The 126,046-nt window shown below is 40.6% G+C and overlaps 1 protein-coding gene across 4 annotated transcripts; it reads right to left on the reverse strand.

Annotated features, from left to right (window-relative positions):
* Window positions 1-362: 362 nt before the first annotated feature.
* Window positions 363-99,836, reverse strand: ATXN10 (ataxin 10). 4 transcript variants are annotated; one of them, XM_010410212.4, is made up of 11 exons: window positions 99,721-99,836; window positions 93,360-93,551; window positions 91,809-91,891; window positions 73,484-73,580; window positions 72,430-72,594; window positions 59,204-59,284; window positions 52,339-52,504; window positions 48,526-48,634; window positions 46,604-46,773; window positions 17,985-18,048; window positions 363-1,163 (listed from the first exon to the last, which is right to left on the reverse strand). In XM_010410212.4, the coding sequence occupies exons 1-11, from the start codon at window positions 99,807-99,809 to the stop codon at window positions 976-978; spliced, it is 1,404 nt and encodes a 467-aa protein (XP_010408514.1). In that variant the 5' UTR covers window positions 99,810-99,836; the 3' UTR covers window positions 363-975. The 4 variants fall into 4 exon arrangements, with proteins under 4 accessions (XP_010408514.1, XP_019148200.1, XP_010408516.1 ...); XM_019292655.3 differs by lacking the exon at window positions 99,721-99,836 and adding an exon at window positions 96,745-96,884; XM_010410215.2 differs by lacking the exon at window positions 363-1,163 and adding an exon at window positions 32,849-32,897 and having other exon boundaries at window positions 17,992-18,048.
* Window positions 99,837-126,046: the final 26,210 nt, after the last annotated feature.

The following is a 126,046-nucleotide window of genomic DNA, read 5'->3' on the forward strand; positions in this document are numbered from 1 at the left end:
CATCTCATTCATGCCACATTCCACAGTGGCAGGGTCCAACAACAATATAGGAGGGTACCCAAAATGAAGAGGCAGGGCCTTCCATTATTCTGCCTCTCTTGAATTAATTAACTGGAAATGAGTTTTGTCAATGTTTTGGAAAGGCAGAGGGGTGAAAAGAAACTGCTAGAATTAATCACAGTGAGAAACTACCTCTTCAGCAGTCTGCCAAAGTTCAGAAAACCCCTGAGAAGTGCAAAATAAAAGGAAAGTGGGCTGACTTACCCTCCAAAGGAACAAATAAAATTCAAACAAACACCCAAGTCTCCAAAACAGAGACATGCCCCAGTGCAAAGGAATGCAGCATCTGTTGCCACAACAGCTTCAGCTTTGGTTTTAATATACTTGTCATGAAGACTGAAAGGTATCAAGGTAGAAAAGACAGTTTACTAATAATTTAAATAGACAAAAGACACGTTGTGTTTAATTCACTAAATATTTAAGTACATCCAACATTCCCTTGATCCTTATATAAATAGAGGTATTTAGGTCCCATGATTGAAAATGAGTAACTTTGCTTGTTTAGCCCTGACTCTGCACAGATCTTTTATATGGAGAAGGCAGCCTGCAAAGGAGCTCTTTCTTTGTAGAGTTTTTTAACGATAGTTATCTCCAGGTTCAGCAAAGGAAATTATAACAAGTCGATACTGCATGTATGACATTCTTCTACTGATGAAAAAAGAAGTAATGAAATTCCAACCAACTGACAAGAAGGACCTTTTTTCACAAGCTGATTTACCCAGGTATACAGAAAACACACAGGTGTCCTTTTGTTTACAGCAAAGGAAGGCAGAAGCATCATCCGGAAGTTTTTCTGAAACGAACACATTTCCAACAGACTGGCACTAAAACTGAAAGAATTGATTGCTGAGCAAGGGAAAATATTTTATAAGAGAAATACCCTTTTATTGATTTGACTATTGTTAATATTTTTGCTCAGGAGGGCTTTTTCCTGACTGACCGCAGGATTAACTTGTCATCTCGTTGCTGTATCTCCAAGCCCATCCTCTCGAGGGCAGAGCTGTCTGCCAGCCCCTTCTGCTCCATATGCGCAATCAGCGCCTGGTTCTGTTCGTTCTGTTCAGTGAGATTCCGGATTGCATAAACTGCCCACTGGCTCACAACTGTTGGGCAGAGTTAAGGATCATTTATTTATTTAAAGATGAAGCATTGTTTGTTTTGATTTATTACTGCATTCACCTCCCCCAGCCCTCCCCCAATCCCTTAAACCCAGAAAACTAGCAGAAATCAAGGGTTTGAAAAATTTACAAGTGCTGACACTGAACCTACAAATACTTGCATATGAAGCAATTTAATTTTAAAAGAGGTATGTCCTTAAACTTCAGGCTAATTTACTAGGGTTTATATTGAGTTAAAAAAACCCCAAGCAAACAAAAAACTCCAACCAAATGAACTGCAGGAATTAAAAAGACATACTGTTTTAAACCAAAATTACAGTCAATTGAAATGTTCCAGTGATCTTCCCGGTAAGTTTAAATAAAAAACAAGTCAGTTGTTTATGATCTGAACACTTCAACACTACACTTCCAAGCACTGGCAAACAAAATAAGTTGTACATCATGTACAGGAAAGATGACTATTATTTTCACTGCAAAAGTTGAAGAGATGTAGAAAAAGACAACTTATCCAGGTTAACATCTGAAAATAGCACAAATAATGTCAGAGACACTTAAAATTCTTTGACTTCTAATATAACCTAAACTCAGTCCTTCATGCCTGGGTGCTTCTACACACTTGCCAGGAGACCAGACACTACCATCACTGGCAGGGAGCTCCCGCTGATGTTTAAACAGGCACAAGCTGCAACTCATTCACCTTCCAAGGTGGTCCCTCGAGGCCAGGATTGAGGCACATGTCAGGGCTGTAGACAAAGGATTTAAATTCCCAGGATTATCAGCCAGGCATCTTCCAAGCGAACTACAGTGTTCATTTTATGAAGTGTCAGAGATGCTGGTCCCAATTCTGCAGCTGAAAAGTTGTTATGATATAATCTTTCCCAAGTTACCCATATGGGAGCCAAGCCTTTCTGAATCACGAGTGGTTTGCCTGCAGGGCACCAATTATTTACTACATGTAGCTTCACATCCAGTAGAAGAAGATGCATAATTTACTCATCTCCTTGACGTCTTTTGGGTTGGGGAGCATCTAAGCACAGAGATAAATGTTCTTATGGGCATTTGCCAGGGGGTGACAGGAGGGGAAAACTCAGCTGGGGAAAATGGGAACTTCAGACAAAACAACAGAAGAGAGGTACTGGACTTGAACAATCTTACACACCCTTAACAGACAGGGAAGGGTTTAGATGAAGAGTAGCTTGGACACAAATGGAAGGGAACAGCCCCGCATTGGCATGTGTCAGTGAAACAGCCTTTTAGTAGCAGTTTATAATTATTTTCACATTTGAGAAGTCCAGAATTGAAAATAAAAAATAATAAAGCATTAACTACTATGGAGCTATTTTTTTCCTGATAGACCTCTTTAGACTTTGTCAGGAAGCATGCTGCACATCTTCTTCATTCAAAAAACCTCCAGTGTGAGGTAATGATAAAGGAGAGATGTTAAGACCAAATTGAATTATGCATCACATCAAAGCCTTAACAGGTGAACACAACAGAGAATATCAATATATTCTCTTCTATCAGTGCATCACTACTAGAATTAAGTGAAAAGACAAGTACCAAGCTATATTTAAATTACATAAACTTGGTATTTGCACTGAAGATTACATTTGAGTATATAAAACAACAGTAAGATGCCAAAGAAATAAAATCATGTATGTGCAGACTCTCAGTCATTAGCACCAATGGTGAGAATAGATTTCAGAGCAGCAAGCATGCAAGTTGATGAATGCAGATAAACCAAGGCTAACACGCAGCAGGTCTTTTCCAGGTCTGATTTAGGGCATGTAACGAGTGCCAAAAAGTAACATGAAGTTCTCCCAGTGGAGAGAAACATGCTACCACCCTCCCTGGCTTGGCTCCCAGGATGAGGAGCAGATTTTTCTTGTGTTCCTAAAATACGGCTTCTGCATAAAATACAGCACTTACGTCAACACATATTTACTATAATGGTAACAGCAATTTTCAGAGAGTGAGACTTCTCAATCTCACAAAGTGCCACACAGACAAAAAAAGTACTCGCAAAACTTTTGTGTGTATTAGCCTTGGGAATGATCCTGCTACTATCGTCTTTATGTCCTTCAACACAAACCCACCGCTAAGCTCTATGGAAAATGCTCTTTTCCTATTGCCAGATCCATTCATGCTTACATAATATCTAAGACATCTCCATTATCTTATGAACACTATCACCATTATGGCATTTATCATTACTGACTACTGTAGCTGAAGCTGCAAAATGGTTTCAATAACATTTTCACTCCTTCAGAAACCCCTTTCTGTGTGTAGGTTTTCCATTGTGACCACAACCATGAATATTCATGATCCCCTTGTTCGCATGCTGGGGGAGGATGAGGCCTTTGGACAGCTTGGAGCAGACCCTGGCAGACTTGAGTGTCTATGGAGATTAAAGCCAGTCCCCAGCTAATACTCACATTACCCTCTTGCACCTCTCCAAAGACAGAGACACAGAGAGAAAATTAAACATATTCGAGAATCTCTAATCCTACCTACACTTTAAGCACTTTATTGTATGCACAGCTTTAGAAAGAGAGCTTCTGAGGTTGCCATAGTTACTACAAATACGAGCGTGAGCCTGTTTGTTGTGAAGCTGCACCAAAGAGAAGCAACACAGCAACCACAGTAGATTTGACTGCACAGACTTGTCAAGATTTTCCCAAATGGGTGTATTACACTCTCAGGTAAGTTAATATTATAGCCAAGTGAAGATTATGATATTCTGTCACAGGGAAGAGGGCATACAAAAGGAAGAAAACAATTCATTTTATTTTGCAGAAGCCTCATCACTAGACTATCTGTGTTTAGGGACTGAAAACAAACATTTCTGTGCATTTATAGCAACGCTTTTCCAAAATCCTTCAGTACTGTGTATTAGCATTTCTATGCTATTTTGACATATACAAATAACAAAACTGAATCAACTTGCCCTGTCTTCCATGCTTAAGTAACATATTCATTCCAGAATTTAAAATTTAAAATCATCCTTTGGGTCATAACTTCAATGCTCAGTGAGAGGGGAACACAAAGAGAAAGGAAGAAAGGTGGAGAAAACTGTCCCTTCAGGATGAAAAATGTTACAATCTGGAAGCCATGAAAATCAGTGCCACTAAATCCTGCATAAGTTTTGCCACTGACTGCAAAGGGAACTTTTCACAATTCTCCCGGTTCTTTTCACTTGGATTCTGCTACAAGAGGTTGCTGGAGTCAATGCAAGAGGACAGTGACTGGTTTGTAAGTTTAATGGGGTGTGAAAATACAACAGTGTCCTGCCAGGAACCGCTAACCAATACTGCTGGAGAGGACCAATACAGACCATTTCTCAGGGAGAGCATTCCACCTTCTCATTCTTAGTTCAGTTGGATCTAAACATTATTGACAAGCCCACTGCGGCCACGAGGACCCCTATGAACTGTTCTATAAAGCAATTTGGATTCTATGGATGATGAAAACAGAAAAAATTATTAACGAGGTTGGTACCTGATGAGGTAGATAAAAGGCAATGCACAAGTAATCTTGGAAGTCTGTTGTATGTTGCTTGAGAAAGGCAAGTTTTAGAAGTTAATTATTATTATTAACTAATACACAATACTGAAGGGATGACAAGGAGAATGAAATACGTACATCTGTTTTCCTAAGTCCCCTTCATAGTTATTAATACTGAAGGATCTCTAAATATAACATTCTTGGTGGAGAGTTTGATTTATTACATAGTGTAGGGACTTTTTTTTTTTAAATTAATATGTTTCCTGCACTACAGTCAGTTTTCCATAGCTAAATTATTACTTAGGGACTTTCTTCCTTATGAGTAATTAGGTCTCACGCGAAAAAGAGGGTCTTCTTTGCCCAATCCAATGACCTCATTTAAATCAAATTTTTTATTATTTAAATAGCAACTACATTTTAATCAAATACAAGAAGAGATACAAAACCTTACTAAGAAAGCCAGCACTCACAGGTTGGAACCCTCGTCAAATGGGCTGTCTATGTAATCTATTGCTTAAAGCCACCCAACTTTTCTAAGAGCTATTCTGGAACAGGTCTGTAGGACTAAAAAACAGAGGTAATGAAAATACAATTTTTGTATTGTACAATAATTATATTTCTTTCTGGCCTTCAAGAAGTAATCCAATTATCATTAAAACTTCTGCAGACTGGAATGAAATACTGAAGCATCACTTAGAGTCACTTCCACTTGCAGACCTGACAGGACCACACAGAAAAGATATAAACTAGTCTTTCAGTCCTTTCAAGCAGTTTTGTTTCACAGCACCTTGAAGATAATTCCTCTCACCACTAAAAGAGGTCTCTAGACCACTACCACAGCTGTTCATCACAGCTCAGAGCTGTGATGGAGCACACGTAGCAAGACAGTAAGGATTTTGGCCCCTCACCATCAGCCAAATTGCTTACAAAGCTCTACAAGTTTCTTTCTGTCTGGGGTTTTAGTAGTTTAATTAAGTTCTAGAAGCTGTATAAGATCAAAGCAATTCCTTACAACTCCTCTACATCTTTATGTGACTTCTACTTGTGATTAAGACATTACCAAAAAAGTAATTAACAGAAAATGTAAGGCATTAAAGGTTTTATGTTAATTTATTTACTTATTTTCAAGAAGCTAATTTATATTTTTAGAATTAATGCTTTGGACTATATTTATACTTGACATTGAATTACCAGCATCAGAAAACATCAGGAATTCATCCTACACAAATTAAAATATTTTGCCTAGAAGGTAGGAAAAAAAGTCTAGAATACTCCAGTTGCGTGTATTTTCATTTATTGCACAGCTGTTCTTGTCACCTGTGATTGCAGTCACCACATTCTGGGTTTAAAAGCTAGAAATGGGAAGTACTCTATAAACTGGGAATGTCCCTTCTTCCCTCCCTGCTTGACTTTGCTCTTGCAGAGCTGACATAGCACAACCCATCTAGTCTAGAAGCCTCCAAAATACAGAGACACCACTGGATGGTGGCAGAGGCATTTATCCCTGATGACACTTTTTAGGGATAAGATTTGTAACACTGGGGAAGTGAAAGCAGATGTTCCTGCTACAGGCAACTCTCACCTGGTCAAAGGGATCGGTCAGAGGGATGGACCAGCCAGTACAAAACAAGGTTCTGTCTCCACCACAGCGTGGCAGCAAAGCTTCACTGGACAGCACGCCTGGCATGAGGAGCTTGCAGCCAGCCCTTCCCACTCCTCACCTGCAGCCCTCCCCAAAGGAAGCTGCTTCAACAAAATATTCCAGTGAAGACAGAAAGCCTATCCCCAAAAACCTGAACTGAGGTTTGCAGCTGAAATCCCACCCTGCAGAACGTAGCTTTGACAGAGATTTTAAATTACACCATCTCAGAACAGACAAATGGACAAAACCATTTGGTTTAAAGTCACCAAAACAGTTTCAATACCAGGGCAACATTCTCTGTTAATTCACAGCCTACAGAAAACAGGAAACATCCATAGCACAAAATAACTCTACATTAAATACCTTTTCCAGTTCCGAAGCCCTCACTAACCTCCCACGCCAGTAGTGTTCCTCTTGCAGACAAACACCACCTTTCTGGCTACTTTCACTTATCTCACTCTCTGAGCCGTCTACCCATGATCTGCAATGATGAATCCATTTCTTAAAGTGTGCCTTGTGTGACACAAGCTTCCTTAAAATGGGACTTAAACCTTCTGTATAACCAGCACACAGGCATGGTAAACCTCATATATGACTTTCAGTGACAATTCATCCATTTAAGTATCTATGGCCAACAAATACACTTTGAAGACCAGAATGGGACTATTAAACCTCTTTTGCCCAACACTTCTGCACAAACACAGATGACCAAAGGTCAGCTCCTCCTGAAATTAAGCCTGTCAATTCTGTTTCATGCACAAGATGCTTTAATGCCTTTTCTCTGAAAGACTTTCAGTGCTGAACTGGAAGATTTCACTGTGTCCCCAGATAAACTGTCCTAGTGGTAAATATCTCGCTCATTACAGCCTGTGATTTATTTCTGGCTTAGATTTGTTTAGAATTGTTTCCAAACTCAGCTTTTCAGCATAGATTAAAAAAAGAAAATAATTCCCAGATCATAACCAGCATATGGTAAAGCATTTTTTGCATGAACTAAAGAAAGAAACCAAGGGAGATATTCCAAGGTTTGCATAATTTTTGTGTCTCTTCCCCCAATTTCTGTTTTTCAGCATCCTTTTTGAAGGACAGGCACCAGAACTAGGTAACAAAATCAGCCAAAATTTGCTATCTGGCCGATTACAGGTACAGCACAGTTTCCTGGCCCTTTGGTTGTGAGTAGTTCAGAAAGAGTGAAAAACAACAGCTCACAATATCCAGTTGCTGTATATCTAATACATAATTATGAATATGTATGTATATGTAATATCTACTATGCTCCCACAAGCAGCATAGTAGGCTTTCCAGCCTTTCACATTTTCACACCTTTTCAGTACAGTCCAATGCTGACAGCCAGGGCAGATCATGAGGCTCATTCGAGTTCCAAGGCTTGACCGTTTTTAACTACATCCTCACATCAGTGATGTGCAGCTAAATGGCACCCTATGTTCATTAAATGGGGTTTACTACTTCAGAAATTAGTCATTTACTGGGACATTTCTTACCTAGAGTCATATGGGAATTTTTCTCCCTAGATCACTGGTATTTCTGGGTTAACAGTTCTGAGCAGTATTATGCACCCAGATTGCTATTAGCCTTTAATGCCTGCCAACTAAACATTTAATCTATATTCTGTGTGCTGCCTTTCATGTTCTGCGGGACTTAAAGCCCAGTGCCAGAACATCTTAGCATACTATGAACTTAAACACAAAATTTGGGTCTAGCACTCCAGAGCTACAAAAGCCATAGGACATGTTTAGCTCTGTCAGGCTATCTTTATTATAATGTCTCCTATGCCAAAGCTTACAGAACTTTCAAAAAAAGTTAAGCCATAACCTCCAGCTTGTTTTCCTTTTCCCTATGCTCAGACTTGTAATACCAGCTTACAACCAAGTATATGACACATTCGTTTTTTGCTGTTAGGCTGCCAATTTTTTGTAAATTATGACTTACATTTTTAATAGAAACCCATAATTTATGAGCAACTACAATCATCTGATTTTAAAACATAAAGAATCACACTCTTGATCGATCTTAAGCTAGTACTTCAGTTAGAATATTCAGTTCTTTCAGTCCCTTCTTTTACAATAATTCCATATTAAAAGTTCATAACAACTAAATCTGTTAGCTATCTGTAAGAGGTACCAGAGTCAGCAGGCTGGTATGTTAAAACTAAAAAGCTTCAACTGCTGTTACCTTACTGTTAAAAAATTCTCTTCCCAAGTACAAAAAAAAATTGCAAAATTCCATTAAGTTGAAACTCATGTATCAAATTACTATTCAAACCTACCACAAACATTGAGATGTGAAGCAATGAAGCACAGGAGGATGGTAACTGTGTTTACAAACTGATTATACATCAGGGAGGCTGTAGTCCTTTTAAATTTCCTGGGACACAGAAATAAAAAGGCTCCACCTTTGCACAGACATTTACTCATGTGCATTTATATGCATACATATAGAAATAAACAGCTTTTCTAAAAAGCTTTAAAATGGCGATTACAGGAGTCAAAACTTTCAGAAATTTGGCACTACACTTCAAAACCCAATCTAATTCATGCCTGAGATGTGGTCAAGCTAGTTATAATTCACCACTCTAAGGCAGATGATGAGTTGAGCTGACACAATTTGGACTGAAGCTCTTTCTCTGTTTAGAAATGTGAGCGATTCATCCATTTATACAGATCCAACAAGGATTTGCATGTCACCTTATCTTTCAGCACAGTACATGTGTATTTTATTGATTCAGGGTCTCTGAGTAACTTATATGGCATAACTTCCCCCCTGCTGCTTATGGTAATTTCTAATGTCACTTTATGACAAATAATCAAAACAATGAAGGTAAATGAAACTCCAGTTCCATGGTCACAGACACCAAATGATGCCCAGTGTGCATCCAAAAATAACAGCCATTAAATAAAAGGGTGTTTTGAAAGATGCAACTTTTTATAACCAACTATTTGTTTAGCAAAATAGCCATTAGCCACAATTCTGTCTACAATTTTATGGAATGGCTGCATCTCCTTGAGGAAATCTCCACACTCCAGAAGAAAGGAACAAATCCACAAGGCCAGTGGAAAGGACTGCAAATATATTCCGATTGAGGAAGGAAAGGTTAGATTTTGAAAAACATTTTCAAATTGAAAGAAAAAAGATCTGAAGAAGTGAGGGCAAACAATTTAAGGCTCAGGAAGGAGCTACACAGGAGAACACGTTTGCCAGCTGAAGATAAAACTGTTTTAATTACAGTGATCAAAAATGGGACAACAGAAAAATGTCAGAATAAAGATATTATTCAAAGCATTGGTCAGATGACATCCAAATATTCTTTGGAGGCATGCACGAATAAAAATGTCAAGAAGACAGACTGAAATATGATAAGGTGGTTATAGTAGGCATTCCATTCTCAACAATATTTCTGAACCACTCCTAGCTTTACTTAAAAAAACCAAAAATCTTTGGCTCTCACATTTCTAGTGCTCTGTCTCAGCCCAGAGGGGAATTTTTCAAAAGTAAGTCTACAGAGAAATCAAGGAAGCTGTTTGAGCTTGTCTTGGGGTGACTTTATGATGTGCATCCCATATCACTGCCCCATGCCCAGAAATTAATTCTGTGTCTTTCTGTGCCTTTAAACTGAGCCTGAGAGGGGGGAGAGAAAAAAACTGAGCAAACTCTTCAAAGCAGTTTACAGTTTGTTTTCAAGGACACAGATAAAACTCTCTCTGCATTCTGCTGCGGCGAGCAGAGCAAGAGCAGAGGGAAGCACCCTGCTTGCTTGCTTTCCAGCCAGCTTTCAGCTTTCTTTTTCTCTGGAGGGAGATGGAGAGTTGAACTTTTGTTTTCCTGGGACTTAGTTTTTTTTCCCTTCTTCTTTTTTGGACTGTTTCAACATCAGAACACATCGGGACTTTTTCCACCGAGGTGGAGGCCCTGGAGGAGGGGGCCCCACCCCGTCCCAGCTCCGAGGAGGAGGAGAGAGGTTTCCTATGGAAGGACTCTGAAATTTTCCCAGGTTTCTCTCAGCAGAGCGAGACGTTTTATCATTTAACATCATTATCCTTTTCCTGTGTGTTTGTTAAATAAATAGTTTTTATGTCTTTCACCTTCCTTCGAGAAAAATTTTTTTTTTCCCGAACCTGGTGGGGGAGGGGTGGTTGTAACCTGCCTTCTCTCAGAGGATATATTTCCAAATTTGCCCAAACCAGCACAGAGCTATAAAAGCAGTGAAATATTATATATATATATATATTTTTTTTTTTTTTTTTTTTTTAAGAGGGTGCTCCTGATAACTAAAGATCAGCCTTCTTTCAAGAATTCAAGCCTGTCATGGATTTAAATCCACCAAGAGGATTAGAGAAGAGGACAAATACGACAATATTTGGTTTAGGAATAGAGTTATTAACTTTAATTCCTCATTTTTACATGCATGAGTTGGTGCCTACAGAGATTACTTCTCAAAAAGGATTAGAAATATTAGAATGTAACATTTGAAAGAACCTTCTCGCATTCTGTATAGCTCTGTTACATTTCCTCCAGCTTTAAGAGGGACCCTGTACATCACATATTTCTTAATGGTGATAGATGGGTAGAAATGAGATACTGAAGAATAGATTCATATTCACATCTCTGCAAATCTGCGTTAGTATTTTATAAACTCTCAAGGAAATTACTAACACCACCACCACTCCCTCCCAAACTCTAAATTTCAATATTTTTAAACTATTTTAAGTATTTTAATCATCCTGCAGGTGCTCTAAACAAAAGAATTCTAGGAATGATACAATCTACAACCTGAAATATATCATTAGAAATTTTAACTTTGTTAAATGATAAAACACAAAGTGTGATCTGTGGTCATTTCTGGAAGACAAAAAAAGGTTAAGCGCTTTAATTTTTCAGAGTATCTATTTCTGTACTGCACACTGCATTCTTTCTGTGGTCTCAAGTATTTTTCATATAAGGAGAACGTTGCATTTGACAGGAGAAAAGTTTTCCTGGGGAACAGTGTGGAAGACAGAATTAGTAGATGTAGAACATCTCACAAGAAAACTTCGTATTTTTTTTTCATTCTGTTTTTCATTCAAACATTTTCTGGCAATAAATACTTAAGAAGTGCAGTCTTTGTGTCAGAATTTAGACCTACCAAATATGCTTAATGTGGAACGTTTTTTCCTTGGTTCTCCACCTTTAACTGAGTTTTGCCCTGAAGAGTTTGCAGCATCCAGAAAAGATAAACAATGAGTTAACACATGGAAGTTGTGTTATCCGAACTCTTCGGATATGCAATGTTAAGTGAGATTTAAAGCAAGATTAGGTTACATGAGCACCTCCTGTGACCTTCCCAACAGGGAGAAGCATTTGGCTCCTCCCCCTTTGGAGCTTTATAATAATCCCATTCAGAACACTTTAGGCAAAACACTGAAAAATCTACTTGGAGTGGAATCGAGATCTCTTTGGTCCATTAACACTGATGTAAGAAATGACTGGATAACTTGGCAATGCTTCTTTAAAGAGTGTAAAAAACACCCTTGATAGATAGTGACAGCAGTAGGCACTGGTAGGCAGGTGACCTTCCCAACTACAACCAAAAGTGGTGTTTGGAAATAGCTGTTTGGCTGAAGCCTCTAGTGAATCACTTCAGAAACTAGCCTACTAAAGCCCCACCCTGATACAACATTGAGGGATTCCCCTCTAAAGCCATACAGGCCCCTGGTATCCCTTAGTCGCTAACAAAGTACAGGTAAAAACAATTCACAGCAACTTGCAGAACAGGGCAGGATTTTGTCTGCTGAATCAGGTGAAAGAAATAAGCCCCTCTCAGACTGTTCTTGCTCAATGAATAACCGCAACTGTACCTGTTCCAGCTTCTCGTCTGACCAGTTCTTCTCTGTACCTTACAATTACACTCAGACAGAGTTCAGGTTTGTGCATATGTCACAAAGCAGGAATCCTCCACTCTCTCCACTCTCTTTAAAGGCAATTCTCAGCATGTAGGAATTTAACTGGAGCATGGCAATACAGCGACTTCTCGCTTTCCTAGTTCCATCTATGGTGGAATCATAGAATAGAATCACAGACTGGTTTGGGTTGGAAGGGACCTTAAAGCTCATCTAATTCCAAACTAGTTCCAACTCTAGTTCCAAACTCATCTAGTTCCATGGGCAGGGATACTGTCCACTAGACCAGGCTGCTCCAAGCCTCGTACAACCTGGCCTTGAACACTTCCAGGGATGGGGCAGCCACGGTTTCTCTGGGCAACCTGTGCCAGTGAGAACAGGTAGAGCTGGCTTCCACTTAGCTGTGATTTTATTTTCCTTTTGGCTCTATGAATGAGGGGTTCAGACCAAGTGATTTATGTTCTTAACCTGTGCTGACAAGTCCCATTCTTCCACTGCTGACCTCAACCACTGCTCGTTAAAGTCACAGTGACACATTCAGTACTGGTTGATAGAAAGTAACATGACATCCAGGAATGACACAGAGCGACCAGCAATAATACAAAATTGAGACCCTCTACCAAAGAATACACTCCCCCTTAGCCCAGGGGAGTGCATTCACCCAGCCTTCAAACTTACTTGTGCAGCAAAGCAAGTGTCAGTGTGAGGAGGAAAAGGGTAATTCCACAGAATCACAGCATGGCCTGGGTTGGGAGGGCCAAGTTCTGTCCAAGTGGGTAGAACTTGACTGGGCATGAGGAGATCATTACAGTTCTCATCAGTAGTGTAGGTCTTTCCCAGTGACCATATAATAATGTGATTTTATGTATGCTTATGAAAACACAGAATCAAATAGGTCACATCGAACTACTTAATGCACTGTCAGTGCCTGAAATGAGTTTTCCAAAAAAAAAGGCAACCATTGCTGAACTGACATTGTGCTGTATTTTCTTGGCAACACACATGGGATAGCCACGTGTATATGAAAATGCTCAGCTCTGTGATGGCTCACTCTAAAAAGTCAACTCACTCTGGTTTTGCTTTCTACTGGCTCCCATTCAGTGGTGAAGCTATTTTACAGCATGTGGCCTGTTTTAGGTTGCACTCTGTAACTTAGATAAAAATGTCTGTCAGCTCCCCCAAAAGTCCTTACTGGCATCTTGCAAAAACAAACTGCCATTGTTGTAGACCATAGCAACTTGATTTCCTCCAGCTTTAGCCAGTTTCATGAACCACAATTATACTTGCTGCTGCCATGAAGTCAAAAGTATTTTCAGTCTACCTCTCAGATGACTGAACATAACAGAAGCAGCTTTGGATAGAGTATCTGAAAATTAACTTACTCTTTCTACATTTTCATCCATTATTCAAACTAAAGGATCTGTGTATGGATATTCATATCAACCACAGTTTTCCTTTCACAAATGCTGAAAATTCTTACTCCTAAAACATAGCTTGCTAGGTGTTTACTCACATATGCATGTATATATGCACATGTATATATAAACATATATCCTCACAGCAGGGTATCTTTTCTTCATGTTCGACTGGTTTCTTGGCTAACACAAAAGTGTGTTAATTAACAGTTTAATATAAAATAGATAATTAGATAAGGTCATTCTGACTAAATCCAGACATTGACAAAATCAATTTATTGAGACACCTTCTGTAAGAATCTCAAAAGGGTAAGATTGGCAAGCAGCCTGAAAAAACAGGAATATTCCATCTTCGAAACTGCAGTTCACTTCTGACTTTCAAGTTTTACCACTAACAGCTATTACATTGCAGTACTCTAGATAATATCTTTTTTTCCCCAAAATAGTAATAAATATTTCTATGGACAGCCACTGGAAAGCAAAAAAAGACACATCTGTGTGCACTACTCATGAGCACAAATATCAGGAAGCAGTGAAAAACCAAAGAGTTTAGTTAACGTAAACTGAAAAGTCTTCAATAATAAACAGGTCCGTTTATTTAAAGCCTCTCGTAAGCACCTTTTTTGAGTGATTGGGGTCAAAAGTATTTTGATCGGAATGGGCTGACCTCCCTCCTCATGTTTACCTTAAGGAAATGGAATCTGTGAAAGGGCAGAAATGAAGCTGGAAGGAGCAGGAAGAGCTTAGGATGAGGTAAAAGGCAAGAACAAAAGGAAGGGCTCTTGTCTGATGACAGAGCCAGTCAGAGATGACGAAGATGATGACTCAAGAGAGCAAAATAGAAGATATTTGAATTTAGAACACCTTTTCAACACGAGTAAGCTGAAAAGCAGGATTTGGAGTAAATTTTTTACTGGTATTACCCAGATAGGCATCTCCAACCCACTCTGCTATCCTTTAGTGGATTGAATACATTTGTTTTTAAGCACAGGTTACAAAGGTAAAGCACAATGTTCCCACTTTTCAGAAGCAGAACAAGAAACTGAATTTTCAAAACGAAAAGATTAGCTCATACAGGAATCTCTCCTTAATCTAAAGGCAAGTAACTCTGCTTGCATTTTGAAACATCCTGTTTTCCTTTGAAAGAAGAAGGACGGTTATGGACAGCCAATCCATGGAAGATTTAACGGGTATAGAAAAAGTGGTATTAAACCTTCTTTGAAGTTTAACTCTTAATGAATCTGCATCTCCCCAGACTCACTCTGTTTACCTTTTGTCCTGTGCTGAAAGCCTAATAGCCACAAGTGGAAAATCTGGCATCCTACAGCATCTCTCTGTTGAATTTACATGCAAAGTTGTAGTAACTGGAAAATTAAAATACCGATTCAAATAATGAGAGATGTACAGTAAATTGGTTTTTAACTGACCATAATCATTTTCATGCCTGTAACTAACGAGAGTGGTGGCTTGTTTGCTTTTACTCATGAAATATCCTGAGGGAAAAAAACCTCTTTGCTAGTATAAATTAGAAGTTACAAGTCTGAGATGCAATTTGACAAGATAACAGTTCTCCCAAACTGGGGACTGAAAGATGAATTTAAACAATTAATTAAATAATGCAAACATGTCAGTTGAATTTCGTAAGCCACAAACTCGCAGGTAGTTCTATGCACATTACAGAACTGTTCAGGATCTCAAAGGATGCAATTTTAAGGTAATGACAGGTTTATAAAGGAATTTATTTTAGGATAAGAGAAGACCCATTTCCTCTTTCAGTATGCTTCCATATGCTACAAATAAAAAGATTTATCAAAGAATTTTTTCCTCTCAAAGGTAATAAAGAGCTCCTTTAACATCTAACATGGCAGTCCAGCTTCTCCTGATAAATTGCACACTTCAGGGAAATTATTTTTTTTCCATCCAGAAAAAAATCCTATCGCTTTTACCACAAAAGTTACACTTTTTGGTGAGAAATTTTGTATGTGTAATTTGGAGGCAGAACTTTTCTAGTAAAATGGAGAAAACACAGTGACATCTTAACTGTAGAGCTCAGGTGACTCCAAAACAAAATGTGCATCTACCAAGACTTACTAAGAAATCTAAGAAGGATTTGAAAGGATTCTGGGTGAAACTTTTTCTGGTCAGTTTTGTCCAAGGAGAAATCCAAGTAACACAGCCTGAAACCACAAAAACAGGCACTAGGAATAAAAATGTAAAGTGAACTTTCTGGACATGACTTCTGAAGGAGCCGTGTCTGAAGAGCTATGCTGAGATTTTTCTTGCAGCTTTCCACCCCACCTTGGCAAACTGCAGATGAGCCACTGTGGTCCCTTCCAGCCTTACCCATTCAGTGATTCTGGGATTTGTGCCAGGAAGGACTCAGGTGCACAGAGAGAGCAAAGAAACAGTCAAATCTCTTCAAATAAATATTATGCAATGGATTCAGGCTCCTACATACTACTAAGGACCTGCTTTGTGGTGTCCAGAAGTAGCAAAACATGCTGCAAAGCAGATGAAAGTAGAGGCGGATCTAAACTGCAAATGTCTCTTCTGCTTCCCTGTGTACAACCTGCTGGGAAGGCAGCAGATGAGGAATGTTAGAGGCAGGAAAGAAGCAGGGGAGTATTAACTTCATGTAGCACAAGAGCACGTGGAATAGCAAGGGGTCAAAACAATAAACAGCAATAGCCAGGAGCTGCACTCCAGAAGCTGATGCAGCAAACTTTGCCACAGCAGGCAAATCCTCCTTGTGCCCATGTGCTACTCACTTTTCCATATCCCCCAATAGTGTATGCTATGGATCACTGGTGAAAATTTCCATTAAAAGGTGTTATTATGGCTTTAAAAACCAAGTAAACAAAGTTTTATCCTCTAGTAAGAAGGTTATGGTACAGTCATAAAATGTCAGCCTGTATCAAAAGGTGCAAGAGGTTCTACTTTGCTCAAAGCACAGTAAAGAGTCTCATGGTATTTTATTTTCCTTTCATTCAGGATCATAAACTACAATTCTACCCTTTGAGCATCTCAAACGTTATCCTCTTTTACTACAGCTAAAATGAAGGATTAATCCTAGAAGTGGTTGCACAGCTGTGCTTTTCAGCAAAGGTGAGTCACTTGGGACCAAAACTCCTTACTAGGTTTTCTCAGGGCTGCTTTTCCATTTAGGGAAAGGTAACTTTCCCTGGCCATCCCACCACATCCAGCAGTGCCCTTTACCAGATGTGGACCATGGAAATACAATTCTGCCACTCAGTGCACTGTCAAGAGGCACTGCCAGGTCTCAAACTACAGGAATACTGAGGATGTAAAACTCACAGATATAAACCATCAAACTGAATAACTCAGAGGATACTTACCACCTCTTGCTCCTCCACCCAGCTTGTTAACATTGTGCTATCATCTACATTATTTCATCATTTTAAGATATATTTATATGTAGATGATGTTCTGCAGGACACAACTGAGAGAATATGAAACATTTTCACTACTCTTTTGTTTGTTTGTTGATACTTGTTTAAAAAAGTATGCTTTTTCTTACATAATAATTTGAAAACCTGTTTCATGTGTTCAGTATAAAAAACCTGACATGACTCTCTATAGGAAAGATATTTGATTTCCAGATGCACTTACCAGAAACTTACAAAGAGCTAATGATTACATTACAGAAAATCACAGCTCACTGAACACACTTGTATTACTTGTAGAGTTGGATAACTGCTTAAGAACTGCTTATCTTCAATATCAGATTATTTCCCTCTAATAGCAATTTATTTTTGGAAGTTTCTGCTCTTAAATTCCAGAAAAAGAAATTAATATGAAGCACAATGCTTCATTTAACATATATTTAATAATATTAAAATCTCCCCAATATTTCAGTAATTTCCATCACTGATTCTCTCAATTATACATATTTTCATAACAGCTTGCTAGCCTTGTCTCTGCTTAGAACAAGTTCCCCAATCTGATTTAATAAGCGTAGAGAATCTATGGGGTACCTATTTCAGTTTCCTGAACAGATTTCAGTGGAAGCAAAAGCTCTACAATCTGATACAATGACCAGAGTCTGAATTCAGATTTCAGTCACAGCTCTTTGAATAGGCACTTGCAAACCAGAAATAGTTATTATTTTAGGAAACAGAATATAACCACAGTTAACTTACTTAGAATCCAGTTCATGGAAGCCTATTTCTGCCCTCACTCACTTCTGAACTATTTAAATATAACCAGGAAGCTCATGAGGCCAGTTACATTTAGATACCCAGTGAATGCAATGCTGGCATAAATCTGTGAAACCCCCACACCTTTTCTCATGAGTCATATTCAATAAACAGAATTCTTTTGTAAAGGATACAAGGATTGTTGTCATCAATGCTGCAACTGTCCAGAATCAAGGAGATGCCATCCAAGTCATACACCTAAATAAAAACAAAAGTTTAATTTAACAGATGTCTCAACAATACTAACGTTTCATGCAAGAAATACGTAAAAATGTAACAAGGATGTTTGTTTCATCAAAAATATTAAACATGCTAACATGAACTGCAGAGTAAACCTGGTACTCATGTTTTCAGCATGAGTATCAGAAAACAGTAACACAAGCAGGCACTAATTTCACATCCTCCCTTCGTTTAGCAAGTGTTTGACTGAGGTATTTTCTGCTTCTGACACCGAGCCAGATAAGCTATGCTCACTGACAACTCATGCTTGCTTCCAGAAGGAAGAACCATGAAAAACTGGAGCAAAAAATAGGGAAAAGAAAGTTGAAAAATACACCTACACACACACACAAGTTTGCATGAGGCCACATCTCCTGTACCTTCAGTAGCAATGTGTTACTTTGTATGTGCCCAGCACAAATTCTTTATATCAAGTAAGAGCCATTGATGTTTTTCCTTTGAGAAAATGTTCCTTGTGTTACTAGCAAATGAGCAGAGGTGAGATCTGGCGACTTTAGTTCCTTGTGCATACATATATATGGGAGTTCACAAATTGCACTACTACATTTGTGTGTGTGTATGAGATAACAACACATAATCCTAACAGACTCATACACATACACTTTACCAAGTACTTGGGACAAACTGATCTTAACAATAAACATGGAGCATGATTATCTTATGGAAAGTATGTTCCATAAGAAATTTATGTAGACTCCTAAGGTACACTGTAACTTCACACATGCATATTTATAGCTTTACATGTCTCTTCCAACCTCAACCATTCAGTGATAGCCAAGCTATACTTTTCCACATCTTAAGTTCTTTAATTTCTTAGAATTTAATTTCAAACCAAGAACTGCCAGTCAAAGGAATTTAACCTAGTGCCAATTTAGGCTGTGGCTTGATGATGGCGTTCTCTCTTCCATCTTTTTTGCCCCAAACAAGATGCATTTTTAATTTATCGAGGAAAACAATAAATCCCAAAGTTTACACTGCAGGATCATCAGCTTTCTGAAACACAAGTTTTGTTATAAGAGAGGCATGTCGAGTAGGAGATTTAGATGTGAAATCCCAAACAAACTATGGATCAATAAAACTGAATTCAAGAGACAAAGATGAGCACATGCCTCTTACAAGCTCCTTTTCAGATAATCTTATTGCAGAGTCTCAAGATAGAACATGAGAAAGCAGCGGTGACAGACACACAGACAGGCAATGCTTACATGTAGGAGAAGCAAAGAGCACTGCTAGGTCTTAAAACCCACTTTCTGCATCTGTGCTAACACACCTAACTTTACCTACATGAAGTACCAGTTAGTAATACAAGTTTAAAAATACCCATTCTTTCCACGAAATGTTCGTATTTTCTCCAAGGCCATGCACCATGTATAGTATCATACTTCAAAGCTTGAACAAGCAGTGACCTTCAGGTAACATAGCCCTTGCACATGCTTGGGAAATGCTGGTCCTTTGATGTTCAGGCTGTAGCCAAACTCTGATGTGCCTACAGTGCTACCTCTTATTTCCCACCAGTGAAATGCTGAACAGTAGAAATTAATCGGGATTAATTTCTGCTGTCAACAGAAACAAACCATGCAATAATCTGCTCCAGTTTGATTCAAGCAAGATGTCTGGTTAACAAAATAAGCATTTTGGGAAAGTTCAAGTTTAATTAAGATCCACTGACGCTTCAAAGAGTTACTGTGAGAATATGATGAGATTCTTTCAAAGTTATGTGGGAACAGCAGCAGCAAACACAGCCTTAGCGATACCTTCATGAAAAATCAAGTTGCTAACTACCATTGCCTTGCACCTCCCCCCTTGGAGGTTCTCGAACATTGTACAATTGAACTGCACATACAATTTGCATGAGTTGGGCACAGCTTTTGTCACCACAATGCCAGCTTTAGAATGTCACCTGTGACCTACTACACAAGGAAATGGAGCAAGAAGAAGAACCTTACAATGTACCTACCCAAGACAAATCTATATACTCCAAGTGACTTGTGAGATGAAGAGGTCGAATCCTGAGCAACCACTATTAGAAAAGCTCCAGTCCATGCCAGCTGTTCCTGAACCACCACTGGTCCACTGAAAAAGCATTTTATGGCAACCTACTATTTGTGCTCTGTAATGTGAGCAAGTTCAGCAACTGCTCTGCACATAGCAGAGCCACCTCTGCAACAAGAGTGCCACAGGCAGTCAGAGGGAAGAATCACTGTCCCACCCAGTGTCCTGCTTGCATTGCTGAGAGTCTCTCAAATCCTGTTGCTCTCGTCTCCGTCTCCCTGTAACCTCCCAAACCAGCACATTTTGCAAACATTGAGAAATCATCCTACATCTCAACCTCTTACACACAGATCCATTGGAACTACACTGCCCAACAGAAAGTGCTTTGGGAACTTTTCCAACTAATTATTGGTCTCAAGAGTTTTTGCTTTGAAGAAAACAGTCTGTGAAATGCCCAGTGTAGAGCAAGGGAATAGAGCTTTTGCAGCAATCTTCTGCAGGGCTTGGGGAAGGAGTCAGTATTGCACAAAACCCAAATCTTACTTTAAATATGGTGTGAAAGTACCTTGTGAAGAGAACATTTGTGGCTGGTATCAAACTGGCTCTAATCCGTCTAGATTTTGGAAGAAATTATAGACAGAAACTAAAGAATAGGACAGTTGTGGTGTCTGTCTGGTGAACAGAACTGCTCACATTGGCCTGTTACAAAAGATCACTAAATCTATTCTCCATTTACATTACTGACAACATAGTTGGCCAAAACCAGGGAACTGCACCGGACTGTAACAAAGCCACAAGGTTATTTCATTATCAAGAACAGTGCTGTTCAGAATAATACTGTATTCTGAACTACACTGGAACAGAAAATGAAGCTGCCAGGTTACTTAAGACAATTTTAGAATGTAACAGTCCATCTCTGTGCTAATGATCTCTAGTGCTTCAGGCCTATCAGTAATGAGTATCTTGCCCTAATGTTATGATGTCAGTTTCTGAAATAGCTTTCTAAAAAAGCAGAAACATAGAATATCCAGCATTCCAAGGCAGGTATCCATCCCTGCCAGTTAAAAAGCTTACTTTCACAACACAGCTTTATATTGCTGTCCCATTTGTTTACTGCACTTGCTTTTGAAACATAATGAAGATGTGAATCATGCCAGTGAGAGAAATTTAAATGTATTACACTGAAGAGAAAATACCTTTCCCAGTGACAGTGACTGCTAGTATTTTCTCTTTCTCTGTACCTGAAATTTAAAAATCTATCTTAATTATTTAAATCAGGCTCTAAAAAGAAGCTCATGTGCTTCTTTTGGTGCTATACAAATATAAAACAAAGTTTATGGGAAGAACTAGAACTGTATATGCCTAGTGCTTCCATGGCCAAGTCTTTAATTCAGATGATTTGGGACATGTCAGCCCTGAGGAAAAAGCTGTATTTTTTCTCTTCATAACCAATGAAAAAATATGAACAGAAGTTGACATCTTTCTGTTATCTTACAGAAATCACATTTATTGACCAGGATATAAACAAGGTCAGTAGCATAGTGAAGGATACGTGCCTGAACAGAACTGCTCCCGACAATCTCCCAGTACTTTCTTATGAAGTACACAGAAGTAATTACCATTAACATAATCACTCACAGCAGAGCCCAGGAAAAGTATAAATTAATTGAGACTACTTATTGAATCTTTCCTTCTAGCAGCAATGGAGCCAAGCTCAGGGGTAAGAAAGCAAATTCTCTGAGCATGACAGTGCTTGTTGTTGAATCTGCTTGCATCTAGAAAAATGCAACTACAATCTCCAGGTCCAGCAACTGTACAGACAAAAATAGAAAAAATAAAAAATACTCCAGCAAAAATAATCTCTTCAAAGAATCATAAACATTTTGGGCATTAGAAACATCACCTAATCAAGTAAGAGTACCATTATGCAGAAAAGAACATTCATACCTTTAGATAACAACAAGTGAACATAAACTACTCTTCCACCAGAATGTGACCAATTTTCAGCCTTCAATCAATGCAAAATGAGAAAGGTGTTTCTTTCTGTCACAGAAAAACTTATATTTCTTAGAAGTTGTGTTTGGCCAAACTACAGGTGAGCAAAAAGAATATTTTCTCTCAAACAGAAGTGGACTAGTAACAGTACGAGTAATCCATGCTGACACTTACTCTTCTTTTTACATGTTATTGATAAGCACACTGAAAAACAGAAAGACGAATTTCTAGGTTAAAAAGTGGTTGGGAGTGGGAAACATATTCTAGAAATGAGTCAAAAACCAGGAACAAGCAGGAACCACTTATAGGGAAAACCTCTAGAGACAACATTCATTACAGATCACCAGTTTCCTACCAGACAAAAAGTCTGTCTCCATGTTTAGCTCCAGAGTATTAAATTTTAACTCCCCTTATGGAACTTAAAAGGTTTCTGGGAGCAATCAAACTGGCAAACTTCACATTTTTATGAACTTGGCTCCTTCCCTTGACTCTTTGTAATGCTTCCAGTTCTGTCACACAGCTCTAAGCACCCAAACCCACTCAAGTAGCAGTGCCTGGTGCCTAGGTAAGGCTGTGCTGGTTGGCTGCCAAACACCAGCCCTGGTCTGCACCACCATCAGGGCTTCAGCTGCCACTACCCAACTTCCCCTCTCTAGAGCACTTCTTTGGGTTTCTCATCCACCCTATCTGCTGATTCCCACATGGTTAAAAGTAGGAGCATAACAGTAAATGTGATCCCCATATTTCTCTGACAAATTAGACTGGCTAATGGAATTAAAACCTGGAGGAGGTGAAGTCAGAGAGAAAAGGAAGATTAACACAGCTGAGCTGGCATCACCACAGGAAACCTAACGAATGTATTAAGGTAGCAGAACACACTTGTTGACTGTATTTTATGACTTCTCTTAGTGCCCTAGATTGCTGAAATGACTAAATTGCAACATTCTTCTCAAGTGCTGAATCATCAAGATATTAACATCCATCTCACATGCATCAACAGCATCCTAAGACACATCTGTGGGACTGAAGCCAATAGATCCAGAGAAGCAATTCCACTCCTGACACTCGTGAGACAGCCTACTTGAGAGGCTGAAGCTATGCCTTGCAGAGAGGCTGAGGGAACTGGGGGTTTGAGCCTGGAGAGGAGGAGGCTTCAGGAGAACCTGCTGGCAGCCTTCCCTTACCCCTATAAACCTGTCTGCAAGACAGAGCTGCTCTCCTGACTCAGGTTCAAAACAGTTTAAATAGAGAAAATATGGACATAAAAGTGCAACTGAGAAGGTTCTGGCTGGATACAAGGAAAAATTTTTTTCTATGAGGATATGGAGCAGCCACTGTGGACTCTCCATCTTGGAGGACTTCAAGACTTGTCTAGAAAATCCCTGAGTAACCTACTTTGAATTCAACTTTAAGCAGGAGATCCCTTTCTGAATGGCTGTGTGAGTGTAAGACATTTTCATCTCACTCCAGCAAAACCATGGAAAGAAGCACAAGTCAATTATTTTCCTCACATTTAGTTGAAGATCAGATTCCTTCTACTCTAATATGACCTTTTCTTGGTTATAAAGCTGGAAATAGTTGACAGAAATTTACCTATGTAAAATTCAGAAGCAGTTCTAGAAAAAACATGATACTTAACCATTAGTGGAATAATCCTGCATATTCACTGACTTCACATGACAGAGAAATCTTAAAATAATTTGTATTTTGGATGCAAGACCATTCATATGAATTTATTCTTATAAACTCATATAACTTTGAATAAATGCCTTAGAGCAAATAAAAAGGATTCCCCAACTGTACAAATGGAAACAACTTCATGTTTTCTAGAGTAGAAAGTAAGAATTTTGTACAATTCAATATACTAAAGAAATATCTGAACTGGCTGTGAACAAAATAAAAAAGGAATACAAGTAAGACCTAAACCCCACAACTGATGAAAATTTCAAAAAAGAGCATAAGCAACATGGTTAAGCTACAGCAGAAGCTTGTTGGTGAACACAGCAACCTTTCATTAGGAAAACAGTACATTCTATTATCCACATCTAGGAGGACAAGAAGGAGTGAGCCTAAAACACAGATCATTCACATTACACATCCATTAAATATTTTTAATAGTAATGGTTAATGAAGCACTGCAATACACTGACACACAAGCTTCAGACTCCTGGAGCAGACTCCAGTATTGCAAGTCTCTGCAAATGACCTAAACAACCTTAGCCATGAACACCCTACCCAGTCCTGTTCTGGACAGGTGAATGGTTCCAACCCTCTCAATCCCTTCTAAGTCTGCATGACTTCCTTTGATAGAAAATCACACTAGAATACTAAATTATGGCAAAGAAAATGAATCCAACGATACATACATTGGGGATTTGTTGCCAGTCTTTGGTCACCATCAAAGATATTTTTAAGCTTTAGTCCTTCTGAATGTACCACATGAGGACTACATAATGACTGAGAAATGACTACATAATGTAGTGAGAAATATGTCCTTCAGACCCTGATACCAATCAGGCTGACTAACAGAGTCAATTTTCCTCCAAGACGTCCTCAACAAGTAGCTTATTAGTGATCAGGCATCTGGGCAGAATCCAGCATACAATGTGGGTAACAGAAGAGCTTAAAAAGAGTAGGAACATAGCAAGTGTTAGGTTCCCAAACAGGCTCCTCTGCACCTACGATGATACTGAAAAATGTTACTTAATTTTTTTTCATTTCTGGTTTTGGGCTTTTCCATTTGTTTTTCCAAGCAGCAGAAGTGACAGGAGGTGAACAGGAGATTCTACTTCAAAAGACAAAAGAATACTTTAGGCTTTCAGTGCTACTGGATTCCAAGGCCTACTGCAGACTACAGGCACTTTGGCTTAGCATACAGGCAGCTGTGGCTTGTGGCCATCAAGTCTACTACAGGAGTTCACCACATTCTGCAGATCTACTGAAATACTTGTGGACAGAGGCTCCCTTCTCCAGGACATCACAGCAGCCTTCCTTAGCTGGTCTGAGAGCCCCGAGCACCAGCATGAATGACTTGCTTATGTCCACTTCAACCAAGGCAATGTCCCCAGAACACTCTTCCACCTCTACACCACCTTACTAAGTAAGCATGTATTTAACATTTCAATGTCTGAAATTCATAAATCTTGGCAACAAAATCTGTTGCTCCTGCTATGTTAATTTCAAAGATATTCTCCCTCTTTCAGCATTATTTCCCAGCGAGACATGAGGTTTATTTCAATTCTCCCAAAAGTGGAGATCTTTTCCTCTTTCTTGGAGGTTAAAAAGATTATAATAAAAAAATATCTTAGAATCTAAATCTGAGGTAACTTTGTGATGTCCTAAACCTCTCCTCAAAGAACTAGTTTAGAAAATGAGGGTTTTGGCCTTATGGAAGAGGAAGGGAAGATGAAGGTACCAAACACACCATCAGGCCTGAGCCAAAATAAGCAGATGCAGAGTGTCCAGCTATGAGGAGAGGGTAACAGGCTAACTCAGCTGCTCAATCTTTTTTTCAACTAGTCTTTCCAAGAGCAAAACACAGGAGTTTCTAGCCACTGAGATAATAACACAAACATTTGATAATTCAGAACAGGTTCCCACAAGAACACAACTGGAACATTTGCTTTTTAAACAATGCAGCTTTCCTCATTCTCTTACATAGAGTTCCTGGACCACAAATCACAACAAACAGATGCTGCCATGAGAAGCAGACTGTTTGCTCTGATTAGGTTTAGGTCTGTGACTTGACATGGATAAAGTGAGGTCCAACACGAGACTCATTTTGCTTGAAACACGCAATACTTGCTAGTGTAGCCTTCGCCTATCCTGGCAGCAGCAGTAAGAGAGAACAGTGGTGCTAAACATCATCCAGTATTCAACACTGCCCTTCAAATCAGTTGAATTTGTACAAATTTGCATCAACACCACAGTATACATTTATGTACTTCTAGTCACACACTCCTATTCTCAGTCCATGAAACCCAGTAATCAGATGATCCTAGTTTGCTGATTTCCAATCACTGCTATAAAAGAGGTTCTCTTAATTGTCTTCTTTCATCAGAACAAAAGGAAACTTAAAGGAAATTAAGTGTAAGAATGTGTGACTAGAGACAACTCGTACAAGTTGTCAACAAGATGGTCAAAACTTCAAAATTTTATTTAGTTCTAAAGCAAAGTGAAAACTGAAGACTTCACACTTTGAAGTTCTGAAAAAATACAGGGATAGAGGTTGAACAAGCTACATGATTCCTTTCAGCCTTTTTGATCACCATTGTAATAGGAAGTTTCAAGTCATTCTGGCAAGCTGCCACTGTTTTGGTGGCTACAGTATGTTTTGTCTTCCATGTCAAGCTTTAGAAAGCATTTTATGAATATCTCAATTAAAATGAGGGATGTTGCTTCGTGGGTTGTGTGTACTGACTTGTTATTTTTGGGGAGTATTTTTGTTGGGTTTTTGTTTGTTTGTTTGTTTGTTTGAGGTTTTGTTCTCTCCAGTCTCACATTTTATATTACATCAGAATAACTTTTCTTCTGGAACAGAATTCCAGGCCATCCATAAAATATCCTGATTTTGAAAATCATTGAAATTGACAGAAAAATAGATTACCACTGAACGCTCCTCATTGAAGATTTCCTCACTGGTGTTCTACACTAGTGATGACACTCTTCCAGACAAAAATGGGCACCACAGCCTTGTGACTCTGTTACTTTGCTCTACTACTCAGGGCAGCATTGGTACTTACTTAATTTCTCCCCAACAGCTGGCACACCTGCCTTGCTGCTTGTTTCCTTCTCTCAACATTTCAGCTGCTCCCTGACACACAGTCCAGCTGAAATCCTTGAAAACTGCTGGCTGCTTTCAACTTAGAAGTAAGTGGGAATGGGAAAGGAGGAAAAACAATCCAAAATCATAACCTGTTTTGATGAATGCAACACCCTCACAGAGACCACATATGTCATTGCTCTCACACATCACAACTATATTCTGAAATTGCTTCCATTCCCAACATCCAGAATTACAACTCTTACTTGGAAATTTCTGAATTCAGCAAGCAAAAATAAATGCCAATCAGATGTTCCATGCTCTAATGATGACTTTTGCTTTGTCCAGCATTACTTTACATTCTCAGTTCATTTCACTTTGAAAAAAGGATTTTTTAAAAAATTTAAAAATAAATGTCAGGCATGTAATTCCATCTGCAGCAAATGCTCAAATGATGAAAATAATGTGTGTGAAAAATGCAGGATGATTTAAAAACACTCAGTGATTGAAGCCAGTGATTTCTATGTTTCATGGTTAAATTTGCAGCTAAATTCAGCACACTGTATCACAGCACTTCAGAGTGCACTGATAGACTCAAGACTAAAAGCAAAGTGGTGGCAGTTTCCCATCATTCCTCAGAGTTTCCTATTGCAATTGTGATTTCAGTACTGTTAAATTTTTTTAAGGAGCTGTAAAGAATAAGTTATTGAGTATATCACCCCAAACTTCACAGCCAGCATGGGGGGCGGGGGGGGGCGGTGAGGAAAGAAGAAAAGAAGTTGGTAGGTTAGAAGACTGGAAATCACACAGAGACATTTATTAAAGGCATTGATGATTCTCTGCTTCCACATTCCCTGGTATGCAGAGCTTCCAAGATTTTACTGACAGGTCAAAGAAGAAACCATTAATTTTCTAGTACATGTGTTAAGGACGTGCACTCTGTTACATATTAAGTACAAAACTATCCTTGATGATAATTAAATGTTTCACGAGGCTAAAGCATAGTAAAACAAAGTGTTTCTGGAAAGGACTGTAAAATGCCTTTCTAGAACTCTACAGAAATAGTAAATGGGAGACTGCAGGACCCAGCTGGCTACTACAGCGAGCAGACAGTTTAATGGTGTTTGCTGCTTGTGTTTTAAATCAGACCAGTCAAGGAAGCCCTCAGAAGCCTGAGCCAGCCATAGAACCCCATTGCTGAATACTGCAGTAAATAATATGTCACACTGAGCAACAGCAACCTCACGCTCTATTTTATATGAAATGTGATGTTTTCCAAGAAACATGTAAATAATGGAAGTATGGTCCTTTGGAAAGGAAAAAAAAACCCAACAAAAAACTTATGCCCCCAAATCTCACAATTTCAATAATTGTTTTCTTCCAGGACGAAAAGATGTTGTCTCACTTTACTGGAGACACTACTGGGGATGGTTTCAAAGGAGGCCAATGCAAGTGCAAATCGATTCTCGAGCTGGAAGAAGCTTTACATGTACACTATTCTGCTGAGACCAATTCATGTCTTTTTCCCAGTATTTTATGATACCTTCAAGTCACAAAGTATTCTTCATCCAAAACAGAACTGATGGCATGGCCTCTCAAATACAAAAGCAAAGCAACTACACTTCCTTTCATTTTTCAAAAGTAACTCATTGGCTATCTTTTTTATATTATAAACCCATACAAAACATCAATCCTGGTGTAAATACTTCCTGTAAAGCCCTTTCACTTCTTCCTCCACATCATTGTATAAGCAAATTAAATGCAATTTTTATTTGTTCAATGCATTAATAAATCCCAACAACTTCACTGGGACACTTAGGAATGGTAAGAGAAGGTTGAAGTATTCAGCTTAACTCCCTAATGAGGAACAGGTCCTCTTTTAAATATGATTCAACAGCAAGCTCCTTTCATTCCTCCCTCCCAAGCTCTGCACACTCAGCTACCAGTTCCTGCCCATATTACCTGAAGAGTGACTCCAACCTACCACGTTAACTTCAGAGGCAGCAATAACAGACCTACTGAGGGTGCTGGGATTTCTTACACTTCCTTTTGGTATTGTGCTTTTGTGGAAAGCATCTACTGCAAAGTAAAACAAATTGTAAACACTGTCAAAAATAAGAAATTACTGTGAATTAAGTGACTATAAAATGAACAGAGTAAATTTTTGGTTCAGTTTTGCGTTGTTTACAAGTCAGATCCAGAAGCTGAACTTGATGATCCTTGTGGCTCCCTTCTAACTCAGTATTCTTCTACAATTCAGATGGAATTATTTCTGCATAATTGAAATAATGTCACAAACTATTTCAGCAACAATTTTACTGGGACAACAGTTACACATTTTACGAATAAAATGCCCTCATGATTAAGAACTTTGACTGACAAAGATACACTCTTGAAATCAGAGTATCCCAGACAGACTAAATTATTTCTCATATGCTGAAAGCAAACAAAGAAAACAGAAGACTTTCAGTGATGTATTTAAAAGTCTGGTAATATTAAACAAGGGAAGCTGTGGCATAACAGAAATACTTTTCAATAGAAAAAGTGTTTTAAATACACTGAGAAGCCTTATTCAAGTTAAAATTCATTAATATGATGAATCTGTTCTCACTTGATGGCGGCCTGGGAAAAAATGGTGACTATTTCCACAAGTGATTTTCCACATTTGATTTCTTTAAAATTTTTACTTGATTTCTCATCAGCTGTGTGTTCTATAAACTCTTTCTTTAATGGGAAGTAGAGATACACTAACAAAGGTGCTCTGGATTGTCAGCCTGTTACGGAGTGGCTAGCAGCACTGTATGCAAATATAAAACCTGAAAAATATCACTGTATATGGGGATTACAAAGAAGTTTTCTCTGTTTTTTAAAGAGAAAAATATTAACCTAAGGTTTGTAAACTGGTAAGCTGAATTCAAGTGTTACCCTTTAACAAGGCCAGGTTGGACAGCGCTTGGAGAAACCTGGTCTAGTGGAAGGTGTCCCTGCCCATGACAGAGGGGATGAGAGAAGCTTTAAGGTCCCTTCCAACCCAAACCATTTTGGGATTCTATGACTCTGATCAGCTTAACTAAAGAAGTGGGGGAAATCCCTGTACACACGTATTATTCAAACATTTCATGTTTCTCACACTGCAGAGCAGAAAGGGGTTTACTTTGGTTTGGGGTCTTTTTCACACCTTTTATACATTCAGGATTAATTCCTCAATGATTCCAGGATTTTTGTCAGTAACAGCATTTCATTTTTAACTGCAAAAGAAATCTGAATGATGATCTTTTTATGATGGCTCATCATTTTTGATATTTGCAACCCCTTTTGCTGATGTAACTGCAGTTAAAAGTAACTGATAGAGAGTTTTCCCACTGACAATTTTTATGAAGTGTGATTCTGGCAGCATAAAGTTTTCCTAACTTTTCCATTATAGTTTTGTAAAGTCCCAAGCTGCCAAACCACAAAAGAATTCAGAAAACAAATGATACTCTAGATTACAGTGGTGTAACAGTTTAGTATTTGCCCCCTTCCAGCAGTTATCTACAACCATAGCAATATGTAAGAGCAGAATAAATCCTTGTACCTTACACTGCACCCCCATGACCACTGAAGACATCAGTTATCAAATGACATGGTCCACTTGCATCATAACCCGGCTCAAATCCACAGAATCACTAACATTGAAAAAGACCTCCAAGATCACCAAGTCCAATCTGTGACTGATCTCCACTTTGTCACCCAGACCAGAGCACTGCCATGTCACTGAACACCTCCAGCGGTGATGACTCCACCATCTCCCTGGGCAGCCCCTTCCAATGCCTGCCCAGCCTTTCCACAAAGAAATTACTCCTGATGTCCGACCTGAACCTCCCCTTGAGGCCATTTTCTCTCATCCTGTCCCTTGTTCCCTGGGAGCAGAGCCCAACCCCTACCTGGATGCACCCTCCTGTCAGGGAGTTGTGCATAGCCAGAAGGTCCCCCCTGAGCCTTCTTTACTCCAGGCTGAGCCCCCCCCATATCCCTCAGCTACTCCTAATAGGACTTACAGAATGTCCAACTGCATTCTAAAACACCACTGCTGATTCGGAATGCCGGGCACCCCAGACAAGCAGATAAATGCAGTACTTAACAAACCTCTTGTGTGGGTTGGGAGCTGTTTGTATTTCAAAAACTATTTTCAAGGAAAACAAACTACTGAAAATGTTAGGAACCAGAGAATGTTATGATGTTAATACAGTAGCAGGGCACATTGCAGCTTCAAAACCATGTGTGGTGATCCAAGAGGTGAGCAAATGAACTAACAATGAGCTGCCAAAGGTTTACCCACATAGAACGTTTTGAGGTGCAGGCCTCCGTGGCCCAAGCCAACGGGACCCAAGGTCTAATCCCTCTCAGTGTGATCAAAATAAATACAAGAACCATTACAGAAGATGTAGAACGTAGGGTGGAAGGAAGGACAAGATTAATCAATCTCATCTGAAGTGAACAATACACTAGTGAATTCTGAAGGCTGCAATAAACTTGGGTTGATACAGCTCATTTCAGCAGAGGCTGAGGGCATGAGCAGACACAGAGCTGGGATGCTGGGATTTGGCACTGCCTTGTGGGCGCTGCTCCTTGCTGCATTTTTCAGATGGTCCCTGGGGCTGCTGGCTCCTAACAACCTCCACTCCTCTGGGCAACATTCAGGGACTGCTGAGTACACAGTGCAGGCCATAGGCTCTTCCCAAGGAAAGGTAAGGCAGCTCTGTGATTTGACTTTGGTGGGGGAAGATTAGGGAAGGAAGAGAAGGAGAATGCTGGGATGTGTATGTGAGCCATGCCAAACTCTGCAACTTGCCCTCAAGGCTAGAAATGGTCCCTCACACATTTACTTGCTGTACCCACCAGGGACTGGCCCAGCCCTTATGTGACATTGACAGTGTTTCTTTGCTGACAGTCCAGACTTACAGAAAATTGAGCAATTATTCTCTGCATTTACTTGAATTTCTAAGAATACCCATTTCCTTTTAATGATTCACCAAGTCTAACCTTTGCACAGGATCAGATTCTCTTATTAAGATAAATTTAGCCACCTTGTTGAGATTAAGATCAGCTTTACATTTAGAAAACAAGACTCCTGATGCTGTGATTTATATGCCTATAAAAGCCATATATATGGTATGCATGATATACAATAACTCAGGAATGCATACTCTAGCACTAAATTTCATGCTGAAAGCTTGCTAATGCCTCAGGCTACTGAGCGAGATGATACATGAAGCTGTACACAAGGAGATTGCATAGTAGTTTCTTAATTTACCTCTAAATTACAACTACCAGAGGATTTTCTGAGTATTTGTGTGTCTAAATGTCTTGTAGTCTGGTAAAAACCACTGCAGGTACTATGAAAGTAAGATTCCCAATTTCTAGCTCAACTCTTATACCCATGACAAACAAAATTCTAAGTTTTTAAATTTGCAAAGGTGTTGTGCAAATTGTTTAAAAACTCCATAATAAATGTATCCTTTCATAGGGTTAATTTACATGAAAATATTATTGTGCAAAACAAGGCATTTGTATATATATACTCAAGCACTAAGCCAACTGTTTATACAATTTTGAATGTTCTGTTTTGCTTTATTTATATTATTATTTCTTTTCTTGCAACAGATCATTAATTTGACTACAGCCTGTAAAGTCAAGAGTGCAGGTTCTAACTGAAAAATAGAAAGAGTTCTTGTTTCAAGACCGTTTCATTACTCTACACTAAGTATATATATACAGCATGTTATTAAAAATTATTTAAAGGAAACCTACCCAAGCACAGCCAACTCTTCCTAGCAAGTCCATTAACAAGAAACAAAATTTGATATGAACAGAGCTTGAGGGTAATTTCCATAGATGAAATTTGTACCATAATTAATGCAACCATAAAAATTAGAAACATTTAAGAAAAATTTTGAATTCTGTAAGTCACTATTTTTTACTATTTTTTAAAAAGAAAATTTCTATAGGAGTTTAATAATAAACACTTACATTTGAAGTTGATTTTCAAAGGAGCAGGTCAACACTTTTATAGAAATGCCTGCAGGAACAGGATGACAGTAATGGTGGGTCAGAAAGTGAGAGGAGAAAAAGCCTTGAATCAGAACCTCAATCAGCTGCCACCAGGTTGATCTACTGTAGGGGAACTACAAGCATTTTTTTTCCTCACCAGCTACAAATTCTAAAAGCACTTTAAAAAAGTGCATTGGATGGTGAGGTGCTCATGAATCTGTACAATTCAAGTGCTGGAACTAAGAGGTGACAGTCCCAACCACCAAATACTCCATTTGGAGTGTAGGCTCCAGAGGAACTGGCAGTCGTAAGTGTCCTCTCAAATTGCCTCTGTTTCTTATGCCTGGAGCTGTGGGGAACAGGCAGAGCAGAGACAACTGAACAGACCTGGCTGGAAAATACTGAGAGAGTGACATTCAAGTAGCAGGGAACAAAACTTAGACGCAAATTAAAGGGAACTTACCAATTTATGACTAATTACACTGAATTGTCTGCATTTTTGTTTGCAGGCAAAACACTGCTTTATTATTTTTTTATTATTTTTAGCTACAATACTGAAAAATTGCCTGAAAGAAAGGCCTTCAATATTTCTAAATAAAGCCCTTCAATATTTCCAAAGCCAAATGCACAATCACACATTTGCTGGACTCAAGGACGAAGAGATTTTTAGGGAAGTTGGAAACTCTCCTATGAGAAATTTCAAGCCCTGAATAGCTCCATGAGTAGCACCCCTCATTTTCTAAAAAGACAGGAAAAAATTGATTTGAAGGTAAATGTTATCATTTGCCCTTATTAAAATTCAGCATTTGTTGCCAGCTTCAATATGAATTCTCTGAGCTCCGTAATTGTGCTTTAGAACAGTAATTGCTAGACCAAAACCTAAATCCTTCTTATTTTGTCGTAGGTAAGATTAATGTCAAACCAAAGCTGACTGTAATGCTAAAACATGCAGAAAAACAGAGAGAAGAAACACTTACATTCAATACTTACTCTCATTTATGAAGAACACAAAAAATTTTATCTTTACAAAATGAAGCTAATCCTCATCACTGAATCATGGAATGGTTTGGGTTGGAAGGGACTTGAACGCTCATCTCATGCCACTCCCTGCCATGAACGTTGCTCCAAGTCCTGTCCAACCTGGCCAGTTTCAATATTTCACTTCAAATATCAGTCAGATTGTAATAATGTAAAAATATTAAAGCAACCTGAAATATTGCACATATAACCTCAAAAATTACTTGACTGAAATGAAGCACACTGGCTATTTTTACTTTAGAGGCAGTAAACAATCTAAATTTTTTGTTATACTTAAAAGCAACAAAATTATATTTTTTAAGTTAGACAAGCAGAATGCATAATGAAACTGAAACCAGAATACTGCACCAGCCTTGGTTATACCCATTCATACTGCACACAGATCGCCTGGGCTGCAGGTGCTGTTCCACAGGAAACCGTCATCAGGGGATTGTCATTCCCAGGATTTGTATTGTTACCTAAATCACATCCTGGGGTACACACACCATTTGAGACTTGTACATTCTTCTACTTGTACTCTTCAAAGTACTGCTGGCTTGAAAAGGAAGAGTTTTCAACCTCTAAATTCATACAATGTATGTTCATACAATTTTGTCCTACTTTGGAGTATCAGTGTTTTTTCCTTTCCTCCTGTTCACATCAGTAAGACTGTGCCAGAACTCATTTTTAAACAAAGTTCATTAAGAGATGCCAAAAGACATCATCTAGCCAGTAATGAAAAAATGACCCAACAAGGTACATAGAAAATATTTATGGTATTTTTTTTTTAATTCAGTAGTGCAACTTTTCTCCCAGGAATGGAACAAGAGTTATGATTCTTAATCAAAAGAGTAATTAGGCTCATATTTGAGAATCTCTTTCACAGTATATTTGCGTAATACAATTTGAACACTGCTTCTGGGAAGATCATAAATCAAAGATGTATAATACAATTAGTTCTCAATTTTATCCAGAGAAACCCTCCTGGAGGGTACATTGAGGCACCCGATAAGTTCGTGTGTGTGTATGCACTTACATACGTATGTATGTACATTGAATCACAGATTGGTATGGTGTGGAAGGGACCTTTAAAGATCATCTTGTCCACATCCCCTGACACCTTCCACTACACCAGGTTGCTCCAAGCCCCATCCAACCTGGCCTGGAACACTTCCACGGAAGGGGCAGCCACAGCTTCTCTGGGCAGCCTGTGCCAGGGCCTCACCACCCTCACAGTGAAAAGCTTCTTCCCAATATCCCATCTAATCCTGCCCTCTGTCAGTGTGAAGCCATTCCCCCTTGTCCTGTCACTCCAGGCCCTGGTAAATAGTCTCCCTCCATTCTTCTTGTCAGCTCCCTTCAGGTACTGGAAGGCCATGCTATAGCTGGGGGTCTCACCAGAGCAGAGTAGAGGGGAAGAACCAACTCTCTTAACCTGCTGGCTACACTTCTCTTTCAAGTATATATTATATATTTGTATTCATGTATATATTTTTATATTACATATCTACACAGATGCACGTATCTACACATATAAATTATACACACATGCCTATATATACATATATATGAAATCATACAGCAAGTAGATCCCAAAATATCTAACTTCTATTAATTATCAATTTACCTATTCTTCAGTTACGGGAAATACTCCATTTCATAAATGAGAACAGTAAGACAAGAACACAATTTTGACAGAAAAGCAAGTGCAAATAAAATCAGACAGAGCTTTCTTCTCTCCCTCCTCAGATCACTATTTTCCTCCTCAGAGGACATTTGTGATAACCAACCAGAATGACTCTGCATTAATTATTATATTGAAATTTAATCCTGCTTTACCTTGTGAAGAATGACTTTGGTCAAAACCATTCCTTATCAATATATCACAACTGCCAAGAGTTCTACACCCATTTGGAACTAGCACACTGTAGTGGGTTGACCTTGGCTCGGTGCCAGGTGCCCACTAAGTCGCTCTATCAGTCCCTTTCCCAATGGCCCAGGGGAGAGAATAAGATGGAGAACAACCAGCAGGGTGAGATAAGACAGTGTTATTACAGTGAAAGAAAGAAAGAAGCACAATTCTGTGCACACATAAGCTAAAGAAAAAAAAAAGTCAGTCTCTACTTCCCATTAGCAGCGATGTTCGGACACTTCCCAGCAAGCTGGGCTTCAGCACACGGAATGGTCTCTCCAGGAGGGAAACGTTGAGGAATCACGAAAGCTCCCCCTGCCCTTCCTCCTCTCTCCCTTTGCTTTATATATCTGAGCTGGAGTCATATGGTATTGGATATCCCTTTGGCTAATTTGGGTCAGCTGGCCTGGTTGTGTCCCCTCCCAGGATCTTGCCCACTCCCATCCCTTTGATGGGGGAAGGAGTGTCAGAGGGACAGCGCTGCTCGGCAGTAGCCAAAACACTGCTCTGTTATCAACACCCATCCAGCTACTAATGCAAAGCACAGCACTGTGAGGGCTGTGAAATTTTCCTCAGTCAGACCCAATACACACACAGACATTTGTTTTCACTCAATCCTCAATCAATAATGACAAAGGGCATTTTGGAATTCCAGACTGTGAGGATGTATGTGAACATTTAGGGAATCAGTCTTGTAGACAGGGATTGTTTGGGCATACAATGTATTATCACTTTCTTTTTCCAAGCGAAGTCCATGGGAGCCTCTATCAGTCCTGAAAGGTGGATAAACACATGTGCCAAGCCGTTGTCTGCTCCCTTAGTCTCCCTCAGGCTAAGCCTGTGGGAACCTGAATATACAGTGGTTATCACTAAGTGCGTCCCCCTGCCCCACTGAGTGACACCCTTATGAGCAAGAAGGAAAATCACACTGGTGGCACAGGTTTCTCTTTCCTTAGAGAAGAGTTTAGTGTCAGCATATGTGATGGAAGCAATCAGTCTTGTGGTGTTATCCACTGGAAATGCTTCAGGGCAAGATGGAAGGAATCTTGCTAGCAGGCTTTAATTAACTAAATCTTAATACATACAATCAAGCCATCATCTTGGCTTTTGCTGATCTAGCTCATTCTGCATTTCACAAACAGCAGAGGATTAATTCAGTATCTTCTTGGTGCTCTGATTTTCAGCATAGAGATGACTTGACATACTTCGATCTTCCTCCCACTGCTACAATATCTAAATATAGGCCATACTCCATTCAAGGAACTAAAACCCAATTGTTTTTCCAATGTCTTTATGAGATCTTTGGTCAACGTCCCTTTGAAATCCTTCCAGCGAACCACTTCTGCCATAACAATCTGAACAAGTCTGATTGACTGCAATTATGAGGCGAACTTGGAGACTCACAGCTTTAAACATTTAAATGCTCATGAATGAGGCAATTCTTTGTCACTTCTTGATGGAAATACTGAGCTTTTTTGGTTAAAGAATAGAAGGTTTTCAAAGAGCACAGTTAATGTGAGTTAGCACACTAAAGATATCAATAGACTGTAAAAGGAATAGTAAGTCTGTCTCTCTCACAACACAGGCAGAAGATCTTGAATATTTATGAAGTCCTTAAACAATGCAAGAACTGAAGATATTTTTCTAAAATCTCCTTAAAGACTACAAGTTCTTCTCTTGTCATCTGTTCTACCACTGCTTACATAAAAAGCTAAGTAGGTTTCTTCCAATCACTGGCTGTGGATAGCAGGCAGATTAAATAAGTTTATAAAAACATGCAAAAGTGATCACCACTTATTTTTATATTATTGCAATCCTCTTATAACATCGGGGCTCTTTGCAGAGCCCACATTTCAAGCAGAAAAGATAACTGAATGGAGTTCTGCAAATAAGAGCTGAATGGGCAGGTGCAACTTCATCCCCTGCCTCTTTAAAAATGAGACCAGTCCTTTGGGCACAGGCATGACCAAGCTTGGCTCAAGCATTGCCATGCTGAAGAGCAAGAAGCAGAATCCTGCAGGGCTACAATTTAGAACAAACAGCATCACCCAATGGCAGATATTCAAATCTGCAGATGACTGTCACTATACTTTCTGGCTCCTCCCAAAGACATGAAAGAAAACAGGAGAAATGGAAAAAATTCCTAATAAAATCAAATGCTTGGTCTTTCTCCAAAGACTAGGTGCTCTGATATGGCCTCACCTCCTTCAACAGGAGTTTTAGAAAACAATTAATTGCTGGAGCTGTGTCAGAGGAGGTTTAGGTTGGATATTAGTAAAATATTTTTCCCCCAGAGGGTGCTGGGGCACTGAACAGGCTCCCCAGGGCAGCATTCACACCCCCAAGGCTGCCAGAGCTCCAGGAGTTTTTGGACAATGCTCTCAGGCACAGGGTGGGGTTGCTGGGGTGTCTGCGCAGGGCCAGGAGTTGGTCTGGATGATACTTGTGGGTCCCTTCTACCTCAGGAGATTCTATTCTATGATTCTAATTTTCAGGGGTGGTAAGAGAATTCAGACTGGTTCAGGGGCACACAGGCAGAGAGAACTGAAGGTTGACAGCTGGTTTTTGATAAGGCAAAGCTGGGCTGAAGCCTGCACAACATCACACCTCTACTGAACCTGATAATGGCTGTCATAGGGGAGGGAGTCAATAACTGAACCCCACTGTGGTGAAACTGAAACTGGTAGCATATAGTGAGGTTCTGTCTTGCTCAGTGCTTCTCTGATTTTGGTGGGAAAGTTAGTATCAGGATTCAGTGGCATGTGCTCAGCATCCAGCTTGCTGATCACTGGGAAGGGCTCTTCCACCACCCCCTTGCGCAAGCCTTCACTCAAAGTCTCCTTGATGTCCTCCTCGACCTGAATGCAGCACAGTGTGCCACTAAAACCAAGTTACTGCAGTAAATTCACCACAAAATGTAGTCTTTCACACGTCCTGCTTCATTATTTCCTCCATGAAACTATTTTATTCCAAAATGTGAACTGAGCAACATTAGAAGCAGTGATGGCCAAATCTCAACACTTCAAAGAAAATCATCTTTCTTTTTGTTTGTTTCTGCTGGTTCCTATACACTCCAGGATTGTCATAAAAATACAAGCTGAGAAACTTTAATATCTCACAGTAACCAAAACTGAGTCACTTCTCAGGAAACAGAAGAAAAGATGAATGATTCCTGTGCCTCTCAAGGTAATTAACAGCAAACACAACCTCTTTTAAGTGGAAAGAGGAGAAAGTTGTAAATCAAAAGAGTTGCATTCAACACTCACAGCATTATAACATCAGCCCATTGTGAAGTCTGGTGCAGCTTTAAAAAACCCCCAAAACCCAATAAACAAAACACCCTGAAGAGATTGTATGCAGGATGGCAATTCAGAGAAGATGGGGAAACTCAGTTCATGTTGAGGTTAGAACAATGAAAAACAACATAGAAAACTGATGACACTTCTTGTTGTAGTACTGGAAAATATGTCACTTGTATCTGACACCAGCAAAAGTGGGAAGAATTTGGATTAACAGCTCAGATCTGAGCCAGAGAAAGAATATTCGGAAAGGTAGATATTCTTCCACACATGGGGATCCTGCTTCCAGCAATCTATACCACTGGCAAACCCCAGGAACCTCAGATAACTCCCTTCCTGCAATACAGGGTACATTAGATCTTCTGAACCTCTTTCAAAAAAATATTACCTTAACCACATCAGAAGGTGTTATTTTAGTAAGTTTTTCTAACATTGTGTACTCCAAACAAATTCAGTTCTTCACCACCTAGTGAACTAGCAAGAAATGTTTTTAGTTGATACGGAGCTGTTCACTTAACTGAGTATGATACAGGGAACCACAAAAAATCTGCGAATATCTCAGAATATTTCTCAAGCTACTAGAATTTTAATAACCCACGCCCTACAGACTCATTTGAAACCAAGCTGAAGAAAGGAAAGAGCAACAGTATAAAACCCTTTCATAAATACCAAGCTTAATTCATGTTTGAAGTAGTTACCACAAGTAAGGTAACTACTACTCAGCCCACTGGACCAGGAAAGGAGTTGCAGAAACCTCTTGAGAACTCTTCCATATAAAGGTCAATTACCTTATTTTTAGATTTTTGTCTAGGAAAATGAATATTTTACATCTTCAATAGTCACATTAAATAGCAATGCTACAGATGCAGTTTCAACACTTAGGTAAGTGCTGAAAAGGGTCTGGAAATGGCTTTTTGACACTGGTGTGCCAAATTTTCCTTTAAAAAGAGCCGGAGTCCTGTACTGTACCACTATGACGATAAGATTCAACACCAAAGAGGGTTCAAAAAAACCCACCAACACTCAGAGTCAAAAGGAAGCCAAGAAGCCTACAAGTTGGTACTGACTGTTTGGAAATGCATACAGAGCCAGCTTGTTTTAATTTGGAACGTGCTAGTCATCTTACTCTTTTCTATCTTCCCCTCCACTATAAATCAAAGCAATTAATTTCATTTCTAGAGCAATCCAATATCTTAATGTAAAATACTATCAACTTCACAACAATAACCTTTCCCCCAGAATCTCTAACACCAAAATACCCAAGTTCTGTTCTTCCTATTGGCAAATGTATGTTGCAATGAAATCATTCTTTACAGACATATTCACATTGTCAGAAGCCAACAGAGTTTACATTTATGTTTATTCAAGGTTTGGTCAAAGTTTCAGCCTGTGATTCATGAGAACACATTAACATACAGATTGATCCTTATGCCCCTTTACCTGTTTGATGGTAATTTTGGCAACCCTCTGCATGAAGCAGGCCAATAATAGACTAAAGAGAAGTATGTCAGCCTTCTCCTAATCACTGAGGATATCCAGACAGCTGATACATGAAGGTGTGTCTATGTAGTGTGACATATAAATAGCAAATGGAAGCTGTTTAGACAAAACAAAAAAATAGTTTACGCACTACTAAAATTACGAGGAAACTTTGTCCATACCTAAGTGTATCTCAGTTCCTTGCAAGAGAAAACTTTCCATACTTTGTACGATCAAGGTTTCAAGTGAAATTGGCCAAACCAAGCAAGTTACAATGGATCAGCTGTATCAGCTGTCAACAGCTGGAGGAGCAGAAGAGGGAATAGGAGCAGGGCAAGAGGGAACATTAACTTGTTGCTGCTAAAGGGGCAGCAAAACAGAATAAAGTTTTGTATTATTTCCTAAGGACAAATGAGTCACATTGTTACAAAAATAATCCATTGCTTTACAAACAATACTGCACTATGCATTCATCTCTGACCTCAAGGCAAAAACTTCACACCAACCCTTTATTACTCATATTGTCCTGCCCCTTAGAGAGTGCCTGATTCTCTTTTGTTTACCAGTCTCTATGCTTTGATGGAAATCTTAGCACTTCATTAAGGATTCATGATTTCAACAGAGCTGAAGGCTAACATAAAAACAACATGGGACCAGGACTTGAGACAGTTCCCTTTTATGTCCCAACAGATACTCTGAAACACTCCTGAGCCACAGACACTCTGCTACTTGGTGTATTTCTGTATTAGTTAGGTAGAGCCCCCATCTCCACAGCAAAACCCCAGCTTTTAAAAGGACTTCTGTCAGAAGGTCCACTTTCAGCTTTCCTGCTGACTTTCACAAGTGCTATACCCAGACAAAACTTACCAGTTACAGAGCTCAGTCCTGCAACACCCTGAATGTTTTGTCCTTATCTAGCAAAGCATTAAAACATACAGAGACCTACATGAGAACTGCCCCACCCACCCAGCAGAACCATGCAGAATGTTGCATAGGTGTGCAGGAGCTCCACTTCAGAGCATCCAGGTCCAAAAGGCTCCCTCTTTTGTTCAACTGTAAACCAAGAATCCTTCTTCAATTCCAGGCTTCTTTTTAACATTAGGAAAATATAATAATCACAATGACGTAGGTTTCTAATTAAGAAATCCAAGAGCTTTACTTCTGCCCCCACCCCCTCTCAACAGCATATGCAGTTAAATGTGGGATGATCTTCATTGCAAGTAATTTCAAATCCTCCTATGCCAGGAAGAATGTAATTATTTTCAAAAAGTTACACTAATCCCGAAGAAGAATAACAGATAAGCTCCTGGAGTTTTTCTAAAAACCTTAGGAGAGGAAGAGCCATTTGCTAAATATTAGTGTAGGGAAAGGTTAAGGGGAATGGCTTCAAACCAAAAGAGGGTAAGTTTAGATTAGGTATTGTGAAGGCATTCTTCCCTGTGAGGGTGGTGAGGCCCTGGCACACGTTGCCCAGAGAAGCTGTGGCTGCCCATCCCTGGAAGTGTTCCAGGCCAGGTTGGACAGGGCTTGGAGCAACCTGGGACAGTGGAAGGTGTCCCTGCCCATGGCAGGGGTGAAACAAGATGGTCTTTGAGGTGCCTTCCACCCCAAACCAATCTGTGATTCTGCAAAAACAAAGCATGTGTCTTTAATTTGAGTTTTTCTATTTTAAAATCACCACAGCAAGATGATTAAGTTGAGGAGCTGGGTGGTCACAGTTTGATCTATGGATGTTAGCACCTTTTGCTAAGTGGATTCATTGCACATCTTGCCCCGTGAAAAAAAGGAATGGAAAACTGAATTCCAAACAATCTTGTTCGTATTTTCAGGCAGAACAGTCTTCAAATTAGGAAGCCAGTCTCATATAAAATAATTTGGCTTAGATATAAATATATATAGATATATATAAAATCTAAGTTAAACACAATAAACAGTATCCAGATGTTTTACTTGCTGCTTTTATTAAGATCAATTTTAACAGTAGAAGCTTTTTTCTTTACCCTTTTCTCCCAGAAGACTTCCTTTTCTCATCTCTGCATTCATAAAACCCAGTATTACAGCATTAGAGAAAGCACTACTGCCACCTCAAATAAATACAGGCACATGAAAAAAATTATCCCTCATAAATTGTTCATCTCTTTAGAGTGACTCTACCTAGGTAAGAAGGTGCCAGTACCAAAGGCAACTACGTATTTAATTTTTTCCCCCTATATGAACAACAGAACAGCTTTACCAAAGAAACATAGATTCCAAGATTAGGACGTTGGGTTCATTGGCATCTATAGTACCTAAAATATCCTTGGCAGCTTTAGGGACAGGAAATAGGGTTGTGCAGAGCAGCGCTAGGTGTCACAATAAGGCAGAGATCAGTCATCTCCCCTTCCATGTATATGATTCTTGTAAAGGAATACAGAAATAAGAGTGCAAATTAACTGCTGTGACCTATTTTGTATTCATTTCATTTCTACAATAAAGAATTTTATCCTCTATAATTCATTCATTAGGTTTCTTTTGTAAGTTTTACTCTTTATTAAACAGTTCTACTATACTAAAACAGCAGAATGAGCTAAATGAATCCATCATTTCATAGCTCTGAAAGTGAGACTGGAAAAGAAGTATCTAAAGCCTCCTCCCAAGAAACCAGTATCAATACTATCTGGATGATAAAAGTGAGGTGTTTAGAAGGCAAGTCTAACAAGATGACATGAATATGGAGGAATTTTCACTTTTTCGTTCTGCTGGCTTCATTCATCACCTACCAGCCAAAACCTCCACTCCTTGCTCAGCCTGAGAACCCGCCTCATTCCTTCCAGTGTATTTAATAAAAACATACAATACATCTTTGTGAAGGAGACATAACACAACACAAGACAGAGGACTGCCCCACATGTATGACAGTAACTCTTGATAGCTCTTCCTCCTACACAGAAGGAAAAAAGAAAGGAACTGCACATCTGTCACCTTGGCAGGTCCAACACAGAGCGAGCTCACCCCTTGGCATCCCAAGTACAGCACTTTTACTTGTTGTTCTCTCCTCTTCAAGAGCGAATGCAACTCAGGATATGAAGGGACCCAGTGCTGGTCAGTCCAAAGGGAATGTTTTATCTTAAAAATACCAACCCATCCAGCCCTGCAAAACACGCAAAGGGGGAGCAAGCCCGGCAAGACCCATGCTAGTAACTGCTTACAGGTCTGCCCACTCCCTTGAATCTTAAGAACCTATCACAACAGCGGAAGGAAAGATGAAAAGAATGCATTCCTAATGCTAACAGAGTACAAGCTAAAGAATGCATTCTAAAAGCAAAGACTGATTTTAAAGTGAAGAAGCAATAAAGTGCTAGTAGGATATCTCTCTGTTCCAAAGCATTACAAGATTTTTCCCCACTGCCAACAAACCAGTGCACTAATCCCCTGCAATTATTGTTCCTCTAGCAGGTGGAGACCATGAACAGAGATGGAAAAGCAGCCTTTGCAGAGCAATTATCATCCTTCTCCAGATAGTCTGTGGCTTTAGCTCTGTTACCAAGACCCCGTGCAGTTGACCTGCCCCACTGAACTTGGAGACACACACTGCAGGAGACACAGGCTGGCTCAGGACCCACACCCAAGAGGACAAGTAGCCTGGGTGTCGCTTGACTCAGGAAAGAGCTCCTGGAGGCTGTCATCCAACTCTGTTCCATGCTGAGCTTGGCCCAAGTCACCATTCAAGCCCCAGGTCTTTGGGGACTGCTTTTGTTTCCAGAACAAGTCAGGCAAACCAACATCAAGCACTAAGGTTATATTACAGATTCGTAGAATAAAATCACAGAATTACCTGGGTTGGAATAGACCTTAGAGACGATGATGACGTTCCAAGGCCCCTGCCATGGGCAGGGACATCTTCCACTATACCAGGTTGCTCCAAGCCCTGTCCAGTCTGGCCTTGGCCACTTCCAGGGATGGAGCATTCACAACTTCTCTGGGAAACATGTGCCAGGGCCTCACTATCCTCACAGCCAAGAATTTCTTCCTAATTTCTCACCTAAACCTACTCGCTGTCAGTTTGAAGCCATTCCCCCTTGACCTGTCCCTGTCACCATGGTTCCTGATAAAGAGTTCCTCCCTGACTTCCCTGTAGGCCTCCTTGAGATGATGGAAGGCTGCTATGAAGTCTCCACACAACCTTCTCATCCAATTATATATTCTTCCCTATATATATAGTCCCTATTACAAAAATAGGGGCTATATTTTTCTATTATTTATTATCAGCAGTGTGCTATTACTCCATTTACCAATGCATTAGCATTGTTACTGGGGAAAGAGCTCTACTGGGACTGGAAATTACAGAAAAATATTAGAGAAAAGAAGTATGAAAACCTCTGTTCATTCAAGAGCCTGAATTCTAGGAGTGCTGTTGGAGAGCCCTTGGTAAGGCTGTTTCCAGGCTTTTCCTGCTGAGCAGCCTTCTCCTGCAAGGCATCCAGGAGCTGTCCATCCAGGACATCAGCCCATTCTGGCTGTCCCAATAGAAAGCCGCTCCCCCAGCCCATGCCTACAGTTCCCACTGTAAGCCACACGAGAGCAGCAGCCACTGGCAAAGCCCAAGGTCTCTCACACACACTGGTCACTTGGCTTGTTATATAAACCCCACAGTCTACCCTTTTTACATTGCTTTTGATTGAATACAGACAGCAAACTCTGTGCAAACCCAATAACAGATATAAAATCAGACCTATACTGTGAGATACAAGTCTGAAGAGAGGTGGGAACCCAGTCCTAAATCTGAGCCATGCACCACTTTGAACAACTAACTCTTATCTCAAAACTCTTCTATCTGTGCAATCATAGCAACTGCTAGTCCCATCCTCACAAGAATGTTTTTATGTATGAAAACTGCCTTACAAATGGCAAGTGCATGTATTTGAACCAATTTAAATACATGAAATAAACTAGAGATGCAAACAGGATATGACACAATTGGCATTTCTGAAGTTTCAATGGCACTTAAATAATGTTCCATGACATCACACACAAGAATCTAAATAATTTTCAAGACCGCATAAGGCAATAATATTTTTGGGCAGTTTATAGCAAATTAATACCCAACTTCCATTTAAAACATTAAGCCTGCATGCTTAATTGCTCCAGGGGTCTTTGAAAATCCCAGCAAGAAAGACAATAAGCTCTAAATCAACCCTTTCAAAATGATAGCAACCCCCTCCCCTCCACTATCATTAGGTATTCCACAAAAATGTATTTCACTTCCACAAACATATATTACATCATAATGGGTCAGAGACACAGCTAAGCAAGAGTGATTAATAGTATTCATAATACTTTTCAGACATACTAAAAACTTTGATTACAAACTCTTAATATGAATGGGGAAGTGGAAGATCATTCCCATACTACTAAAATTTGTCAAAGACACTTTTGGAAGTGTTTTTCTTGCTGAAACTAAGTTAGTCTAACAAATCCTGCAGGAAAGCCACATCTTTTATCACGCAAAGAAAAAAATTTTAATATTTAAAGCTTGCTGTTATTTCCTCTTTTTTCCCACTGCGGAACCAAAACTTATTTTCTATATAAGAATTATAAGACAAGAGGTTTCAAGTGATTTGATAAAGGCAGACCTGCATTTTTAAAGTTATATGAAAAAGGGAGAAAAAGCATTAGAGACTAATTCAAAGATTTAAAATTAAGTTCATGCAACAATTCACATCCATTTCCCTTTAAAGTGAAATTGAAATTTAGTTTGAGAATTTTCTTTTACAAAGAAAGTGCAAAAGTGAAAACCACAAAGGAATTAGGCACTGGCTTGCATTCTACAGGGCTGAAACAAAAGGTAGGCAAACATTACATTGTTATTAGAAAGTCAGCATAATTCTGATAGTAATTCAAATACACCAAAAAAAATTGCTTCCTTTACACAATCAATTTTACAATTTACAAATCAATTTCTAGACCAACAATATATTCCATCAGTTACCTTACAGTCAAGCATCTGTTTACACATCAGAGTTCTGACAGAAAAATGTATAAGCTCACCTTGTCTTGGTTTTCCTTATTCTTGTAACACAGATTTCCAATCAAACGAATGAGATGAGATTTGAAACCCACGGCTGGATGTGAAATTTCTTCCTGCCCTGCCACAGCATGTGTGGCAGTGAAAATATTTACAGCCTGTTTCCCAGCAAGGTGAGTTAATCTCAGGGTATCTAAAGAAAACATTTCAATGTATTACTGTGAGAAAATTAGTCTCACTTGGCACAGAACTTTACTATTAATTTTTGAGTTCAAAGCTAAGCAGTATGATTTCAGATATTCAGCATCATGTCAAAGAACTTTGAAAGTTTACTCCATTGTGTGATTTGTGCTAATATAACCAACCACAAAAGACCAGCCCAATGTCAGAAGGCATTTTTGTGTACTTTTTACACCCTTACATAGTTCAGACATGAAAGCTGAAGGCTGCTGCTATCGATCTCCACCTAAAGAGTCAAAATTTGTAGGCTGTTGAGAATTCTGGCACCATAAATATATTACTAAAACCAAGATTTTTAGAAAACTTCCTGTAGTTTGAATTTGTCACAGCAATGCATACTAACCACAGAATCACTTTTTCCTGTCTTCTTCGGCCTGTTCCTGGCACTGTAGCATGACAAGAAATTTCAAGTACATAGAATTACAGAATAGTTTGGGTTAGAAAGGACTTTAAAGATCATCTCGTCTTGACCCCTCTGCCACAGGCAGGGACACCTTCCACTATCTCAGGTTGCTCCAAGCCCTGTCCAACCTGATCTTGAACACTTCCAGGGATGGGGCAGCCACAGCTTTTCTAGGCAACCTGTGCCAGGGCCTCACCACCCTCACAATCTAACCCTACTCTTTAGCATTTTGAAGCCATTCCTCTTGTCCTGTCACAGCAGGCCCTTGTCAATAGCCTCCCTCCATCTTTCCCATAGGCTCCCTTCAGGTACTGGAAGGCCACAATTTGTTCTCCCTGAAGCTTCTCTTCTCCTGGCTCAACAATCCCAATTGTCTCAGCCTTTCCTCACAGCAGAGCTGCTCCATCCCTCTGATCAACTTTAAGTTTCCTTAACACACACACATGCACAAAATAAATCCTGTTGTTAGTCATCTTACTGTAAGTCATAAATCTAAGAACCCGTCACCAAAAATAGAGGTTTTGTTGCCTTTTAAGTTATTCTTTTGTTGTTGCTGGAGGTATTTTCTTTATTTGGTTATTTGCTTGTTTGGGCTTTTTTACAGGAAAGACCCTCCAAACATCTCAAAAGAGTCACCACGAACAGCTGTTTCAGCCTTTTTATTTTTTAATTTTTACCTATTTTTCTTAAAAATACACAAACTTTTATAGTTTTTTTACAATATGGTGGCGTACCTCAGTTTCAAATTTCTAAGATTTAAAAAAGCACAGGTCATGGTATGTACCCCCCTCCTTCCTCCCTGAGCATCTCTGGAACATCTTGGCATAATTTTCTTTGTGTACAGTCCTTCCCTTGCTGTTTCTTAGCTTCTTTAAAGCTGACCTTTAAAAGTCACTGAAGTTGGTCAATAACATTCAAACTGCATTTACATTTCAGAAATTTGGGAAACAGAAGGGAATAGGCATGGAGGAAAAGTCCTTTTTCTACTTCTTGAAGAAATTCTTCCACGCATTCAGCCAATGGAAGAACATAGGAAGCAGCTGTCCCTTGCACCACTCTTTCCGTAAGAAAAGAGCATTGCTGGTACTTGAACCGAGGCTCTGTTGGGCAACACAGGCCAACAGAAAAAGTGGGGAAGCAGAAAATTTCCAGGAACAAATCAAATATTTGAAAATGCAGATTAACTCCATCTCCTATTTATTTATCTTATTCAAAGGTCAGAATTATAATTACCACCAGTTGTGAAAAACATGTTTTCATTCACAGAGCACCAACAGTTAAGCCTTGTGGTTGATCACTCACCTATAGCTGTTTCAAGCAAACCAGGGAATGCCTGCAGATGTTCCAGCTGGCCATTGTTTGAGGTCATTTCACAAAGAACATCGAGAAGACGAATTGTCACCAGTGCTTCCTGGAATGAAAACTGTATTTCTGAAAATGGCTTATGAAGGATATCAAAAAAATATAAACCCCAAAGTGTAAACAGGGAACAGGAACTCTCAGCTCCTCAGGTTTTTTGCAGGTTTTCCAAACTGCCAAGAATAAATTTATATAAAATTAGGGCAACTTTCTAAAATAACAATGATGTATTAGATTGCAATAATTTCTTTTCTACAGTTAGTGTTATAGCTGCCCGAAAAATCATGGGGAAACCAAAACAGAGCCATAAGGGATAAAATTTTAACAAAAACACAGTAGCTTCCAAAAGCAGAAATACAGAAAATTACTAGCTGAGAAAATTATTTCTGTATAAATGTTTTCTTTGAGTTTATTCAGTCGGAGTGTTCCACTTTAAAGACACAAACACCGCCTGCAAGACACCAATTTGTTATCCGCAGGAATTCTGTAAAGTTCTGTGGTCAAACGAACTCTGGCTGTGAGAATTTACATTATTCTTGGGTAAATAGGACAGCGATCAGAGATGCAGCATTTTGGTTAGGTAAAAGGCACACAATTTCATTTGCATACTATTTATTCAGCCAAAGAACTATTTTTTTCTCACAGAATATGTTGGTCCTGCTTATAATGACAATCAGGCACTTACAGAAAATACCTTAAGAGCACATGACAAAATCTGGAACACCACATATTGCTCAAGAGCCAGGCTGTGACTGCAAGATGATCCCACTCACGGTGTGGTACATAAACTGCAAGTAGCCATGAAAAGGCTCAGACTTTGGTCACAGTAACTATTCCTGCCCTGTCTGGTTCAGGGAAAAAAAAAGGTTTACTTACCAACAGTGTAATATTTTGGATCCATATAATCAACACAATGTAATTCAAATCATCAACTATAGTGTTCAGTAATTAAGTAGTACAATTATATTCATTTGTTGCTCCTTGAAAACATCAAATTGCTACAGGGTCCAGGTACTAAAGCTGTATTTTCATTTTTTGACCCGTACAGGTGTAGGAAAGAGCAAGTCTTGTCCTGAATTATTCAATAAGCTGCTTTCATCAGCACACAGGCAGACTCTAAATACATCGGCCATTATCCTGTTATAAAGTAAGAATACCCCAACTGTATTTCAGAGACAGTAAACAGCTTTTTACAATTTTTAAGAGGAACAGATTATTTAAAAACCATAAAAGAACTCCCAAATTCTCATGTATTTTGAACTTGCTAAGTTCAAAAAATTCCTCCTTCCCTGCTGCTAACTTTCCAACTCGAGTTTTTTTTTTCCCTCTACCTGTACAAAAGAAAGGCAGTAAATGAAAATACTTCCTTTTGAAGTTCAAAACCCAAAACAGTTTGAACTCTGACAGACAACTTGATATGGATATAAGAAAAGTAAATAAGGAAATAACTGAAGACTTTTTAAATAAACATATTTTGAGCGAGATGCAAAAAATATGTTCCTTATAAAGAGATGCACTAAGTCCAGGGAATGGTTTTATTTTTCAAGTATGGTTGAAAGTTAGTGCAAGCAAAGTGATGCTCAAGTCAGGCTTCGAATGGAAATGCTATTTTAAACATTGGTTTAAGCACTGCAAAAGCATATGATTAGCTTCTCATGGGTTTAAGATGCAAGCTACAAGACCTGATGTTCCTTACAGAAACAAAGCAGTGTCTACGAATAACAAATTAAACAGTGGATGGGACACCCATACAACATCCTGGAAGTCAGGCCAGTCCAAGGACTGTTCTCAAAAGTTTTCAAATGTGGCCTCAGAGTTCTGGAGTCTAAGGCAGCTTACTACTACTGACATGGCCTGAGCAAGGCACTTGGCTCGTGGGCCACAGAAAAGGCCAGGCAAAACCTAGCTGAGTATCACAGATGTTGCCTAAAGCATTTTTAATGACAGATTCCACATGCACAACTGCATTTTTTGCAGCTAAGTAAAACTGCTACGCAAAACCTAAAATATTTATACAATTGCAGAGAAATTGGTGCAATTCTTTATAATTACTTGTAAGAAAATAAATAGTTTTATGAATTTAGGCTGGCATTTCTCTTTTCCCATGGCAAGCATATGTTGTGAACAAACGTATACACAGACATGCATGTACACATATTGCCCTCCATTTATTCACCTATTACGACTTAAATTTTTTGTTCATTCAATGAGCCCCATTTTCCCACCAGTGATACTCAACTTATCATACATCTTGTTTACGTCAGAGAAGAATAAGAAGTCAGTGTCAAGCAGGGCAAGTTATGCAGTAATACTCAGAATACTGCTGTCCCAGCACCTTCTGGTTGGACAGAGATCTCCTTCTGGTGGGTGCAAACAAAAGGGGTTTTTTTCCATGAACTGAAACCACAGAAAGTGGTTTGGAAAGTAACCACAAAGCATAAAAAAACAAAAAAGGAGGTCAGGGGAAAAAAAGTAAAGATGGAATTGTTTCAATGTATGTCCGCTCACTTCCAAGTTAGTACCTTTCCAGAAGGAGTCAATTAAATTATCTGACATAACTTAGACTAAACAGTTGGGGCAGTGGGGGGAGGCTGTGTTTCTTGGACAGGTAAGAAGAGATTGTGTGCTTGTTGGTTTGTGTTTTGGTTTTATTAACACATCCAACTACCACCACCCCTTAAAGTGATTTACAGTATTTTTTCATAACACCACTCAACATACTTTTAAAATTCTCATGTCTATTTAAACAAAAAAAAAAACAAAACAGCAAGTACAACACTTTTTAAGACTATCAAATAAAAGCATTTAAGATACATGGTTTTTTACTTTGATAATAAATTATTTATGACACTTCTTCTCTAGAGTTTCTAGAAATTAAAATATTGCACATTAATTTTGTATTAATAATAAAATTATTCTGACTACATGCATATTACTGCTTCCCATCTATGAACAGAATAAATGTTTTTATTTTGATTTATATTTGAATCATAGGATCATCATAGAATCACAAAATATCCTGAGCTGAAAGGTAGCCGCAATGATGTGGCTTTCACCACATCCAGCTCACCAAGTCCAGCTCTTAAGTGAACGGCCCATATGGGGGGGTCAAACCCACAACCTTGGTGCTATCAGCACCATGCTCTGACTAACTGAGCTCATCTCAGGGTCATGGTCTGAGTTGGAAGGGACCTTAAAGCCCATCCAGGGCCTTGGGCAGGGACACCTCCCACTATCACAGGTTGCTCCATGCCCTGTCCAGTCTGGCCTTGGACACTTTCAGGGATGGAGCATCCACAGCTTCTCTGGACAACCTGTGCCAGAGCCTCACCACCTCATAGGGAAGAATTTCTTCCTAACATATAATCTATCTTTACTCTCTGTCAGTGTGAAGCCACCTTGTCCTGTCACTACATGTCCTTCTAAATTTGAATAAATTACAGTTCACAATTCAAATAAATTATAGATGTGATCCTCAGTAAGATAATAAAATATCCAAATATGTGACGAGTTAAACATTTTTAAAATTTTGAAATATTTAACAATGTGGCAGACTTATTTCAAAGTACCATATCCTTTGCCATCCTCAAATTAAAAGCAAAAGTTGGCTGCTGCCCTACAGACTCTACAGTGTGCTCTGCCACTGCTTTCCCGACATAAACTGGAAAGATACTGTTATGTATGCCCCCTTGGGCAACAGTGGCAGTGAGGATTCATCACTTCAAATTCTAGTACTTAAATGGTTATCAGTCATACCTCATCTTCTGCATCTGCTGCAGCAGTTAACTTGAGCACAGCTCCATAGTTCTCTTGGAAACAGACTGCAAGGAATTCAGCATGCCTAACAAACACATTCATTTCTTCACTGATAACTGAGTTCTTGTCACTTACTTTCACCATCATCAGCTCCAACAAAGTAACTCTGGAGACAGAAAACAACTTGTTAGTCAGATTCCCTGAGCCACATAGAATTATCAGTAGAATAAGCAGTAGTTTAAAATTATACAAAAAATTATCATGCTAGTAACAGAGGATTTTTAAAAATTAACAAGTCTCATGAATACTGGCAATCAGTTTCTGTCTGCTGGTTTTTTTCTGTACAGAATTAATTTAATTCGTCATTCAGTTAATACAATCTGGCCAGACAGTCATTTTTCTCAATATTTTTCTCAAGTCTATTTCAATTTATAATTTCTTATGTCCTAACAAAACATTACTGAGATTGCATATTCCCTATGTCTAAAATTTCCAGTAAACCAGCTCTTAAAAGCTGTTGTTAAGCATAGCAAAATAAGCACAGACTATTTGACAGCTTCTGTTTGAAAAACACAGGTTTTCACAGCCCTGGACTTGCTCACAGCCCTTACACTAACTCTCCCCCACAACCCCAAAGCAATTCTGAGCACAAAAAGGGAAAATAAACATTGATGTGCATACTCTGTTCTTTACAGTCATTTTATAATTGTTACTAGACAGACTAAGCAAATCCAAGTTAATCACTCATGTACCCAGTCAGAGATATTGGATGTATTAAGCTGGCAAGTAAGTAGATACATAATGAAGCTGCTGTATGAAATCTACTTGGGTTCGGTTTTTAACAGCTTTAATTTAATTTTATTTCCAATGTCCTTTTATGTTGTCAGGGCAAACTGGAAGTATTTTGTGGAAGTAGGACTTGGACATGGCAGAGGCCCTCCTACAGCTCCCTGCTCCAGTCCAGCGCACAGGGACTGGTGAAGTCTCACTGTCATTCTCTCAACTTGAAAGGACACTGTTTATTGAATGAATTCAAAAGCCGGCTCAGGCTTTTCTTTCACTGAAATATTTGAAATTCAAATGGAAGGACGGACATTTAAACATGTGGAATAGTTCAAATGCTTTTTCTTTTACATTTACCAAGCAGCTTGTCAGAAGAGGAAGCGAAATATCCTTTTCTATGGAAAAAGCTCGGTCACTGCTTTTTTAACCTCCAAGAACCCACCTCTATTAATCACAAAACAGCTACTTAGTCCTTGCTAAACTCAATTCTCAATGTCATTAATACAGCTGCATTAAACTATTATCTGAAGGAGGACAAAAAGCTTTTTCAACATGGCAGCACATGCTGCCGGCACATTCGGCTAAGGGCAGACTCTGGACAGGAGGCTGGAGCAGCCTCTCTCAGGCTCTGCTCGCATTCTGTTTGTTCTGCAGGTTACAGCTGGGTGCACCCTGCCCATCTCCAAATGAGCAGAGTCCAGCTCCCCAACACCCTGCACTGACCAAACGCTTTCCCATTTGGCATCCCACATAAAACCTAAGCCCACAGATCTGTCATTCACCCCCAACACAGAGCTAGACTTGACATGTCAGTTTTCACCAAGTTTAGAGTCTTTCAAGCATATGCTCAGCTAAGAATACAGGCTGGTCACAGACTTGATGAACACAGAATTATTCCAATACTGCAATGGGATGACCCTGGCAGATGCTAGGCACCCACCAAAGCCACTCTCTCACATCCCTCCCCTGCCCCATTAGCTGGACAGGGGAGAGAAAACTTCACGAAGGGTTCATGGGTTTAGATAAAGGCCATGAGAGATCACTCATCAAATACTCTCATGGGCAAAACAGGCTCGAAATTAGATATATAACTTGAATTTATTACTAACAAAATCAGAGCAGAATAATGAGAAGTAAAATAAAACCTTAAAAACACCTTCCTCCCACTCCTCCATCCGTCCCAGCTTTACCTCCTACCCCAGCAGCACAAGGAGACAGGGAATGGGAGTTAAGGTCAGTTCATCACCCGCTGTTTCTCCTGCTACTCAGGGAAAGGAGTCATCCCCTGCTGCACTGTGGGGTCCCTCCCACAGGAGACAGTTCTCCATGAACTTCTCCAGCGTGAGTCCATCTCACGAGCAACAGATCCCTGCAAGCTGCTGCAATGTGAGTTCATCCTGTGGATGAAAGTCCCCTTCAAACTGCTGCAGCGTGGCTCACCCTACAGACTGCTCCAGAAGGGGCCCCTCTCTCCTCAGGCCTCCCACGGGGTCACAGCCCCCTCTCAGGCATCCCCCTGCTCTGGCATGGGTCTCCTCCACAGGCTGCATCCCCATGGATCTCCATGGGCTGCAGGGGCACAGCTGCCTCACCATGGGCTGCACCATGGGCTGCAGAGGAATCCCAGTTTTGGTGCCTGGAACACCTCCTCCTCCTTCTTCACTGACCTTGGTGCCTGCAGAGTTGTTTCTCTCACATTCTCACCCCACTCTTCTCTGGCCACAATTACAACTGCACAATGACCTTTAGTTTTCCTTTCTTGTTAAATATGCTATCACAGAGTCATTACCACCATTTCTAATTGGCCCAGCCTTGACCAGTGGCACGTCCATCTTTGGAGCTGCCAGGGATTGGCTCTGCCGGACATGGAGGAAGCTTCCAGCAACTTCTCACAGAAGCCATCCCTGTAACCCCCCCGCTACCAAAGCCTGGCCATGCAAACCCAAAACAAATACTATCTTCTGCTTGACAGGATTCTAGTCAGCGCTTCTTGCACCAAAAATCCAAATAATAAATGTTTAAAACTGACAAGCAATCCTTTTGTAAACAAACTGGAGAGTCACCACACTTCCATAAATCCTATTAAATAGATTAAATGGCTGCCAATGGGGAAATCTTCTGGAACTACTCTTCCCCTTGCAATATGAATGAATGTCTTTTTCAACAACTGTATTCCTTCCAGAGAAACAGGAGTGACATTAAAACACCACCTGAATGTAATTTCTTTTGAAGTTTTCTGGTCTCTTTAGGCATTCAAGTCAAATTGTCTTCCTGAGTTTTCTTCCAGGCACAGTCATTCAGGACATGCCTATCTTCCCCTGAATTTCAAGCAAGTCTTGCCATTCAGCTAATAGTTTCCTGAGAGCAATGTGCTTTGTTCTGGTGCAAGTTCCCTTACATTCCTTTCTTCTATTGTTTCTCTCAGTTTTCTTCCAAAACTCACCCTAATTTTTCCAAGTTAGTTCTCCCAGACAATGCAATTTGCCCATTTCTTTTAAATGATCTCACAATTGTTCAGCCATTCAAATGACAGCGTTTCTTCCTACTTGTTTGCCCTGCAGCTAAATACAACAAATATGACAACTGCTAGTACCAGTTGAATTTTTGTAACACTCAGTTCAATATCTCAAATCTGTGTATTATATTTACAATTACACTTCTGTTTGGAAATAATCATGCCATGTCATCTTTCTTTTCTTTAGGCACCACTGAGGAAGACCTTTTGTCAATCTCTTCCAGTTTTTTTATCCCCAGCCAAATTTAAACCAGCTCTTCCTGAAGCTGACTAAATTGGCATAAACTTAGAACAACCACTATAAGGTATTTGCAGTCATCAGTAAAACAAACTTCTGTCTCCTACAGCCTGCAAATAAACCACAGAACTCAAGGGCAATTTAAATCTGAAAGCTCATTATTACACAATAAAATGCTGCCTCACTAAGCCTAAAACTAGTAGTGTAAAATTCTATTGATTTTCTTAGCATCGAACAAGTGTTTTCATCAAGTGTGCTTTGTTTATAACCTCTTAGCAAGTGCCAGACACTTGGGACATTCTTCCTCTGTGACTTAGGCTTCTGCTTCCTGAAACACTTCCCTGACAGCAATGGTTCCATGAGACAAATTAGGCCCTTCCTCAAAACTTTGACTTCTTTCATCTTCAAAGAATACTTGCAAGAATCATATTAAATGAAAACTGGCAAATTTGTGAGCAACTGTAGTTCAGTGCTACCTTCAGTTACCCTGTGTCTGTGAGCACTGCCAGGAACAAAACTGTCCCAAGTGCTGACACTGGCAGCCCTGTAGTTGAGCATTAGCGAGAAGTGGTGCTGCTTACAGGACTTGAGTGCCCATTTCCTGGCAGGCAATTCCATCAATGGCTGCATCCTTCACCAAGGACACTCCACCTGACAAGACTAAAATCAAACCTAGAGATGCAAGTACTTGAGCATCTTAAAAATACGTGAAGCTCTTCAGCTGCACTTTTTCATGCTGTGAATTAAAGCAAAACCCCTTCTTAGAAGGGACAACAACAGATGTACTCACTTTTGAAGATTTTATAATGTAATAAATACAATCAAGGCATGAACTTTCAGTGTCCATGTTCAAGGCGAACTTGGATGAACGCAAACCAGGCTTTTTCTAATTACTTCTGCCAAATACCTGCACACATGTGCAGGGACATCTCAGATCTGGCAAAGAATTCAAGAACCTACACTCTTTTAGCTCAATGGTCATATCCTTCTGCAATAATCCCTTCAAGAGAACCAGCAGGCAAGCAGGCATTGTCACAACACCATGCACTTCTCCAGGCCAGAATACCACTAAAAATCTGATCACATTAACACAGGATTTATTTCAGGCCATTTGCACACTCAGACACACAACACATTATATTTGTTTGGAAATGAAAGAGAAAGTTGTCCAGAAGTCAGGAATTTCATTTTAATTGAAAATTCAAATTCCTGATCAACTTGTACAGGAACTGCTTCAAGGCAGGCACCATGGCCACTGTAACACAAATGCACTAGATTTCAACTACAGAAAATACTTTGAATAGTGCAAATACTGTGAATAGTGTGAATAACTGTGGTTACCGAGCCACGTACACTCTGGGCATCCCAGGCAACTGCCAGCTTTGGGAGTCACCACTAATGGGTATATTTGCAAACCCCCTCAGCACAGCTCATTTCATTTCAGCAAATACATTTAAACTACCTGTATTTAATGTGCATGATAGAGAATACTGTAACTGAGGGCTACGAAATATTCATGAGCTCCAGTTGCCTTCCCCAGAAGCCTCAATACCACATCTATCCATTCTTCATTTATAGGACTTGGTCAGCCTCACTGGACACCCAACACAGCAATGTTTGCAGTGAAGACTCCTCATCTCATTTTGAAACAATGAATTCCCTGTGCTTTGGGGTTTATGGCTACCTTTTTCTCCAGCTCATGACAGTCAAAATGTTTTTATCTGAATTGGATTTGTCTCTTCATGTATCTCATAAGAATGCATTCTTAAATACACTAACACTGCCTAGGAAGACGCCAAGGCAGGGTTTTCTTCCATAGCTCAGATGGAAAAAGATTATTTCTACAGCACTTCCATATGTTTGTCAGTAAATTAAGCAGTGTCAAATTCATAACACACTGTACTGCGATTATGTCTCTGAAAAACTTAATGGAGCTTCCTTGACTGGCAGAACTCATGGGATTGATAATAAATTCAGCAGATATGCTCTAACTAGTGATCCCACCTGTAATCATCTATATCATGCCTACACCAAAAGCCTTCAAGGTGAGGAATCCGATCACCATCTATAGTATGCTGCGACCTTTCTAAAACTGATTACACCTACTGCTTTAAGTACAACTGAACATCCTAACCCAGCCCTGGCTATCCTCAAAGGCATTATGAAAACATGCAAACTGCCATTATGATATTCCCCAAAAGAATTCAGTCTAGCTCATTCACTTAAAACCGTTATGCAGCACCTACCTCCTGGTACATTAAGCACATAGCTCGGATTTGCTCCCATTTGGTCATCCTGAATTATGGAGGAAAACAGTATTTCCCTCCTTACCATTCCATTCCCATCCCATCTCATTCCTATATAATAATGATATTTTATTTACGGTGCAAACCCAATGCATATTCTTTCATTGTCTGACATCCCTTTAGTTTTTTTATAATCTCTGATCAGCGTCTGATCCCTCGCCTGTGGTAACACTGGAAACAACACAAAACACAGAAAAAAACGCATTAAGGCATTGTTTTGTTTAGTGCTTTGCCTTTCACCTGCAAAAACTACAGAAGAACTTGCACCTGCCCTGGGGGGATGCGGAACAAAGTAGGCATGTTAAACACATAAATGAGACCATAAAATCTTCAAGCAGTTGGAGGAGCTGTAGAATTCTAGCAGTGTTTCCCCAAATTTGATTGTCTTAACAAAATATCTTTTTTATTCTTCTTCAATTCTCTATTAAAGCAATGAGCATTTTTCCATTAAAGTAGTGGCCATTTGCCATCAATTCAGTACACATTTACTCAAACACTTGAAGGAAAACTATCAATACTTCTTCAAGGTGAAGGTTTGTTGAAGCTTTTCAACAGTGGAAATATTAAATATTAAGTAGTCATGGGCATCTGCTCATCTATGGTTTGTAGGTTCTGCTAACCAGTACGAGACACACTTCCATCTTTCATAAAGGCTTCCCCTTAATTTCTTGAAATAACAGAAGTATGAAGAGCTGAGGATATTTCTAATTGAGCTGTAAAACTCTGCAGGGTGTGGTGCTCTTATGAAATCAAGACCCAGGCATGAAATCCTGTCCTTTTTTTGTGTGAAGTATTTCTTTACTGAGTAATGGCGCCAACCTGGATTCTGCAACCCTACATAAATCACTGCCAGTTGTGGCTAAGCTGTAATGTTAACCAACCAATTTAAAACCATTACTGACATAGAAACATGTATTTAGAGATTTTGTGCCAACTATGAAACCATGCGGTTTTTCAATCATGTGAACAGGATACTCTATATGGAATGCTAAATACTAAAAGCCGCATTGGTTTTGGGGTTACCTTTCTTGATTGCTCAGTTTGGCATAGAGGGCTTTTACCAGCTCTGGACATTTCAGCAAATGCTCTGTAAAAATCAGGAACCTGAAGGAAAAGAAAAAGAAAGTCTTACTGGTGCTGTAAAAGCAGTATCCACAACTAACTCCAAAGTTAGTTCTACTTGTAGATGAACATGTGTTGCGGTTTTGGTCCTACTTGCTAATAGATACAAATCGTCACAAAATAATTGCACACTGTCCTGCAGTTTTTTTCCTAACATAGCGACGACCATTACTCATCAATTCAGCACACTTTTACTCACATGTCTGAAGGAAAGCTGGCTGGAGTATTAGGCCAGTTAGATACACCACAATTCAAACAATAAAATGCTCATCCACTGTTTACGCATCTAAGCAAAAAGCCAAAATTTAAGATTGAAAATTATTATTCTATTCATCACAACACCATTAGTAAGCCCAAACAGTCAAAAAAGTACCCAAATAATATATAGATTTTTCTTTAAAAAAGGCAATCTAACAAAGCATCAAAGCAAATGGGAAGTTCTTTGTCAGATGCAAGGCAGCAAAGTCCTTTTCTCAGCTTCAAAAACATACCCTCCTTGTGTAATAAGAGACCTAAGCTGAGAACCAGTTCTAAGTCCTTGTTTTACAAGGCAGGTAGATATGGAATCATAGTGTCTCATGGGCTGGAAGGGACTCACAAAGATCATCCAGTTCAACTCCCAGCCCTGCACAAGATACCCCCAACTTTAACACAAGGATCTTGCCAGTTGAAATACAGTGAAGTATATTTTGTAATAAATTATCAAGCTTTTTTCTTCCTTTCACCACCTTCCCTTTCTCACACCATATTCAGAGTTTCTGTCTGGAATACAAAAAGACCAACAAATGACCAAAAGTCGACAAACCGGCCACTGGTTCCCTCTTTCTCTTCACCAAAGTGTTGTGAGGTATCTATGATACCAACCTTCCTCAAAAAAGAGTCTCTTTCAAAAACAATCTATCCAAAACTGGCAACAGCTCGTTCTTTCTTCTTAATACTTCTCTGGAAAATATGGTTAGCCTGGTCTTGTGCTAATGCTAGTATTTACACCGTTTGCTTTCCCAAGCACCATCCACAGCAGTCCACAGCAGGTGACAGTCATTTAATTTCAACCCAAAGTCATACTCCCAGCATTATGGGAAAAAAACAAAGTAGGTAAAAGTATTTAGCTCTTGAAATCACATCCCTAGGAGCACTAGCAGTGGTATTTATGCTGCACAGGTACACACAAATGAAACAATGCATTTTGAAAGTAGCTTATCTAGGCTACAATAATTACAAGTCAAGTCTCAGAGTATCCTCTGAGCTGATGAAGCTACAGAGGAAGAGCAGCTAAAATAATATTAAAACCAATCAATTTCAATATTTCCTCCACCTCCTATCTAGTTTTCCCTTTGCTGACAGCCTTTATTTTGCATAGCTGTAATCCATTACATAGCTAATAAGAAGATCACAATGAAGCCTTCCAGCTGCAACAAAGTGTTTTTTGGACAACTACTCAATGCCGATTGGGCAAACAGGAGAATAAGAGGTCCAAAAGATTAATAGCCATTATATTTCTAATGGTAACTGTGTACTTAGCCAGCATCTGGCTCAGTTATTGAAAACTCAACATTTTTAAGAGGGGGAGGAAGAAAAACTATTTTCTGTTGCACTTCTTTTTACTGATATTTGTACACTCATTCACAAAAAAAGTCTGCAGAGGTATAAGGAACCATCAACTTAAAACTGGCATGCTAAGGAGTGTAGAATTGATCCAAGAGTTTTTCAACAAATTTCAAAAAACACAAAGACTTGCCCAAAGTCAGCTACACAAATGTATCCAACCGAGCTGCCCAGACTCAGACGTAACACCCAAGTCGAGCCATCAGCAGGGCAGGCAAGCGCAAATCTTCCACAGTTCCTGAACTAACAACTCACAGCCATCCACAGTTAAACCTTCAGAATCATCACAATCAACTTCATTTTTCACGGACTTAAGTAGAACCACAGACTTTTGTGTGGAGCTGCAGAAGAAAATAGCACAGATCAGTGCTGCCCAAAACACAGAACTTGGCCTAAGAATGTACAAATTTCAGCTGACAATGCAGTGGAGTAAAAAAGTGCATTTGAGGAGACAGCCTGAAGCCTGATTTTTCCATTTTGCAATTTGGGCTATGAATTTAAAGCTTCATTTTTATGTTTAAGACTACATTGAAGAAACCTTCTTGACTATTTGCCTTGTAATTTAAAAGTGATCAATAATTATCACAGAAGAAGATCTGCAGCTACTAGGTTCACGTTCCCGATCACTACTGCAAAGCAGAAGGCCTGTAGTTCAGCTGTTACTTGGGTCTGTGCTCCTGTACTTCCTCACACACATTTTGCACATTCTGTGGACTAGACCTCTACTGCTCGAGGAGCTTGGAGTATTTTAGACTAAAATTTCTGATTCTTACCTTCTGGTTTCATGATGTGATGCAACACCTCAGAAAAAAAACAAAAAAAAGCTGTGGCTGCCCCATCCCTGGAAGTGTCCAAGATCAGGCTGGACGGGGCTAGGAGCAACCTGGTCTAGTGGAAGGTGTCCCTGCCCATGGCAGGGGGTGGAAGGAGATGGGCTTTAAGGTCCTTTCCAACCCAAACCAGTCTGTGATTCTATGAAGTATCTGCTTCTGTATTTAAGTGTATCTTTTATCTTATCCACTGTCTACACCGTGTCATGCAGAACAGAGCACAAGCATCATCACCAAGAGACAACAGAAGAATCGGTAGTGGAGTAAAGCACTTCCAGCTCCTTCATTATGCCCAGAAATTTTGGAGGTAGCTAAGCAAGGATGCAGCAAATTCAATTTACTATCTTTAGTCCTCTCAGCTCTCCTGTTTTTCATTTGTGGCATGGAAAAAGAAGAGGAAAAGTAAGACCATCCACAATTCTGAAATCAAAAAAGATATTCAGTTTTGGGTTACTGACTGAACATGGCATTTCAAATGCACACAAAAGACTTTGGGAGGAGATGTAAGCTCTCTCTGGGGGCCAACAGCAGAACCACTGGAATAAACTGAAGCCCACTGTAATTTAGTGAAGGAAATGGCGAAAATTAAAGCTGTTATGCAAGCGTAACACAGTAACAAATGAACAGTGTTAAATATGCCAATTTTCTCGACTCTTGAAAAATTCTTTGGCTAAAATCCTAAAAAAACAAGCGCTTCCATAGTAGATAAATACAGCAGGAGATGTTCAAAGACTTTATGACAGCACAAGGCCTGCATTGTACGAAAGTGATGCTCAGAAGCAGCCAAGACAAAGTGGTATGAGATACATTTGCACTCAGTATATTACAAATGGCCACTAAGCTTGTTCCAATCAAAGCTGGGTGTAAGCAATCAACTTTATCATCAAATGTCATGCTACATGCTACAGTTGATTTTATCCCATTAGCAAATTTAGGGAACAGTTTCCTCAGTCTCAGAAAAAGAGGGAGACAACCCCACATATGCTTTCCAAGTACGAAGAACAAAACATGGCAATTCTCTACTTGATCAGCAACCTTCTTTTTCAATCTCAAAACCAAAAGCATTTTTCATCACCCTACAATAATGCTGCTCTATCCAAAATATTTAGTAAGAACTAAATAGCTATATTTTTACTGTAATTTAACAAACAAATGTAATAAATCATCCACGTTTTGAAGAAAAGTAAAGAAGAAAATTCAGCTACTTTGAGCCAACTTTTGAACTCTTATCACCAGCCTCTTTAGATGCTAAAAAAGCAATATGCCTAATGAGGAATTATTTGGAATCAGAATATATTTTAGAAGTAGAAGTAAATTTCATCCTTGCACAAGAATAGAAGAACCCTACCAAAACAGTTTAAATAAGCAATTACAAGTATAAAGCTATTTAACAACAAATGGAACATGTGCTGTCATAAAACCTCTAGAAATGAGATAATTCACCCCACTCCCACACCAGCACTTCTCGCTCAGAAGGAGAATAAAGAAACACATTTTCATATTTAAGGCTTGGTCCTAAGTATCAAACATCACAATACTCCTCTCCTGTGCTGAACCAAGCACAACAGTGAACGTCCTTCCATCTTCCAAAGGCATTCCCATAATGAAAGCATCCTCCCTACTGGCCCTCACCAGGTAAACTCTGAGGTCTAGAAGACTAAATTCTGATCCGGATTATGTGCAGTATTTCTCTGATTCAGAAGATACTCCCACTCAATTTGACAGCTACATCTGAAAGGCACTAAAGAGAGATTAAATCTAACTTATATGTAAAATTGAAATAATTTTTTTCTGAAGAGCTACCAAGAAAAAAATGGAAGATGATTAGCAATGGCTAACAGCACTTCCTGCTCCCCCCTCTCCACAATATACACAAGAAGAAAGAGGTGACAAGATAATTAAACGTATGAGGCTGGGCTTTGAAAGATTGAGGAAATCTGTGCCAATTCACTGCTACTGCAAATAGAAAGTAGAAGCTACTCAGATCTCTAAAATTAAGGAAACTTTTCCAAGTGTCGGTACTATTTAAAACCACAGCTGAACTTGAAACCTGCAATGCAACTGCAACTTTCCTGGAATTAAAAAAATAATTACTTTCCGGAGAGAAGAAGAAGGGGGTGGAGGACATCCTAAACTGTCCGACAGAAAAACACAGTTGCCAGCCCAATGAAAAAAAAAGTTTCTTTACCACACACACACACCAACTAAGCAAAAAAGAGCAGTACTGAAGAGTTCTATCCTTGCCTTTAAATCTGTGCCCACAGGCGAGACTCCTTGCTACAGAAGTACCAGTTTCTCTGTACACATCTTTCCACAAGCCAGGACAAAATAACCAAAGGCAAAAAAATGGGGAGGGGTAGCTCCACATCCTAATCTTTATAGTCATCATTGAGCTGTGGTTTCAAAAAGAAAGTGGATGTTCAGCAAAACTTACTTCAATGCCAAACAGCTGACCACACTCCTAATATCATTTTTCTGAAAGCCAAAAGGCATATTATGTCTCTTATTTTAAAATGGAGGATTTTTGTTCTTTGCTCTTCAGGAATCAGAAATACAACCTGTTTTTCCTGTCCGTATGAGCTGAACTGCCCCATGCACACACTTGGAAAAACTGATGATACAAGCTATACTCTCATCTCTAACGGAGCCACCAAAGTATTTCTAAAATAAACAGCTTTTAGAACACAGGTTACAATAAATTATAATGTAATTTTTTTGTACTACTTTTTCCTAATTATTTTACAAAACACATATTTTTCCAGGTTCAATATTCTAAAATAGATCTCATGTAGGATTGTCTGTTGGTTTCTCTTCTAAATACTGTACCTTCCACACTGTGTGACATACTTTGCTACTGATTAATACAAAACCAGGAGGGAGTGGATGTGGATGTACGTGGAAACACAGAGATACAACTTTTGAAAGGCTCCACAATTTTCCAGAGCCAAAGGCTCTCTCATATTACTGAAAAAATAAAACAGAGTGTTTCTTTGGAACGGCGTGGTAGTTTGTAACAGAGGGCTCTTCAGACCTCGGTAGCAATCACACAGAAATAAAGTAGAAAATACATTTCAGTTACTGAACAGTTATACTCAGTTATATTTCAGCTTTGTTTCCTAAAGGATGGATATGTCCAATTTCCTGACAGCATCCTTTGGTAGGAAGTGGCTGTTGAAACCAAGCAGCACCAGAACAAAAATCAGCTTATGGAACAAGTTTGCTGATGTGTTTAAGATATTTAAACATTAACATATTTAAAGTATTGGAGCAAGTCCAGAGGAGGCCACAAAGTTAGTAACGGGACTGGAGCACTTCCCTTATTGAGACAGAATGACAGAGTTGGGGCTGTTCAGCCTGGAGAAGGTTGTGTGGAAACCTCGCAGCACTTTCCAGTATCTGAAAGGGTTACAGGGAAGCTGGAAAGGGACTTTTCATCAGGAACTGTAGTGATAAGACAAGGGGGAATGGATACAAACTGACAGAGAGTAGGCTTAGATTAGATACAGGGAAGAAATTCCTCCTGGTGAGGGTGGTAAGGCCCTGGCACAGGTTTCCCAGAGAAGCTGTGGCTGCCCCATCCCTGGAAGTGTCCAAGGCCAGGCTGGACAGAGCTTGGAGCAACCCGGGATAGTGGAAGGTGTTCCTGCTCATGGCAGTGATACTGAAATTGGCCAGATGGAAACTTTCTAACACAGTTTGAGTATTAGAAAGCAGGCTTTCTTTATGGCAGCATCGAGCACCCAAGGGGATCCTTCCTCCAACTGAGTGCTCCGAGCATCAGGTGAACAGAATTTTTATCACACACACTGATTACATATTCACGAGCGACTTCCTTGACTTTATTTTACAAATTTGCACCCTTTATTGGAGTCCCTATATGGTTCTTTGGGGTCTGTCTTCAACGTCCAGTGTGCTTTTTAGGTGGCTACTGCTCAACCCCCACTTCTGAGTAAGCACAATATCATTGTTTTGCATAACTTCTGTTTGTCAGCCTTGCAGAGCTGAGATGGCATCCTGCCTGCGTTTTGTATGACTTCTGTTTTGTCTGCTTCTCCAAGGCTACAATGTTCCCTTTAGTTGATAAGAGTACAATGTTATTCTGTTCTGCTATCCTTATCAAGTGAGTAAAATGCTGTTCTGTTCTACTGTCCTTATCACCAGGGAGCTGGAACTGGATGAGCTTTAAGGCCCCTTCCAACCCAAACCATCCTATGATTCATGTTCAACTCAATACATCAACAGTTCAGAATTAAATTTGTGTATCATTAGAGATACTTTGGAAAGATGGAAGATACACAGAAAATAAATTACTGTCACACAAGGCCTTGAAAACCATGATCACCTCTTTGAATAGAAACATAAGATGGAAGAGAGGGATGGAGGAAGCAGACCCAAAAGATGAAGAAAAACCAGTAACAGTTTAGGAGACAGACCTGCTGCTGTTTAGGAACAGATCAAAAAGAACTAAGTAACACTAAAAGAAAAGGGAAATAAAAGATCACAAGAAGGTGGAAACAACTGAACTGAACTGAGAGGTTTAAAGACTTTCTATGTGCAAAGAAGCATTTTAGAGGCAATGCTAACCCACAACCATGATCATGAGCAGAGCAAATTAGAAGAAACCTGTTCCTGAAAGGGGAAGCCCACATTAAAGAGCAAAATTTCAGGACTAAAGCTAGGACAGGAATGGTCCCTGATGAACCAGGCCAGAGTAGCACATTTTCCACCACAGTTAGGCGGTGTTAATTCCTGAGCTAAAAGCTCAGGCAGTAGCTCACTCTGCAAAGAACAGCATGTTTTCTAGAAGACAACTGCACAGCAAAGAACTGTTGAGGAGATAGGATCAGTTAATTAGGGTATGCCAGAAATCAGATAGATCCAAGAAAGGAAGGAAGCTTGTTTCTGCAGAGTTAGTGTCTTTACAAAGACTTACTCTTTGAAGTACATTTTGTAACATCATACACCTTGCAACTTTGCAAAGCAGCAAGCTTGGGGCACTCTCCACAAGCCCAGCTACAAAGGGCTACCAGCCAGTCAGACAAATATTTTTAAGAACCTCAGTTGGAGATATATACCATCTGCCTCCTCATATCATTGCTCTTGAGAGTCAGACCAGCAGCAGCAACCTCAGATTCGCTCCCTGTATTCAAGATTACAGGACTGCTAGCCTGAAACAAGTTCAGGAGCTTGAATATAAGTACTGAATATAAGTTTAGAGGCAATGTAAAAATACATTGTCTAATATATGTTAATTAATATTATTTCAATATGCCATTCAGCATCTAACATTAAAAATGGCAAAGATAGCAATATGCAAATAATCCTGGAGCTGTTGAGAAGATCAGCCTTCTAAAAGAGAAAGAGAAGGATGCATCAGTTCTTAAATCATTAGAATATTTATTGAATGTGTATATTACTTTCTCCAGCTTCACAGATTTCAGAGATAGAAGCATTTCTGAGGCTGACAAGTAACCACAAGCTTAATGAAATGAGCCTTCAGACCATCTGATCCAGAGAAACATGATCACAGAAAAACTGAACACAAAATTTGACCAGGGCATTCCTTATATAATTGACTTCCTCCTTTATTAACTATTTCTTAGCTCAAAGCATGCCACAAAAATACTTAATAGAATGTGTATCACCCATGAAACACACTTAAATGTGCATCACAGCACTCTCTTTCTTTCAAGTTCTAAGGCAACTTTTTGTTACGTTGTCAATCTACAAACACACTTTAAAACTGCATCAGTGCTTAGTCTCAAAATTCCACTATGCTGATCTGCAAAACAGATCTTCTCTGTTTCAATAACTGCTTAGGAAGTCAATTTGGCTTTCCATCACTGATTAGAATCAGAAGTTGCTGAACTTATTTCCCATGACCCACCCTGTTGCAGTGGGGATACTGCAACATGCATATACAAAACCAGGAGTCCTGTGGAAAGGAAATATATGTGGACAGACAGATTGATAGCTGTTTCAGAGAGATGTTTATTTCTCCAGCCGCATGGCCAGGGCTCTGCCCAGGAACTGTTCCAGTCACGGGACCAAGGGTCCTTCTGCCCGCGCAGGGAACACAAACCAACCAATGGGAACGAGGCTGAGCAGGGGCAGGGAAACCCCGTGTCTGTCCCCTCAGGGCCCTCTCCCAGGGCTACACGGCGGGGGAGGGACCCCAACAGCTCACCCGTTTTATTTTAATAAAAGGAGAATGAAAACAACTGGATAAACATAACAAGAACAGTTTCAAAAACAAAACAAGCCACCCTCCTGAGTCTTTAAATGTCCAAACAGATTCTGTGGAACATCTTAGGGCTGACAGAAGGGAGACAGGACTCTCTGAGCATGCTTTGTGGGGAAACTGAGGCAGGAGAGGGTTTAACTTCTTCCCTCCCCCTTTTCATCCCCCACTCGGCATTGGAAAGGGATTTTTGGGGAAACAATTGGCAAAAGCATGGTTTTGTGAGGGAAACCATGGATGAAAAAACGGATTGGGAATACACTGGGGGTAATAGGACATAGGGTAAAAGGGAAAGGTGGGATTAGGAAAGGGAGACTGTAGGGGGGCTTACAATGGAGATATTGTCTAACATGACTACGATTTTTTGCATATATACTGCCTTTTACAGGAACACCATCAGGCCCAGTGACCTGCGATGCTTGTAACCCTTTTCTACCTTGTATAATTTTGAATTCCACCACCTCTCCATCTCCCAAGCTTGGGATGCATTTTTCAGGGTTATTCTTTTTAATAGCAGTTCTATGCACGAATATGTCTTGCTGGTTGTCACACCTTGTTATAAAACCATAATTTTGCTTAACATTATACCATTTTACTATCCCTAAGATCTTAGGTACTATGATCTTTTCCTTTTTCCGAGTGGCTGCTGTTTTCTGTCTCGCTGCATCTTTGCTCTCTCTTTCGGTCACTCCCGTGTTGGAATTGTCGGGGCTGCTCGTGCCTGCGCGCTCTTCCCGGGGTCGTGTTCGGGGCTGCGCGGGCCAGGCCGGGCCGCGCCGCTCAGTTCTCCGCGCGTCGCCTCCTCTGGTCGCAGCTTCGCTGCCGATGCCAGGCGCTGCACCCACGTCTCGGCTGGGCCCCCGAGCGACGACCCCCCCGCGCCCTGCTCCAGCGCACGTTTCGGCTGGGCGCGGCTCCGCTCCACCGCCACCGGCCACCCGCCGCCGCCCACACGCCGCCCCTCTCAGTCGGGCATTCACGGGGCTCGCTCCACCACACGCTGGGCTGGGCCGTGTGGGCACTGCCGGGTCCCGCCGCTCCTCGCTCCGCTGCCGACACTGAGGCTCGCTTGGCTCCGCCTGCACGCGGGAACTGCCTCGCTGCTGCTCGCAGAGCGCTCGGTGCACGTGGCCTGGGTCACACGGTCCCTGCACCAGGCTTCCCTTCGCCAGGACACAGCTGACATTGCTCAAAAGTCTCGGTAATTAAATAATATTCACGAAAATATTCTTCCATCGGCATATATTTTGACTCCAATATTAACTGTGTCCAAACAGTTTTCCAAAAGCCCTTGGTAAGAATTAAATCCCAAGAAACATAGAAAAAGTTCTTAAACAACCGTGCCAGGAAGTGTTTCAGTTCTTTTTGAGCTTGAATCAAGCTAAAATTTACAAATTGTTGTTCAAGAATCATTTTAAGTTTAAGATAAACGTCCATATGCGGCTCTGAGAGCCAAGAGTCTTCCCACGGTTCCTCCATAGTTTAGATATGGAATAGCAAAGCAAAACCAAGAAGAGGAATCCAAAGTTTCCAGGGTTTACTCACACAAATCAGTCGCTTAGGGATCGGGGATCATTCTGCTCACAATTCTCCACCATTACGTTGCAGTGGGGATACTGCAACACGCATATATCAAACCAGGAGTCCCGTGGAAAGGAAATATATGTGGACAGACAGATTCTTGCTAGCTGTTTCAGAGAGATGTTTATTTCTCCATCCGCATGGCCGGAGCTCTGCCGAGGAACTGTTCCAGTCACCGGACCAAGGGTCCTTCTGCCCGCGCAGGGAACACAAACCAACCCATGGGAACGAGGCTGAGCAGGGGCAGGGAAACCCCGTGTCTGTGCCCTCAGGGCCCCTCTCCCAGGGCTACACGGCAGGGGGAAGGGACCCCCAACACCACCCCTTTCAGGAATCAGAGCCAACACCTCAGATATTCCCTCTTTCCTGACCCAAAATCTTAGTCTTCTACCCAACGTCTTGTGACTTGAGAAGTAGGCAAAAATGACAGGAAAATTCCAGAAAGCTACATCCTGCCTTTGAAGACCCTTCCACTGCTCTAACTGGGAGAGGAGTTTATGGCAGACAGAAGAAGAACTGCAAAAGTTCTGCTACCAACTGCTGCCTCTAAAAAAGAAGCTCTGAGGAACTGCTCAGAACAATCTCAGATTTCCTTGGATAGAAACTGTCTAACAGAACTGCTGTGAAGAGGCAAAAGACTTGTCCCTTCACACTTGGAAGAGGCACCTGGAAAGAGGTTCCTCCTGAAATTTTCCTAAGGACTTTTCCAACTTGAAGATGGAAAACTGGACTCTAAACATGAATATAGGATTATTAACAGAGAAAGAGCTGTCAGCTCACCAAAATAAAGACTTCAAAGGTGTGCTTGCATTCTAGTGATGGGTGAGGAATAGAGAACCCAACATGTGCTAGCTAAATGGAGTAGTGAGGACTCCATGGGAGCGGCTACACTTCAGCCAATGGCCTTAAATCCAAATATTTATTCTGGATGTCCTCTCTCTGTCCTAACAATTCATGGCAGCAACTGCAAAAATAGTTTGAGCACCATAGTTGTTTACTTGCAGAATGCATTGGATACTGTCTTAGAGGAACATTAATTTCATAAATTTCAGTGCACAACAGAAGGGAATAAAATAATGAATAGAAGTCTGCCTATGAGCTGAGCTTACGTAGTTATTCAAAGAAAAGAGTTCCAATACCTAAAAGCAGCAACTGACAGCAAGAAAGACCTGCCAAGGGGAAGAAAAAACACACACGTGGCAGCCACCTCGTACTTGTAACATGAAAGCAGATGCTCCAGCTCAGAGACAAGAAGGTAGACAGGAATTAAGTGGTACTTTTAACTTTAAGGTAAAAACATCTTAATTCCAGTCACTTGTGAGTCAGCAGTGAGCATAACCTCCAAGAATAATCTGTATTTCAGTCCAGCCATATAATACCATAAAATGGTTGCTGAGGACTTTTGCCAACTGTGGCACAAGAGACCCAAACCTTTCCAACAGGACATTAGCTCTCTACAAATGCCACAGCTGTGTAAATTCCTTTCAGCAATCCTACTGGGATATACTTCAGTGAGACCTGAAGTACAGCTGCAAATTTTCAGTGTTAGAGTTTGACCCTTTTTCATTTCAAGACTACCCTGGAAAGAGACCATTTCCCACCCACATCAGACATCCATGGCGGAGGTAAGACATTTTCATCATAACATCAACAGAATCCACTTCACACTAGAGAGATCAGGGAAATGGATCCCTCAGCATGTATTTTGATGCTACATTTATTATGCATTTATCTTCAAAACATAAATTTACCATGATGACTTTGGTATCTCAGTCAAAACAAATTTCAACATATCTTCAATACATTAAGAAAATTAAGGATGATTAGGATAATGATCTGAAAAGCAACATTTTACACTTGTTATTGACAGATATCAAAACTAAAGACTCAGTTTGTAATTTCTGAAACAGAAGTCTCTTTGCATGGCCCTAAACTTACAGTTGGCTTTTTGAAAACTACTTACGTCCTAAGCAAATTGCCCTTGTCATTAAAAAAGCCCAGCCACAAATAAATTTCAGATCATTTTTTTCACTACAAAAGCAAACTATAAAGTGACACTTACTTCTCATTCAATCATCTTAAGTCTGGGTGTTAAGACTTTCCAAATAGCTTCTAAAACCCCAACAATTCTTCCTAATTAAATTTTGAATTTAAACATGATCTTTAAAAGAATACTACAAAAACATACAAACAATTTTTTTCCCCTTGGAATAGAGAGTGTAACAATTAGCTGAATGTGCATCCTTGATACGCAGGGCAGCACATTCATCAAAGGCATAACTGACAACAATACTTAGAAGAATAGCCATTAGTAAAAAATATAAAAGCTCAGAGGGATAAAGCCACTGATTAGGTGCTCTTAAAGTATTAAATGAAGATTCACAAACAAAGTCTTCCCTGTTTTGGTATAAAAATAACTGCATGTTGCAGTAGAAAATGGATGCGTTAAAAAAACAAAAAAGGAAAAACCCCAGATTTTATGTCGCACTCACAAACATTAGACATAGAAGTCTTCCTAGCATGACCTGTCTGTAAGACTATTCTGTGCTAACTTTAATAAATCTCCACAAACCAGCACACAAGTATAAATTAGTCTGCATTCTAGAACCCTGTTTCATTAAAAAAAGAAAAACAGACCATGATTTGAAAATTCTTATGTCTTCAACAAAAAAAAGCAGTCTTATTTCATCAACAATCAAGAGTCATTGAAACTATCATGAAAATTATCTCTATACTAAATTACTAATTTCTAATTAGATCTTCATTTACTACTTTGCAGTGTCATAAGTTTAGACATTTTAATACAGTGATTTACACCAGAAAAACACCTAATTAAGAGATGAGGAAAAAGAAAATTTAAAGATACATACGACCACTCAGACTCCAACTGCTCTTTGTAGACTCTCAGGATGTGAAGAGTCACAGCCAAGTTCCCAGGATCCAGCAGTTCTCTCACTCGCTCTGAATTCAGGCAGGTGAACAGGACCATGCAGCAATAGGTGACAATTTTCTCATCGCTGTATGTCAGGCACGTCCTTCAAGAGAAAATATGGAGTTAAGGGCAAGTTAAAACTGGCCGTGGAAAAACACACTAGTGGCACTGAGCTTGCTGAGTTGTCCTTTGCTGTCTTTCAGAGAACCACGAGTTTCTCACTGCCTAAGATGGATAAAAGTCACCTGCATGGAAAAATATCCAACTCATAAATGAAGGTCAAACTTCACAGGAAGTTTACAAAATTATTGCTAAATTGGAACTGCTTTTCTTATCGTAAGGTCTTCCTACATCGGGTGCTAACAAGTGGGCTCCAAAAACCCACTGAGAATGATTATCAAATTGAATGAAAGTGCCTTTGTCACCAGCTCACTATGAAGAATCTGGCTGAACACATCAACAATATTGTCATGTGTCTGCACAAAACAGTCTATGTAATACTTCCTTACACGTATGTCATCAAATCCCCAGGAAGATATTCTGGTGAGGCTAGGAGGGGGACAGAAGGATTAAAAGAGATGAAGATTAAGAAACTTTTGTAGGTTACATTTGATCCACCAGTACTGACAGATCTGCACAGCAGCAACATGAGAAAAGAAAATGCTGTGTTCTCGGAAATGAGTGTAACTACTTGAAAACATGTCTGAAATAAAGCTTATGTTTGAAGCTCGTCATTTAAAATAGTTTTCTTCCAGTTTCTGTTAAATTAAATCAATTTACTGTTAGTTTAGAACAAGCAGGTTTTTAAAGGTTCTGACTCCTGCGGTTGACTAACAAAAAACATGTACAGGATATGGTCTCAACCAGCCCATTCTCACCAAAGTTATTTTTCAGAGCTTCACGGTGCTAGCAAAGGCACAACCAGTATGTACAAAAGATTTGAATACAACCACGGAAATGACACTAGAAAAAAAACCCGCATCCATGCTTACAAGAAGAGATCTGGGAAAGCACACTTCCAAATGCTATTCTGGGAATCTCCATTTCCTGCTGCAATGTTTCCAAGAAACTGGAGACTACAACGAAGAGCTGAAAGAAATCCAGAAAATATATTAACAAGAATTCAAAGCAACACTAATGAATTTCACAAAAACTACCTACTTCAATATTCCAGATACACACTGCAGAATCCATCTCCAGGAAGCTTTAGGTTATGTAACTTCACTGCTACTGTACACAAATATTTGCATTTTCTCTTCTAATGCAAATAATTTTACTAAGTCTTTTAGAATTACACCCAAGACTTGTCTGAGTATTACACACTGGCTACTAGTGATTACAAGAACTAATTGACAGGTCCTTGCTCCTCACATTATATTCTAGTTAGCTAGACAAATCATTATAGAATTTTATGATGTGCTCAATATCTTCTACTTTCTATCCCAGAAAAATGAAAGCCAGCTCTCCAAATAGCTCTGCCTCCATTTTTGACAATTTAATATAGCTGATTTCTGCTCTTACTCCAAAGGATTTATTTCAGCCTCCTCTCAACACAGATTTAAAATACAAGAAGATGATATTTCACCACACAAGTTAATATCCTAGAGCAGCCAAAAGGTGTAAATTAATAAAAAACAATAGCATGAACCCGAAGACTTCACAAAATTAAAACACTTTTTTGTCCTTATCAACAGTTCTGAATAGCCTGGCCCTTATTAATAAGTTGGCAAAGAAACCTGAAATTGAATGTTAAAATTCAGTGCAACAGATAGTACAAACAACAGCCTAATACACATGGAGGCAGCCAGTACTGCCAGGTTCTGCAAATCTAAAATTAGGTCTCTTGCAAAGGTGCTGTGCTGCTGTGCCAGCTGGCAGCCAGATTTCCTACAGAGAAAATGTATGGGCATATGTCCTCTAGGGAACAACAAGAAAGCAACTCTAAAAGGTGGTCACTTGGGCTTAGGGAAAAGTAACTTTTTTTTTGCCATATATATCTCTATATCTATATATCTATTTAAGCCCAAAATATGTATGTATTTTCCATAATGCATCTTGAATCATATTCTCCTCTAGTTCTTAAGATCTCTGTTCTCTCCCCCTGCACATCTGCACTGGTTTATTATTTTCTGCTCATCACCGTGCTTCCGCTTTTCCCACCCATCTGGTTCCCATTCTGCTGACTCAGGAGTTTCTGAAGGACAGCAAGCATGGGCATGCCAGCAGACATTTTATGGAAATACTTCCCTGCTAGAAAAAAAGCACAAGGCTGTAAATGCTAGGAACAGGTATTGTTTCCCTTGGTGAATTGCTTACCTGTACAGCAGTAAGAAAGGTCTCCCAAAGAGACATCAGGTTGGTTGACTATATTCTAATCTTTCCCTGAAATTCGCTTGACTTTGTTCAGCTATCAATTACACCTTGGTTGTTAAAAATTAGCCTGTCCAAAAAGTTCTACAGACCAAGGAAAAAAGTTCAAGATCTTGTAAAGTTACCACTCTTACTGTAACAAAGAGGAAATGCCATGAACACGTTTACAGTACAGTAATAAATAGCTACGAATTCTCCATTAATCACACAGTAGACTCAATATTTGTGAGAGCAACCAACGCTGCCCTTGTCCAATAGTGATGTCCTGAACAAGTAAGGAAGATACAGGAAAAGGTGACAATTCTATGGATGCACCCATGGAAAAAAACTGGTTTCATCACTAAGTGCTTGTCCTTAACCAGTAAGAGTTAACATTTTCTTTCAATTAGAGGACACAAATCAATATATGGGCAAGTGGATAATCTGTAACACAAAAGCTATTGCATCTATTCCCAACTAAGGAGAGAATGAGGATGTCTTGATAATGCAACATTTTGCCATACAAGTAATCTCACATGATGAGTCTCAGCAATTCATTTCTGTTCATAGAATCACATCTCCTGAGCACCTGAGGCAGCTGAGCAAAGCCCAGTGTCCAGGTCACACACCACATCCAGCCATCACCGATAGAAAGGCATAGATGAAGAGGCACGAACGGTGTGAAAAGCCATCGCACCACACCTAGCTCATCACAGCACGTTCTCTGAACGACAGCACAGCAGCACCTGTATGGTTGTGTTTAAAAAACCCAAACATCTCCCCCAGAACTCCACAGGGGGTGGCTGTGGAATACACAAATGTCTCGTGCAGTGCTTCTCTCCAAAAATGGCTCCAGGTAAAATGTACTAGCCTAGCACCAAGCTACCAAGGGAATTTTGATACAAGCACTGCAAATCCATACTAAGGTATTTGTACTTTAAAAAAGAAACTCCCCAAAAATCCAACTAGAGCCGTTAATTCACAGCGAGGTATGTGTATGTTAAAAAATGCAGACACTACAATAAAAGGGAAGTATTGCATTTTGAACTATGGAAGTCTTCACTTAGCATTCAATTTCCACATTTTTCTTTTTTGTTTTACCTCTATTGGACTTGAATGATGCCACTTATGATTGAAGTATGCTTGGAAATCTGTACAATACAGATACTGCTTTTCTCATCTCTAAGAATTTCTTCATCATAAAATCACAGAACCCTACAATTACTAAGCTTGGAAAAGATCTGTAAGATCATAAAGTCCAACCATCAACCCAGCACCATCATGTTTACCACTAAACCATGTTCTCAAGTACCACATCCACACCTTTTGTGAACACTTCCAGGGATGGTGACTCCACTGCATCCCTGAGCAGCCCGTTCCAATGTTTGCCCACCCTTTCCATGAAGACATTTTCCCTGATATCTAATCTGAATTTCCCCGGCACAATTTGAGGCAATTTCCCTCCACGGCCTTTCCACGTCCTTACAACTAAAGCAAGAAAATGTAGAAGCTGATGAAGACAGACTTCCATTTTGCAATTGAATCATAAGCCATGTGCTTTCTGAAAAGGGGGCAGGGAAAAGGAAAACAAAAAAGAGGGGAAAATAAAACACAAGACAATTTCACTTTGTAAATGTACAAACCTTCACAAAGCTAAAAATAATTGTCTTAAACAATTCTGTAGCTATCAGCATGCCTAAATTCTACTTCAAAAAAAGGTTACTCAGTATGTGGTCAAGAGGACTATTTTTAACCTGATGGTCAACCACCGTGAAATTGCATGTACTAAGATGTAACTTCTGATACACAGATTAACCCTGGAGCTGAAGAGATTTCCCCTCACCAAGATTTCAATAGTTCCTGAAAAAGCCGGTATTCTATAGCAAATACACAGACTACATGCTGCTTTCACAACCAGTCTGCAACGTCTTAAGGAGACTTCTCTAGGTTCTACAAAATAACTTCTTTATACAACAGTGCAAAGGGTACAAGCAGAAACACCAACTCTTTACCTAATGAATTCTGGTACCGAAATGTTTGTCTACATGTAAACTGAACATTTCGTCGCTCATGACCACCCATGACAAAGGTGAGGCAGACGAAACTCGATGGCCCTGTATGTGGATGCTTTAAATTCACTCACGGCTCCCTTTGTTCCTTTCAGGGCTTTATTTTTACAGAACGACTGAGCCAGGCTCTAGTGCATGCTTTTCACTTAATTATTATATTGACATTATCTCATTTAACAATTACATTGTATGGTCTAAAGGACCACAGCTGCTCATCTGATCCCACCTCCCTGCTCCAGCAAGGCCATCCCAGAGCACACAGCATAAGATTGCATCCAGATGGGTCTGGAATATTTCCAGTGAGGAGACTTCACACCCTCTCTGGACAATCTGTTCAGGGCTCGGGCACTGCCCAGGGAAGAAGTTCTGCCTCATGTCCAGGTGGAACTTCCTGGGCATCAGTTCCTGCCCCTTCCTCTTGTGCCATGGCTGGGCCCCATGGAGCAGAGCCTGATCCCTGCTCTGAGCCCTCCCTGCAGACAGGAACAGACAGGGATGAGGGCCCCTCTTGTGGGGAGAGATAAGATAGAATTTGGTTGCAGGCTGTGGGATGTGCCTGCAGAGGCACATGGCAGCACAAAGGAGCACATGGCGGCACAGAGAAGCTTGTCTCCACCGGACCCTGGGAGGAGGAGGTGGCACACGGCAGACCCCTATGGAGAGGAGCCTGCTGGCAGCTGACAGACGGGTGAACAGCGCATGATCACCCCATGGAAGGACATTTAGAAAGTGTGTTGCTGATGTGGCAACATGGGATAGGTCATGTAGTGAGGATTGCCATATAAGGAAACACTGTGCCTTAGAAAAGTGTATAAAACCAGCTCATTCCTTTGAATAAACGATTCAGATTCCCTGCTGCTCTGGGTCTGTGACTCAATCGCTACACCCTCTCAGCTGTGTCTCCTCCTGAGGCTGGACAGGCCCAGCTTCCTTAGCCTTTCCTTGTAAGAGATGCTCCAGTCCCCACAAAGACTTCATGTCACACAGTGCCATTTGCAGAATGAGATTGTGTATGAGATGAAAATTAAAATCCCTGGAGTTCTGAGGACAAGACTTTACGCATTAGGATTTAAAATTCAATACCTTGTTTCCTTCTGTTCCGCATGGTTAGAACAGGAGCCCACAAACGTGCTCAACAATCTCTTCAAAAAACCTTGACAGCACATGTACAGGCTTCAAACAGTCCTAAGAGATGTCCATTCTTTTTATTTGGGTCAGACAACACAGTGATAGTTTTGAGTACAAGCCTCTGCCTTTATTGGAGTTATAAAACAAACAGAGATATAAAATAGATCCAACCAAAGCACATACAAAGCTGTACATCTCTTGTCAGACTGCAAACATAAAGCTTACAAACTTGTATCTCTCTTAATGGTCTAACCAGTAATATGCAGGAAAAACAGAGCTGGAGTGCCCCCTCTGCACTGGAGCAGACACAAAGCCTAACAAGTCCTGGGACCACGTCCCAGGCTCCTGAGAGCCTGCACACTTTTAGAGTTGCCTGCAAGCTTTGCAAATCCAAACTGTGGGCTGTGAGCCATCAGGGAGAGCAGCTCTGGCTGTTTGTAAACAACGGCAGAATGCTTTGTGATAGACTGCCAGTCCTGGAAAAATAAAACCTCCAACTCAGCATAAGGTGTAGACCTCTGTTAGTATAAAAACTGAGTTTCCACCACTACCATCCGGTCATTGACTTGTTTCCTTGTGGCTGCAAGTTAAAGCAACTTCCAGTCATAGAGTTATTTGCCTCTTCACCACCATGAATCATACCACAAATACTGATGAAAATGTATTTTCCTTGGAAAACAATCTGTCTAGACTACTGAAATTGAATGTACAATACATATATGGGTTCTGTCATTTAACGTTATTAAAATAGTACTTAGTATTTTATTGCTGTAAATAAAATTAATGTCTAGCTACCTATTATATTTCCACCTTGGTCTTACTGCACTTGCTGCAGTGCAGACTAGTAACCCATTTTTACCATCTGTGGAATACCAAGAATGTTGTGTTTAGTAAGTTTCTGCTCCCCCTCCCCTCCATCTCCTCCACTTCAGAAACAAAGTCATGCTCTTAATTTTTTTTTTTCTTTCCCTTCAGAAGTGCCAACTCTAATTTTAACAGAACATTACGTGCACTGATTGGACAACCCTTGTGTTCTTCGAAGATAAATGTCTAGGCAAAATATCAACACTTTGTTCTGACTTAAAAGGAGAATTTGACTTAAAGGCAAGTAAAATTCTTGCCATGCTATTAAAAATGTGGAGTTACAAATAAATTAGAAGGGAGCTGGAAGAAACCATCAGACCACACATCAAACTAGCCTCTGATGCAAATTAAGTTCCAACGAGGTCTCGTAACGGGAGATTCAAGAAAAACTTACTTGTGCATTTACTAGGAAAAGACTCAGTTTGACAGACCTTTGACGAGATCAGGTTCAAGCCAACTCTGATTCGTACAGTGCTAATAAGGCTTATCAAATATAGTATTAGAACCATTTTCTTTATCTCCTGTTATTTTAATTGCATCATTTAATTTTTACAAAGTAAACATAAATGAGGCTTGCGCTCATTTCTTTAACAAATTATCTATTAAAATCTAAAGGCATGTGAAATGGGCCTCCTGTTACATCCCTACAAGTAGCGAAAACACACGCCTGAGATTTCTCTCCTATGTGAAGTAAAACACTTTTAAGTGCTTGCAGACCTGGGAACTGCCTTTATTAGCTTCCTGCACACATTAGGATGTAAAATCTTGTCCTTGAATCAGCCCAAAAGCTGAGCCTAAATCTAATGCAATGTCTCTTTAAAGATCCTGCTGCAGTGAAATGAGCAAGTTTGAAGTACTGGGGAGTCTCAAACTGGGCTTAAACCATGCCAGGAAACCAAGAAAAATAAGGAGGACTTGACCACCCACTATGCATTATTACTGGTGTCTGACTGCGAGACACACTCCTCCTACATGATACCTTGTACAGGTCTGAAAAAAAAAAAAGAAGAAAATTATTAACATGTAAAGTACTAACCAAGACTATGAACAAATTTCTCCAATTACTTTTGATAGCATGCTGTTTGATTTAACCCAAAATTTCCACTGAAGTGCTTATATTTTCCCTCAAAAAAGCTGAATCATCTTTTTCTGTAAGTCTGTGGAAAGAGTACCAGACTTCCCCCCACTTCCTTGTACCATTTATATTCTGTATCTGGCTAATAAATGGACCACAGTCCTTTTGGAACACAGAATTACAAGAAACTTACACTTTACTTGCATATCCACATTAATGTACAGCAACAGTTTTATCATCAACCTTTTTTTGGGCATTACCATTTTACCATTTAGCTTTATACCTGTAAAGGCAGCTTACCTCTTCTCATTGCCATGTCTTTTTGTACCACACGTGGTATATACCCAGAGGATGGAAGAAAGGGGAAGAACTTGATGTCTCTCACAAACTTACCTCCACAAATCCCACGTAACTTGGCAATATTCCCTAAAACTCTCAACAAAAGCAAAGGAGAGACACATTTCTCTCCAAGCCCAAAGCTGCTAGCAAAAAAGGATGCTGCAGGATAGGAAATACAAGTCTTGTAGCTTTTTGTCTGGAAAGCCATGGTTAGACAACTCCCGCTTTTCCACCAGAGGAGAGTCTGGAAGCTGTGCCACAGCAGTGATAATCAAACGGTTGAGAGCATGACATGATGAACTCCTACATAATTATAACCACTTGGATTTTTATCCCAATAGGCAACAGATGCCTCCCATTGTTCCCTCTGCCCAGATCTTCCTCTAGCTTCTTTCCATCCCCCTGCCATCTTCACTTTCCCTGGAGGAAAAACTGTAGACCCCTTGGGCCTCTGTGGGAGGCTCTTTAGAAGGGATTCTTCCTCTGAGCACATGTGAAAAAAGTTAAGCTTCTTCTCCCTGCATTAAATTTATGATGCTCTGTCTTTAGGAAGCTCTCTGCAGTTAAAAGGTTTGTTTGCCCCATTCTTCCCACCTTTATCTTGAGATCCTAATGTCCCTGCTGCAAAAAACATGGCAACCATCTTAAATCTAGAGATGTTTCTGCAAGGTTTGATTCACATATATTTGTGTAGAATGGAAACCTGCCTCATTATGAATCTTGCTGACATTATTCACTGGGGTAGTGTAGGGGACACTAAAGAGCAAGCAAGGAAGGAAAGGACTTACAGAACACTGTATTTAGAGATCCACAGAAATACAGGCATTACTGTTCATTTCAAGCCTCAACCAAAGTAACCAGAAACCATTCTAATTAAATAGACATCAGCAAACTCCTATTTCCTTTGTGCTCCAAGTGGATATCAGTCCACATTATAAAACCACTATGCATGCGGCATAAATCAGCAACATCTTGGCAGGCTATGCTAGAAAGCTTCCCAATTGCAGGAGCAGGACAAAAACAAACCAGCTCTACACACTGTCTAGAAGCTGTACCAGCAACAAGACCAGGGGAGCCCACAGGGCAGCCCACTGACCTACTAATTGTTCTGACTTAGGGATATTTCCTCAGGTTACTCTCTCTCCTAGAAGGAGCAAAATTATTTAAACTGACACTGAGACAGTCACTGCCTCTGCCTCCCAGTACAGCAATCAAAACATCTTTCCATGAGTGCCATGAGAAGGACAGTTTTGATCATCAATACAAGAAGTATCAAACTGCTGGAAAGCACCAGCTTTTTAATCACTATTTCAAAGTCTGCTTCCAATGCCACCTATGCCATCAGTACCTGACAGGCAAACCTCATTCGGCAGGATCTGGTCTGTAATTCAAATTGTACCTCCACAACTTGCTGCAATAAAACACTTTTATACTCATATATGCACAGGCCAAAAAATAATTCAGCACAGCTTAAACAGAGACTATTTACAAGGGCCTGGCCTGACAGGATGAGGGGGAATGGCTTCCCACTGCCAGAAGGCAGGGTTAGATGAGATATTAGGGAGAAATTGTTCCCTGCACAGGTTGCCCAGAGAAGCTGTGGCTGCCTCAGCCCTGGAAGTGTCCAAGGCCAGGCTGAATGGGGCTTGGAGCAACCTGGTAAAGTGGAACCATGGCAAGGGGTTGAACAAGATGATCTTTAATGTCCCTTCCAACCCAGGCCATTCTGTGATTCTAAATCAGACCTTTACTGCAGAAGCAACAAGACTCAAGGAGAGAATCAAGCCCACAGTAGGAAAAAAAAACCCACTACCACAAATCACTGCATTCCAACAGTAGAACATTTAGACCAGAGTCAGGAAAAGATTTTAAAATGAGAGGAGAGTCTTCCATGGGACTAGTAAGGGATAAAGACAGCAAACTGGAGCTTATTATATGTGGACACAAGAGCCTACAACTACAGTTGCCTGTAATACTGAAGATCCAAGCCCTGCTGGAAGTTGGAAGCCCCACCCCCTCTTCCATTTTCTTTTTGCCATTAAGATAAGAAAGTGTTGTATTTAAGTAGAATCCCTGGTCCTACAATGGATCCTACAATGCCCTTCTTCAGTGGATTTAAACTCTCTCAAATCCCACTCCACTCCAAGTGTTATAAACTGACAAAAGAAATTAAGGCCTGTGTCAAGTTCCCATATTTATACCAGAAGTCATAGCCAACACTACACAGACACGTCAGGTTGAAAACACTGGTAACACTGGCATTTACTCAAAATCTCAGTTCCTGCTGTTTCACACAAATATACACAAATACCCCACACCTGCAGGGCACAGGGAACTGTGGCTGTACGCACTGCACAAGATCCAAAGTGTGGGACTCCCAGGGAACGGGGAGCTAATCACTGCAGGCAGGGCCAGTACTACATGCACAAGAGCTAAAGAGAATTCTGTATTTGCTAACTCAGGACAACTCATCAGTCTGAGTGCTCTTGGTCCAGATTTGGCTCTTTTCCTTCTGTAGACAGCTGGAAGCAGTGTAAAGGTTGGCTCCCTATTTTGGAGTTTCTGCAAAAAGGCCAAATCACAAAGCCTTGGAACAATGACCCGAACCAAGACCCAAGCAAATCAGAGTCTTTCCACAGCCTTCAATGAATTTTGGACCAACCTACGAGAACCAAGAGAACATTCTTGCCCACAGCAGGTTGCATCAGGTTGACAGCCTTTGGGAACGTGAAGTTGCACAGCTGGAACCCTTGCTGTAGGTGTTCTGAAGACAGTTCATTAAAAATCTGTGGCAATATTCACCAAAACACAGCAGAGACAGAACAGTTGTACAGTTACTGTTAAACTGCAGTATAGGGCAGGACTGGAGAATCTGTGCATGTGGTAACTTCCCACTGCACAGCAGCAAGTTCTGCCTGTACCTTTAACCTTTAGCCAAGGGACAACTGCCTATTGCTAGAAAACCTCACAATTGCTTCTTACCATAGATATTTCTGGGAGATGCTCGCACTCACTTTTAAGAGGAACTCAGATTCATTAAAAAAAAAAAAAAAAGAAAAAGAAAAAAAAAAGCTAAACACAAAGGAAGAACAACAAAAAAACCAAAAACAACAAAAAACCCCCCACCAAACGGTACAAAAGAACAAACCAATTACTTAAAACTTTCCTGTTTGGTAAAGCTGTAAAATGCTCTGAGCTATAATAATTAGGGGATAGCAAAACTCAAAAAAACAGAGGACTTTCTTAAGCTATGGAAACATGAAACCAAAATCCCAATACAAGTGCAACTAGCAGTTTACTCCTACCAGATAGTGTATCAACTGATTGTTAGGGCACACACTCTGCAAATGCTAGAGACCATGAAAATCCCAATATTATTTTTACAGATTGGAAAAACACAAAGGCCAAAAACAACACCAATAACTCAAATAAAAAACTCAAGCTTATGTTTACATAAAAGTTTGATGAGTATAATATATTCGTCACACTCCCACAATTATTCCCCGAAAATACTATAAATATTATTTTGACAATGTAATTATAGTTTTTATTTTAACAGTGGCAGCAAAGTATTGGCACCAATCCCCCATACAAAAATCCTAACAGACAAAGCAAAGATCACACATGGAAACTGGCAACTCTTAAGGTCAGGGCTGTCCTTTATTCCTATGTCTAAAAAAAGTCTGTTTAAGTTAGCAGCTGGTTTATTTAAGCTGTAATACATACGTAGCTTTAATTATGCTAGCTGCAAGCAAAAGGAAACCCCAAATACAAAAATAAATGGGAGTGCAGATTTTTAAATTCTCTTTTTTTCCAAGCAACTGAGGCATGTTCCTTTCATGCTGCTTTTTGGGAATTAACCCCATGGACTGTAGGTCCACTCTCTCTGTGGGAACTGCTTTCTCCCTCTTCCTCTCCCTCAAAAGAAAAGCTAATGTGAACCTAAATTGAGAATGTCACCTATTAAGAGTTCATGATGACTGTATGACTGTCCTGGGTTGCAGTGTATTCTATTACCATCCCCATCAGCTGTTGAAATCAGGTGGGGCAGTGTTTCCTTGCCTCCTCCCCCCAGACTATCTTTCTGTTAATTGCCCATCATTGTCCTGCCGCCTGACTCAGAGATAACTCCCTCCGGACTATCTTCTGTTAATGAGCCTAATCAACACTGACTCATTACCCCATTGTGAGATGCTCCACCCAGAGGGAGGAACCAAGCATCCCATCGTGGATATAATCTGAGGCTGAACACCAGAGACACTGGCTTCCCACTGGATTTCCAGAGGACAGGAGCTACACAGCCACCACTGGACTTCCTGAGGAAGAGCAGACTGTTTTACTACAGGATCACCGCTTCAGAGGACTGCAGCCACCATTCTACCAGACTGCTACCACCACCCTGCCTAACAGGGTGTCAGGTTGTACCTTGACTCTGTCAGTTTGACAGTGTTTTCTTTTACCTTTTTTCCCCTTTTCTTTAATTTCCATTAAATTGTTATTCTGACTTGGTGCCTCCCACTGGTTTGTTTTTCAAACTAGCACAATGACAGGTAAAATGATTCATGTTTTATAGCCACTCACTCATTCCACATAGATCAGCAAGTAACATGACTTGTACAAAAAAATCTGCAGCACAGTAATTTACTGTATTTGGTCACAAAACCCCCAAGATCCCCAGCAAAACAGTATGCCTTCTCCTTCACAGATAAATATATGGGGCACTGATGTAGGAAGAGAGGAAAGATTAACTTTTCTTCCTTAATCCTGTTCGTTTAAATTTAGTAGCCATTGTGTATGAGAGTCTCCAGGACACAATTTAGAAATTACCCCTTTTCCAAATCCATATAAACAAGCCTTAGAAGACACTTGTTCAGGCAGTTACAGACCTCTGCTTATATACAATAAAACTTGGCAATGGTTTCCCAAATGCACTGGGTGAGCTCTGCTATGATGTCTGTCTAGCAAAAAGTTACTATGTGTGTTCCATCACATTTCCCAAGCATGCTTTAAAATATTTATTTTTTATATAGAAAACATTAGCAGTAATTTGGAAATGAAACTATTCAGGGCAACATTATTAAAGCCTACAAAAAAGTGAAAGCAAAATGCAATTTTTAAAAGAATAAAACAGAAGAATTAAAAATACTGGACAAGAGATAAAAGGGAAGCACAAAAGATGAGAGTGATTCCTTTGGTCAATATTGGCATTCATTAAAGAACATTTAGGTTCCATAACTGACCACTCTGTTTCTCCTTCCTGTTGATTTAAAAGACCTTGCTGAATGACCAGGCATTTCAAATAATTTCAAGAATAGGTGAAAAGCAGTTAACCTGTAATGCCAGTACATAAGCCTCTAATGCTCAGATTTTCAAACTAAGCCTTAAATGCCCAGATTTTTCTACTCACTGGTTCTGCAAAGGTACCACTCCAATGCATTCCAAAAAGTCCAAGTGTTTACTCCTAGCTCATTTTCCTACTGTCAAAACAGTCTTTTTAAGGGGACTGCTGCCTTCTAGGGAAAGAAAAGAAATAAGGAGATAAATAAATATTGACAAGAAACAGTAAACAGTTAAGGACACATGGCTGCTCATTTAAGAAGGAATACAGGAAAACCAACTCAGTGTGCTAAGCAGGTAGCGTCACCTTCCCCTGCTCCTCTGTACCTTCAAAATTAGCCAGCCTTGATTTTCCACTGTAATTCCAAACTGCCAATCTTTGAGTGCAGAAATGGAAAAGGTCAGAGCAAAGAAACATCTCCTGGTTTTTTTCACCGAGCAAGAATGGAACTGAAAGTTTTGTTTCCCCTACACCCTCTTGAAAAAGTAGAAACCACTTCACTGGTATTTAACCATTTTGCAAAAGTCAGGAAGACTTTTGCAAACACAACAATTTAACCCTGTTTTAGTCATGCTATTCTTCAGAAAAACAAAAACATTTGATTACATATCTCCTTCTGTAAACCTTTGAAAATTACTTTAAATTAACGACTTTTTAGAAGGGAGAAGGTACCCAAGGTAGCTGGTGGAAATTTATTTCCTCTTGCCATTTAATTTCAGGGATCTCTCCTAAAAAAATGTCAACATGATTTTCTAGTACTACATGAGCTCCTACAGCTTATATTCAGTGGCTTTTGAAACCCAGCATGTCTTCACCTTCAAAAGCTTACAAAGAAATCAAGTATCCTTCTTTGCTCAGCTGTGTGATGTTCTTCAGACCTCAGGGGGGCTTTTGTCTTCTTACTTAATCAAAGATGAAATGCTTCCATCCCATTTGGCTTTTGCAAGAAACAATCTCTGGAAGCTATAGATAGGCCTAGGTCCCTTACATCTCATTTTCGAAGCATGTGCACACCCCTATTTTTAAAATCTATTTTTAGTGTCTATGAAGGAGTGATATTTTTACTTATACAGCATTCTGAATTCAAAGGGTACTAATTGCTCTCTCTTCTGCAGAGTGTGTCTCTTCCACACTGATGAATTAAAACACACCTCGCAAGGCACTTTCTTCCCAGACCATGAGCAACCGATAAAGCACCAATGGGTCAAAAGCAACTGGCTTTTCATTAGCTAAAAGAAAAATATGCATGAGAACTGATCAAGTCCAAAACAGCTGGAGTAGTTCAACAACATCGACTGAGGCTGAAACCATGGTACGATAAATGATCCTGGTGGACAGAAGAGAGAGAAAATAAAAGTGGCAGAAAAGGAGAGAGAAAAAAAGGAGGATAAAGGAAAATAGGAAGAGAGAGGAGAAAAAGGAGGAGAAAAATAGGACAGAGAAAAAAGGAGGACAGAGGAAAGAAAGAAGAGAGGAAAGAAAGAAGACAGAATAAAAAGGGGACAGAGGAAGAAAGGGAGAGAAAAAGGAAGAGACAAAAATGAAGAGAAAAAGGGAGAGAGGGAAAAGGAAGACAGAAAAATGGAAAGAGGGAAGAGGAGAGGGAAACAGAGAAAAAAGGGGCAGGGGGGACGAAAAGAAGCTCAAAGCAAGGAACATTTTTTATGGCTGCCTTGTAAGAACATGGCATTTGTAGTACTTGAAAAATGTTTAAAATAAGACATCACACATTTTCCCACACATCCTCCCTCATGAAAGGAAGCATGAACAGGTGTTAGACATATGATATTCATGTTGCTGAACATCCTACCAGAAAATGCTCAAGTTACTATAATAAGCGCAGTATTAAAAATTTACATAGAGTCATCTTTCATCACTGATTTTAAAGGAATGCTTTAAGTTCTGTTCTGAAGAGAGTATCTGTAGCTGTTTAACTACACCTGGACATTTTGCAGAAAATTGGAAGCAAGGTCAAATTCCTGTTCAAGGATTCAAGGTTATCATCCACTACAATTTATCCAAAGTTTCTGGACTTTGTAGAATTATGAGCAGAGAACACCCCAAACCTTGCTTTAACAGGCAGCACACCTGGACATGGATTTTGGCTGAGATCCCCAGCAGTGCCTGTGACATGAACAGAGGCTCTTAACATTTTGTACCAAAAAATTCTGTAGCAGCTGAGGGAGCTGGGAGGGAGGGCTCAGCCTGGAGAAAAGGAGGCTCAGGGGAGACCTTCCGGCTCTCCACAACTCCCTGACAGGAGGGTGCAGCCAGGGGGGACATAGGGCTCTGCTCACGGGGAACAAGGGACAGGACAAGAGGAAATGGCCTCAAGCTGTGCCACGGGAGGGTCAGGTTGGGCATCAGAAGGAACTTCTTCATGGAAAATGTGGTCAGACAATGCCAGGGATGGCCCAGGGAGGTGGTGAAGTTCCTGTCCCTGGAGGTGTCCAAGGAAGGACTGGATGTGGCACTCAGTGCTCTGGTCTGGGTGACAAGGTGGGGATCAGTCACAGGCTGGACTTGATGGTCTTGGAGGACTTTTCCAACCTCAGTGACTCTGTGATCCTATGAACCCCCAACAGCAGTCATCCAGCTGTTGGCTTCTTCATGCAACTCCTCAGAGCAGGTTCCCTTTTCCAAGCAGTACAAAATACATATTGCTCAAGACAGGTTAGCTGTAAGAAAGATTAGTTTTAGGAATATCTTAGATTACCACAGATGTACTATGTAAGCAATTATGGGAAATGAAACTAGGCCATGGAATTCAACTCAAAGTAATAGGGGAAGTAAGCAGGGAGGAAATGTGGGGACAAACAGCTAACTTTAGAAATACCATAAAAGAAAGGACTAAAAATGTTAGTGTTTTTTTAATGCAAGTATTAAAAAGAAAGGAGACTATTATTACAGGGACAGCTGGCTTGTAGGTGGGATTGGACAATCTCTGAATGCCATATGTATGAATTAACTATTTTTCAACCTACCTGAAGTTTCAAAGAGCTATTTCAGGACAAACATTCTAACTCTCCTTCAAGGATTCTGGTCCATTGTCTGGATGCCATATCACATATTCAAAACAACAGCTTTTTACACAGCTGGCTGGGATAAGTATTACAAGCATACAGGAATTTATCTCATTTTTAAAGCATTAACAAAAAGAAGTGATATATGGTGAAAACATGCAGTAGAGTTGTTTCAGCAAATATACTGAACTGAACCCAATTAACCATGTATAAAACCCCTGGACAACTATTTTGAAGTATTACTCCTAGCAGAGAGGATACAAAGGAGGCTGAATTTATTTAAATAAATATTAGCAACAGTTTTCAGTCATACCACTTTGCACAATACCTCCTTTTTTGTTGCTTTGATCATGCCCTCTCCCTTAACCATCACACTGGTCACAGCAGTGGCCAAAAAATATATACTTTTATTTCATTTCTGGTTTTATCCATTTGAAATTGTACTACACTGAACTTTCTTACAAAAATTACCACAGCACTTACTTACTAGCCTTAACAGCTACCAATGGATAAGAGTGCAAACATACCACAGCCAGGTTAAATGAATTTTTCAGTCTGCAGAAAGAATTTTCAATCTCGTCTTTGTAAATATGATAATGTTGGAACTTCAAGTTTATTCAGCCTACAATGATTTGCTTTGGGAATTTTTCACAGGAACATGATCTGAAACATTTAGTGCTGTTCAGTCTGCAGTACAGCATTACCTCCTCTTCCTTGTGCTTTGTTGCTATGGAAGCAACATGAAGGTACTTTAAAAACCTTAAGAATATACACAGGCACCAAGAGGGATCATCCAATCCAAGCAGCCGTTTGAGGGAGGAAATGATACATACTCAAATGAACAACTTGAAATACTCCACTTAACACCTAATTATCTGCAAGAACAAAATACACATGCTACTCTAGCCCTGTGACCTGATTTCCTGTATGAAACATGAGGAGAATCATGAAACAGTTACAGTTAATAAACACAGTACCATTTACTAATTTCATGGGTCTCTTTTTGTTTCAACAGTGCTATCCAAGTCCAATTTAGCAATTTGCTTTGGTACAACCAATAATCCAGTAAAATTTAACTGTTAACTTCTGAGGTAAACCTTGCAGAAGGAACTGGTGCTCCAGGCACTACATTAATTTCCACTTAGAACAAAGTTCATCAGATCACTCAGCAAGGAATTAGCAACACTTGCTTGTCTACAATTTTTTTGTTGTTGTACTAACACAGGTGGAACACATAAGCCATGCTCATTGCAGAGGTTCCCCAAGGAGATCAACGCTACTTACAGCATCAAATGAACCACCTATCCTGGGCCAATACAGCAAATCTTGGTTGTAACTCAGATGTATTTACTAAATGGCTTTGTAGAGTAACAGTCACAAAACAACTTTTACCGAAATCCTGAAAACTGTCTTGTCAATGCCACCCTTACGTTCAATGTTGATAAACAGAGATTTTACACCATCCGCTGGCTAGGGAAAATTGCCTGAAGCAGATTAATCAAATTACTGGGTTTTACCCCCTTTGCTTTTTGCTCAATAGCACTCCCTCTTCTTCTTCAAACCCATGAGCAGAGAACAGCACACACATGTGACAGCCCAGCAAGGATGGGCCAGCAGCCATGAAGCCAAAGCAGAGACCACAGGCCATGCCTGTATCCAACAACAGGCACATCCTGCTCCCTCTGCTGCAGGCATGGGGCAGCACCTCTGGCAGGTGGCACTCTTAAACCACAATTCCTGATGCTTTGAGTGGGCTGAAGGTGGCAAGCCCATTTTCCCAGTACAGCTTTTTGAGCCCACTGCTGTCCAAGGCCCCAGCAGGGACAGTGACAGGCTGGAGAGAAGCAACATTTTGGCTCCCATCACTTTTCCTTTTATCTTGCTGGTCTGCAAAGCAGTTCACAACTGTGGTGCAGGACACTCTTGCCCTCCATGACCTTTCCCAGTCCTTCCTGTAACCTGGCTTGAAAGTCACCCCTGTGTGCCATCACTTCCTCCTCTTTACGGCCACTGACCAGGCCCTCTTTCTGCCACCCACAAAGCTTATAGTTTGGCTCCTCCCACACTGAAGGGCTGTGCTGGCATCACCAACCCTTCCCTGGCAGCAGGATTCCAGCAACAGGTCCAGGAGTCAACCTGGCTTAAGCACAATACCCTCACGTGCCTGCAGAGCTTCATTTTGAGCCAAATGTAGCAGCAAAAGGAAACCAGTCTTCTGAACTTCATTGCTCCCTCACAGCTTCATAAAGGTGTTTGAGGGTAAGTTACTGTATGACAGTCATTCCACCTGCTTCCACAAAATGACAGAAAAGCAGCTGCAGAAACCCAGTAAAAAACCTCATCTGAGGAACAGGAGTGAAAAGAAATAAAAGAAGCACAAGAAAACAAACATTCTTTACTGTCTGCAGCCACAGACAGTCACAACTGGAAGTCCACTGTGTAAAACCCCACACATACACACTGGAAAACACAGATTGTGAGGAGAATTATTGAAAATGCCTTAATATCCAGTGAAATGAGTAACGATAACTACCACTAGGGAGGACAGGTAACAGTCACATTTTCTCTTCACTGTATCAAAAGAAAAACTCATCTGTTAAGGAAACATGAACACTACTCAAATCAGTACTTAATTCTTGGCAGATACCATCCTGGCTGGCCAGCAACCCTGGTACACAAATGAAAACTAAAAATAATTTTTAAAAAGTCACAGCTAAAATTTTCTTCCTGGAATCAGATAAATTATTTTAAGTATCATCAAAATAAAAAAGAGGTTCATTTTATTATGTTTGCAGATCAAATAAAAAGAGTAAACAGCAGAATGTATTTTGAATGGAGGTACTATAGGAACTTTTCCTTTCATAAAACCAAATATCCTGCTTCATATTAAAGAGTTTCCACATATCTTTCCTTTAGCAATCGACAAGGAAGAGTTCAGTGAAAATACAGCTGAACTAGACTTGAGGCTGAGACCTTTTCCTAGCAGTCTAAGAGAGGGCCAATTCTTAACTGCAATTCAAGAAAGAATTAAGTTTATTTATAAAACAAATGCATCAGTAAAGTGACATCATACTGCCCCCGTGTAAAAAAATACAGTGCAGGCTATACATTTAACAAAATCCCCAACCTTACCAGTCAGCAACAATTCTTCTTTGATTTGTATTCCATGAAGCAACTTTATCAAATGGACAGATGTAGAGATGAGACCCAAGTGCCTATTATTAAATTGGGAAAAAAACACAATAATTCACTTGATAAGAAATACACTCAAAAAAATTTAAAAGGCTTTTCGAAGTTAACAGGAAATCTTTAGCATCTTCAGGACCTCTGAAACAAAAATCAGTTTCTCCTATGTTACTGCCTGCCTATCAGTAGCCACATTATGACCATCAGAAGCAAATCAAAGGGGTTTATTGCATCATCCTGCATTTTACCAATTTTGGGCACAGAACCTTCAGAGCTAAGTACCCCTTCCTCCCTTTTTGCTATTCTTCCTATCAAACATTAAATATTAGCAAGCTATTCCTGTAATTTAAACAGCTGTATTTGTGTAAAAACTTTGCTTTGTCTGGAGGTCAAGCATCCAGAACAAGAGTCATATATTTTACTTCATAATAAACTTGGAGTAGTTTCAATGCCAACAAAGCAATTAGTGACAGTCACCAAAAAAACAATAGGGCCAGCTCAAAGGGAAACATACACAGCTCTCAGAGAGAAGCAGAGAAGGCCAAGTAATCATTTATCCTTTCTCCAGTGAAGAGGAATCGAATCATAGGTAGACTCTCAGAATGATTTGCACTGCAATTTCTGTGGCATTAACAGAATTCTGCCCCAGCACAGAAACTAAGACTTGGTCCCATGTCAAAATTACATTTAGTTTAATAAATCAAATTTGACAAATCCCAAGAAGACAATTTTTAAGACTGTAGTCCCCAATAATTCTTTGCTGTAACCACCTCGTGACAAGTCTTTGGGGGGTTTTTTTTGTTGGTTGGTTGGTTGGTTGGTTTGGGGTTCTCGTGGGGCATCTGGGCAAGGAGAGTGTTTGTTGCTATTTTGTTGGGTTTTTTAAAAACATCAACCAGACTATCTGGTCATCACTAACTACAGCTAGATTGCATCACAAGTATCCCTTCAATGTTGCAACAGACACAACCAAACAACAGAGAGGCTAAATAACTTAAGGAGCCAGATTGATTTAATATCCTTTAAGCTCAACTTGCCTGTATATATGTATCAGGATTAACACGCACAGTTCTACATGCTGTGTGCTGCCAGGAAAGCCAGACAGATCTAAATAAACCTTAAAAGACATGCTAATCCTGTAACTGATTACTAAGACTATTTACTTATTCATAATGTTATAAAAAAATTAGAGAAAGAGGAAAAAAAAGGATAGTTACACAGTCAGGCTTCCAATAGGCTTATTTCATTTGTGTAATCAACTCATATTATGGACCCAAACACTTTGTTCTATTACTGAGCAGAGTCCCAAACTGACCTACAAATAGGTCAGCTGTTTTTGTTTCTTGCATATTTGAATTGAAGTGATTGCATCAAGCAGGAAATGCCAGTTAATAAATCTACTAACACAGCAGTGTAAAATAAGAATCTCTTTTTTAAAACCACACAAACATCAGAAGGTGGTATTTTGGTATGGGCTAAAAGGGATCATAACTGTACCTCATGACATGTTGATTCTTGGCACACTCAACACAGGCATTCCTCAGACATCTGAAGCACTCTGCTATGAGCAGCAGGCAGGTGTCGAGATCTGCTAGTCCACAGGAACCCTTACAGGCCTGCTCAATGGTACTTGAGGTGCTTGTCAGGATTTCCAGGACATCCCGAAATACACTTTCTTTTGCTGTTTCTCTGAAACATATAAATTTGTGGTGAAGAAAAAATAAAAAGGCACTGCTACCAAAAAGCCTATGACATTGACAATTCTTATTGTAAACCCAAAGATGTTTCTGCAGCAATCTTTAACTATTCAAAGTATTTAACTACTCATAGTCTTCCAGGTAGGAAGAACAAAATACATCACACAATCCTCACAGCCTTTGCAGGAAAGGGGCTGTAGGAGAGTTATGTTGCCTTAATATTCCTCATGACTTTTCAACAGCTCTCCAGAATTTTAATGAAAAGGAAGAAAACAATTTTCCCTAATGCATCTAGCTGGCAGGTTTATACATGACACTGCATACTGCTTTAAGAGGAATAGTTTTAGTTAATTAACACGGTTTAGATGTCCAGCATTACATGTTTCAGAAGACTCAGAAGCTCCAGCCTGCTGCAGATTTCCTCAGAGGGACAAAGGTCATGGAGAAAGCTGGTGGCTGCACAAGCACCACTCTGAAGTGTGTGAATCAAAGTCAAGGGAAAAAGCCAACTCTGTCCCACCTCAGCAGACAACTACCCAACAGAGAAGGTACCAGGCCACTTGCTGGAGCACCCAGACCAAGGAAAACAGCACCACCAAACGTAAGCATCTGCAGAAATCCGTATGACTGAATGACAGCTGGTGCTGCTGCTCCATGAAGATTCACCAGCCTCCCCAGGACTGACACACACATCTACAGATGATTTGTCTCACAGAGATAAACAACATTTCCAAACTACAGCTATTGGTCTACAATCTGCCCTGATTTTATGTCCACAAAAGAGATGAGGGCAACACATGACAAATGTTGCTAACTCAGTTCTGATACCACATGCTGGTGGAGAGAAGCCACACCAGAGAGTGTTTATGGCATTGCTACAGAGAAGTTCAATAAATTTGCTCATCCAGTACTTCTGACCAGGGTCAGGAAAAGGAAATCCACATGCAGCCTCCTTGAACCTTAAAAAGACTTGTCATGTACTCAAGATCAAACAGAAAAAGTGAGATGAGAGGAAATGTAAAGTAGCATTAAATAAAATTTTCACACAGAAAACTCCTCCTAAAGGAAAATTAAAAAATCTCTTGATCAACCACTACTGGGTGATAGCATTACCTGCATTCTGCTGCTCACTCAAATGCCCACACATTTGCACAACTAGAAATTCTCTTTCGTAAGTGATCATGTCCATAAATCAAACCACAGAATCACTGAGGTTGGAAAAGACCCTTAAGATCATCAAGCCCAACATTAACCAAACGCTGCCAATCTAGCCTGTCCCTAAGCATACCCTTAGATCTGTCTGGAGACATTATTTCCCACTTCTGCTCCTGCCATGTTTTCTTTCCTACACTAAACAAAACTCTCGTAGTCTTTACTCACAGTTTACATTTTCTAAGTCCCTTATCAGATTTGTTGCTCCAATAGTGACACTTTTATGCTAGGCTACATCTTACTGACAGTAGAGAGCCTCCAATATCGACATCTATTAGGGCGTGGAGGAGACTTACAAAGAAGGGAGAGTGCTGTAAGAGCTACAACAATGTACACTAACATCACTAAATTGCTGCAACATCAGGTTTCAGATCTCTAGGAAGTATTTTATTCTGCAACCTCACAGTTGATCAAAACCAGTATATTTACACATTCTCCATCTACACTGAAACATGAAAAAACCCACCACTTCATCACTGAAAGCTATGGGGAAGAAGCTACATTTTACAGTGGTGCAATACTGAAGGGAAGATACCAAAGAGGCACAAAAAACAAAGACCAAAAGCAGAGCTGGCCCTCAGTTATAAAATAAAGAAAACAGTGGAGCTTGCATAACCAGAAAGAAAGTTTGGAATTTGGTTTTGGTTTCAAGACCGAAGAAAATATATTCATGGAACTTGAACCTTCAACTTATAAGAAGCAGTGCAGCTCCTGCCACTTCATGATGTGCCAAAAGAACACTCAGTGGCTGACGTACCACAGTCCCCATGGGAAATGCACCAGAGACAAGTTTTTCTAAATGTCAGAAGAGCTACAGTCTGGTAAGGTACCCCCAGCCAGGGAGTGCTTTCTACATTGAGCAGAACCATTAGCTGTTCTGAGTTCTTAAACGCTGATGTTACTCTAAAATACAACCACTGAGCCCACTGTAGTTTCCTTCATATCAGCCTATGCCTTTTGTCAGATTACCCCATGAAACCAGTCATTTCCTGACCCAACTGCAAAATACAGAACCCAATGGTCAGGGCAAGACATACTACTGCTCAACATCCCCTTATTTAAATTGGTAAAAGAGAAACTAAAGAAGCCAGAACTTTTGTGCACATTTTTGTGACTCCATAGGTAAAAGGACACCTTACAGTTATTCTTGTGCTGGAAAAGCTTCACTCTCCTGGCAGAGCTATGCAGCAGAACAGAACTTTTAGTCAGACACTGGATCAGAAGCATGCTGAGCTGCTGTGACAATTTTTCTTTTAAAATTAGATTGAAAGTAAGAAAAAAATAAGAGTGCAGACATTTCCAGTAAAATACAAAGATGAAAACCTTGTGTTCTAATGGAGCAAGTCTGGGGTACACAAGGAAATGTTTGTCCTCACTGTAAATGTGGAAGGAGATGTGGATTTTTTCACATCACTCAGGAGAGACCAAAACCAAATCTATCTCTTGAACACTATGAAAGAAAATCCAGAATGCTCAAGCCAGATCATTCCAGGCAGAAATCGAATCTCAAAGCCTAAGTGAGCAAGCAGAAGATATTCCAAATGAACAAAGACTGGCTTAAACATTGTTTGATAAAGCAGGATTCTGTTCCAAGAAAACTTACATGTGACTCTTGTACCTAAGCATTCCAATAGCACTGCAATTTGAGTGTGTACTGTAATGGAATTTTATTGAAAACTGTCTTTATGAATAAAATATCCTCAAATTAGCAAGAATGGCAGAAAATATTTAGCTGATGTTAAGAAACCAGTCAAGACTGACTTCAGATAACTGTTCCACAGCAATGCTTACAAACAGTTTTTAAAAAATAATCTTTTTCCAGCAGTACAACAAAGATTCACATAAAGACAAAAGCAGCAGCTACAAATATTTAAAATGTATTTTTGAAATGGAAAACATTTTCCTTCCATAAAATTTTTAATTTACAAAACTACGTAAGAGCCTGCTAAGTCGATTTTAGATTAAAAGAATACCTTGCATTGTAACAGGCCTTGAAATCCATCCAGAACTGCTTTGTGGATATTCCACAAACTCCTGTTTCCTGTGTCTAGTTGCCTAACACAGCAGCTCCACAATTTGTTATTGTTACCTGTCCTTCATTTCCACATCAAGTTCTGCAGGAACACAAAAGGAAGCAGAGGCAAAGGGTACAGCAGCCCAGCTCTTGGACAAGAAAGACATGCACAATTTCTTACTAAGTCAAAACAAACAGTCAGAATTCCTGTACCCATGCCAAAAGGAAGATTACTGTCACTCCTTGTAAGACCTGTTTAATTGTTAAAAACAGAAACTCTACAAGATACCACTGTAATGAACACAAAGTTAAAAACAGTAATGAACTCCTGTTCAAAAGACCAGGGCTCCAAAAAATCATGAAATTGCTCAGCAACTATGCAAACAATCCACAAATTTACAATTCTGTATTTCCACTCTAAGTCTTAGGTACTTGCACAACTCCAGTCCTGTAAGTAGAGTTCCTAAAAAAGCCTTTAAAGTACTTATCCTCACAACATTCCCAGGAACAGAATAAAACAATTTTCTTCTTTTTGTAGCTTAGAAAAGGAAGCATAAAGACATCAACTAAAAGCACTGGAAGTCTCAAATTATATCACACATGCAAGTCTCCCAAATTCCACATCACGGTCTCATAGTAGGGGCATTGTTGCCTCACTTTATTTCTTTCTGAGTTACAGAACACCAGAACTCACATTTTTAATGTATTTTGTTTCCACAAACACTGAACAGTCCTGTAATAACAAAAGAATTGTCACTAAATATCACAACTTCAAACTCAAAACATCCATTGGGTTGTGTTTTTGTGATTCAACAGCACCAACGACAGGATTTGCCAGAGCTAGCAAATTTTTTTGCCAGAGCTGCTCCTAGACCCATTTTGCCACATCCTATGGGATGTAAGGTAATGCTACAGCTTTGTGCTTCTGGAAGGACAACTACAGTGTCTCTCTTTCAGCCCACCTGTACCCACAAAACTTGGCTGTTTTGGGGAATATCTACTCCTCTTTCAAACACAGTGGCAGAAGTTTCAGGTAGCAAGGCAGAGAAAGCAACAGCCTGTAAGCCCAGAATTTGTACAGGCGCTCCCTTCTTTCCAGGGAACCGAGATGAACACCAGAAGGTCTCCTGGGTCTCCTGCACCCACAGAGATCACAAAAAAATATTTGTAGGTACATCTTCCCTCCTCGCCCCCAACTTTTAAATGTGGATTTAAAAACAAAACCGCACTGTGAATTTACACAATCAAAACAAAACACCAGCAGAATTTTACACCAAGCTTAAGTCTGATTTCTTCATTCTCAGGTCAAGACCTTCAAACAACTACTGTTAGGAGTAAGCACAAGCTTCCCACCAAGCTGTGCCTTCTCCCTCCTTCCAGAAAGGGCAAAACCCATTCCTCTAACCCCAGTCTCCCAGCTGAACCTCTGCAAGCCCAGCCTCTGCCAAAGCCAACAGTGCTGTGTGGTATTGCAGAGGTCTCCCTGATCTTACAGGCACTGCAATGCTCCATACCAGCCCCCTGTTTCTCCAGTAGCCCCATTCTGTCTTTACTTATCTTAAACCTACTGAGGGGCATCCAACCTTTCCTCCCAGTGAAGCCAGCGCAGCCCATCCTGCCACACAGTACATGCCCTCTGTCCCCAAGGCCCACAGCCACCACCCTCATCGCAAAGCTTTGGCCTCACATGGGAATGAGACTGCTGCCCAGCAGGGCCTCGCACAGGCACATCTTACCCACTTCTGCACGCCCTGCAGGGCTTCCATGGCTTTTTCTCCCTGAGCAGCTACTCCCACAGCTACATCCCACCTAATATGTCTGCCCAGAAAGGCACCACAAGCCCCAGAAATGGCCCATGGGAAGCCCATGAGGTTCAAGACCAAGTGCTCGTGAGGCCACCTGGGTTGGGACAGCCCCTGGGATCAATCCAGGCTGGGGGTGAGCAGATGGAGCAGCCCTGGGAGAAGGACTTGGGGGTGCTGGTGGTGAGAGCTGGACATGCCCTGGCTGTGTGTGCTGGGACCCAGAACCCCCCCGTGCTGGGCTGAGCCCCCAGCGTGGGCAGCAGGGGAGGGGGGTTCTGCCCCTCTGCCCTGCTCTGCTGAGAGCCCACCTGCAGAGCTGCCTCCAGCCCGGGGAGCCCAGCACAGGAAGGACTAGAGCTGTTGGAGAGATTTCAGAGGAGGCACCAAGTTGATCAGATGGATGGAGCAGCTCTGCTACGGGGAAACGCTGAGACACTTGGGATTGCTCAGCCTAGAGAATAAGGCTGACCTAACTACTGCCTTCCAGTACCTGAAGGGAGCCTACAAGGAAGATGGAGATTATCTACACAGGCCTGAAGTGACAAAACAAGGGGGAACGGCTTCAACCTGATAGAGCAGGTTTAGATTGGATGTTAGGAAAAAATTTTTCCCTGTGAGGGTGGGGAGGCCGTGGCACAGGTTGCCCAGAGAAGCTGTGGCTGCCCCATCCCTGGAAGTGTCCAAGGCCAGGCTGGACGGGGCTTGGGGCAGCCTGGTCTAGTGGAAGGTACTCTTGCCCACAGCAAGGGTGGGATGGGATGAGCTTTAATGTCCTGCAACCCAAGCCATTCTGTATCTATAGGCTATTTAATGCCACCCACGACTAAGAGACGAACATCTTTCCTCCGTGCTACAAGCACAGGGACTGAGCACACTGCAGCTCCTCATGGACCCCCTGGGGCGGGGCAGGACAGGAGAACGGACAGATCCCCCCTCACACACGCATAGCCCCAGGAGAAGGCTCGGGGTGCAGAAGTTCCCCAGCAAAGACTTCATCCACGCCCCTCTCGGGATACTGAGAGCCCCTTTCCCAGCCCGCAGCCGACTCCACGAAGGGCAGGACCGCGCTGGGAGCCGAAGCGAACCCTGCCCATCATTCGCCAGCACCGCCGCTCCCTCCTCCCCACTACCTCGGCTGCGCCTCCCGAAACAGACCCGACAGCACCCGCACGCTCTCCAGGCGGGCCACGGGCAGCGCTTCCGCTCCCGGCGCCGCCATCGCCCGCCCCGGCCCCGCTCCGCCCCCGCCGCGCGGAAATGGCGGAGGGGCCGCCCCGCCGAGCGGGAGGGGCTATGTGGGGCCGGCGGCAAAATGGCCGCTCCGGTTGCGAGATCTGATGGATTTCCCTAGCTTTTTCCTTGCTGGTCCCTTGCCTCTCCCTTCCCTCCATTTTCCCCTTTGGAAGCTCACCGCGGCGCCGGCTGCCCTCACGCAGCTGCTGCTGCCCACCCCACACCTCGCCCTGTGTGCTCTTCGAGATTCCCGCCTCTAAACAAAACAAATACCAAAAAAATATAAAAATACATAAATTACAGGAATAATTATTTCATGCTTAATATATATAAAGATCTCCTAGCCTGTGGCAGGGGTGTGAAACTAGATGATTGCTAAGGTCCCTCCCAGTCCAAACCCTTCTGTGATACAGTGAAGTAAATACTAAATCCCTTCAGGTTTTAAAATATTTTTAAATTAAATACTGCATTTTTAATTTAATATTTATTTTCTGAAAATGTCTTTCAGCATTTTCTAAACATGTATGAAAAGTTAACTTGCATGTGTGTGCGTGGGAAATTAGCTTCCAATGGATAAAAAGACTAATTGTGGCCAAACACTATAGAAAGCTTTATTAGACAATCATCATTAAATCACAGACTGGTTTGGGTTGGAAGGGACCTTAAAGCCCATCCAGTCCCACCCCCCGCCATGGTAAGGGACACCTTTCATTATCCCGTGTTGCTCCAAGCCCCGTCCAGCCTGGCCTTGGACACTTCCAGGGATGGGGCAGCCACAGCTTCTCTGGGCACCCTGTGCCAGGGCCTCACCAGCCTCACAGGGCAAGACACGCTTAGAGTTCAACTATCCAGCCAATTCTTATATAGATTATAAAATATAGTGGTTTTTTCCAGATTACTCACAGATGTTATATCTTAAACTCATTTGATCTGCCTAACAGGCAGATCCCTTAAAGATGAAGCTTTTCCCCCAGAGAGCTTACAGTCTAACTAATTTTTATTTTTGTTAGCACAGTTTTAGGGAACTAAAAGAAGGGAAACAGTCCACCTAGACCCAACTACATCTGAAAATAAAATTATGCAGAACTTATTTTTTAAGAATTCTCCATCAAATTAAGAGGTAGACCATACTCTTGAGGCAACAGTGTTTGAAGCTGGAAACAGAGAAGGATCTGTCTCAGCTAAGACACTGCAAGACAATTGCCCCACTCCAGCAAATGCTGGCTCTGCAGGAGTCAAAGTAGGTGAAAGACATGGAATCCCTCCTATCTCAAATGTTGTGAGAGGCCCACTTGTTCTAATCACAAAACGTATAGTGACTATGCCCCTTTTTTATTGGGGGCAACTTCCATCAAAAGATAAAATTTGGGCTCTGGAAAAAGTTACTGTGCAGTAAAGAAGCAAATCCTGCAGCATGAATATTTGATATATTTCCGGCATAAATACTAGTTTTCTGACTCTTATTTTGGGCCTGCCTTATATTGACTTAGGCCACACAGCTTTGAAGCTGTAGACCAAAAGCTTTTATTTTTGTTCTATTATTTAATAGGATCTAGTGAAACTGATTTGTGTGCTTGGAAAAATGCTTTTTATTAGCCTCTGTTGCTAAATCTGTGGAGCACACCCTGCCGTCATGCCCTCAGTTTCCTGCTTACACTGGGCCAGTTACAGTGCCTTGCCAAGGGATTCTGAACACTTACATTAATATGAGGAAGAGCAGATCTGAGAGGAGGTAGCACCATTTTTTAAACACCAAAGGTGAAACAGAATCCATAAGAAATGGATACTGGCAGACTGTCTCAAACCCAAGAATAACTATTGCAGTCTGAAGCCAACTACAGAGTTTATTTGGCTTCAGGTGAGATGGTACATGTGTCTGAAGGCCATAAAAAGAGCAGTTACATTTGATGTTGAGATTTATGTGTCACTCATTTGTTATGTAATATCATAAATAAAATACATTTAATTCTTCATAAGAAAGAAATCCCTCCATCTGGAAAAAAAAGCCCGCAAGGCCTCGGAGGAGATGTTCAAAGCCCTTGCATTTTGTCCTGGGAACAAACGATGTTTTCCAAGAAGCAGACACAGATGAAATGCTGTCGCTGCACAGTTGTCAGGCTCTGAGTCACTGCAGGGACTCTTGCCTCATTTGTTAGATGCAGTCCAATTTCTAGAGGCAATGAGGAATTTAGTGACTGTCATCTGCCCTTCACAAAGGTTTTATGCCACATTTGTATGGAGTGTTTTTGTTGGGATCAGCATTATTCTCATCCTGTTAGCCAACTGCATAAGCATATGGAAAGACACTGTCCTTGCCCTGTTCAGCTGGATCAAAGAGATGCTACTTAGGATATCTGGTACCCAAAATCTAGTTCCCTGGTAGCCTGGGGAATTTCATGGTACATGAATTTCACCTCATTCACGTACCAGTTTATTTATAAAATGTAGAATTTAAAGTCAGGGTTTTGCCTGGTACAGAAGGAAATGCAGCTGAATTGTAAGAAGGATGGTGCTAAATTCAAGGAGGTTTTGTGTACATTAATTTGCATCGTCCTGCAGTTTTTCCCATGCTACGAGGCACCAAGGAGAGGCCCCCTCTGTTTAGAAATTTATTCTCATGGATAGACAATCTCCCTGATATAGGGTTAACACAAATTTGGATAAAACTAAACCTTAAAAAAGTCACTGATTCTTCTTCTTCTTGAGTGTCAGGTGATGCCCCATCCTTGGAGGTGTTCAAGATCAGGCTGGACAGGGCTTGGAGCAACCTGTTGCAGAGGAAGTTGCTCGTGCCCAAGGCAGGGTAGTGGAATGAGATGCTCTTTAAGGTCCCTTCCAAACCCAAACCTCTCCATGATTCTATGACTGACAGTAATACATAGTTTAACACCGCTGCAGCGAAAAAATTGGTTACCACAGTTAAATCTCTGTATGAAAGGATAGGGATGCTCAAGGCCCTACACAAAGCAGGGAAGGACATCTCTCTCCACAAGGCAGGCTGCCCTTGACACCAGTCATAAGACTGAAGGAAAAATGGTGGATGTGGGGAATATGGCAGTAAGGAATGTGCTTGTAGATAGGCTGCACAGAAACAACATATTTGAAATAAATTCTAAGAATCTTGTTTAAGGTTTTGTGGTAAAGAAGGATTCTTGAGGAGGACTGTGAAGGTGAGAGCATGCAGTTACTAGTCTCCTCTTGTGATCTTTTCTACTATTCAGTGTTACTTTAAGTCCTAGAATCCAGTGTGAAAATGCTCCCGCAAGCAGTGCTAGATTTGACAGTTGTGCCATTTAATGTAGATTTCCATACGAATACAATCAGTTCTCATCTGTCATGTGAAAATCTTGGCTTTTCCTGGTTTCCATTGCAGCAACAGCTTTTCTTGACTTCAGCAGCCTAGACAACTGAGCATCCAAAAAGCTGCTATTAAGCCAGTGCACATAAATCACCTCTGTGCTCTATGCTGAGCTCACCAGGCTTTTGTGCTTCTGTGGAGTCACTCTGTGGCACAGGACAGGGAGTTCAAGCAGACTCATTGCTTTTGCACAGTGTGGAGTTACTCCCCACATGCACATTAAACCTGCTGGGATTGCTCTGTATTTGCAGAGCTCCACATGGGAAACTCACCTTTTGGGGACTGGTTAACATCTGTGAGCAAAGTCTTCCAAAATTGTGTGTAGAGTCCTGAAAATGCTCTCTGCCTTGTGTTGCTTGGGAAATGTAATTAATCTGCTGAGCCTGGAGTGCAGCCTGGCTCCTTCAGATGTCTTACAAGGATGCTCTTGGAAAGATGGGAACACTCTCTGAAATTGTATCTCATTCCCAGAAAATAGAAATAAATATCTCTACTAAGGAGCAGAAATAACTGAAAAGCTCCCCACCACCTGGTCACGCTCAGAGAGTAAAGAGGCATGTGCTTGAATATTTTTGAGGAACTCACCAGTTATATAGTCGTCCTGAACAGATGTGTCAAGCCAATGAATGAAGGAACAAAGGGAAATGCCCACAGGGAATCCCACATTACTTGGCAGTGCTCCCATTTATCAGCATTAGTGTACCTTGTCAATGCTGAGAAATTTGCTGCAGGGAAAAAACAAGGCCTAAAAAAATGAAGAACAAGAAAAACCCATATAGTGACTCAGACTATCTCCTATTTTGGGTTACTGCTGGTGCTTGAAGTTGGAGAATTGTAGCTGTGATCCTGACCATCCTTCATACTAAGAAATAGGGATTAAACCCCTCCAGCTCTGTCAAAATCCTGACATCTAGTGGAGGTAAAATAGTGGGCAGCAGAACTCAGCCTAAAACCATCCGACTGTGGAATTTGTATCATTCACTGCCGGTGTAGAGTCCATTTAATTTGTTAGTGGCATCTGTGAAATATGAGTTAGTCTACTCATCTTTATTGTACATTAAAATCACAGGATGCATATCCCTTCCAACTCAGGATAATTTAAGTTTCTAAATTGCAATAACCTAAGCCTTTAGAAGGTCTTCCATATGTACAAAGCAGATAAGCTTTGTGAGGTAAGAGCAACAGGCCAGAGATTGGTATCTTCACGTTAGGAGACAAATACCTATGAAGTTTGCTTTTTCTGAATTTATGAAAGCCAATCTCATGTCATCTTAAGAAATAATATTTGAGAAGATGCTGTTGGTAGCTAGAAGTTGCTACATATATTATCTATTTGTCTCTAAGGAGAAAATATATCCAGTTACATAGAGAGAGTTTTTAGACTGATAGAACTGAGAAATAAAGGGTTAAACTTCTGTTCACCAGAATCTTTTTCTTTAGATCTTTGTCAATTTTTGAAATTATAAGAAAAACTTCAATACTTACAAGAAAAAGTTATTGAAAATTGTGAGCATTCATTTTCATATGGCACGATGAAGCTTGTGAAATTCGGGTTAAAAATCTCAGAGCTTATTTTCTTAGAATTTTCCTATGCCAGCTGAATATTCATTGAAAGAAACATGCAACCTAAACTTTAAAAAAGAGAACAAATATTGCTATTAAAATAACATCATCAGAAGATTTCAGAAGGTTCATGGATATAAGGATATTTTATTGCCTTGTAATTTCAAAACCTTAACCTATTGAAGAAATATCTGAGGAAACCTTCCTGTCATACCTGTGGATCTGGAAAAAAGAAAATAGTATTTCTTTTAAACCAGTATGTAAAGGCTGTCCAAAACCATTTGTCTAATTATGTATGTGAAGAGAAGCTTTGATCCATTCCTTTTTTATATGTTTTTTCCCACAAGATCATGTCAGTAGACTAAAGTGATATATTATTAATTTTTTTAAACTAACATCTTTCTTAAGCAGACACAATATAAGTTAAGTTTGATAATTTCCTTCTGCATCTGCTGATTATAAGATTTGGCCTCTGCAGAAGTCATTATTTGTATGTGTATGACAGGCTTCTAAATTCAAAAATCCCACACTCTTTAATTACTGGGAGTAATAATACTTCAGAGCTATAAATTTCCCAGTTCACATGGAGATAAAAGCAAATTTTGAAGGAGGTATTTGTCCATCTGTCCACCTGGGTGATGCACTCCTTAAGTCCAAAACTCATCCAAATAAAATCAGCCCCCCGTGTCTGCATCTGTCTGCCATATGTGTCCACTTGCTAGATTTAGGCTACATGGGCTTTGTTAGCCTCCCCTCCCATACTTTACCAGTCTCTGAGTGTGCTTCATACCTCAGTAACACAGCATGCCGTTATTAAGTAATATAAATTAATAATTAAAATATTAACTATTAATTCCATGCAAACACAGACACATTCAAGACACTGTCAGGGATGGGTGAGCCTGCTTTTTGATCTGAGCAAGTGCTGATATTCACAGAATACAAATATTGGTTTCACCAGAGGGGGAAACAAGGAGAAACCTTGCGATGAGTCAGAGGTGGAGCCTCAGTTGGCAGGAATTGGGTCTGGGATCTGACTTCTCTCTTCCTTTTTCTCCTTGCCCATAATTTTTGTGACTCTGCAACTGCACAAAACCTTGATTCTTCCATTAGCTTTGGGAAAACATCTCTTTTTTTTTTTGTCTCACTTTAAGAGTGGTCTGGTTTAAAGGCAGAACTAAAGGGAATAAAGCACAATATGGTATTTGTGTCTGCTAGACTTTATTTTTGTCTCTTACCCATGCTTGCCCCACACTGATGGAACAGCCATCCTTGGCTCATCCTGCCCCCAGGCTGTATCACAACCAGCAGGCATCATTAGTCACTTGCTCAGCACCCGGTGCTGGGAACATACAGGGTGAGATACTTCTCGTATAATTAGTGCAACCCTGTGCACCACAACCTCTGCTCTTCTGCTTCTGTTTTATGCCAGCATCATCAAAAGCCAGAGACACATCATAGACAAAATCTGTTGCATTGTTTTCACAGCTAGAAACCTCATCCAGCTACATCTGACATAACTTCTCAAATTAATATACTCTTACCTCCTAAAATGTTATTTACACCTGTGCATGCCTGACTTCTAAATATGAACGGTAGTTTCCCAGCACTGTCCATTCATGGACAGATGGGGAGTCACTTGATAAGTCAAAAGCAGGTAACAGTCAGTTTTTCCTGCACAAGACAAAGGTTAGTAAGATCATCATGTTAGATGAAGTCTGAGTACAGTGTGCACCTTCATTCCTGAAGCAAGGAGTGTCTCTGCTGAGGAATCTGTTATAAATCACATTTTTAGTGAGACTGGCAAAGCTGCATAACTCTAGCCTCAGGGAATCTGTCTAATTTGTCAGCTAAAATTCAGTCTCCTGATAGAAAACTAGTCCATTCATGCTTTGTGAAGGCTAATTGCCCATGGAAGGAATCTGCTCAAGGAACTGTCAGCAGTGATGTGGTGTGGCACCTTCATCTGGCTGGAGCTTCCCAGGGAAGGTCAGCAGAGCTCCTCTTCCTCTTGTGCTGACCTTTAACTGTGCAGCTGCTGTCCCCCAGAAAGGTATGTTTGGTCGGACCATTAGCAGAGTTGCAGGAGCCAGAGGAGTTCTTATTCACCCACATCCTTCTTCAGCCCTGCAACAGAAGCTGCTTGAACTCACCACCACTTGCAAAAGGACACAAATAACATCCAGCGAATAGGAGCTTTCAGAAATAATCCTTGGAAGAAACACTACTTCAATTCTTAAGAACTTGTTTTTTATACTCATTCAAGTGCACTGTGAACTGCAAAAACTCCAGCATTTAATAAATTGCCACAGATTTAACACTTCCTATTTCAGAGAAGAACTGAGTTTCTTTACTGGACTAATGAAAGTAGTTACAACGATTTTCTAACTGCAAGTCAGAGTTTAATTCCCTTCCATAACGTTAGGCATGCAGTATGTTTCTTCTTGTCTAGGATATTATTCTCTGTTGTTTTTCCCGAACTGCAATAAGCAAAGTAGCTCTATTTGTTCCAGTTTAGTGGCATTGTTAAATGACCACGTTTTATTCCAACTAATTATGTCACCCAAACTTTGAGTATGTCCCTAGAATGTCCGTAGAATAGCAATGAGGATGGGAAGAAATGTTGGGAAGAATGGTTGGATCTTGGGGAAAAAAAGCAATCATTCACTGTTAGTAGCAACTGTTAACAAGTAGAGGTTCAGTACTCGCCAAGGCTGATTTAGGATCCTGTAAGAGATCTCTTCAACTGACTATTTAACTTACTTTTGCAGTTTTTTATCATGCAGCTATGAACAGGTCTCCTGGGCTGAATTAATTGTATTAAACAAGGAAAATAGGTATGAGTAAGAAGATAATTGCTTGGAAAACGGTTACATCCAGCCCCAACCTATCTACAGCCACTCTTTTCATCTATTATAGAAAGCCTTAGTTCAAAAATAGTTACCAAAAAATGTTCCTTGTAATTAAAAAGTATATTGCAGATTGACTACATAAGCTTGAATTCAGCAGGGGGCTGAATGCAAGTTTGCAAGAAACAGTAGTCTTGGGATGATTACCAACGTTAAAATCATGCCCATGTTTAAGTTTCTTGATGTACCAAGGCCCCTTTGTTCTGTTTGACTCCATCGAATTTCTGTGTTTGTTCTATTAGATGGCATCAATGACTAGTCTCTTTTCAGAGTGCTTTGTAGAAAAGGGGACATAATTGTCTGAAAAGCAGCCTATGAAGTGTTTGCTTTTAAATCAAAGAAGACTTTTGAAATATTAAATAAAGAAGGACTACAATATATAAATCACTCCAACCCATCTCAAAAATACTGATGCACATTAATGATTTACTTCAGGCTCATACATCTATTTGCTTTTGTATTCAAAACGTTGTTACCCTGGTAACCCCAACATCTCACAGAATTTAACTTATTCTCCATCTAAAGTACACTCTCTTAAGGAAATTCATACAGATTCTCATGAGAGCGCTTTTCCCTTTTTTCCCCTTTGTTTGTAAAGGAAGAAACAGTGACTGGTTTTGGCATGAATGGGTCGTTTTTGTCTTTTCTTCCTCCCTTCTCCCATCCCAATAATGACAGCTGAGGTTTAAACACAACAGTACATTCAGCCTGCATTCACTGTTTAACAAAGATCCCAGTCTAAACAAGTTGGGTTGCTTTACTCCAGCATTAATTCATGTTAATATGCTGGAAAGAGCCTTTCTAAGGAATTCCTCTCCCTATTTCAGAGGATACCTTCATTCTCAACAGGCTGTCCTCTCATATATTCCTTTAAACAAGAGCAATGTAGCTCTGTTCTGGCATACCGGTATTTCACTGGGGTGTCATTAACTGGGGTATATTTCAGCACTTGGTGCAGTGGCAAAAATCAAGAAGAGCTTGCCAATGCATCTCATGGCCCTACTTCTACCCCATGGTATTCCCTGGCAGGTAGGCAAAGATGGGGGGAACAGCAGTGAATATCCTGTATGAGACTGTACTTTCAGAAGCCAAAGATGACTTAAGTAGTCTGCCCTGAAGTGGTCTGGCCTTCTCCTCCAGTGGGGATTGCTGATGATCTGACTCAGGGAGTTGAGCCAGGTGCACATGATGGCTGCAGACTGATGTTGGAGCTGACAGCTCTCGGAAAGCAGCAGTCCTGCTTTGCCCTGGGGGCTACTTCCCATCCTTGCTCCATTGTTTGAGGTCTAGCAGTCAGTGACCCAGTAGAAGAACAAGCTGATTGAGAGGGCTGATCCAGCAGGAAGGCTGGAAGTTGACTCCAGGACTCTCTGCCGTCCTTCCTCCTGCCTGCTCTTGGTTGCTGGTGTCCCATGCCTCGTGCTGCTGTGAGTGTTTCTGTGGCCACGTGCCCCTGTGAGTTGGTGACTGGATTTAACTGTTCCATTTTTGCATTATCATATTCTTGCTATTATTTTTATTACTTCCTGATGCCAATCCACCATGGGGCGGTTCAACACTTACCTTGACACAAGGCAGGAGATGGGGGCCTGCAGGAACAAGGGACGGGAAGTGTGAAAGGGCAGGATGTGATAACTGGCACTGCCACCTTCCCACAGAGCATGGTGGGGCAGGTGATTTTGGGAAGGCAAATCAGAGCTGGAAAGGAAGATAAACTTTGCAGTTTGTGCTGGACAGATGGCACAGCACCTGTAGGGCTGTGATAGCTCAGAACTAGAACATATCCAAACTAGACCCCAAGGAAGCCACAGGCAGCTCATGAACAGAGAAATGACATCCGCATTGTTTTTGTCCCCTCCTGGCACAGGGCAGCACAGGGCTGTCCTCACCTATCTGAGCACAGGGCAGAAAGATGCCAGTCATGGATAGCTCTAGAGAATTACAGTCAAGGGACAGCATTCCCAAGAATGGGTGGATGGACCAAACCCTACAGAGCCCATCCTCCAGGCAGGTACAGCACAGCCACAACCACACACTCACTCTGCTAAGGTCAGAAACAGCAAGAAGATTTGTTGAGCCCCATGGTCTACATGACAAATCGGTGTTTGCTCCAGATGTTGATTTTTTTAATTAAGAAGATTTATTCAGACCAATGCAGAAGAAACAAAAGGAGTAAGCCCAAGCTTAAAGTTTCAGAAGAGTTTCAAACTCGTTATTCAACATTATTTGCTTGCTGTGTAATCTCTTCCTCATCATTCATTGACCCCTGGCAAACAAAGAGTTGAGCTGACAGCAACTTTTCTTCCTCAAGCCCAAATTCTTAAAAATACCTTCTATTTAAAGTTGTATTTCAACCCCTTCAGACATTCTGTCCAATAATCTCTCTTAAAACCACCATCCTACTTGTCTTTTGCATTTAAGAAAATTGCAAAGAGGGCTTCACAGTAAACCAGGTTGGGACATTACTTTTTCTTAACGAGTAAAGGGGAAAAAAATTCCAAAAGAAGTGAAGCCAGTCTGCTTATAGAAAGACAAAATCTCTTTTGTTGATTTTTCGCCTTTGATTTATAAAAACATCTTGTTAATCCCTGCAGGGTTTCTGAGAGAAAAGCTGTCTGAGATCCCTACACAGAGATAGAAGTTAGATACATATGAAGCAGAAAAGATTGGCTGATTTAATGATTAAACAAAAAGAGGAGGCATAAATGACTGATGAATCTATCAGGGAAACATATTAACTGGAGTTTCCTGATTCCTTTGCATTCTTAATAATTTTCTTAGAGGAGATGCTAAGGTGACTGTCTCTTAAACGTAAAGAAGTTTTATCCATTTCAATCACAGAAACCCCCTGTCAGACTACATCCAGTTTGTTAGAGTTAATAAACCTGACTCAGTTCTGATGAAAGCTTTCCAAATTTTTGATGATGTCACCTTTGCACAGTTTTGAATTTAGATCAAATAAAGTGTTTTTCAAATTTTTTTACAAAAACAATAACAATTTTTTTTTCTTTCTTGGGTAGATTATTCTCTGAAATTGTCCCAGTTTTGAAGTGAGGATAAAAAATGTTCATGGGCATTTTAATTTGAAGGAGGAAAGAAAAGTTCATTAAAAGATTTGCAGCATTTGGATATAACAGGAGAAAATAGAGTATCCTAATCTGGGTAGGGATGACAACACACAACTACTTTTATAATCACAGTGTAAGTACAGATTACTGCAAATACTAAGTGCTAGCATTACAGTCTCAAGGAATATTGTAAGAAGAATACACACCAAATTTGCTGATTTAGCAGTAGAAATAATACAATTAATTACTCAGAGGAGTCTAATGAGCTCAAGTGACAATATTTTTTCCAGTCACACTGCAAATCAAGATACTTTGTAGGAGTTACCTCTAGGAGATGAGCAACATACTGCTGAGCACAGGTAGAAAGTAGGTGGCTTTGAAAACAAAAGTTACTAGGGCATCGAGAAGCTGCCATTGACTTCAAACAAGGACAAGCATCTCCATGACCCTTGTGCACAGTTGCCGTTCCCCAGCTCTCAGTCCTATTGCTTCCTGCAGCACCAAGCCATCTCTGCCAGTGCACACAGACTGAACCTGGCACAGTTTGCTCTGTAGTGGTCCTTGAAAAGCCTTTACACTCTACAGACATGATTCACATATACCCACACAAACTTCATCTCCTCTTACGTCAGTCTTCATTTACTGGAAAATAATGTCTGGGTTTGCCCCTAGAATGAGCACAGCCCAAATACCACCAGGACAGCATCCCAGGAGCTTTTCTCATAGAAAGGAACAGAAATAGCCTGCTCAACTGGTACTCAGTTTCCAGCACTGATGTCCCTCAGCAAAGGTAGAATCATAAGATGGTGCCTGTTGAAATGGGATCGGTTCTTGGCTCTGTTGGCACAGGACCAGCCTGTCTCAGGGAAGTTACCAAGCAGGGAGCTGTTGTTTGTACTGGACATTGGAGTAGAGGTGAGAAAGCCACGATTCCCTGTGAAAGACACCCAAGAACAGGAGAGTCTGTTTAGGGGAGTTTGGCTGGTACCAGCTTGGGTGAGATCTGAACTGATGACCATTGTGTGAAAAGGTCCCACAATTCGTTCCCTGCTCCACATGCCAAACCACTCTTTTGTACATTTCAGATTAACCTTACTACAGAATATGTCTTTGTATAATGCCGTGGAGTTTTGCTCATCGCAGCATATAAGTTACTGCTGGCTAGGGCTAGGAGCAGGGCTACTCCAGAAGCACACCAGAGACAAAATTCAGATACAGAGTTATAACTGCCTCCTTGGAGAGGTGTCTCCACTATGTTCCATTTGGGAACATTCTCAATTACTGGCCATATTAGGGGCATATCGTCTTCTCTTCCATTAAAGTTTAGCTGCGTTGCCTTGCAAGTTATTGGAAAAGAAAGCCAAAGTGCCATCCATGTATGGCCACTTCTATCTTCCTTCCCTTGCACCCCTGCAAAAGCTGCCTCACAAAACTTGCTCGTGCAGGTATGACGGTTCCCAGCCCTTGGAAGGGGCCTCATGTGTACATGTCAAGGGAGGTGAGAGGAAGTTGTGGCCTCAGGTTGCAAAGGGGAAGCCTGAAAGGTGTTTTTCTCCTTGCCTTATTGGTTTGGAAGCAGAGGGAGAGGGGAAGAAGGTTTTTCCTCATTCTAGCACGTTTCCCTGGCTCAGCCTAGCTGAAGTACACATGCTTGTGGTTCATCCTCACAAATGCCATGTCAGGCCCTGGGCCAATACAAACACCAAGTCTGTCTTCAATATATGCAGGGAAAAAAATACAGTTCCAGCTCACTCCAGATTAGAGTGTGTTTGCAGAGAAAGGGAGGAAGTGAGGAGGTCTCTGATAGTTGTAGCTGAGTAATGCTGATCTCTGCCCTTAATAGGTCCTGTTGTGGAGAACACAGCTATTTCCCTTGTTGGGCTTTCAAACTGAGTATAATACAAATAAAAAGGTATTCAAACATACCAGGAAAAGATCTCAAAGGAACATATCTTAATTCAATAGGATAAGAGGTTTGGTAGGACTGCCAGCATGCCTGGTGAGCTGAGGGAGATACAGGTGCCTTAGGCCACATGCCAGTGTGAAATCTCCAGTGTTCATTCCTGACAAAGACATGGGAACAAGAAACATGAGAGTTTTTGATTTTGTGTTTAAAATATTCCCATGTTGTAAAAATCTGCAAAACCTCCTCCATTTTCAGGTGTTGATAAAAATGTTCAAACCCAACTTTAAAATAGATTGAAGCCTTGCAATCTTTTTAGGTTTCTTGTGCCTGGAGAGCCAGTGCTATTTCTGCTCTGCATGAAGCAGAAATAGCATGAAAATATAAAAGTTGATCAAAACAAGAGCTTCGCAAGAAAGGCAGCAACTGTAATGGATCCTGTTTGAGCGCTGCTGAAGACTTGAGGGAGGAAAAAAAAAGAGAAAAGTTAACTTAGTTTGCAGGTGGTCAGTCACTAAAAATGAAATCAAAAACAAGAGGGATCATATAAATTAATAAATTATTCATGGCAATTAGTTTGTCAAGCATCAATCCTTGCAGTTTTCATAAAGAATAAAGATCCTAGCCCAGTTTCCTGGCTTGGTAATTACATTGCCCCTAATTAAATTTCCCCTTCAGTTCAGCATTATGTATGTGTCTTCCTCTCTGAAAACTGTCTGACAAACCTAAAACCTGCCACTCACCTTTCAATGCTGGGTAGTAGCTTTGGGTTTTGCTACAGAACTCATTATTCCTCTACCCAAAAAGGCTTCATATTTCTTAGTCTGAGAGTACTAAATGAAAGGAGCTCATGCCACAGCATCGCTAAATCTAATATTTCGAAGGTTTTCATACAATTAAATATCTTACTGCCCTTGAGTGAAAAGTTTTAGCCATGTCAAACTCCACTCAAATCAGCCCAGAAAGGACACTGACTTTGCCCAGCCTTCAAAAGCTGCTGCAGAGGTTTTCATCATTTGTTGAATTTCAGCCAGGCTACCCTTTGCAGCTATGAACATTGCATCCTAATGCTTCCTGATGCTGGGCTGGGGATTATCCACATGGCTCAACCTCAGGTTTTGGAGAAAGCTACAAACATTTCCAAAGCAGCTTAACACTGTTCCTGCAGCTCCACCTTTTGGGAGCTGGGCGTCAACCAGGCTGCTTGAGATGGTGATTTCTTTAAAAAACGCGATGTAACCTTGTTGTATTTGTGGCTGACATTAATCTCTAAAATATGAAGAATGAAGCACCTCAGACATTTTAAAGATGCATTGATTCCTCACAGAAAGCTCTATAATGTGTTAGGCTGGAGATATTTTTATTGTGAATAGTTTCTGAAGCCTGCTCAGTATCAGCAAAAAACCTGATTTATCCATGTACTTGTAACAAGAATGTTTCCTTTCATCTTTTCTGCTTAAGATTCACTTGGATTCTTTGTGCTGGAATGAGAGGTGCTCAAAATACACCATGTCAAATATGACAGAATCTGGTCCACATCAAATTCAGTACTATTCTTGTATGTTTGAGAAGGATTTGGTTTCTAATCCTCCACTTGCGGCCTCAGAATACACTGCACCCCAAAGACTTCATGTCATGAGGTGTCAAGTACCCTCAGCACTGTTAAGTAATTTCTGTGCTCCCGTGAGAGGTCAAATTATCCTGTCCCTTTTTGAGAGAGCCCAGCACACAGCATGAGGAGATGCTATCCTGTGTTGGTGGGCTGAAGACATTTGAAACATGCAGAAAGCATCCTGGATGCCATAAACTTCCAAAAGCCTTGAATCTGGACTATGGCACAAGTCTACCTCTGCTGGAAAAAGCAGGGATATGCTGGTGACTGACAAAGGGACTGATCTAGAGTCCGTTGAAAGTCATGTTATATATGGCTTCCACTGGGACTTGAACCAAGTCTGTGGTGGGTTTTAAGATGAAAAGATATTGTAGCAGCCAAAAGTGACCTTTAAGAGAAAAGAATCCCCCCTGAAAAAATGGCCTCACTTGTTGGTTCTAGGAACTGGGGGATGAGTGAAAAAACTAGCAACTCACAGATCAACAACATAAACCCCTTTTTACCTCTTTTCACTCTTCCACCATGGATTAAGTTGCTTTGATGAATATCAGACATGTATTTGCCTTTCATCACTTTTCACATTCTAAACCTTGCCCTAGACTTAGCCTTGCTGTTTCAGACTACTGAATATTATATGTGCACAGGAGCAATTTGGTGTCTATAATGATAGGCATGATTGTTAAATTGGTTTCCAGTGTCTTTGAGGCTGCGTCCCTGCAGAGTTGCAATTAAACACTTGACAAACCACAAGGCTATGCTAATCCCACTTCAAAAATCTCTGATGGCAAGGACGGCAGTCTGCCTTCCTTCTCCACTGAAAGATGGGGAGACCCAGCATTACTCAGGCTCTTAAAAATACTCTTTTTCGCCTTTGGTTCGGTAGCTCGTGTTTCAGCTGTAACATTCTGCCCGAGTTGGCCATTGCTGTGTAACAAGCTCCTCTTTGTTCAGCCCTGCTACCTCATTTCTTTCTATTAGCCTTTAATCCCTGTCAGGGTTTCACCTTTGCAGCAATGAGGTCACAGCTCATGTTGATTGGGAAAGGAAATCCTGATGATTGTTGCTGACAGAAAGCTGATAATGCTGGTTTGGGCAGCAATAAATTCTCAGTCTCTAAATGAAGACTAATCTCTGAGCCAGAAATCACCTCTTTCAATAGTTTTTTTGGGCCTCATTCACAAATATTTTCCCATGCTCAAGCTGCCTGACCTTTGGAGCATTCAATGCACCTATGTTATTGTGCAAAACTGTTTTCCAGGGATCAAAATAAGCAGCCATCTATCAGTGAGAGGCAGGTGAAGTTATGAAATAAATCAAAATTTTTATCCTCATTGGGAATGCAGCACTTGGAGCTGTCTGTAGCCTCTGCAACCCTAAGTGCCAAATTGCTCTCTACTGCTGAGCCATTCCATCCTGTCAGCATTTTCATTTCTTCAAATGACTGGTGTTGTTAGGTCCACTTATTTTTATTTTTTCAGGACAAAAGCACAACATGCAGAGAGATAAGAAATGAAAAAGGGGTGAGCAGGAGTGGTTTGTGTTGTTAAGTTCATATTGCTGACTCAAAGAGTGATTCAATAGAGACAGTTTTTAAATAACCCTGAGCAATGCAGATGCTTCTTTTACAACATCAAAAACCCTTTCTTTGGTATGGTTCTCTACCTTAAACCAAGTGTAGCCGTTGAACTGGCCCTTCTCTGCTGCAGTAACCATCACATGCAAACTCCTTGCACTTCCTGCAAGGACACAGCTCCTTGCCAGCAGGGAGCAGCGGGGAAGTTCACCAGTGGTTGGACAAGAACTCTCCTGTAAATCCAAAAACTCAAATAATTGACGATACTGCCAAAACCTTATCTTCTGCACATTATATTGTCTTTTTCTTTCTGCTCCTCCTGCTGTTCCCCAAAACACATGTTCCATCAACACACAGCAATCTGATCTCCTCCTAGTGTCTTATCTACCCACCAGAGCCTCAGTGCCCCCAAATGCAGCTGCTTTGTGCACTTACTCACTCCTGGACAGCCATATCCAGGCTCAGTGCTCCAAGATACGAGAAGCTGGTGGCTGAAGGCTTTGGCTCCCTCCCTGCCAGCCCAGCCTGGCTATTGTTTTTGTCTCTCAGCAAGCTGTACTCACCCCTTTGATCAAAATAACCCTGGACTCTGGTCTGAATGCCAATTTGAACTTTACAAATTGGGCTTTCTCAGCTAACAAAGTGGGCATTTTGCTCCCTTTCCTCTCTGCAGTAACAGAACTCCCTGCTGCAACACACAGGTGGTAGCATTTTAGTCAGGCAATCCCTGTGTAATCCGTTATAATTCTTTTCTTCCTTCCACAGTGCGTTGGTCTTCCCAATGGCAAAAATCCACTATGGTCAAAATTCTTTCTAAATACAGGCTTTAGCAAGGCTCCTGAAGGGAGCAATTCAGGTACCTGAACACAGATGTGCAGTAGGTGATTTGGGCTAGCCACAATACCCACAACAGGCTGGCAGAGGTGATGTAGGAGCTGTGGAAGATACACACCTTTCCAGAGGGGCAGCCAGAGCCCAGGCAGGCTGTAAAAGAGCTTTGACAAGATCTCAGCCAGTTTCAGATACCTGAGCCTGTCCAGGCCACCCTGTGCCTGGACAGTGTGAGGGACAGTGCTTCTGTGCTCATCAGCCAAATAGTTAAGTTTATCAAGGTTCAAAAATTAATCATTACATGATGTATAGAAACCATCACTTCAGTGTTTGTACTGGTATTCCCATCTTTGCGAGGACAAATCTTAGTATGTTTGTATGCTAATCCTTATGCCTACAGGTAACTACTTTATGTATCTTATACTTGTCTGCATCTGTCTACATGTATCAGATTTTCCAATCCCTCTGTCAACTAAATCTAATGGCCTGTGGGTTAAACTCTTTGGAGGAGAAAGGGAAACTTTGTTCCTTGACTTGTTTTGACTTCAGGATTCTCTCCTACTTGGTTTAGCAAAACCTCTAGCATTAGCTAGACTTTGTATACAAGAAATTTTTCATTAGAGGAATTTAACTGGACTAAGATTCCTAAACCTGACTCACATCTGCAGTCAAGCCCCACTTTCTTCACACATCCACATCCCACTGTCAGGGGCATCTCAGGAGCTCAAGGACAGCAACAAACACCTGTGGGGCAGACCAGTGCTCTGTCTCAGTGCATGGAGTGTGAGCAGATACTTGGAAAATGCTTAAGTAAACTGAGCCCGGGGCCCAGGGAAGGGCTGTCCTTGGAACGCAGAGGGTGAGGAGCCAGTACACACAAAGGAGAGACCTGGTGTCTCCTTGGGCTGGGAGAGCAGCACCACAGCAAGGGTAAAACCAAGGAAAGCTGCTGCAATACAGAGAGCAGAGCTGCTGGTCTGCTCGACCTGGTTTCCATTACGTGCCTGGGATGAGGTGAAATTCCTTAAATGCAAGAACATTATCTCTGCAAAGGATTGGGGTGGATGGTCTGGCTCTTGTTTCTGTCCTTGATTTGTCAGTCCTGAGATGCTGGTAAGACAAAATACTGGGTAAATGCATGAGGAAGTACACTGCAGTGTAAAAATCAGAGTCAGTGGGACTACAGCATCATTCCTCCCACAGTCCCAGGGCTCTGCTCCAGATTGGTTCCTCTGGTTTGTGCTGGCTCCTTCGAGCATCTGGCCATGTTCTGCCATACTGTGCAGCTCCATCTCACCAGAGCAGAAAACAGGTACATCCTGGAAGGGAGATGTGTGTGGAGATATGCTAATTGCTGATGGATGAATTCCCACAGGATGGCACTTACTTCTCCCAGACCAGATTAAGCTTCATTTCATGCATTGCTAACAGCTTTTTTTGTGCATGCCTTTACCAGCAGCTTTTAACAACAAACACACTATCCTGCTTTTCTTACAGATCTTCTGCTGAAAAGAATATGTATTATGGTTTTAAAGTCAGTTTTTTTGTTGACTTTTTAAAGATTTTTATTTTATATATAAACATTAAAAAAAGCTAAAGAAAAAGTAATCATTAGATTGCTGAAACACATATCTAACCCATCCAAACTGGCATCCTGACTCTTACCACAAGTTAAAAAAAAAAAAAAAAAAATTGGGATGTTAAGTACAGCTCTACTATTGTGCAATGCCATTTTAATCCAGTTACACAACTGGAACCAAGTAAAGTCACACAGCTTCTCCGGCTCTGCTCTGAATTCATTACTTCCATTTCAAAATGTAATCTTAAAGTAAGCACAGTCATAGCTCTGTGCTGCTCAGCTGGGTAGATACCTTTAATCTCTCAAGCAGTATAGCTGAAGGCAGACTCTTGCAGCAGAACAGCCTGAATGCTGCATTTACAAGGCCACCTGTGGAACAGAATCGCCTTGAGTTTGGGAGATTTTGTATAAATAAATGCTCTTTCTTGGAACACAAAGTTAATTTCATCAGCATTATAATGCCATTGGCTGCAGACACTTTTCCTTCAAACTCCATTTTCCATTCTAAAATTTAGCATCTTTTTATCACCTTTTTGTTCAAAGTTTGTATGACAACTAGGACCAGGCCCCCTTCAGAATATTTGGTTTATTCTAGAGGTGACATACAATTAGTCTAGTCTAGTGCCTGAGAAGCAAAGGGCCTGGCACATCTACAAACTGGGTTCCCCAGGGAACTGAGAGGCTGCAGAGATGCCTCACCCATGAATCCCTCATGATCCAAGGCAGGAGGTGGGAATTTTGAAGTTCAGGTTGACACTTCAGGGCATGCTGTTTGGCAGAGAATTAAGCACTTGATAATGAAAACTTAAAATGGTTCAATACCAAAGAGCCTTGGTGAGATCTGATGGTTTCACCTAAAACAGATGTGCACCTAAATTCTACCTGCTTAAAGAGAAGCTGCTGAAGCCTAAGGTATCCCTCTCATCCAAACATTTTCAGACTGCTGGTTTTCAAGACTGTCAATTCTTGTACTATTGCAGATTTTCTTGGAGATGCAAGAAGTTGCCTGCATGGCAGAGGGGCCATTCCACCTGGGGACTAGGGAGCGCTTGCTCAGTATGCCAGTGACAAAAAATAACAAAAATAGATAAATCCATGCATGCTTTAATATAGAAACAGCACAAATTTAGACTTTTCCTTAGCTACAGGTAGCACACCATCTGCTCCTTCATGGCAGGAGGCATGTTTACCCTTCCCCTCTTCTGGCACCCATCAGCTCAGGTCAACACTCACTCTGATTTGCCACAACTTTCTGTTTGAGAACATCAGCCTTGTTTAGGCTAAGAAACAAAAACTGGCTTGAGATATAGAAAATTTCTGTCCAAACACTTTTTTGCCAAAATCCTAGTGCTGAAATGAGTACCATGTAACAGGGCATACTGAGGAGAAGCTGCACACAGCTCATCCTGTACAGCAGAGAAGACAAGCTTGGAGTTTGCCTTTTCCTATCAATTACTGCATTTTTCCTCTTTTGCAGCCCAGGGTGCTTTTAATCTGTGCAGCAATTTCCATTCTTACAAACATACCTCTGATACAAAACAAAACAAAGCAAAACAAAACCGTGTTCTTTTAGGCAATTTAGAAGATGGTTTCACTTCTGTCTCCATTTTCTGCAGAAATTAACTACTCTAAATGGATGGGGCAGGTTTTAAAAAAATTGACCCAGGCTGTACTATCTAGGAGGCTCACAACATGACATGATTGTTTTTTAAGTTTTGTTATAACTTCTTAATCCCTAGGATGCAATAGATAGTGCTACGTGCGTCACTTCTATAGATGGGACTTCCTAGTCATCACCCTCAGCAAGTTTTACGGCTTGGGACAGACAGACCCCAGAAGAAAAAAGTGCCAGATCTCCCCAGTCTATGGAGAAGGGGTAAAACTGTATTTCCTGGGATGCCACCCAGGTTCAAGCCACCAGTTGATAAGAAGTCCCCATTTTGAATTGCACAAAGAACATGATTGTGTTTGGACTGTGCTAAGCAGTCGCACATAAATGAACCTCTCAATTCCCTCTGAGGCATCAGGAGTAACAGGATGACCCGTGTGGGCATTTCAGTTTGCACCATTACTGCACTCCTGAAGTTCATCTCCCAGGTTGTGTCCAGCTACTGTACCTTGGGTTATACTGCAAAGAGATCACAGAGTAACAGCTGGATTCAACCTGGGTGAAACTAAAGCAAGATGCATTTCAAGAGGGCACGTATTGTGCTTCAGCCTCATAATGTTCAGCACTGTTGATCAGACTAGACCTTTATAGGGAAAACCCCTCAGCCTGGAGAGTTTGTGTGTTTGTGGGGAGTGAGCATCAACTTCTTGTCCTCATCACCAGATGTGATCCTTTTATGCTTTACTGCTTGCTAGTGTAGAGAGAGCCTACACATCTTGCTCAAGGGCATAGGGAGCATCAAGGGTAGTGTGATGACAAAGCTCAGCCCTCCTTTGCTGCTTCTTGAGGCATGTAACAATTACATGTACAGCTATAACCTACTGCAGCCAAGCATCTGGGGCAACTTACGGCCTTATATCAGGATGCACGTCTGACCTGCCAGAAGCTGCAGTCAGACAAGACACCAGCCATCAGATGGGCCCATCCCTCTCATCTTTCTTTCCCATAGAGAAGTGCTTTCCACCTATGAGCTCCACAGTGACCTGGGACAATTCCACCCACTGGCGTCTGATAACACTTAGCCATGGATGCTGATATCACATGGCTAATAATAGGTCAGCAGGACAAATCCTGTGAGACTAGGAATAATACAGCTTGGTGCTGACAGGATAAGTGGCAGTATCACTTTTCAAGTGAGATTTATTGACTGTAAGCTCAAGGCAGAGAGGATGCAGCTCATTCATCAGTAACTTTCTTCCACTGTTAACAAGTGACTGTTTGCTTTGCTGTGCAGGTTGGTTGTATTTATTTGAATCATATTGCCTTGGACTCCTATAAAATACTGGCATTTCTATTCCTCAATCCCAGCTGAAGGGTCAATACCATGCTCAATTTGCTGCAAGCTTTACATACATAATCTCTGATTTAAGTTTAAGGATGGGCAGTGGGAAAACACAACGTTACTTTCCGTATATTTTATTTTCATGTTCTAGTCAGGGAAGAATGGCATTAAAAATAAATGCCTTCTGTAAATACCTTAGCACATAGTTTCTTATTTGTTATACAGCCAAATTTTGAGGAGATTAAGGGGTAGATAATAAAAAGCATTGACATACCTAAATACCACAGATAGCTAATCTGTCTTGACTCTTATGACAATGTCACTAGGCATCTGCAGATCTTCAGGAATCTGGCCATGTGGAAAACAGCTTTGGATCCATAGACCATGTCAAATATTTCTTGGATTCCCTCCTCTCAAGAGTTTAATTTTTGGTAAATAAAAAATACGGTTGATATGTTATAGAGGATCTAATGCATTTAGCATTGTAGAAGAATCAAAAAGAAAGCAGAGGGTGGGGAGAGAGCTAGCAAGAGATGTTCAGTCATTAATGAAATTCTCTAGTTAAAACTAATGGCAATGCTCCATGGACTTCAGGAAAGCAAATTCAGACCATGAACTACAACTCAAAGAGAATAAAAGAACTTTTGTGGACAAGACACACATGCAGTGTAACTTCAGAGACAGATGCTACTCAGTTATTTCACTGTGGTGCATTTCTGAGGCAGAGCAAAAGCTGCCCTTACCCAAATGCTCCTTATTTGCGCATGAATTCAGTTTCATGAACAATTACCAGCTACAGAATAGAGCAGTTTACATCAACTCAGTGGCTTACATAATATTCCAAAGCAACGCCAAAGAGCCTGGCAGGTGCCAAACAACTGTACAGGGCAGGGAGGAAAACATGAATACCATTAGAATTGCAAAGGAGATGAAATAAGTAGAACATAGCTGCAGATAAACAGGCTGCTTTTACAAACTCCTTCAAAAAAATCTGATGTAAACTCTTTCATGTACTGCAAGTAAGTACATTCTTGGATTTCCTTTAATCTCACATATCTAAAACTAACAGCCTTGAGTGAGGTCCCTGTTGTTTGAAGATGATTTGTTGAACTTATCTGTATCTGATAGCCCCCAACACAGCACTGTAAATTAGTCATGGCTAATTTGGTTATAGCTGTGTTTTATCTTTTTTTGTTGTTGTTATGACATTTTCTCTCTCCCACTCATGTGGAGAAAACTACTTCTCCCACCCCAAAAGTAGTTATTTGTCATTTTAAAGGCTTCTGACAGTTCAAGGAAAGAAGGACCTAGGGACCAAGAGGTGGGAGCGCTGCAGGGTACTGAGCCCTTGGACTGGCTCTGCAGGATCAAACCAACCCTTTGGGATCCTCCCAGCTGAGGATATTCCACAGAAAGAGCCCATGGAAGCCAACCTGTGAGCACACCCCCACAACATGGGGGCAAGAGCTGTGCTCTCTGCTGAAGATATTTTCCCTTTTGACCTCCCCAGTAACTACTGCCACCTTGCCGTGGTCCCAGACTGCCTTTCCACTGTTTCTGTCAAGTTTCTGGGTTATGAATTTAAAACACTTCCAAAACATCTTTTAACATTTTTATACAGCTAAAGATACATATTAAAGGCAAACCATTTAATAACATTTCCATGTTCTCTCGAAGTGTCTGCCACCCAAGGGTTCAGCACAACTGGCTTTATTTACAAAATATCAGAATGTGGGTTTTTCAGATAACCATCTACATAATCTCCACAGACAGAAGGAATGCGTAAAACATGAAGAGGTAAAACACTTGCCCAAGGTCTCTTTGAAATGTTGTGTGCCTGATAAATCATGAACTCTTCATTAGCTTCAACGGACACCAATTTAGGCTTTTAATGTTATTGTCAGGAGATGAAATGAAATTCAAAATGTTCTGACCCCAGTGCAGTTGCAGAGAGTAATTGGATGATTCTGCTTTGAATCATTTTGGATTTCCCCAGCCCCTGAACCTCCTTGGCTGGCCCCGGAAAAACCACCCAGCCCTGCCTCAGCAGCTGAGCAGGTGGGAAGGCAGGCCAGGTACACTGAGCCCAGTGTGGTGTGTGAGAGCAGAGGCACAAGGAGCCCTTCCAGGGCATTCCTCCCCTCCATGGGCTCCCACAGCTGCACTCAGGGTGCTGGACATCCCTGGCTCTGAATGGCACATGGCCATCAGTCCAGCACCACGGCCTCTCCATTTGACCAGGTCATACCCAACCACCATGGAAAAGAGGATGGACCAGGTGGGTCCCAGTCTCTCGTGCCAAACCCCTGCCTCCATGTTTCAGAGGAGATGGGAGTCCAGAGAATGGAGGGCTGAGCTTTGCTGCAGAGACACCAGAGAGGCCCTGCTGGCCAAACTCCTCATGGAACTGCTGTTCTCCACTGCTCTCCCAACAGAAAGGCTCCTGCAGAGGCAGCCTCTATTCCAAGCATCAAATACAACACCACTGTTGAAGAGGGGTTTTTCAGATCCCACCTCAGCTCACCCCATGTGCCTGTTCACAGTCCTTGTGCCCCTGCCCGGTTAAGCCCATCTCTGTGGAACTCCAGTTTAGCAGCTTTCTAACCCCATCCCAGTAAGCAGTTCATCAGCAGATCTGGGAAATCTTGTGGATTTAGGGGGGAAGAAAAGCAGCTCATTTTGTCAGTGCCCTTCAATGAGAGCAATCTTGTAGCCACCCACACCTATCAGATAACTGCGCTTGGCCAGTCATCAAAACCAAAGCCAAGCCTCAGCCACCGGTGATTTCAGTGTAACCTTTGCCTGGGAGGAGCTCGGCAAGGCCCGCATGTTCTCAGATTGCATTAATACTCCCTTTCCAGCTTGCTAACACAGATACTTTCCTGGCTTTTTCTGCTCATCTCACCCCCATGACCACCTTCTCTGGTCTCTGTCTGACACAGAAGCAGCAGCTCCGCAACACAGTGGCTTATGGGGGCAGAACATCTAATTTCTCTTTGACAGACACAGGCATCTGCAGCTGAAATACTCTTTCCATGTTCCCAGCTGTTCCCCATCTGAGAAACTTAAGGAGAAGGAAATGGAATAAGGGGTCAGGTGTAAATCTTACTCAGGGGAGAGGTAAAAAAAGAATTATAATCGTAAACATTTAGAGAGCTCAGTAGCCAAAGGTACATGAGTTGGAAAGAACCAAGTTGCTTGTATGAGTTGAAGAAACATCACCAAGATCAGTCAGTGCATGTAATTCAAGACTAAATGAAACTCCCTGTTGCTAAAGAAAGCAAAGTTTACCATGACTTGTTAACTGATGGGGTCTGATAAAAAAAAAGTATGAGATTTAGTGGCTGCAAATGAAATCCCTAATCTGTAAGATGTAAAGTGTATCATAAGTTGAAGGCTAGACAGTCTATTTTTTGGCAGTTGTTTTACAAACTACTTCATCCTCTTGATACCACAGAAAATCTGGTGCTTCCTTGTAGGGCTGGACAAACAGTCACCAGCTCAATAGGTACAAACGTACACAATTTTTCCACTTTGGGAGAGAAAACCCCAATTTTTTTCTAATTTCTAGCTTCTAGACAGCTGGCCACAGTTCAAGCACCATTTAGTACTTTCTGGCTAGCCTTAGTTAAACACATATTTGTAATTTTCAAAACCTAAACTGTAGTTACAGAGTTATGATGGTATCCATTACAGTAGTGCTTTTTTATTGTTATTACAATTTCTGCTCAAAATGTTGGCAGCATTAGGACAATTCAGCAGTGTGTAATTTAACTTACCTCACATCCAGAGTCAAGGGTGGTTGTTCTGATTAGGTCCAAGGTCACTCATGGGCTGGGTTCAGATAAAGTTGGTTTTGGCTTTGCCTGAGTGGAGAAAACCGAAATCTTTTATCAGCTCTCCCCTGCATCACTGTATGATCTGCCCCCGATCTCACTCATGTGAGAACCATCAGCCAATGACAAAACGAAAAAGCTTATCACCATCTTGGGGATCAACCTGCAGATGTTGCTCTGTGAACATGGCCAGCCCAAGATACCCATCACCTATGGTGTGATACACCACAGCTTCTTTCCTTTGATCCTTATTGGTTTTTATCTTTTTTTTCTTTTATATATTCTCTATATTCTTTACACATATATTTGGAGCTCTGTAGCTTATTATTGCATTCATAGCTAGTTTTCCCAGTAGTTTTCCATGCCGTTTCCTTAGGCAGGAAGAGAAAACAAATTGCAGAGCTCCAAGCACCAGGGGGTACAAGGCCCCTATCCTATCTTGGTTCTTTCTGGAAACCAAGGCCGAAAACAGCTCTTCAAGAAACATTTTCATAAACAAAGTACAGCTAGTTCCAAGGGGAGTGGGGGCTACAGAGAAGGGGCTTGACTTGGGGGGAATTGCATCATCGCTTGTCCTCCTAACTGGTACGTTCTATCAATTTTGCTAATTTCCTAAAACCTATAAAAATGTATTCACTCCCGTGGGGGTGGGCTTTTGTGAACCTTCTTCTGTAAATGCCCCTGGAGCTCAAATAAAGATCAAATTTTATATTACCTCCTATACTAAAACTATCTCGAGTTTCATTTCCAGGTTGAAAAAGGCATCACCTTCCATTTGATTTATTGTTTTTTAATTTAAATGGGGTGACTCCACTTCCATGCAAGCAATCCCAAAGCCAGACTTAAGCTAGGTGTGATCCTGAGGTAACTGTGCTTTGCCCTCATGGAATCTCAAACACCGTTTAAGAATCACAGAATCTCAGAATGTCTTGGGTTGGAAGGGACCTCAAAGCTCATCTAGTCCCACCCTCTACCATGGGCAGGGACACTTTCCACTATCTCAGGTTGCTCCAAACCCCATCCAACCTGGCCTGGAACAC

This window comes from Corvus cornix, chromosome 1A, assembly GCF_000738735.6.
Source record: "Corvus cornix cornix isolate S_Up_H32 chromosome 1A, ASM73873v5, whole genome shotgun sequence".
NCBI lineage: Eukaryota > Metazoa > Chordata > Aves > Passeriformes > Corvidae > Corvus > Corvus cornix.

Excerpts from the sequence above, each read along its gene's own strand:
- ATXN10 (XM_010410212.4), bottom strand. The coding sequence starts at position 99,809 with ATGGCGGCGCCGGGAGCGGAAGCGCTGCCCGTGGCCCGCCTGGAGAGC. Across the intron at positions 73,581-91,808 it reads AGAAGAATTGTTGCTGACTG|CTCTTCGTTGTAGTCTCCAG; the intron begins GTAAGGTTGGGG and ends GATTTCTTTCAG. Across the intron at positions 59,285-72,429 it reads CAGTTGGAGTCTGAGTGGTC|GTTCCTGATTTTTACAGAGC; the intron begins GTATGTATCTTT and ends CTTTTCCTTCAG.